At 39.9% G+C, this 144179-nt stretch overlaps 1 protein-coding gene across 3 annotated transcripts; it reads left to right on the forward strand.

The window, feature by feature from the left end:
* The first annotated feature begins 10325 nt into the window (after positions 1-10325).
* Positions 10326-87538, forward strand: FRMD6 (FERM domain containing 6). 3 transcript variants are annotated; one of them, XM_030854961.2, is made up of 14 exons: positions 10326-10479; positions 54124-54368; positions 60033-60123; positions 63094-63197; positions 64171-64247; positions 66422-66608; positions 69762-69917; positions 73151-73216; positions 74109-74177; positions 76666-76840; positions 81354-81689; positions 82336-82467; positions 84296-84387; positions 86372-87538. In XM_030854961.2, exons 2-14 carry the CDS (start codon positions 54270-54272, stop codon positions 86654-86656), a joined length of 1869 nt encoding a protein of 622 aa, XP_030710821.1. In that variant the 5' UTR covers positions 10326-10479; positions 54124-54269; the 3' UTR covers positions 86657-87538. The 3 variants fall into 3 exon arrangements, with proteins under 3 accessions (XP_030710821.1, XP_060150797.1, XP_060150798.1); XM_060294814.1 differs by having other exon boundaries at positions 63094-63173; XM_060294815.1 differs by lacking the exons at positions 10326-10479; positions 54124-54368; positions 60033-60123; ... (3 more) ...; positions 69762-69917; positions 76666-76840.
* Positions 87539-144179: the final 56641 nt, after the last annotated feature.

The raw sequence follows: 144179 nt of genomic DNA on the forward strand, positions 1-144179 counted from the left end.
TTTTTTTTTTTTGCGGTACGCAGGCCTCTCACTGTTGTGGCCTCTCCCGTTACGGAGCACAGGCTCCGGACGCGCAGGCTCAGCGGCCATGGCTCACGGGCCCAGCTGCTCCGCGGCATGTGGGATCTTCCCAGACCGGGGCACGAACCCGTATCCCCTGCATCGGCAGGCGGACTCTCAACCACTGCACCACCAGGGAAGCCCCTATGAAAATAATTTTTGATAGCCCTAATAATCCTTTCAAAGTTCATTTCTGTGTAGTATTTGTCAATAGCTATTTGTTCAAAACAATTTTTAATATTTAATCTATTAAGTGCATTTCTATTACACTATTTTAAAATAAAATTTAGCAAATTATTTAAGTAATTACAGTTATTCATTGTGAGAACTAATAACTAGTCAGGTCTGGTTAAATTATAAAGTTTATACTTTATTAATATAACTTTTCCTTAAGACTAATTTTAGTTCAGTAAGTTGATTCTTCACTGAAGTGAAAAGCTTTAGTGTTTCCAACTTTTTTCTTCTCTGACATCACTATCATTGAATATGAATTGAGATAAATCTTGCCATACCTCAGCTGACAAAGAGGATGTGTTCTACCACCTTAGAAATTTTATAGCCAGAGATAGAAATTATGCTAATGCAAACAATGCTTTCGTCAGATAAAAAGATTATCCTATTTTCTTTCCCTCTCAAAAATCACTGTATACTTAATAAAGGTGATACAGGAAGACATAAAATGTGTATCAAGTCTTGGGGCTGAGAAAGAGATCCAGGTAAGTTAGAAGAGTAGATGGAGAAACCGAGCCTAAATACCTCACTCTGTTGGTCCCAAATGATCCCTCACCTCCACTCTTTTCAACAGACCTTCAGTAGGCTCAGCCAGCATCCCTAGATGGGAACCTCCCCTCATCCCAACTCACAGGGCACCTAAATGTACCAGTCAAGTTCACCCTTTAGATCAGCGGTTCTCAACTAGGGGCAATAATGCTTTATCATGAGGTACCCTACACTGTAGGATGTTTAGCAGCATCCCTAGCCTCTACCCACTAGATACCAGTAGTATCACCCATCTCACCATGCATCCCCCACCGCACTGTGACAACTAAACATGTCTCCAGACACTGCCAAATATTTCTGGAGGGGCAAAAGTCACATACTGATTGAGAACCACCAGATTAGAAGTGGCAAAATAGGGGGTTGAAAAGTGCCTTATCTCAAAAATATATATCTCCCCCCTTAAAAATGCTGAACTTCCTGTAATAAGACCTTGTATCTTTCTTCCCACAATCGCAGAATACAAGGCTTAAACTTGTACCTATTCTTGTATAGGTATCAGTCTGAGGTTAACTTTGTGGGAATACTTTCAGCTAAAATGCAACTAGTCAGTCAATAATGACAAAAGGTTGGACTTCCCTGACAGTCCAGTAGTTAAGACTCTGCATTTTCCACCGCAGGGGGCACAGGTTCCATCCCTGGTCAGGGAACTAAGATCGCACATGCCATGCGGTACAGCCACAGAAATACATACATACATACATAACGTACATACATACATACATACATACAAAAGGTTGGTTTTCAGAACCTTCCCAGGTCTGCTCAGATCACCTCAAGTGGACCACTTTTCAGAAGGAGGACTAAGAACAAACTTCTAAACCTTGATGACTTTACCTGGAATTGTTCATCTGCCTGTCTAACACATATGTGCTGCCTTGTCAGGATTGGTGCTAGATGTAGTGTGAAATATACAGTGACTTCAACATTCTGTAGGTGGAAAGAAGGGTCTAGAAGAGGGTCAGATATTGGATATTTAAGAGGGAGAGTGGATAATTGAAATTTAACTACAGGATGGGAGACTAGGTGTCGTTTACCTCTGTGTCCCCAACACCTGGTACGCAATAGGTACTTAATAAGAATTTGCTAAGTGAATAAACGAATGATGGAGAAGGCCCTCAAGCAGCTGGGGGGACTTGAGATACAGAGCTTTGGTAGGAGGAAATTGACTGAGAAGAGTCGGGAGAGAATGGCCTAAGAGGAAGATAATGGAAGCTTGGAAGTGGAGAGGACTAAAGCCCAAGTGAGAAGATGCCTGATCAACTCTGCACCAGAAGTAAGGCAATTTAGGGAGAAAGCATGAGCTTGGAGTCAGATTTCCTGAGTTCAGATCCTGGCACAACCACTTGTTTTCTTTAAGATCTTGGGCATCTGTAAACCAGGGATAATGACAGTTCCTCCGTCAAAAGGCTGTCATGAGGATTCAATGAGGTAATACTTATAAACCTCTTAGACCAATGACCAGCCAAGGGTCAAGCTAGATCGACTCTTGAGAGTGGCAGGGTTTCAGAGAAGGATGAGGGACTTAAGAGCCATAAAAATCTGAATGATCACTGTGGTGAAAGGAAAAGGAAGCCAACCAGGAATGAGTAAAAAGTTGACCAAACATCTGTGAGCACTCCACTGACACAACTGTTGTCTTGGTGATGTGACTGACTCATTTATTTGATTTTCCTTAATCTTCCTCAGTGACTTTAAAGCAAAACGCAAGAACACTGATGATTGAGTTGACCTGAATTTGGGGATTGTTAAGAAAGCTGCATTAGAAGGTCAAAGAGATATGGGACGTTGAGACTAAGGGGAGGATATATTCAAAATGGTAAGCCCAGGCATTAAACTCAAAGGTTAAGAAGGGAAGCCCAAAACAGCTAATAAACTGAAGGAACTGGGAGGTGGGTGCGGGTTGGTGACTGAAAGTCTCAAGGTCAAACAACGGCTCTGGTGGGAGAGGTGGAAGGGCAGGATGTGGTGGACAAAGCAGTTTCCAGTGTTCAGAGATGGAGCAGCTCCCGATGACACAAGGTCCAGTTAAACTTCACATGGAGGTGGGGGAATCCAGAAAGGAATGGAAGCAAGGCCACTTCGTTTCCTCTTGATCAACTCAAACCACTGTGTTCCCAAGGGTATCTCATCAAAATGTTTTGTTGGCAAGGAATTCAATAATTGATTAACTGCTCTAGTAAAATCCCTCTAACGTTCTTCTTGCTATCTCAAAAGGCTGTAGGTGAGTAGTTAAAGGCAGGGGGAAGGCTCACACAGAAATAAAGTACACATCCAGGAATATCAGTAGAGACAGAACATTGATAATTATACCATATGTTTATACTTTAAATATAAACATTAGGTAAACTGGCTGATGTATGATGTCCCATTCAAATCAACCAAAAGTCTTCTTAAGGGATTGATTCTTTCTCATCATTACCTGGGATATCTGTCCAAGAAACATCTCAGCAAATGTTAATCCTCTCCCATTCTCATCTCAGTGCCTTCTCTCTTTTCTCCACCTCACTCTCAAAGCAGCCGTGTGCGCTTGTGTGTGTGCGCGTGCACGCGCACACACACACACACACACAAATACATACCCTCCCTACGCATAGTTTATGGGATTCAGTCATTTAACAAATATGTACCAGACACTGTTCCAGATGCTGGGGCCACAGCAGTCAGAGAGGTTAGATCTGTGCTTACATGAAGCTTATATTCTAAACGGAGAGATAGTTGACAAACAAGTGAACATATTCATAAATAATTTCAGATTGTGAAAATGCTACCCAAAAAATAAGTGATGTGATAATAAAATATTTTATATTCATTTGTATATTAAGTCTGTACATATATAAAATTATCATGTAGTAGTATATATCCCCATTATTTAAGAAATTGGGGTGAAAGTGACAAAAATTATGATCCAATATAGAACTATAGGCAGAAGAGAAAGTTGTTAATTTGCTGATTCTGTTTTTCTGCTCAAGAAATCACATAGAATATTTGGCTTAATGATATATGAATCACAAATACTTTATTAAAAGTTTTTAACAGAAAGCAAGTTTAAGAAAGCCTCTTCCCCCCCAACCCCAAATGGTTTTACCTTCAAAGCAAGATCTAGTTAAGAGTGCTACCAACCAGCACTTTATTCTCCTGGCCTGTCAAAACTAAACTTCAGGGTCTGAGGTCCTTTGAGAACAATCTCAAATCCGTGATTCCTAATTCCAACTCCATAGTCTAATTACCAGTGTCCCTTCTTCAAAGAACTAGAGCATAAGAATTCTGTTTAGGCTAACAGAATGATATATTAGACTCCCCTTGAAAAAGAAAAATGGAACCACTGCTTTGCCTGCAGAAGAATTTCTTAAGATTTTTTTGGCATTAGATTCCACAGGCAAGCCAAAAAAGAGTGAATGTAGGTTTTGTTTCTAAACTAGGATCAGGTGAAAGGGAAACATCAATCTAATGTGCGTGTTCACAAATACTTTTTCCCTTTTATCCTACCAGTTAATAATAACCAGCACGCCAGGACCTTGTGTTATAACCAAAATCCCAACCACTGCAGATGGGTAGGGCTGTCTCTTGGAGGCCCCACCAACAGAGTCCTTTAGCCTCAGTGAATCTCCTGTGAAATGCCAGAGCAAGCACATCTTATTTGCACTTTTATCCATCATTCTTTTTTAAGCAACTAAAATCAAGTTTAAGAGCATGTTTGTTATGCCTACAGTCTACTCAAGGTAACCAAATTAAAACAGACTGAACAGATTTTAAACCTTCTTCATAAATGGACTTTCCCTCAAGAAAGCCAGAATCAGCCAGGCTGTAAGTCTGTATTCCTTTGGGAAGATGGACGTTCATACCTCCCCCGTTCTAGTTCAGTATGTTTCATGTGTCTCAGGCACAAATCGATAAGATGGCATTTAAATATGGAAGAGAATTTCAGTGACATCTGTACTGTTATCATTTGTGTTTCAAAGTGACACCACCTAGAATACTACCCCAGATAAAGATCATCAGAGTGTGCCCGAGGCATAACTCAAGAGTAACCAGTCTGTCACCAGAGTCCTACTTCTTATCCTTTCTCATCTGTCTCCCCCAATGGGGAGTGGAGGGCGTTGCCTTCCATCTCTGGGGGGTAGGAATGTTTTCTTTCAGCTTTTCGGAGAGTAATCAAGGAATCGGAACTGAAAAACTGCTCTGGAACCTTAAAGGCCCATTATATAAACACACAGGCGGCATACATCAGCAGGTTTTATACTGTAGGCAGTCTACCCCTTGTCTTGTCCCTTCTACTAGACAGTTTTTGGTATGAGGGCCCTTCTACCTGTCCTCAGTCTTCTCTAGAATGTGAAGCCCATGCATAAGGCAGCAGTGCTCTTTTCACACTTAATTCCAAGATCTCAGTGCAGTTCTCTGTGCTGGGCTCTCCTACCTTGTGTAGCTAATACCTCTGCTGTACCACTTAGAACGGCCTCTCCTCAGGAGTAAAGGCCTGGCCTGCCCGTCCCCGGTCTTCTGGAAACTTTTGTCTGGAGTATTTAAGAATTCAAGCCCTCAAGGAATTGGAATGTGGTGTCTGTGGTGAAACTAAAACCATAACAGAATAGAAAGAAGTTCTTCAAATATACCTCCTGTAAACTTTTACATACTGTATTAAAACCAGACTTTGTCCCAGGATAATCAAGTTAACCTATTTAAAAATAGTGTCTCAAAATTTGATGTCCAAGAGAACAGAATTTAATGAATGCAGATGTTTTTCAAGTTTGTATCTCTAAATTGGGTAAAGGTAAATCTTCCTGAATTAGAGGTACATAATATTAATCCCAATGCTGTGCTGTCTCTGCAAGATACAATTGACCCTTGAACAACCGAGGGGTGTGGGGTGGGATTTAGGAGAACCAGCCCTCTGTGCAAAGATCCAAGTATATAGTTGGCCCTCCACGTATACACATATACCCTCAGTTCCTCCATGTGTGTGGTTTCTCTGTATCTGCAGTTCCATATCTGCAGATTCAACCAATAGCGGATCCTGTAGTACTGTAGTATTAACTATTGAAAACAAATCCACATTTAAGTGGATCTGTGCAGTTCGAACTTGTGCTCTTCAGGGGTCAAATGTCATTTTTTCTAGTCCTGGTTAGGGATTCCTGGTACATAATAATGAGACAGCTGGATTAAATGACTGTTAATCAATTCTCCTGCCTTTCCTTGAGAATTAAAATATCTTTTGGTGTTTTTATTTTACAGAACACAATTTATATACTAGCTGAGAATAATAAAAAGGGCACTTTGAGTTTTAGTCAGTGAAAACCAGGACTACATCACTGCACTATTTGTTTCCACAAGTGATTCTTTTTTTCTTTCAAAGTGATATACATTAGCTAAAGGGACATTTAAGACCTTAGAGTAGGACTTACTTAAATTTATTTTGCTTTAAAATGCATTTTGTTTTGCTTTTTCAATGAACTTCAGTAATTACCAAAAAGAAAAAGGAACCTAATTTCTTTATTATGACCTTCAGCCAGAATGATGAACAGTATTTAATTTAGGGAAAGTATTCTTTAAAAGCTAATATGTCAAATTACTGGCTTCTCCCTTTGACTAGAATTTATATTTCAGCATTAAAACATACGGTAAGTCCCAAATTCCCTTGAATTATGTATAAAAGATGAAAAATAACTAAGCTTTTTTCTTCTAACATACTGAACTCATCTTAATTCTTAACGTACTATTCTGGTGTTTGGAAAATATCAATACTTACAAAGGAATGTAAATTATAGCAGTTCACATCTCTTAGTTTTCTATATAACTGTGTTTCTTCCATAAAAGTGTGTAACTATCACCCACCAAAGCTTAAGCCTCTTCAATTCCAAAATGAGGCTATGGCCACTGTCCTTTAAAACCATGTCTCCCTGCACCTGCTCATTCTGTGCTCTCTTCCTAAGATACCCTAACCCATGGTTCCCACATGTGTCTCCACTTAGAATAATCTGGGAATTTGAAAACACTCCCAAGCCCAGGTCACATCCCAGGCCAATTAAATCACATGCCTGGTACACAGGCATCAGGAGTGCTTTTTAAAGTCCCCAGGTGGTTGCAATATGCTGCCAAGTTTGAGAACCGCCCCCTCAGCCAACTTGTTCCCAAACTGTCCTTCATCCTTCCCATCTCAGTTGACAGGGTATGTCTGAAGCCCTCCCTGAAGGTTCTAGGCCTTCCCATTACTCCTCCTGCATATCTCTACCACAGCAAGTAGTAAAAAGTATATTGTATCTGTTTACCTGCTCACCTGTTCCCTCAAACTACTCCAAGAGTCTATGTTTAGGTCTGAATCCCAGAGTCTCACCCTGTGCTTAGTGTAAGGGCGTACTCAATAAATAAATTCATGGAACGAATAACTTCTTCCTAATAAAAGTAAAGCAAAAACATACAGTTATGTTAATATTTATATGCTATGGAGAAAGTATTAGTTTAAGATGTGTTTTAGGATAATGTTTCACTTGATGGGCAATGTCTCATATTTAGGAAAACATCTCATCATACCAATGAAAATAAATCTATAACTCAACATCAAAAAGAATCATAAAATATAACTTTGATTACCTACAAAACTTCATTCTTTATTGTAATAAGCACAGAAAAATGTTTCCTGTGATAAGAAACATCTAAAACAACCCATCCTTTCTTAGTTCCATTTCCATCTTGAGTGGATTATGCGTTGTTTTCCAAAGCAATCCTTTCCGAATTTTATGATGTTTCAGGGGTTTATAAAACTGATTTTTAAGAGTTTTAAAGTACTTAGTTGGGACTTCCCTGGAGGTCCAGTGGTTAAGACTCCGTGCTTCCAACGCAGCGGGCAGGGGTTCAATCCCTAGTCCAGGAACTGAGATCCCACATGCCATGTGGCGCGGTCAAAATAAATAAATAAATAAATAAAGTACTTAGTTTACAAAGTGTATCATGTTAAGAGTCTATGTTTATCATGGTATTCATGCTGTTAACATGATCATTATGATTAAAAAACTTCATACAGTAAGTTTTGCTATAATCAAATTCTAGACAATAAACCCAAGCTTAAACGCATGTTTTAAAAAAGGGGTTTATATTTTTTATTTTTTTGCCTTATATATCCTGAGAGGTTTATTGATTTCTTTCTGTTTTCAATGTAATTGTAGCTTCTTTTTATTAGTAGGAGTGATAATATGATTTTTTTATTGTGGTAAAAGATATATAACATAAAATTTACCATTTTTCCAGGTTTGTTGAGATATAATTGACATATAACATTTTATTTGTTTCAGGTATACAGCATGAAGGTTTGATATACTTATAGATGGTGAAATGATTACCACAATATAAGTTAACATCTATCACCTCATATAGTTACAAATTCTGTGTGTGCATGCGTGTTAACTTTCAAGATCTACCCTCTAAGCAACTTTCAAATATACAATACGTTGTTTTAAACTTTAGTCACCATGCTGTATGTTACATCCCCGGTACTTATTTACCTTATAGCTGAAAGTCTGTACCTTTTGAACACCTTCATCCATTTTGACCACTCCCACTTACCCCTTCCTCTGGCAACTGACCAATCTGTCCTCTATATCTATGAGTTTGGGATTTTTTTAGAGTCCACATATAAGTGATATCATATTTAAAATATTTTGCGCCTTGGGTTACCTATTCATTTCATATTGCAGCAATGTTTTACAATCTAACAATATGTTATTCTTTATCTGCTAGATTTTTATGCATGAAGCCTGAAAAAAAATCAGATTTAGGAACTGTTTTCCAAGACAGTATTAAATTCCTCACTTGTCTCACATCAAATTAATTTAAGACCTTAACAACTACTGTTCAATATGCACTTATTCTGAATGCATATTAAAGGCAAAAATGAGAGAAAAAGTATAATCCTCCACTTTTTAAATGCCAACATTGTAATCAACTACTAAACAAAAATTTAAATTTAGTCTGTTAATTAAATACACATAATTTAAAAGGCAGTCATTGGAACATGGTTCTTGTCCTCCTTCCCGTAACGGGAGTCATGACTTTAAATCATGAGTGCAATAGGCTTAGAAACTGTTCTGCTTTATCTGAAATGAGCTCCGAATGTATTTTCAATTGTGGAAAGACAAAAAGATTACCGTTCCTAATATTCAGTTCTAATGTCATGGTTCCCAAGATGTAAAAGCTGTGAATAAGACAACTATTCCAAGGAACCTTCAGCTGTGAACACAAAACGGAATTTCTTTTGCCATGCAAACAAGGCACACAGGCATACTTTCAACCAATAACAGCTAGCTTTATACATTTATGTTTGGATCAAAAGAGCCGGGCAATTTTAAAGCTGGCTTCTGTTAGCATCAGTCTGATCTGGGGTGGTGTCCTTTCTTAGGTCCTCTGCTTCCTTGTCTCCTTGTCACATCCAGACCCACCCCATTGCTCCTTTAGTGAGGGGCCCTGTGGGGCGTTACTGCCGCCGCTGGCCAGGGCTCACCGGATCAGCAGGCAACAGAACACCTAGGAGGGTATAAGCCCGGGGGGCTAGGGGTGGGAGGGTTGGAGCTCTGTGGGTCGCGGGCCTGGGGGCCAGGTGGAGGCTGGTTCTCTCTTCGTCTCCAGTCCCCAGAAGCTGGTCCAGTTGGCGCAGGCTGACTGGAGAAGCGTAACTCACCCTTCCCTAGAACCAACAACTAAAAGTGGCAAAGAAATCTCCATCTCCTGTCCTGAGTCTTAGTGCCATAAAAAATATCTTCCACTGGCCCTTCGCATCACGCGCTGACCCTCGGCTACCATCGAGAGCGGGCAAATATAATTTCTGAGAGGTCACTGGCACTAAAACCACAGCGGATAGAGAGGCCTTGTCTACCTGAAGACGTGGAGAGGCAGAGTTAGCGGGGGAAGCTTGGCTTCCTCGGCGGCGCCCCCTCCATCCAGCATAAAACCCGCGAAAGAGCGGCGTCCTGAGTAGTGGGTGGGCAGGTGGGTTCGAGACAGGAGGACGGGAGGGAGCAAGGAATCACAAAGCCTCCTCCGCTGGGGCCGCCTCCTCTCTCAGTGGCCTCCCCACAGTCGCTCCGAATTATTAAGACGAAGATCAGACCAAATTGCCGCCCCCGGCCAGCCCAACTGGGCTCCGGAGGGAGCGATCCCGGGAGCGGGGGTCCGCGCGTCGGAAGGGGCCATTAGGCCAGAAGGGGGGTAGATGACAGTGTCCCCTCGCGCCTCCGTCTCCGTCACGCGGGGAAAGGCCTAGATCGCCGCGGTCCTAACACAGAATCCGTCTGCGGCTCGCCTCCCTCCCTAACCCCGGAAGCGTGGCGCCCTCGGCTTTCTCCCGCCCCTGACTCGCGGCACCCCTCCGCAGGACGCTTGGTTGGGCCCGGGGCGGGGCCTGCAGGCGCTCCACGTGCTGCTGCAAGCTCCGCTCCCGCGGCTCTGCCACCGCCCCCACCACCTCTGGGTCGACGGGGGTGGAGTTTCAGGGGGGCGGGGCGGGAGGCGTGGGCGAGGGGCGGGGCGGACGCGGAGCGCTCGTCCGGCTGCCCAGGCCAAGGGGCTGAGAGCAGTGGGGCAGGCGTGGCGGCCGCAGGAAGGCACTGAGAGCTGACGGGAGTCCGACGCCTGGTGCTGCGAGCTTTCTCTGAGGTAAGACCAGGAACCCGGCTCCCCAGGACGCCCCCCGAGCCCGGCCACCGCGCCCCGGCCGCTCACTGTGCCCCTTGCCGGCCGGGTGGCGGTGGCTGGACGGGACTTCAGGAGGGCTTCTGGAAGTCGCGAGCCCCAGCCCAGGCGGTGTCCCCTTCTCTGCGTCTTTCTTCGCCTTCTCGTCGCTGCCTCGGCTCTGGGCGTCGGGCACCGGGCTGGAAGGTCGCTTTTCCGCGAGTCGGAGCTCGCCCACGCCGGGAAGGGAGGACGGGGCCCCGGGGCAGCTGAGCCGGGCGGCGGGGGAGGAGCGGAGCTCCGGGGCCGCGTCTGCGGCGAGGGCGGGAGGCCGGCCGGGGCTGCGGGCTGCGCCCCCGGGCACGGTGCGCGCGCTCGGCTTCCCGGTGGTCGCCGGCGCCCTGGGCTGGGGGCGCCTGCCCTTCGCGCCCTGTCTCTGTGACCCGGCGGCGGCGCCAGCCCCCGAGCCCCGAATTCCTGGGTGCCGCCTGTTGTGCGCGCGCCGGCCCGGGCAGCCCGACTGCGGGAGGGGACCTGAGGCGCGAGGTCTGCCTCATCGTCCCTTAGCCGGGGGAGCCGGAGACTGAGCTCGGGCTCGGCGACGCCGGAAGGGGGCCTTGGTGGGATGCGAGTGGGGGGCGCGGCCTGCAGAATTTGGGTTCCTGGAGGAGCTGTCGGAGCGCAGGCCCGGCCCGGGGCAGAGGAGACCCCCAGCTGCTGATCGGGGAGGGCCAGGACCTGTCAGGGATGGACAGCTGGGAGCCACCGGGTGAGGTCTACAGGGATTATAGCAGCACCTCCAGTCCCGGGACAGCATAACCTAATGGTGAGGGCGTTTTCTTGAAGGCAGGAAAAAATGGAAAGCTGTCAAAATAAAGCCCATTTTAAAGTTGAAATGAAAGTTGGAGAATTTTCAGGCCGTGCAGTTGTGTAGCTAGTGTCCAAAGAAATATTAGCTCCTTGACACCCTTTTCGTTTGGATTTCTTAGCAAAAATATGTTTTGCCAGTATTTCCCTTAGGAGTTGTGCATTGCCCGCAGTGGGGAAGGAAAACTTAAGCAAGCGTTCTCGGGTTGCTTTTAACTTGCCTGTGCTCTCCAGCCTTTTTGAGTGTGCAGAAAAAGTATCTCGCTGGATTTCTCATGTAGGATTCCGGCTCTTCTTCTCTGGGGCCCGTCGATGTTTGTTTATTGGTTTTATAAGCATCTATTTAAATTTAGTCCTTGAACGAAATACTCCCCGTTGCCACAGGGTGTAGTTTAGGGATTAGAGAATACTGTTGGATAAAACTGCTAGTGGCTTCATTTTGCAAGAATGTAAGTCATTTCCTTTCTGTGATTTCAGGGAGTTGATATTTCACAGCATCACAACTTTGTGGGGAAAATTTTCCGTAATACATCTGTCATTAAAAAGGCTTTTGACTTTTGGATTTCTCTTCTTAGAACAGAGCGTAAATTTAGGCTCAGCAGTGTTAAAGTATCAGAAGTTTTTCAGAATCTACAGCATTCTGAAACTATTGTAGAAGGTAATTTTGACAAGCACCGAGACCTGCAAACTGCCTGCAGGATAGAGAGTGGGGGAGGGGAGAAGACCAGAAGAGAGAGGCAGGAAAACAGATGCCTGGGCTGTTGTCCTTTGTCGTATAAAACTTCTAGCACTTAATCATTTTTCCTTGGGTGTGGTTTTGAGAAATAAAAGTATTATGTTAAAAATGAAAATACTCCACAGTATGAGACAGCTGACATTTGAATGCTCTTTCAGTATGTTTGTAAACATATTGGATTTACATTTCATATTAAAATGGACTTCTGGGATTATTAGATGAGAAGGGTCCCCCAGGGGATATCTAGTATCAAGTTATCTGCAGGATATATTTTCCAGAAAGCAGACTGCCTGTAATATGAACTAATTCTCCCCCCCATCCCCCTTTGAATTGCTTGTAAGAGTGCCTGAGATCTGACACTGATGGACCACAGTAATCAGCAGTTCTTGCAGGGCCCCAAACATTTTAAGGGACAGGAAATCTTTCTCTGTTTCTACCCCCTCCTTTTTGGTGGGGCAACAGGGGTAAGCTACCAGCTTCAAACACATAATTTGAACTTGTAGATTTAAGATGCTCCTGGCTCTACAGGAAAACTGAATGGGCCAGGATGAAGATGGCTGCTTTTGAAAGGGAAATGTCAATGTGCTAGGTAATAATTTTTAGCTACAAGTTCTTTAGAAACTCATTCAGCTGGTCTAGTTGAATTGAGCGGGGGGTGGGGGGGTGGGGGGAGTGGGGGTGTGTGTGGGGGGTGTGGGGGTGTGGGGGGGGACGGGTTGTAGAGCTTTTCTGATTTCTGAACTTTGTTTCCACTTTTAACTACACTTACAAAGCTTTTGGCTTTCAGAACTTATGACATAATAGACCATGTAGCCTTTTGCTGCAGATGCTTGAAATGAAAGTTTCAAACAGAATTGTTTTTGACTGAGCTGTCAAGTTCAGAGTTTAGTGTAAATGAGTCCTGTCTCACAACTAACTTTTTTGATAAAGGAATTCTTTGTAGTTTTCAACTTGAATGTTGCAGATTTTGATTTCTGAGTCTGTGGGGTTTTTTTAAAAAAAAACTAAAACCTGCAAACAATTATTTTAATACATGAAAGCCGGTACCAAGAAAAGATTAATTCAGTCCAGATGTAAAAATGTATGTGAATTTTAGATTTGGATGATCTCAACCAGTTTTCCCTTTTGTTGATGAGGCTGCCTGGATCCCAGATGGCATTCACAAATTATCCCTTAGGTGGTTTTCTGAGTTCAGAACTAAATTTCACCAGCCTTCTCTGAAGTCATTTTAATATTTTTTCAAGTTTTCTGAAGGATAGAAAGCTTTCTGCATTTATAGAGAGATGGATTTTTCATACTACTCATTAATACTAACCTTTTAAATGCCCTGGTTTGGTAGATGAAGCCTATGGGGAAACTGGAGGTATTCAGTATTGTGTATTCTTCTTCTTTTTTTTTAATTAAGAGGTACAAAACTCCAGTTATAAGAATTGTGTATCCTTATGGGCAAAGCATAGAAGATTTGGTTTTCGTTTATGCAATTCCAACTTTCTTCTTTTAAAGAAAAAAGTTTTAAATGTGTTTACAGTCTTCAGTAGAATCCTGTTGTAACAGTTTGTGGTCTCTGATATAGCAATTGTATGATGAGCCTCAACGATTCTTTCTCAACAAGAAACAGCAAACACAACTAATAAGAAGACTCCAGTATTTTTTTAGCTTGTACTCCCAACACCAGAGTTATAAAGGATGTGTGTTATATATTTAAAATTATAATTTTTTAGGAAGTCTTTGTATGATTATATAATTATACATTTTGGGTGTTTGAGTACATTGTGATTGTATATAAAACAATCCAGTGTAGGGGGGGGAAGGAAAGATTTAGTGAAGGAATTTATGAGTGGTGAAATTTTAGTTAAAATGTATCTTTCCTGAAACCCAAACAGGAAAAATGGTATTGTTGGTCTCTGTAGTTAAACTTTGATATAGGGAGTAGTTGCAAGGGCTATTTGAATTGCACATTCTTCTGAGGAAGAGGCTTTGGGGGCCTATAAAAATAAGTAGAAACAAGTTAAAGGGATAATTTGAGAGGAAGGAAGAAGTAGAATACTGGGCATTGAACTGCAAGGAGAATCTAAACTTAGAAGGATGAGTATTGAGAACAAGGCTGAAGTAGGGAAAGCTTTCTATTTAAAAGTAAATTAAAGAAGAAGATCTTTTTAGCTGAGAAAAAAAAGGATTAGAATTAAGGTGCCCTATAAGGTCTGTATACAACATGAAATAGTGCTGCGGAGTGATATTTATGCTGAAGTTATCATAAAGTTTTGAGTGAAAACATGCAATCTGTGTTTCCAGTTACCTTATATGATTTAGTGGTGTAATTACTTCTGATGCAACTTTGTGTATATCACTTTTCATATGTATCAAATGGAGCAGTCATGCAGTATACCGTATTGATCAAAGAGGGATCCTAGAACATTGGGGAGGGGAAAGAAATCACTGATCTGACAGCTGGTATAACGTAAGGAGGAAAGTGTGGTGCCGAAACATTCACAGATGAACCAGACACAGAGCAAAGGAGAAGGCAGTGTTTCCTGGAGCTTCCTTGGAGTTGTCTGTAGCACAGCGTTTTCTGGAATGCCTTTCCCCACCTATGTGGCCTTACCTAGCAGAGTTTAATCTATACAGCAAGAATCTAGGTAGAGATTTGGTCATTAACCAAGTCATTTCATTAATGTGGTAATTGGGATAATTCTGATCAAAAGTATCTATTTTGAGCCTCCATATTCCAATTAGATTATCCTGGGATATTTTCAGATGTTTTCTAACAACTGCCTTTGTACATATATGTTATAGAACTTTGAGCAGAAATGTTTTACTGGTATATGAAGATAGAGGGAAAAGCAATATGTTATACTACCTTATAGCCACAGTTTCATGTGAGGGAGGAAATCATTATAAAAATCAAGGAGATTCTGGATGAAGATTTTAGGAAATTAACGTCATTTCTCACTTAGCTTCTCAGGTGGTTCTTTGTCTGATTCACATTAAACGAAATGTAATTAATTTTCTCCCTACAGGTAGCAGTACTTATGCTGTCCAGTTTTAGTAGATGGCTTTTGTTTGGAGGGAGTGGGTGTCCCTGTGGCTTTATTTCTTTGAACTTGTTCCTGAATAATTACATACAACCAGAAAAATGCAGAGATCAGAAGTATACAGCACAAAGTGATCATATCTAGGCACTCAGCATCCAAATCAAGAAACAGAACCTTACCAGGCACACACACCCCCCCCACCCCGCCCCAGCTCCAAGTTTCTTGCAGTCATAATCCCTGCCCCAAGGATGACCACTATTCTGACTTTTATTGCCGTAGGATAGTTTTAACCTGTTTGGGGGTTGCATTTATTTATTTATTTTACTTATTTATTTTTGGCTGTGTTGGGTCTTAGTTACTGCACACGGGCTTTCTCTAGTTGCGGTGAGCGGGGGCTATTCTTCATTGTGGTTCGTGGGCTTCTCATTGCAGTGGCTTCTCTTGTTGCAGAACACAGGCTCTAGGTGTGCGGGCTCAGTAGTTGTGGCACGTGGGCTTCAGTAGTTTTGGCTCGCGGGCTCTAGAGCGCAGGGTCAGTAGTTGTGGCACACGGGCTTAGTTGCTCCGCGGCATGTGGGATTTTCCCGGACCAGGGCTCAAACCCGTGTCCCCTGAATTGGCAGGTGGATTCTTAACCACGGCACCACCAGGGAAGCCCCTTTTGGGCTGCATTTGAATGCAATCAAGTATAAGTTCTTTTTCGTGTCTTTTTTAACTCAACGTGGTGTCATGTCCAAATTGATTCAGGTAGCAGTACTTGTTTTTTCTTTTATTTCTGTGAATAAATATACCTAGTTTATTCATTCTGTTGATAGACATTTGGGTAGTGTGGGGCTTGACCTTTTGATGGCTCAAGAAAAATCAAGCAGTTTGGAATTGAAAGAAGAGTAATCTTCAGGTTAAAAGAAAAAAATACATCAGAAACGTGAGAGAAAAAAATACAATATCACACAAAAATAAAGGCTGAACTCAGTCCACAGAATCCGTGTTTCAGGGACACATTTAGGAATATACCAACTGGATCTTGCCGGATTTCACTTGAGAATTGAGAAGAGGGAAAGGACCTTAGGTGACAGCTAGCCCCTTCTTTTTTTTTTTTTTTTTTTTTGCGGTACGCGGGCCTCTCACTGTTGTGGCCTCTCCCATTGCGGAGCACAGGCTCCGGACGCACAGGCTCAGCGGCCATGGCTCACGGGCCCAGCCACTCCACGGCACGTAGGATCCTCCCAGACCGGGGCACGAACCCGTGTCCCCTGCATCGGCAGGCGGACTCTCAACCACTGTGCCACCAGGGAAGCCCAGCCCCTTCATTTTTTAAAGGTGAGGGGACTAAAGATCCAAAAGACTGAGTGACTCAGAGTCTCACAGCTAATGACAGTGCCGAGAGTAGAAGCTGCTTCTGACTTCCAGTCTGGTCTAGACTAGTGCCATCTGAGGGCTGAAACCCAGCTCACTACTCTGTTGTCCAAGCAGTGAGTCCACTGGCCTGGAGCATGGGGTGCCCTTTCCTGATCCACACAAAGATATCCTATGGCTCGGTTCAGATAGAAGACCTGCCCAGAGAAAATGGAGCTGTGGCCCAGTGAGGCAGAATTATACTTCCTCAAGGCTGCTCTGCCTCTGCCCCCAGTACAGAGCCCTTGGAATTTCTGTTTAACCCCTTTCTCCTTCTCTCCTCTCTCCAGTGAGACTTTGGGTTATAAGCGCCAAGTAGGTGATATCTTGAGGTCCCTCCTGGCTCATTGTTTTATTCATCCATAAACAATCTAGGATTGACCCCAATTTCAAAGGACTGCTCTCTAAATATTTTCAGAATAGTTTATTCTTAAGAATAAGAATATATATAAATATATATTTTTTGCCTCTTCCTGACATTATGTCACCCCCTTTCTATACACTTTTCTCCTCCGTTCTGCCCCCCCCACCCCCTTTAAGTTATCTTTTCTTAAATATCCCTGGAAACATCCAGTTTCTGGTCTCTGTCTACCAAAAACAACAGAGAAATTCTGATGCTGAAATCTGTGGCACTTATTGTAATAAGTGCTCCGCTCCCAGGAAGCACTTATTGTAATAAAACATAGGATTATGAGAAATCTGATAGGTAAAACAAAGTGCTTGTGAAGGAAGACTGTTGGTATAGATATTTTCTTTCATGTTTCCCTAAAGAGAAAAAGGACATTTTCGTGGTTCAAGAAAAGACTCAGAATTTCAACTTAGGCTCATTAGGAAGGTGAAAAAAAGGTAAAACAAACAAATAAAAAGAGCAAAACCTGAAGCTTCATAAATGGGTAGTAAATAACATATCCTGCTCAAATGAGATACAGCTTATAACAGCAAAAATTTAGCATGTATAATCTTAGCAAATAAGAGATAAGTAAGAGATACCTGGGGGAAGAGTGCTCACCATAGGGCCTGACAAATTGCTCACTGAAATTACTACAGAAAAGAGTAATAAGTTTTGAAGACAAAATGGAAGAAAGGCAGTAAAATATAAACGTTAAGAACAAGATTTTTGAGATTAGTTCTCTGGGGTCCAAATCTAGGCTCCACTGTTTTCTAGTGTGTAACCTGGGGGAAGTTACTTAACTCTCTGAACCTCTTTTTCCTCATCTGTAAAATGAAGATAATAATAGCAACTATCTCATAGGGTTGTTTTGATTAAGTGAAATAGCACATGTAAAGCAAGTGCCATGGTGTGACACGTAGTAAACAGTCAAGAAAAGTTGGCTTTTATTACTTAAGACAAAAAGAAATGATGTATACAAAGATTTCTAGCCCTTGGAAATCCCTAAGCTTTTGTTTACAAGTAGTTGTTCACAAGATTTTATTTTGTGTTTTGATCGCATTAAGTAGGCAACAAATTATAGTATTTCTAAGTTACAGATATTGGGCAATCGATACTGCTGCACTAAGAATAGCTGGCATGTCCCACTGATCACTAATTGAGTTATTTTTCCTAATTCTCCTATTTCCAGCAGTCTCATTCCCGCAGCTTCTGCCTGCTTGCTAATTATTTCTTTCCAGCTGCCAAAAAGTAAATTTACAGATTAAAAAAATTCTCTTTGTGATGAATAATGTTGTACAAAGTACTTTTAAACTTAGAGTACCAGTGGCCCATGTCTTTTTCTCTTGTACTCTGCACATTTCATGTGAGTCCTTTTTAAGAAAGCCACTATTATTGGGATAAAGCAATTGTTTATTCCTCCCAACCCCACGCCCCACCATTGGCACAGTTTATAAAATGTGGGCCAGACCCCTTTACGATTTTCTCTTAGGCCCAAAACTTAAGATTTTTAAACCATTCATTCAAAGAAAATTAATAGTCTGAAAGTTTCAAAGGAGTTTTTAAGAAAAACAAACTTAAGCACATTAGAAAGACACATTTACATCTAAATAGCATAATTACAAATCCAGTCAAAATAGGCACAGGATGTTCCAGAATAATCATGGGTGTCATTCTGCTCTGTTCATTAAAAGGGGGGCCTACCCCAGATAACCCTGTGCCCTGGTAGGTGTTGTATAATATCTTAAACTTAATAAACTTAATACTTTAAAAATGTTCACCAGGTCCCTCAAAAAACAGGTTTTGCTTCTGTATGAAGTATCCAGGACTGTGTTGAATACTTACTGCAAGTCCTGCCAAAGGGTTTCTTGTCTTGGTGGGGGAACAAAATATATGTGTTTAGAGAGGTATTAGATATTTCCCAGTAAGTGCTAAGTGGACTCCTGGAGCAGAACCAATGATGCCCAAAGGTAGGATGGCCCTAGCTTCCCTGGGGCTGCTGGATTTGGGTTGGGTCAGGAGGTCAGGCTGGGATCTTTGTATTCCTCAAGTACAAAGGACCTTTTCTAGGAGCAACAGACATGGTCAGGATTTGGTAAAAGTCTCAAATATTAAAAGAAAATTATGAAATTGAAACTATTAAATGTTTAATTAAATTCATTCATTCATTCAACATAATACTTGCCTACTCTGTGCTAGACACTGTTCTAGGCCCCGTAGCTACGTCAGTGAACAAAATAAAGAAAATAATCCGGCCTTCATGGAGCTTATATCCTATTAGGAGACAAACACTAAACAGAACAAAGCTATAGTATTTTAGAAAGTAGTGTGTTTGGAAAAAGAAAAAGCAGAGCAAGGTAAGGGTCGTTAGGAGCGCTGGAGGAGGGAAGCAGGGCCTTTGGCAATTTCAAATAATATGGTCAAGGTAGGACTCATTGAGAAGATGACATGAGGGAAGAAGTTGGCCATACAGAGACACCTGGGGGAAGAGTGTTCCAGCAGAGGGACCAGTGAAGGCCTTGGGCAGAAGTGTGCCTGGTCTGTCCCAGGACCAGTGAGAAGGCCACAAAGTGGCAGTAGATGAAGTTATAGAGGTTTGGGGAGCTTATCACGTAGTGTCTGCCTGGTGGACCATTTTAAGAACTTTGGCTTTTACTCTGAGTGAAATGGGGAGTCACTGGAGAGTTTTGAGCCTAAGAGTAAGGTGATTTGACTTGGATTTTAATAGAATCACTGGCGGCTGTGTTGAGATTGAAAAATGGAGTAGGGTAGTCCCGGGAAGCAGGGATACAAGTTAGCCGCTGTTGGCAATAATCCAGTTGAGAGATGCCAGTAGCAGTGGAGGAGGTGGTGAGAAATGACCGAGGTTTATTTTATAGGTCAAACCAATAAGATTTCCTGGTTTGAGGAGCATGAGAAATAGCAATCAGAGGAAGGATAACACCAAGGCTTTTTGCATAATTATGGAGTTGCCATGAACTGAGATGGGGATCTGATGGAGGAGCTGGTTTGGGAAAGATAACCAAGAGCCATTTTGGACATGTTATATTCAACTTCCAAGTGGAGAAGTTGAGCAGCTTGTTGGATTTAGGAATCTGGAGTTTAAGGAAGACGTCCAGGCTAGAGATAGAAATTTGGAAGTCGCCAGCAGGCTTTGGATGAAATCATACAGGGAATGTCTGTAGACAGGGAAAGCAGTCCATGGACCAAGCCTTGGGTCATATCCATATTTATAGTTTGTGGAAAAGAGAAGTCTCATAAGAATGTATCTTAAGCCAAAGGAATTATGCACATATTTCTGACATAGTGGACCTAATTGTTTCCATTCCCTAAGTAACAGTGTTATTATTAGTAGATATTAATTCTACTGACCCACACCATGGGAAGAAGGAACTATGAGTTACTTTTTCTGTGATGAGGGGCTTGGGCTGAGCCTGAGGCACTTCAGGCTCTAGAGAGTGAGTTGATAAGGAGGAACCAGTAGAGAAGACTGAGGAGCAGTCAGGGGACAGGAGGGAAATTAAAAGCATATACCTGAAATCCAGTAAGGAAAGCATCTCAGGGAGGAGAGAGTGATTCAGTGGTGTCGTGTCAAGTCAAGTAGCTTGAAGACTGAGAGTTGCTCATTAGATTTAACAACCTTGAGGTCACTGGTGACCTTGACAAGAGCTGTATTAGTGGCAAGGTGGGGACAAAAACCTGGCTGGAGTGGGCTCAAGAATGAAAAGCTTCCGAAAGATAATTCTTATTTTTAGTTCAGTTTCTTATACTATTCAATATTCTATGTGAGTACATTTTAATATGTCTGATAAAATGTGGGGTGGGACTTCAGAATGCTGGGGGCCATGAGGGTCTACAACAGGGATGGGGAGCCTTTGCGTTTCCCACTAGTAGAGTGTATGGTAGGATTGTTTTGTTTTGTTTCTAGTGACGACATGTTCTTTAATTCAACCCATTAATCATTTCATATGAAAAGGATAAAACAGAGCCCCAGTGAGACATGTGTTTTGAGTTGGCTTCTTTTTCAGCAACACTGATAGGTTTGAGCTGACCAGTCTATATACATCATGGTACTCCACCAGCCTGAAAACCTTCATTCATGGAGTGGATGGCTCAGGTTAGGGGTTCCCAGGGGCCAGAGCAAACTGAGTAATAGAAGCTTTGCTTGTTTAATATTTCTTTTATGCTTTGATGACTTTCATTGTGAATATTATTTCAAGGCATGTGATTAAGCAATTTTCATAGTTCTGTATTTTATATCATAATTATGCACTAAGAATTTTCTGGTCTGGGAATTACCTTTGAATTATAATTATAACTTTCTGTAATACTATCATCAGAAAGAATCAACAGGTCTCTGATACTAGTTATCTTTTCTTTCTCTAAGCTTATTAAAATGCTAAAACATAGGCCTTTAATGCTTAAATATTGCTTTTGGGTAGTTAAAAGCTTATAGTGATAGGTAGAATTAAAACATTGTTACATATATTTGAGTGCTGCTTGGTAATGAAAGTACTGTATAGTAATAGTCTTTAGAAAGTTGCTGATTATGGGAAAATGCTGGAAAGGGTAAGGACTTTTCATTTGTAGTGGATTATGGCACATGTTTTTTGAGAAGTGGAGATCCAGTGATTATATGTGTGTTTCTAGTGGGTTGTGGTATACACATATAATGTCAGCATTCTCTGAGGTACTGTTCTGTCAACACTGTTTTATTAGTATCAGTTTGAATGTTGTTCCAGCTGAAACTTATAAGTCACTCTACAGTTAATTAAACGAATGAAATTGGCCTGTAACAGTGAAATGCTTAACACAAGGCCAATGTGAAATAATTTGGCAGTGCTGAGTGTTTTACATGGTTAAATACTGGAGCGTGCAGAGGTATAAAACTAAGCAAATTATGAAATAAATGCTAAGTCTCTTAAGTCATTGACTACAGGATGAACTCCAGATCTCTTAGCGTGGAGTTCGACGTGCCAAACCAGAGTTGCAAGCCTGTGGCGCACCAGCAAGATTGGCTACAGACATGTTTTGGTTTTAACACAGTGTTGAAAACATCTATTTTCCAGCATTTAAAAATTGAGAAACTTTAAATTAAAAAAAAGTGAATTTTACACATTTTCTTAAAAAACTAGAAGGCATGGCAATGATCTGTTGGGGCAACATAGCAGCTTCCCTTTTTATACGGGTGTGTGCTCAGCAATCCCCCGTTGTCCCCAACAGAGATCCTCTTGCTTCCAACATTGAGACCAAGTGTCTGTTGACATTTTTCATCCTGCAGGCTTCACTCCGATGTTAACTGTCCCTGTAGGCATGTGAGTTTGCTGTCCTCCTGTTGTAAATACTTATTTTCCAGTGTCATCTCGAAGCTCCTTAAGTCTAGCCAAATTGTTCTGCCCTTTGTCCCGTCAAACACATACACAGTTAGTCTGGGTCATGCTTCCTCTACCCCTTCCACTGAACTGAGCTGTTTATTGCCTATACCACTTGATGGAAACAGAGCACATGCTACATTGTATAAGTCATCCTTTTATATATATTTTCTAGCTTCTCAACTGTATTAGAATTTTCTTGAGGGCAACAACTATATCTTAGAATTTACTAGTGCCTATCAAATTTATTTTAGATTTAATAGATTAACTATTGTTTAGATTTAGCTTCCAGTGTATGGTAATATATGATTATTATGATGCTGTAAAAAGATTAGAAAGTATCAAAATCTTGTATAAAGTCTGCTTCCTCAAATAGGACTTTAATTTACTATGTCCATTCCTTTGTAGCTTTGTAATCACATTTATGTAATCTAATTGAGTATTAATTCACTAAACACCTCATTTATTGCCAATTCTCTGATTCTGTTAGGTAGATGAATGAAGTTTCCAAATTACATTACATTATATTACAACATACCATTTTATTTATTTCAGATATGCTTCTTTCTAATGGCTATTATTGTTTTACATGGCTTATTTTCTCATTCATTTGACAAATAGTGTGTACACTATACGGAAGGCCCTGGAGATGTGTGAACTTGACAAGCATGATGGTACCTGCTCTTCAGAAACTTTTAGCTGGAAAGGCAGATATTAAATAATTGAGTATATAATTGTTCAATTTTGATAAGTATTAAGAAGTAGGGCGTGTTCTGAGACCTTATAACAGAGCACTCTGGTATGGGGGCAGGGGCTGCAGTATGGCGTACAACACGACTGAATTCTAAACTCCTTGACTTTCTCATAATTCCATAGCAGTTTGTAAAATATTCTGAAGGTAAAAATTTAACCTTAGAAACAAATAAATTAAGGGGTAATTTATGTAACAAAATAAGAGCTTAAAAAAAAAAACTTTTCCAAAGAATTTACCATTGGCTGTAGACATTGCATTAATGATAAAAATTATAATTTATAGCCCTATAGTCTTTGTTTAATACTTGAGTTGAACTCTGTTTAAGTAAACAAAAGGAAAAAGGGAAATTGAGCTAGAAATTTCTGATCTGGCTAACTTGCAAAACAACTTTTGTTTTATGAAAGTAATTCTTTCAAAGGCATTTGTAGTAAGAACTTTTCTTATGACTTTCAAAAATAGGATATAAAAAGTAAACTGATTTATTCCTTCAAGAGTAACCAGGGTATTGTACCTTAATTTTATACTTCTAAGCCCATGACTGAGAAAAATTAATAGTTTATCAGTCTGATCTTGGAGTGAGGTAATGTGGTGTCGTGGAAAACCTCAGCAGTAAAGTTAGTGACAAGTGTGAGCCAAAAAATAGAGTGGAATTTTGTGTGGTTGCATATATTTTATCACAACAGTCAGACATGCTTTAAGTGTTTTTTCCTAAGGAAAATAGAATTTTATACTTAACCCATCTAAATATAGTGGTAAAGTTAATTTTTTGCATGGTTTATTGTCACACTGAAACAAAGGTCAGCCGCAGTGGTGCCACTTCTGAAATCTTTGTTAAGAAACTCATGTCACTTGCTAATTATAAAAGGAGATTCAGAAAAATCGCCATACTTAAGGAAGGTTTAGTGCAAATAAACCCAAGATTTTTAAATGTGATCTTAAGGAAATGCAAGGAAATCAGATCAGGGCATAGTTTTTTAAGAAATGTCAAGTGTCATGTACAATTTAAAATAAATTCCAAATAAATCTGTTTAAAATCTTTTTAACTTCAAATATTCATTAACTGAGCCCACATTCATTTTAAATCTGTAGAAAGGATGTTGAACTGATAATTTGTCATTTACTAAATTATTTGCCGTTACTGGTGCCTGGAGAAATGTAAAGATAAATTTTTGTAAATGTCAGTTGTCGAATAAAACCTAGCAGGAAAAGCTAATGGAAGTTATTTTATTCATAACATAGAACGAAACTTCCTTTATTTATTTTTTATTTTATTTATTTATTTTTGGTTGTGCTAGGTCTTAATTGCGGCTTGCGGGTTCCTTAGCTGTGGTATGCGAACTCTTAGTTGTGGCATGCATGTGGGATCGAGTTCCCTGATCAGGGATTGAACCTGCGTCCCTTGCATTGGAAGGCAGATTCTTAACCACTGTACCACCAGGGAAGTCCCAGAACAAAACTTCCTTTAATAATTGACTTATGGATTCTTGAACTAGACTCATGTTTCTGACCAATACGTTTTCAGGAAATTTGTAATCAGTATATTATAGATAGAGGAGTTAAATTAATGCATTTTAATGTATAATCTGTTTTCTACTGAGAAGACTTTGAAATATATGCTCAATTGGCAAGGGGATGGGAAAGGATATAAAATTTTATTTGGGGGCTTGGGTAGGCTGGTTAGTGGTCATCTGAATTCCATTTTCTAGTGCTTTGAATCCTGACCAGACATGTTGTAGTGGGACTCCTGTTTGTGTATCTTTTTCTGGTATAATGTTATTTTCTGCATTACTAAGGTTAGTCACATCTTCCATGTAGGCAGTAAGCTGTTTGAGGACAGACAAGATGCTGCATTTCTCCCTCTCCTGAATTCTTCCATAACTCCTAGAAGAGTCCTGGCTATTGACTTAAGCCCAACAGGATTACAGCTTTATTCTTTCTGATCTCTATAAGGTGAGAGAACCATCATGTAGATTTGAACCTTCAGCAAGTCAGGGAGGCATTTGACACATTAAAAAAAGTAACAGAGGGCTTCCCTGGTGGCGCAGTGGTTGAGAGTCCGCCTGCCGATGCAGGGGACACGGGTTCGTGCCCCGGTCCGGGAAGATCCCACATGCCGCGGAGCGGCTGGGCCCGTGAGCCATGGCTGCTGAGCCTGCGCGTCCGGAGCCTGTGCTCCGCAACGGGAGAGGCCACAGCAGTGAGAGGCCCGCGTACCACAAAAAAAAAAAAAAAGTAACAGAAATGTGTTTATGAAAACCCATATGCCTATTTCCCAAGTCTGACATATAAGTAAAATATAACTCTTCCCGTAACAGTCATGTGTATTCAGATTTAATGTTGGCATTCAAAAATATACATTGTGTTGCTTAAATTTTCAAAAGCCTGTGAAAATACAAATTTTGTTTCTTAAACTTTCAAAAGAGCATAAGATTGGGTTTTTAACATTAACAATAGAATGCAGTGATAGAAATTATCTGTGATTTCTCGATGCAGAAAAACAAGGTCTCTTTTGAAATGCCTTAATTTGGGGTTTCTTCCTGGCCCGCGAAAGAACAGGGATTCTTGTTTCCTCATGCCATCAGTTTTCTGTGAGCATACGGAAGGTAGAGTGTGCACAGATTTCCTCTGCTTTTCTGGGGTTGGCCAAGGCATAAGTTTAATCCATTGAAAATGTCCACTTGACCATTCCTGCAGTTTTTTCTCCTTGGCTTGACAGATGGTGGTGTCCACTCATGTTGTGGTGATCTAGTTGTCCATGAGGAGGTAATCTTAACTTGACATGGACCTCTGACCATTTGGGTTGATATGCTTGGCCCTGTGGCCTAGGAATGAGATGATAATGGATGTCATATTTTATTATTAGAGGGTTTATATTGGTCTTACCTTTCTTTCAGATTAGGGACAAAAAACACAAAATGTTGGGATTATTTAATATAAAACTTTTGTGTTGCTGGGCCACCCATCTTCTCTGCTGTTGCCTTGACTTCCTTGGAAATAGGAGTTTTAGCTTCCCCTGACCTCTAGTTCTTCATCCCTCTTCTATGTTCTGTTCCTGCTTCATCTGTCCACCTGTGTGTTCTCTATTCTTACAGAAAACAAAATCTCTGCATATGGTATGTTTTATATTGGGATAATGAGAAATTAACTAAAATCATGTATAGAGATTCCACCCCTTTCTAGTTTATTTTACTGTGTGTGTGTGTGTGTGTGTGTGTGTGTGTGTGTGTGTTTCCCCCTGAGTATATTAATAAAGTTACTTTGTGAGTACTTGTATGAATTTAAACCTTCCACAAGCCAGGGGGAACAGTTTGACCCATAAAGCAAACTTAAAAATGTATTTATGAAAGCCAAGTATGTACCTTCCAAGTCTGACATATGAGTAAAATATGAATAAAAGTAACATGTAGTTAAATTTAATGTAGAATTGAAAAATATTTTGTTTAAATTTTCAAAAACTATAAATAAAGATTGAATTTTGAAGATTACCAATAGATTGTAGCTATAAAATAGAACATCTTCCTCAAAGAAATTGAGATGTCATTGATGAGGTTCCTATGGTAATTAAAAAAATAATATTATATATTTTAAATGTTTGATTATGAGAATAATTATATATAATCATAAGAATAATTACAAATGGTGTTTTTTCAATTCTCTGAGATGCTAAAATGTAAAATAAAATAGATTTTCATAAATGTTTATGCACCTTAATTAGTGAGATTTTTCTGCCTAAATGTAGATAGAAATAGAACCATACAGTATGATTAAGAATTCTGACTACCATTATAGTTTGGTATTATAATAAATTACAGTTCAGAAGTTAAATTATATCTGATATTTGAGTGAGGCCATGGATCTTAAAGAATTATTAGCAACTGGAATATACTACTAAGATGAAATAATGTATTTGAAAGTGCTTTGTAAATGATATACTGTATAGACACACCTCGAAGTCTTAATCACAGTTATCTGGATGGTCATTTACTACTGATACTGTAGGAGAAAGAAGAGTGTAGAAATTATCATAGTGTACCTGGGCCAGCCTACAGCAGGGTGTTTAACCTAGACTGTAGGTCATGAGAGAGAGACTCTAATTCTAAAATCAAACACAAATGTCCTGTATGTGTGCATGGACACATTTGTAGGGCAAGGATGCATACTATTTATCAGATTATATAAGAACCATGATTCATATACTGTATGGTATTTTTTACTTAAACATTAAAGGAAGGTGGGAATTCCCTGGCGATCCAGTGGTTAGGACTCAGCGCTTTCACTCCCAGGGTTCGATCCCTGGTCAGGGAACTGTGATCCCGGAAGCAGCGCAGCATGGCCAAAAAAAAAAAAATTAATGGAAGGTAAGCATTTATTTCCTTTAACCAGATTTTCTAGCATCATAATAATATATATCTGTAGGACATTTTTTATTTTACTGATAAATGGAACCTTTACTTGGTTACTTTATTTGGTCCTCAAAGTAATAGTCTCTCCATTTTACAGATAAGGAGGTTAAATGACTTGTATGATTTGACACCTTTACCTGTTTCAATTTGTGACAAAACCAGAACATGACACTCTTCTTCTAACTCTGGGACCTGTGCTTGTTTCTTGCCACCTCAGTCACAATTGCCCTGTTGATAAAACATTTCTAGAGTGTTTGTAAAATATGGTGCAACATTTTGATTTCTTTTTTCTTTTTTTTTTTTAACTACCTATTTAAGTGAATTTAGTTTCTGCCAGATACTAAACGTGTGGCCCTTAATTAGCTTACATTGATTTTGCCATAGAGAATTTTTGTGTCATTCTGAACTAGATAGGATAATCTTTTCAAACATTCTACTTCCCATGATAATGCATTTAACTTGGCACAAAATTCCAGATCATTGGATTTTGTCTGAAGAAAACAAGATATGCATAAAATTTCACACTATCAATCCTTTTGTTACCTTGAAAAAATCTCTATTAATTTGTAGGGTTGGTTAGTAAAGAGAAATTTTTTTTTTTTTTACTATTTTGTCCGATGGTTATTTGATGTGTTCACTCTTTTTTTTAAAATTTAATTTAATTTTTTATACAGCAGGTTCTTATTAGTTATCCATTTTATACATATTAGTGTATACATGTCACTCCCAATCTCCCAAGTGATCCCATCACCACCACCACCCCACCGCCCCCCTCGCCCCACCGCTTTCCCCCCTTGGTGGCCATACATTTCTTCGCTACATCCGTGTCTCTGTTTCTGCCCTGCAAACCGGTTCATCTGTACCATTTTTCTAGGTTCCACATATATGCGTTAATATATGATATTTGTTTTTCTCTTTCTGACTTACTTCACTCTGTATGACAGTCTCTAGATCCATCCACATTTCTACAAATGACCCAGTTTCGTTCCTTTTTATGGCTGAGTAATATTCCATTGTATATATGTACCACATCTTCTTTATCCATTCGTCTGTCGAGGGGGACTTAAGTTGCTTCCATGCCCTGGCTGTTGTAAATAGTGCTGCAGTGAACATTGGGGTGCATGTGTCTTTTTGAATTACGGTTTTCTCTGGGTATATGCCCAGTAGTGGGATTGCTGGGTCATATGGTAATTCTATTTTTAGTTTTTTAAGGAACCTCCATACTGTTCTCCATAGTGGCTGTATCAATTTACATTCCCACCAACAGTGCAAGAGGGTTCCCTTTTCTCCACACCCTCTCCAGCATTTCTTGTTTGTAGATTTTCTGATGATGCCCATTCTAACTGGTGTGAGGTGATACCTCATTGTAGTTTTGATTTGCATTTCTCTAATAATTAGTGATGTTGAGCAGCTTTTCATGTGCTTCTTGGCCATCTGTATGTCTTCTTTGGAGAAATGTCTGTTTAAGTCTTCTGCCCATTTTTGGATTGAGTTGTTTGTTTTTTAAATTTTGAGCTGCATGAACTGTTTATATATTTTGGAGATTCATCCTTTGTCCGTTGATTCGTTTGCAAATATTTTCTCCCATTCTGAGGGTTGTCTTCTTTGTAGTTTCCTTTGCTTTGCAAAAGTTTTTAAGTTTCATTACGTCCCATTTGTTTATTTTTGTTTTTATTTCCATTACTCTAGGAGGTGGATCAAAAAAGATCTTGATTTATGTCGAAGAGTGTTCTTCCTATGTTTTCCTCTAAGAGTTTTATAGTGTCCAGTCTTACATTTAGGTATGTAATTCATTTTGAGTTTATTTTTGTGTATGGTGATAGGGAGTGTTCTAATTTCATTCTTTTACATATAGCTGTCCCGTTTTCCCAGCACTGCTTATTGAAGAGACTGTCTTTTCTCCATTGTATATCCTGCCTCCTTTGTCATAGATTAGTTGACCATGGGTGTGTGGGTTTATCTCTGGACTTTCTATTGTGTTGCATTGATCTGTATATCTGTTTGTGTGCCAGTACCATACTGTCTTGATTACTGTAGCTTTGTAGTATAGTCTGAAGTCAGGGAGTCTGATTCCTCCAGCTCCGTTTTTTTTCCCCCAAGACTGCTTTGGCTATTCGGGGTCTTTTGTGTCTCCATACAGATTTTAAGATTTTTTTGTTCTAGTTCTGTAAAAAATGCCATTGGTAATTTGATAGGGATTGCATTGAATCTGTAGATTGCTTTGGGTAGTATAGTCATTTTCACAGTATTGATTCTTCTAATCCAAGAACATGGTATATCTCTCCAACTGTTTGTATCGTCTTTAATTTCTTTCATCAGTGTCTTATAGTTTTCTGCATACAGGTCTTTTGTCTCCCTAGGTAGGTTTATTCCTAGGTATTTTATTCTTTTTCTTGCAATGGTAAATGGGAGTGTTTCCTTAATTTCTCTTTCACATTTTTCATCATTGGTGTATAGGAATGCGAGATATTTCTGTGCATTAATTTTGTATCCTGCAGCTTTACCAGATTCATTGATTAGCTCTAGTAGTTTTCTGGTGGCATCTTTAGGATTCTCTATGTATAGTATTATGTCATCTGCAAACAGTGACAGTTTTACTTCTTCTTTTCCAATTTGTGTTCCTTTTACTTCTTTTTCTTCTCTGATTGCCGTGGCTAGGACTTCCAAAACTATGTTGAATAATAGTAGTGAGGGTGGACATCCTTGTTTTGTTCCTGATCTTAGAGGAAATGCTTTCAGTTTTTCACCATTGAGAATTACGTTTGCTGTAGGTTGGTCGTATATGGCCTTTATAATGTTGAGGTAGGTTCCCTCTATGCCCACTCTCTGGAGAGTTTTATCATAAATGTGTGTTGAATTTTGTCAAGAGCTTTTTCTGCATCTATTGAGATGATCATATGGTTTTTATACCTCAGTTTGTTAATATGGTATATCACTTTGATTGATTTGCATATATTGAAGAACCCTTGCATCCCTGGGATAAATCCCAATTGATCATGGTATATGATCCTTTTAATGTGTTGTTGGATTCTGTTTGCTAGTATTTTGTTGAAGATTTTTGCTTCTATATTCATCAGTGATATTGGTCTGTAATTTTCTTTTTTTGTAGTATCTTTGTCTGGTTTTGGTATCAGGGTGTTGGTGACCTCATAGAATGAGTTTGGGAGTGTTCCTTCCTCTGCAGTTTTTTGGAAGAGTTTGAGAAGGATGGGTGTTAGCTCTTTTCTAAATGTTTGATAGAATTCACCTGTGAAGCCATCTGGTCCTGGACTTTTGTTTGTTGGAAGATTTTTTTTTTTTTTGCGGTACGCGGGCCTCTCACTGTTGTGGCCTCTCCCATCGTGGAGCACAGGCTCCAGACGCGCAGGCTCAGTGGCCATGGCTCACAGGCCTAGCCGCTCTGCGGCATGTGGGATCTTCCCGGACCGGGGCATGAACCCGTGTCCCCTGCATCGGCAGGCAGACTGTCAACCACTGCGCCACCAGGGAAGCCCTGTTGGAAGATTTTTAATCACAGTTTCAATTTCATTACTTGTGATTGGTCTGTTCATATTTTCTATTTCTTCCTGGTTCAGCCTCGGAAGGTTATACTTTTCTAAGAATGTGTCCATTTCTCCCAGGTTGTCCATGTTATTGGCATAGAGTTGCTTGTAGTAGTCTCTTAGGATGCTTTGTATTTCTGCGGTGTCTGTTGTAAGTTCTCTTTCATCTCTAATTTTATTGATTTGAGTCCTCTCCCTCTTTTTTCGATGAGTCTGGCTAATGGTTTATCAATTCTGTTTATCTTCTCAAAGAACCAGCTTTTAGTTTTATTGATCTTTGCTATTGTTTTCTTTGTTTCTATTTCATTTATTTCTGCTCTGATCTTTATGATTTCTTTCCTTTTGCTAACTTTGGGTTTTGTTTGTTCTTCTTTCTCTAGTTCCTTTAGGTGTAAGTTTAGATTGTTTATTTGAGATTTTTCTTGTTTCTTGAGGTAGGCTTGTATTGCTATAAACTTGTCTCTTAGAACTGCTTTTGCTGCATCCCATGGGTTTTGGATCGTCGTGTTTTCGTTGTCATTTGTCCCTAGGTACTTTTTGATTTCCTCTTTGATTTCTTCAGTGATCTCTTGGTTATTTAGTATCATATTGTTTAGCCTCCATATGTTTATGTTGTTTACGGTTTTTTCCCTGTAATTGTTTTCTAATCTCATAGCATTGTGGTCAGAAAAGATGCCTGATATGATTTCAGTTTTCTTAAATTTACTGAGGCTTGATTTGTGACCCGAAATGTGATCTATCCTGAAGAATGTTCTGTGCGCACTTGAGAAGAAAGTGTAATGTGCTGCTTTTGGATGGAATGTCCTGTAAATATCAATTAAATCTATCTGGTCTATTGTATCATTTAAAGCTTGTGTTTCCTTATTAATTTTCTGTTTGGATGATCTGTCCATTGGTGTAAGTGAGTTGTTACAGTCCCCCACTATTTTTGTGTTACTGTCAGTTTCCCCTTTTGTAGCTGTTAGCAGTTGCCTTATGTATTGAGGTGCTCCTATGTTGGGTGCATATATATTTATAATTTTTATATCTTCTTCTTGGATTGATCCCTTGATCATTATGTCCTGTTCTTCCTTGTCTCTTGTAACATTCTTTATTTTAAAGTCTATTTTATCTGATATGAGTATTGTTACTCCAGCTTTCTTCTGATTTCTATTTGCATGGAATATCTTTTTCTATACCTTCACTTTCAGTCTGTATGTGTCCCTAGGTCTGAAGTGGGTCTCTTGTAGACAGCATCTATATGGGTCTTGTTTTTGTATCCATTCAGCAAGCATGTGTCTTTTGGTTGGAGCATTTAATCCATTCACGTTTAAGGTAATTATCAATATGTTCCTATTACCATTTTCTTAATTGTTTTGGGTTTGTTTTTGTAGGTCCCTTTCTTCTCTTGTGTTTCCCACTTAGAGAAGTTCCTTTAGCATTTGTTGTAGAGCTGGTTGGTGGTGCTGAATTCTCTTAGCTTTTGCTTGTCTGTAAAGCTTTTGATTTCTTCATCAAATCTGAATGAGATCCTTGCCGGGTAGAGTAATCTTGGTTGTAGCTTCTTCCCTTTCATTACTTTAAATATGTCATGACAGTCCCTTCTGGCTTGTAGAGTTTCTGCTGAGAAATCAGTTGTTAACCTTATGGGAGTTCCCTTGTATGTTATTTGTCATTTTTCCCTTTTTGCTTTCAATAATTTTTCTTTGTTTTTAATTTTTGTCAATTTGAATACTATGTGTCTCAGCGTGTTTCTCCTTGGGTTTATCCTGCCTGGGACTCTCTGTGCTTCCTGGACTTGGGTGGCTATTTTCTTTCCCATGTTAATCTCTTCAAATACTTTCTCAACTCCTTTCTCTCTCTCTTCTCCTTCTGGGACCCCTATAATGTGAATGTTGTTGCATTTAATGTTGTCCCATAGGTCTCTTAGGCTGACTTCAGTTCTTTTCATTCTTTTTTCTTTATTCAGTTCTGCAACAGTGAATTCCACCATTCTGTCTTCCAGGTCACTTATCCATTCTTCTGCCTCAGTTATTCTGCTATTGATTCCTTCTAGTGTATTTTTCATTTCAGTTATTGTATTGTTCATCTCTGTTTGTTCTTTAATTCTTCAAGGTGTTTGTTCTTTAATTCTTCTAGGTCTTTGTTAAACATTTCTTGCATCTTCTCGATCTTTGCCTCCATTCTTTTTCCGAGGTCCTGGCTCATCTTCACTATCATTATTCTGAAATCTTTTTCTGGAAGGTTGCCTATGTCCACTTCATTTAGTTGTTTTTCTGGGGTTTTATCTTGTTCCTTCATCTGGTACATAACCCTCTTCCTTTTCATCTTGTCTTTCTGTGAACGTCGTTTTTTTTTTTTTTTTTTTTTTGCGGTACGCCAGCCTCTCACTGTTGTGGCCTCTCCTGTTGTGGAGCTCAGGCTCCGGACGCACAGGCTCAGCGGCCATGGCTCACGGGCCCAGCCGCTCTGCAGCATGTGGGATCTCCCCGGACCTGGGCACAAACGTGTGTCCCCTGCATCAGCAGGCGGACTCTCAACCACTGTGCCACCAGGGAAGCCCTGAACGTCATTTTTGATCCACAGGCTGTAGGATTCTAGTTCTTCTTGCTTCTGCTGTCTGCCCTGTGGTGGATGAGGCTATCTAAGAGGCTTGTTCAAGTTGCCTGATTGGAGGAACTGGGGGTGGGTAGAGCTGGCTGTTTGTTGCTCTGGTGGGCAGAGGTCAGTAAAACTTTAATCCCCTTGTCTGCTGATGGGTGGGGCTGGGTTCCCTCCCTGATGGTTGTTTGGCCTGAGGCTACCCAACACTGGAGCCGACTGGAGCTCTTTGGTGGGACTAATGGCAGACTCTGGGAGGGCTGACGCCAAGGAGTACTTCGTAGAACTTCTGCTGCCAGTGTCCTTGTCCTCATGGTGAGACAGAGCCACCCCCAACCTGTGCAGGAGACCCTCCAACACTAGCAGGTACGTCTGGTTCAGTCTCCTAAGGGGTCACTGCTCCTTCCCTTGGGTTCCGATGCACACACTACTTTGTGTGTGCCCTCCAAGAGTGGAGTCTCTTTTCCCCCAGTCCTGTCAAAGTCCTGCAGTCAAATCCCGCTTCCCTTCAAAGTCTGATTCTCTAGGAATTCTTCCTCATGTTACCGGACCCCCAGGTTGTGAAGCCTGATGTGGGCCTCAGAACTTTCACTCCAGTGGGTGGACTCCTGTGGTATAATTGTTCTCCAGTTTGTGAGTCATGCACCCACCAGTTATGGGATTTGATCTTATTGTGATTGTGCCCCTCCTGCCATCTCATTGCAGCTTCTCCTTTGTCTTTGGATGTGGGGTATCTTTTTTGGTGAGTTCCAGTGTCTTCCTGTTGATGATTGTTCAGCAGTTAGTTGTGATTCCAGTGCTCTCGCAGGAGGAAGTGAGGGCACATCCTTCTACTCTGCCATCTTGAACCTGTTCTAGTAAAGGGAAATTAAAGATTTTTTGAAATGATTGCACATCATATATTTAAAGGTGAGACATCGGTTGCCTGATTTCTCTTTAGAACTTCGTAATTTTTAAATTGCAATAAAGAACACTCTGAAGCTTGAATAAAATAGTGCTAATGTTTTATGGAAGTGCATCTACCATATGCTCTCCTGCAGGAAGTTTTACTTACATGTGGACTTTGGAGAAGAAACCTAATTTAGCATGAGAACATCTGCAGTTCATTCTTTCATTCAACAATCATTTATGTGCCAAGCAGTTTGCTAGAAATTCAGTGATGAACAGTGCATGGACCTGTCCTCTAGAAGTTAGAGCCTGGTTGATGAGAGGAGACAGACAAACAAATGAACAGTTATACCATGTGACAAGTGAAATACTACCTATTAAAAACTCTGCTATTGCAATTTTTAACAAGAAATTTTCTTCTGTCTCTCCAGAATTCTTGCTGGATGGTAACCTTTGATAAACATAAAAGGCCAACCTTTGTTTTTACTTAGTATCCTTTAAAATTATAGTCTATTTCCAAATCACCGTGACTTCCTACATTTTAATTCTAAGGTCTGGTTTAAACTTTTTGAAGCCATGGATTTAGCCAGTTTATCTAATGTATTGTTTCACTTTTGTTTATGTTCTGTGTCATGCAGTGAAGGGTTTGAGGTGATGTATTACTTAACATGTAAGGCACTTTAATGAACGTGTAGATTCATTAAAATTTTTTTAAATCAGCATTTTTTAATGATATGAATTACATACAATAAGAATAAACTTCACAAATTTTAAGTAGATAATTTGATGACTTTTGACAAATGTATATAATCATGTTACTAGTGTCACAATCAAGATAAAGATCATTTTTGTCTTGCCAAAAAGTTTTTTACAGCCACCTTTTAGCCTCTCCCCCACCACCACTTCCTCTCTTCTCTGCCTTTCCCCCTTACCTCCCCATCCCTGACAACTACTCATCTTTAGTTTTGCCTTTTATATAATTTCATATAAATGGAATCATATGGCATCTAGTTTTTTCTGCCTTGCCTTTAAATCTGACTTCTTTCACTTAGCAAAATGCTTTTCGGATTCATCCATTTTGTTGCATGTATCAGTAGTTCCTTTTTATTGTTGGGTATTATTCAGTTGTTACAATACGTTTATTCATCTGTTATTAATGGATATTTGGATTGTTTTCAGTTTGGACCTGTTATGAATGAAGTTACTATGAACATTCATGTGTAAGTCTTTCGTGACTATCTTTTCATTTCTCTAGGGCAAATATCTAAGAATGAGATACCTGAGTTGCATGGTAAATGAATTTAATTTTATGAGAAATTGTCAGACTGTTTTCCAAGGTGACTGTATCATTTAACATTCCCACCAGCGGTGTCTAAGAGTTCTAGTTGCTCCAAATTCTCAGCAAGACTTGGTATTCAGTCTCTTTAATTTTAACCATTCTTGTGAGTGTGTAGTGGTATCTCACTATGGTTTTTGTTTACACTTTCCTAATGACTAATAATGTGGAGTATCATTTCAAATGCTCATTTGCCCTTTGTATATCTTCTTTGGAGAAGTGACTATTTAAATCTTTCAGCCATATTTTTAAGAGAGTTGTCTTCTGTTAGTTATAAGAGCTACTTATGTATTCTGGATTTAAGTTTTTAATCAGAGAAGTATTTTAAAAATAGTTTTCTCAGTCTGAGGGTCGCCTTATCATTTTTACGTGATTTTCAAAGCAGAATTTTTAATTATAAAGAAGTTCAATTTATATTTTAATGTGTCATGGTTTTTTGTGCCCTAAAAAACCCAAGATCACAGAGATCTTCTTCTAGAAGTTTCTGTAAGTTTTATAGTTTTAGCTTTTACATTTGGATCTGTGATCCTTTCAAAGTAATTTTTATATATGCGTTGAGGTCGTTTTTTTCCTTAAGGATATCTAATTATTCCAGCACCACTTATTGAGAGTTCACTCTCTCACTGAATTGCCTTGGCGCCTTTGTCAAAAATCAAATGACTTTTTATGTATGGCTCAATTTCTGGACTATCTGTCCTATTCCATTGATCTATTTGTCTGTCTGTAGGCCAATATTATACTGTTTTGATTACTATTCGTATGCCTTATAATAAGGCTGACAGTCAGCTAGTAAGTCCTCCAACTTTGAATGTGAGTAGTGAGAGCGGACATCCTTGCCTTGTTTCCAATATTAGGGGAAAACCATTCAGTCTTTCACCATTAAGTGTAATATTAGCTGTAGACTTTTCATAAACTGTCATGACTTTTTACACTCTTGGAGCAAATAATTTCCACATTGTAGACAGATTAATTCGATTGGAAGATGTTTTCGAAAGACTCTTTAGAGGGAATTTCAGAATTTTATCTCCTGAATTCCCTGAGACTTTCACTGAATTGCAAAGCCAGTAGATAACTTACAACTTTCCAAATCTTATATCTGAAAAAGAATTCTCATCCAGCTTTCCATAGAAAGCCCATGACTAGGACCAACACCATGTTTTCTTAATTCACTCTTCCAAATGAGAAAGTCATGAAGGGAAAGAGGCACTTCTCTCCCAATGACTTTTTGAACACTTGAATAGTTTTGCCTCTGGATCTAAGATGAGATGATTCCAAGGCAATTGTTGGCAAAATATAGCCTTTTTTTGGTAGGGTTAAGGGAGTAAAATGGCAGTGACGCACTACTGGTTTTACACAACTGTCTCGTCAGGAGTGATGGCTGAGACCTTGGAATAGGCTGCTCATCTGGTTTCTCCAGGACAAAAGTCTGTAGGTCAGCCTCAGAACTAGTTGCCATTCCAGCATGATTAGAGCCATATAAAAAACTCAGTCCTGAGCAGAGGTAGGGTGGTTTCTGTTTTTTGTTTGTTTGATTGGTTTGCTTGTTTGTTTTTAACTCTAACCTTCAGGGCTGAGCTGTGGTTCCATTTTTCATGGAGGATTAACCCTGTTAGTGTAGGGTGAGGTGTAATTCTGGTCTCCTTCCTCCACACCCTTTAAAAACCATACTTGAAGTCTTTCTCACAGCATTAGAGGATGATTACTGTAAGAAGGAATGCTCTCTTTTGGCAATGTGCAGGGCGAATGCACAGCACAGAACCAGAAAATCCAATGAACAGGTAGGTCAAATGGGCTATTTAGTGACTTTCTATTGGGTTTTGTTGACTTCACACACCAAGGAGCCCAGAGGTTCACTGTTAAGTGGCTTTTATATCTATTCCCTTTGAAATATGTGGATAATAATTGAGTAGACCTTGGTTTTTATCTTATTTCAAAACCCTAGTTGAGAAGAGTTCCAGAAATAAGGCCTGTGTATTGGTATATGGGAAATAGAATGTTAGTACATAGGTAAGTACCACTGGAAAATCAGATTTCATACTTGATAGAACTGGCAAATTCATGGTAGTTGTCTTCCAGAAGCTAAGGGAATTAAACACTGGATGGCAGGTAGAGGAGAGCCAGCTTCTGATTGACGATTCCCTTGGGAAAAACCTAAGGCCGCAGCCCTGGCTCCCAGTGAAGTTCTCCATAGCAATCTTAACAATCTTGGATTCATGTTTCTCCAGAATGACACAAGCCACTTCTCTCTCCTTAGAGTAGATTGGCTAATGATTTGATGATGCCCCAGAGGAATGGGGGGTGGTGGTGGTGGAAGTGGGTGGTGAGATGTTTTTAAAGTTTAGATTGTTAGTGTCTGGTTAATGGTAACTGAAAGCTTTGTTAGGAATGAGTGTCTTTTAATGTGTTGGAGATGTATCCCTGCATGACAATAGCAATGGTAAATATTTTGTAAAGCTATAATAAAGAAGTCATACATATATCTAAAAAAGACAAAAACTAATTCAAAAAGATACATGAACCCCAATGTTCATAGCAGCACTATTTACAATAGCCAAGCCATGGAAGCAACCTATAAGAATCCATTGACAGATGAATGGATAAAGAAGATGTAGTATACACACACACAATGGAATATTACTCAGCCATAAAAAAGAATGAGATAATGCCTTTTCCAGCAACATGGATGGACCTAGAGATTATCATACTAAGTGAAGTAAGTCAGACAGAGAAAGACAAATATCATATAATATCAATTATATGTGGAATCTAAAAAATATGGTACAAATAACTTATTTACAAAACAGAAACAGATTCACATACATAGAAAACGAAACCATGGTTACCGAAGGGGAAAGGGAAGGGATAAATTAGGCGTTTGGTATTAATAGATACACACTACTATATATAAAATAGATAAACAACAAGGATTTACTATATAGCAATGGGAAGTATATTCAATATCTTATAATAACCTATACTGGAAAAGAATATATATATAAAAATAACTGAATCGCTTTGCTGTACACCTGCAACTATCACAAAATGGTAAATCAACTATACGTACTTCAGTTTAAAAAAAAGAAGCCATATATAAAACAAACATTTATCATTTCCCTTAAGGATTTTTCAAACTGTAAATCAGAGTTCTAAGGAGGGTTTTTAATGATTAAAATAATCTTTGTTTTTCTCTTTTTAAATTGATATTTTCAGATGCCTTTTATATTTATGTGATAGTTTTGTTTCTAACTTACATATTCACAGCAAAACCCCTAAAGGAATGTTAAATAAGACTTTTGTAGCACTATAAAGCCGTGTTAGAATGTCCAGAGGAATCTTTTACTTGAAAGTCTGTAGATTGTGCTTTTGATCTTTTACTGTAGAGGGTGCCTGGCCCTGTGAGTCTCACTTCACACCATTCTGCACGTTTGACACATGCACAGTATATGTGCGTGTGTGAGGGTGTGTCCAGGTAATGCTGCTCATTTGGGTGTGTCCGGTTAAAACAATTTCAGCCCATAATTTTTATGTATAAGTGTAAAAACTGGATTCTTAGCATTTCAAAGTCTTTTTCTGGCTTCATAAACTTTTTTTTTTTACATATAATTCTACAACTATTAGGATAAAAGGCAGGTTTTACTAGCATTTGGGTATGTTTACTTTAGTGAATCATTGTAACATGTTTCTTAACTTTCTATTTAAATATATGAAATACGAACTTTGCAAAGAGACTAGTTTAAACTAAATTGTTTTCTACCCATGGGAGTTTTTGAATAGAACTTAGAGAAGAAAAATTCTGGAAGGAAAACACACCAGCTGCCTAAAACTACCTGGTATCATCTTGGCCCAGTCATTCTAAGTGTCAGTTTCTTAACCTGTAAAATTAAGGGTTTGGACTGAACCATCTTGAATATCTGATTCAGTGGTAAGGTTTTCATTTGATTGTACTTTATTGCATTACTTTTTCACTTAGTAGTAGATAGAAACCCATGCATAATCCACTGTCGACTTAAGGGAAACACACTACATGAGAGTTGTGAGTTTAAGTTTTATTCAGTTAAGTTTTATTCTCACTGGGGACTATATATAACCCAGGAAACAGCCACTCAGTAGCTCTGAGTTAACTGCTCTGAAGAGGTAGGTGAGGAGCCAGTATGTATATGAATTTTGGGGCTAGGAAATACAGATAGTCAAGCATACATCTTGGTAAAAGATTACTACAATCACAAAGAACAGATATCACAAGTTAATGGTTCTAGTGCTTTTCTATGTATGGGAAGATGCAAGAAGCTGGGTCTTTGAAATTCTTCCTGAGATTTGCATCTAACTATCTAGGAGCTTGTTTATCTAAAGCACGGAATGCCTCATCCTGTTTTTTCATCCTGAATTCCTTTCAAGATGCATTGTTGGTTAGTGACTACGTGGGTTTTGACTTAACCCTTGTATAACTGGTTGTTACATATCTTTTTAAAGTTTAATCAGTGGTATGTGATTATTCACAGCATTTTAACATCAGTACCTCCGACTTTAACTTTTCTAAATTGCGAAATACACACATAGAAGAGTGTTTATAATGTCTATGTGCATTTTAAACAGTAATAGTTATAAAAGAACACCATTGTATTTACCACGAAGCTTAAGAAAAAGACTATTTCTGTAGCACCTTTGAAGTGTCTGACCCTTTCCTGAAGACATTCCCTACCTCAGCCTCCCCCACCCCTCAGTACCACTATTACAATTTTGAGGTTAATTTTTCATTTGCCTTTCTTTATAGTCTCACCGCATATGTATGTATCCCTAAATGAATCATTGTTTGGTTGCCCGTTTTTGAACTTGCTATTCATAGAAAAGAATCATAGCATATATAGTCTTCTGCAACTTGGCTTTTTTTGTTCAACACTGTTTTTGAGATTCATACTTGTTAATGTGTAGCTGTAGTTCATTAATGTTCGGTGCTGAATTGTGTTAATGTACCGTACTTTATTTACCTATTCTACTGCCAGTGGACTTTTGCATTTCCAGTTTGTATGTTTATTTCATTCTTGTTATTAAGAACCATTTCATGACATGTAAAATCCTTTTTCAGTGTTATAAGAAAGCTAGCAGCTTCTCAAATGCTTAATTCAATCTTCAAAGAGCTCCATATACTACCACCAGATAATGAGAATTTCACAGCAAAATTATTATCTAGAAAGCTGCAGTTCTGTGTCAGAGGGAATTGAATGCATCTACCATGAATGAAGGAATCAGAGATTTCATTGTGGAAATTAGAAGCAGATGCTTCTAAGTTGGAGGATTTTCCCTGAGAACAGCACTTTTTGTTGGCAATGTCATGCTAGAAATTCATCTTGGTTGAAAGGAATTTTTGCCCTAGTTGCTAAACCGATATGACTTTTGAATACAGATGGCTATGAAAAAATGAAGTTTCAGTGGTTTAAAATTTATGAATTTTTACCATTGCCTTTGTTCTTCTTGTTGGTTGCTTATCTAGCATCTGCCTTCATCTCCCAACTTCCCATGTTTTTGTTTTGATGTCCATGTACTTCAGGGGAAGTTGATCCCATCTCTAGCTCTGGAGGTGGGCCCTGGGAGGCTTCAGCTAATCTAACTATTCCATGCCCCTGCCCAGTGATAGGGGGCTTGTAGCCTAAGACATCCAGTCAGAGTATCAGTACTCTTGTTTGCCTCTACATTCTGGTTGATTTGGCTACTCTGAGAGATGCCGGCCCTGAAGTGGAGCGATTCCAAGGTGCCAGGAAGAAACTAGGTCCTGGATGACATGTTTAACTACTACATCAAACCAGCCACAAGCTTACCCGTCCTACTTCTAGGCTTCCAGTTACTTTAATTTTTATAAATTCCCCTTATATCATTTAACTAGTTTAACTATCAGTAGTTAACACTTATATAGTGTCTACCATATGCCTTATAACTCCCTTTAAAGTAGATACAGTTATTATTTCCATTCTAAAGATATGGAAGCTGAGATGTAGCAAGGTGAAGGGACTTGTCCAAGGTCATACAGCTAGTAAATAGTCAAAGAGTCCAACCCAGGCAGTGTGGCTTCAGAGTCCAAGTTCAATTTGGATATCTTGGGTACTTGCAACTTAGTGCATCCCAACCAATGTATCTTTATATATGTTTGCTTAACCTGATACACATGGAGAAAGTTGGCTTAACCTGATACACATGGAGACTTTCCTAAAAACTGTACTTTGTTGACAGTATTGACATTACGTTTGTCCACTAAATTTAAAGACAAGAAAAAAGGTGCCCTCTTTCACCTATAATTAACATACAGAAAATATTCAGGAAGCTGTGACCAATACTGACTCCCATTGCTGGGGTGAGGGGAGTGCTTCTTAAAGAACCTAATTTTAATCTTAATTGCTAGGGAATTCATTCACATTTCTGGTGACTTTCTAAATAATTTAGTCAACATACCTTACTGGGTGCCTGTTACAGACCCAGTACTACTCCAGGCATTAGAAACACAGAGATGCTGCCAGAGCCTATCCTTGAGGAGGTTCCAGTGCTATCTGGGGAGACAGACTTGCTAACAAGTATAAAGGTGATAAAAGTGCAACTTTTTTCCTCAGCTGCCTACTGATGTGGAGACGTGCTTCACAGACCAGTGTCTTGAGTTTTCCAGAGAGAATGAATATTCTTTGCTTTTGTTCTTTTGGAGGTGGGTGGAATAATAGGCAAGGGAGGATATTATAGGCAGAGGAAACACCATGGTCAAAAGCATGGAAATATGAGAGCAAAACTTGTTCAGGGAACCATAAGGAAAAGAATTTCAGTAATATAAAACGTGACTTGGAGAATGGCCACACTGAGGAAGGAGGGGACCTGATGGTGAAAGTTTGCTGTGCCTCACAGTTCAGATGCGATCCTGTGGAGGTGCTGTGGCCCTGAAGAATGTGAGCTGGGGTGTGATATGCAAGATCGGATGTACAGTTTAATGAGGTCACCCTGACAGCATTGCGGGGGTGGTAGATTTAAAGAATGAGACAAGACAGAACATTTAGAAATCCAAGTGAGAACACAGTGAGGAGGTATGGCAGGAGAGAAAGCCACTAGAATGATAGACTAGACAGAAGGAAGGGTTTTTTTTTTTTCCTTACTAAGGTTATTTTTTAAATGTATATATAGCAACTAAATCTATCCCAACCTTTCAGCCATTGAGGATCACTTGTTATCCTTCTCTCCCACCTTCCTTGGCTTTAGATTTGGAAAAATTGTCTATCAAGATAAATTTAAGTCATTTAAGTCATTTGTTTTCACTTTTTTAATCTGGCAGGTGAAACTAATTGTGCTATGAAAAGAAGCACTTAAAAATGATATTGAAGTTACTTAAGTGAATGTGCTTTTAACTTCCCTTGAGATATCACCATGGGTACATATGCCAATTTTATTAGACTTTTTGAAATATTTAAAATAACTCTGAAGATTCCCATTACTTCTTTTATGAACTCCAGGAGGGAAGCCACTGTAATTGTTGATTAAAAGAATTATGCTTATAACTGTTCTGTTTAGGGAGAGTATACCAGAATGGTGCTTTGCAGAAATATGTTTTTAATCTCAAGTGGTGGTTTTATTTCCCCAGGTATCACTGTTATCATTACCCTTTGCTTTGCCTCTATAATTGAGTGAATAAAGTGAGTATGGTCATAGAAAATAATGTCAAAGAAGGGGAAAATTCAAAGGTCTGGCAGTCAGAATACCACAGTGTGCAAAACCATTGCCAGAGCTAGAGGAGGTGATTGGTTGCATTAACTTAGAACACAACTTTGAAAAAAACGACCCACTGTATGATGTCTTGATGAGCCAGAAGCCTCTCAGGGTACTGAAGAAAGTGCCTTAAGATGCAGGGGAGCTCTAAGTCCTGATGTCATCCATCTGGCCTTTGCTGGGGCGGGGGGGTGGGCAGGCCTCTCTCCTGCCTCCCCTCTCGGGGCCTTAACTGTGTTGCTTTCCACCCTTGCAGTTCTTCCTTCTTCTCCCAACCGCATACAAGTCATTCCTTTCCCTCCATGAAATTGGCCTGAATGCTGCACTCTGCTCAGGTCTCAGTCTTTTCTCAAATCCCACAACCATTATGTTACCGTGCAGTTTAGCATTTAACTTAAAATACAATTGTATTACTTTCTACTGTTAATTTCAGCTCTTCAGAGAGATTATAAGGTCTCTAAGGGCCAGAATTTAGAAATGGTATGAGAGACAAAAAGTAGTAAACTTTAACAGTGTTATAGGACTCAAATGCCAGTTGGCTTATGATTGTTCATGGACTAACAGACTACTTGCAATCTTTTTCTTTCTTTTTTTCTCCCTACCTCTTAGATTTAGAGGCTTTCTTTACTTCTTTATTCCTGCAAGTTCTGTTCTAAAAACATACAGTGAAACAGGGTAATTTTTGGCTGTACTGGGTATTTGTGATTTGGGGGGAATGTACTCAGTAAATGGTGGGGTTTTTTTTTTGCAGTACGCGGGCTTCTCACTGTTGTGGCCTCTCCCGTTGTGGAGCACAGGCTCCAGACACGCAGGCTCAGCGGCCGTGGCTCACAGGCCCAGCCACTCCGCGGCATGTGGGATCTTCCCGGACCGGGGCACGAACCCGTGTCCCCTGCATCGGCAGGCGGACTCTCAACCACTGCGCCACCAGGGAAGCCCGGTGTTTTTTATTATTGATGTTATTTTTGACATAAAATAGTTTACTAATCCATTGCTGTTGTTAGACTATTTAGATTTTTTTTTCCAGTTTTTACTCTGATGGATAATGGTTCCTTAAGTACCTTTGATCAAAAGTGTGGTGCTCTGTTTGAATTATTTCCTTCTTATACATTTCCCAAGGTTGGCTTACTGGGTCAAAAGGTATGAACATTTTTATGCTTCCTACTAGAGTCATGTTGGTCACAGTGATTTACAGTGCTAACTACAGCTTATGAGTACATCCATTTCACTCATTTTTCTCCTTATTGCAATACAAAGCTTCCTTGCCTTTGTCTGTAGCCAAGGACTAGCCATATAATTTTATTCATTAGAGTATGATAAGCATTACTTGGCACCAGTTCAAGTCCACTTTAATTGGAAGGTTCTTTTCCATTCCCAGCCTCAAGGTGCAGCAAATCTCATTGGTTAAATACAAAAATGAAATAATTTATTAGCTACTAACAGGAGGAAAATACTATGTCTTGCAAAACTCAAGATATGATTAATGACAGAATAGATAGATTAGAACCAACACATATTACCAAAAAGCAATTCCTCCACTTGCTTTCCATGATAGGAAGTCAGTAACATTACCTAGTAGTAAATGAGTAACCCAATTAATAATCTTCCCAACAATTCCATTTCAGAGGTGAAAAAAATGGACACAAGGAAGTGAAGAGACTTGCCCAAGGGGCATCCAAGTGGCAGGTGTCAGAGCTGGCATCCAAATCGGAGCAGTCAGGCTACATACAGAGTCCAAGCTTAAGCAGCACATTATATTGCCTTTTTCCTGACTTAAACTTTCCATTGATTCAATAGCTACATTTCACGTGTAGTTATCACTTGTATTATATGTACATATTTACATACATATGCTATTTATGTAAAAAGATATACGTATACTTACATATTTAAAATAAATACATATATTTACATATCTGCAAACTTTTCATACAATAACTATATATTATAATAACTGCATTTCAAGTGACATACACAGCCACTTACGTAGTGTGTATAATGTTACAGTCAGGTTATAGTCCATACTAGATTGCATGTGGTAATTAACTTAATGATTTTCCCCTTACCAACTTTTGCAAAATTGCTACAACTATGCTATAAACTGACCAATTCCGAAATTATATATCAACGATGCTTTCTAGCTATTTTGTTTGCAGAAAAAGCATTTTTTTGCAGCTACTGTAATTTATTATAAGTGGAAAACATAATAAAAGCATATTCAGCACAATTCTGTAAAAACACATAGTGGTCTTTAATAAGAGAGGATTATTCACCCATAAATTAGTATTCCAGATAAGATATTCTCTTGTTGCTGAAAATTACTGTTATGAATTAATTGCCCTGTATACTTTGTTTGCCTTGAATGAATTTATGCATTATACCCATAAATCACTTGCTGTATGTAATGATCTTAGAGAATGATGGTATCTGACCAGCAACTCAACCACCTAAATTTTTCATCTACTCAGATTTTTTTCCTGCCTCTCAGGTCTTCTCTGCTAATGGTGAATATTCACCATAGAGAATATTCTCCTTTGTTTTAGAATCGAGAAAAACTTTAAAACTTAGGGCAATGTTTTTTTCAAGTAAATATTGATGTGGGTAGCCAGTGATAGTAGGCATTCAGTGAATTAATGAATGAATGTATCAAGCAGTATATCAGCTTGTTTGGATGGGCTGTATTCAAAAAGACTCATTCAGTTGCAAGTGGCAGAATTAGCTGAAGAGAACGAATAATTTATTCACTCACATATGGAAATTCCTAGGGGTAGTTTCTGGCTTCAGACACAGCTGGTTGTAGCAGCTCAAATGATGTAACGAGGATACTTTCTGAGCTTCTCTTTCATCTGTGATGTCTTCCTTCTTCAGGAAAGTTCTTACCATGTAAAGATGATTGCCAGCAGCTCCAGGCTCATATCATTCTCACAAATAGCAATCCAAAGAGAGGAGCAGCCCTCTCCATTTGTATACTTTTTTATGGAGGAATTCTGGCCTTGAGTTATATGTTCTTCCTTTAGACCAAGCACTGTGACTGAAGATGACGTACCCAGTTTGGCCAGCCTTGAGTCACATCCCTACCCTTCCAGAGTAGAGTGTACACTGTGATTGATAGCTCCACTGGAAATATCTGGGATGGGAGAGGGACACTCCCCAGTGGAGAGATGGTACCAAGCAGATGAAAACAGATGTTTTTTTACATTCCATCCTTTAGTCAACAAGCACACACATTTGAACCTATACACTCATACATACTTTCTCTTTTTCAATACATAAAATTTCAGAGGAATTACCACCTTATATAATACAGCTGTCCCATTTACAACCAACAGTAGACTTAACTTCCCCACCCCAAATAGACATCCCAAAGTTTAGCCCTGATGCTGCCTCTGGCTCTAAGCTCTAGATCTCTAGGTGATACGTGTTTTTGTCAATCAGTTGTAGATCTTCTCATGAGCTGGCAACTCATGATGGTTATTTTAATGAGCATCCCCCCAACAACCTGATATCTAGTACTTTATGTCCATTGTCTCATTTAATCTGACCAATAATCCTAGTAGGCCAGTAGTACGTATTTTACAGATGAAGAGTCAGGCTCACAGATTAGGTTCCTTGCCCGAGTTCATACAGCTCTTATTGTAGAATCTAGGTAGGATTCAGGTTTGTCTGATTGGGGAGGTTAAGTCTGTCTTCTTAATCAGTATTCTGTCCATATTGTCTCTAAACGTCTGATGTTCAACCGTATGGGAGGTGATCATTCAGCTTTTCAGTCCCTCCTTTATCTACTAGAACAATGGTTAGAGGTGGGAAAGAGACAGCAACAAAAGAGTCTGATGTTCTTTCCAGAGGGTTTGGCTCCAGATAGCTGATAGATGTCAGCTACTTTCTTTTTTAGATAAAACAGTAACTGCAAAAGAGTCCATAAAATGTACAATTTACTTACTCTTTTTTTTAAAAAAAAATTTATTTATTTTTTATTTTTGGCCGTGTTGGGTGTTAGTTGCTGCGTGTGGGCTTTCTCTAGTTGCGGCGAGTGGGGGGCCACTCTTTGTTGCGGTGTGCAGGATTATCAGTGTCGTGGCTTCTCTTGTTACGGAGCACGGGCTCTAGGTGTACAGGATTCAGTAGTTGTGGCACGCAGGCTCAGTAGTTGTGGCTCACGGGCTCTAGAGTGCAAGCTCAGTAGTTGTGATGCACAGGCTTAGTTGCTCCGCGGCATGTGGGATTTTCCTGGGCCAGGGATCGAACCCGAGTCCCCTGCATTGGCAGGCGGATTTTTAACCACTGTGCCACCAGGGAAGCCCTACTTACTCATAAAATTATATGAGGAAAATAATTCTGTGGATCCAAAATGACCCTTGTAAGCAAATGACTCGTACTTAAGAAAGAAAATATTCTCGTAATACAGAGAGCATACAGACAAATTGAAAATCAGGTATCATTTGTTTCCAGGTCAGTTTTTATATTTCTAGATACTGGGATCAAAATATAGGACTCGGGCTTCCCTGGTGGCACAGTGGTTGAGAGTCCACCTGCCGATGCAGGGGACACGGGTTCATGCCCCGGTCCGGGAAGGTCACACATGCCGCGGAGCGGCTGGGTCTGTGAGCCGTGGCCGCTGAGCCTGCGTGTCCGGAGCCTGTGCTCCGCAACGGGAGAGGCCGCAACAGTGAGAGGCCCGCGTACGGCAAAAAAAATAAAAATAAAAAAAAAGTTAAATTGAAGTTTCAAGCAGGCTAAACTTCAAAGTGGTTCTGAAGCTAGAGGCCATTAGACATTCAAGACGTTGAACAATTTGACTTCAAGGTTCAATCCAGATTTCTGAGTTTGGAACTTAGTTGCTGGCCTTTAGTTGGAAAATGTTTATTTGGTAAGAATTATACTACTACTTAAAAAATAGCTGGATGGTAAAAGTAGCCCATAGTGACTCAATAAGGAAACTTTCTCTCAACAATTGGTTCTCAACAATGGGTGATTTTGCCCGCAAGTTGACATTTGGCAATGTCTGGTGATACTTTGTGTTGCCACAACTGGGGGGTGGGGGGATTCTCCCTACATTTAGTGAGTAGAGACTAGAGATGCTGCTGAACATCCTGTAATGCACAGGACAGCCCCTCACTACAATGAGTATTTGGCCCCATAATGTCAATAGTGCCAAGGTTAAGAAACCCTGCTGTATAATCTTCCTTGTCCAAAGACATGTGTATAGTAAGCCATACAACCCACTTTTAATGAGCATGTACTATATGCCTGCCATTGGAGATTAAAAATACACACAAACACTCTCACACACACATACACACATAGCTAGTGACCCTGCTCTAAGAAGATCTGAATAGAGGAGATAGACAAGAAGAATAACAACTACAAGTTACTGAGTCATCCATGAGGCAGAACTTTGACGGAGTATGAACTAGTCCAGGGTCAGCTCAGGTTCAAGAGAAGGAGAAACAGATCTCGCCTCTCCATGGGAAGCATGGCAAAGAGTTTTCAGTTTTCTTTGATATACCATAAGTATAACCATCAGCACTTGGCACATAGTAAGTAAATGTTAGCTATCATTATTGCTATTATTTTACCTTTTCTGAAGAGTAAGTGAGCTTTGGCATTTACTGTCCCTCTACTTGGAAATCTCTTCCCTGGGATGGACGGATGAATGAAAGGAAATAAGGAAGGAAAGGAGGAAGGGAGAGAGGGAATAAATTACATCCCTCTCTTAGTTCTGGTATCTGCTAAAACATCAACTTGTCAGAGATGCTTCCCCGGGTTACTGTGTATGACATAGCAGTCCACACTACCACTTTATCTTCTTCAACTCTCTCACCTACTCTGGGTTTATTTTTCTTCATAGTACATGTCACCATCTACGCTATATTGTCTGTCTCCATTAGAGTGGAATATTTGTTTTGTTCATTGCTGTGTACTCAGCACTCACAACAACACGTGACACATAGTAGGTGTTTAATGCATGTATGCTGAATGAATGAATGAATAAGTGAACAACAGCAAGCCAACTAATTTTACCAAAGGCATTTTGGTATCACTTTTAGGATACCATTCATTAAAAGACCATGTCCTTTTTTTCCAAAATGATCTTAGCTACAGTATTCATATACCTAATGCTGTCATCTGTTATGTCTTTTCATAAGAAATGCCCATTGGAGTCTGTGTGCTCTTGGCAAGCAGGGACAACGTCATCATCTTAAGCACCTTGGCCCTGTTATATCCCTAACTAGATGGTGAATTCATGAGTATAGGGGCACATCTTCTATTGCTTTTGTGTTCTGCTTTTCACCAAGTAAATACTACAGTGCTGTGTGTATAACTTGAGTTTCATTAATGTGTAGTGATTAAATTAAAAGATAGGGCTGTCTGCAATCCAGTTTTTCAAGATAATGTTTGCCTTAGTTTTGTTAGGTAATAGAGATACCTTATTGACTGTGTAAATATGCCTATTAGACTTGCTTGCATTATAGTAATTTTCTTATCAAATTAACCACCTGTTCACTTTTTTTAGGGCGACAGTCTCAGAATTGAGACTCCTCCTTTGCCTGCATTCAAAGTGAGACTATACATATTGTATGGGTAGGAAGTTTCTGGTGACCTAGGGTTTTTTTTAATAAACTTTTTAACTTTAGAATACGTTTAGATATACAGGAGTTACAAAGATAGCACAGAGTTCCTCTGTAGCCCACAGGTACCCACTTTCCCTGTTGTTAACCTCTTACATGAGTGTGGAACATTTGTAATGAACCAGCATTGATACATTATAATGAACTAAAGCCCATACTTTTATTCCAGGGTGACCCAGTTTTAAAGCCTACATCCAATAATTTCTAAAAAATGAAAATCAATATTGAATGTCCATACTAGGTGGTAGCTTCCTGATTCTTAAAAGAAATGAAGTAACTTTGTAACCAATGGGGCTGTCAGAAAGTAAGGAATTTACAATAATGTGGGTTTAAAATTCAAGTGGGGAAATCTTATAGCTTAACATTTTATTTGTAAGTTGGGTGTTTGTAAAGATGGCAGGATGGGGTTTGATCAGTATCTAAGCTGTTTTGTTGTTGTCTGGGAAATATGGTACTATAACATGGTTTGTTCTTCATAAATAATCTATCCCAAGATGGTTGAACAGACAAGGGCTGCCCTGGAGTAGGAAATGTGCCCTCCTGGGACTGAGTTGGGATTTAGCTTAGGATACAGAATAAGTAGCCAATGGCTCAGAGGCTAAATTCTATGATTAAAATTAGTTTAAATTTAGTCGAATTCTTTCCCCCAGGACTCTCCAACTTAAGATTAAATCTTATACCGAAGCACATTAGAGATATGGGTATTTTGCTATTTCAGTGGAACCTTTTAATCAGCTTTAATGCAGGCCTGGGTAAAGTAAAATCTTAATACTATCTCTCTTTCAGGGCTTTTCTAGTTTGCTATCCTCAAAGCAGAAAAAGGAGCAATGAAGCAGCACCGCTTCTTAAAGACTCTGCTTTTATAAAATTTTCTTCAATAATCCTCTTCTAGTCTTTTTTTTTTAATACTGCACTATCTGAACCATAAACAAACTAGTAAATAAAAATCATATCCATGAAATTTTAAAATTATTTTAATGAGGCTCTGGAAACATCCCAAAAATCAGAAGATATTTTTCCCTAGTTTATTTTTTAAATTCTAGAAATTACGTCAGTAGAATTATCCCCCTTTAATTAGTTTAATTAGAAATGGAAAATTATATGAGTAACTCAATTTGAAGTATAGATTTGAATAATTATACTGAGATTAATATCATTTAAGGGTTTGAATTTAAACAAGTTACATTTAATCATAGCTTATAATTTCTTGAAAAGATTTTAATGTCAGAGAGGAGGCCTAAATTTTGGAATGTATCAATTCATAGGGAAAAATTTTGCCATGAAATATAATATTTGACAATGAAATTGTTTCAGAACTGTATTTCTCAGGTGGTATGCCTGAGAATATTATTCTACAGGACCTTAATAGATTTTTCTTGCGGGGAAATATTCTGTGCCCAAGTAAGTTTGAGAATTATTAAGTTAAATTTAAGAAGTTGCCCGTAGGACTTCTCAGAGCCTTCAGTGCTTTCTGAATTGCTAAGAGAGGTTATACAGGATATCCTGTTTCCTCACCTAGTTACATTTTTTAGGAGAACATTCTGAGTACACAAATTTGACCTGATTTAGGAATTCATACCTTTGAAAATGTTGAGGACTTTTTTTTTTAGTTATAGTGATGATGTGTGCTATATTTCACATAGTTGCTTATCCCTAATTCTGTACCTCAAGATATTTTCCCAGTATCTTCTATGAAGGTGTTATATCCACCCCTCTGCTCAGCAACTTCTTTCTTTTAGCTAAAGTGTTGTTTCCATATGTGACTGCATATCAGAAATACTTGGGGAGCTTTTTTAAAAGATTAAGATTCCTGGGCGCTGACCCTGGAGATTATGAGTCAGTAGCAATGTCACTGTGCTCAGGATTCTGTATTTATTACAAACACCTAGGTGATTCTGATGCAGCCGACACTGGTCCTCCAACTGGTGCGTTGGAACTGTTAAACTAAAAGTGTGCGTTCTGCAGATTGACGATTGGATTTGGAGTGCAGTTAGTTTGTGGTCATAGAACACGTGGGCTAACCATCCCATACTGGAGAGAACTATAGCACTGACCTCTGGTGACCCTGTAGGGTGATGTACTGGCTGCAACCTAATGTGAAACAATTGCTATTACGCTTTAAGAGAAGCAGAATATTCCTAAGGGGCTTTTGGTCACCTTCCTAATAAGGAAATACTTACTGTATATGTTTTTACTTAGTTTGAGTAGCTCCCTTGTGGATGGTATTTCATTCATACTTTAAAAAGAAATACTAGTTTATATTTACTCATGGTGCCATGTAAGGTATATTCTGTCCCATCTTCCTGCTGATAACAGATGGAAATTGAACCTTAAGCAAATAAGACTCATGTATGCTTTGATTTATGTCAGCAGTGATAATAGCTCTTCTATTAAAACTGTATGGTTATACTTTCTGCCTGGAAATTCCTACATATCCTACAAATGTAGCTGGAAAGGAACAATATAAATAATTACTAATGGTTTGACAGACAAATAGTCTTAACATACCTTGGTTGAATAGTGTTATATTAGCAATAATATATGAAACACTAGACACATGCATTAAATATAGAAAATATCCACCATTGTTTTAAAATTATTCTTCAAGGTCTTGCCAATGCAATGAGACATGAAACAGAAATAAAAGTGTGATTATTGAAAATTGGAGATAAAGTCTTCATTACTTGCAAACAAAATTCTATACACTGAAAATCTGAGAGAAGTTAAAAAATAAAATGACATGGTTTAATAAACTGATTACATATGAGAGGTATCCAAAATCCATGGTATACAAATATAGTTTATACAGTCATGTTATTTCTATGTATTAACTGGTTGGTGAAATAACATATAGAAAAATTAAGTTTGCATTGTCAGGTTAGAGAATCAGAAGAGAGAGCAGCACCATAAAAACTCAGGAAGAAAAAAGTTGTAAAGAGGGCTTAACAACCTCAGTAAGTGTTGTACATAGAGAGATCAATCAAAATGAATCCTGTGGATTCTCTTGATGGTCTAGAGATCACTGGCTTCCTGTAGCAAAGCCATGCTGGTGAAGAGAAGGAAGTGGAAGCCAGACCTCAGTGGTTGAAGAAGGAATATAATGTAAGAGCCAGGACATTTATTTGAGTTTGATTGTAATGGAAGAAAAAAAGAAAGAGATTGATAATTTTGTTGTTGTTGCAATTTTGTCATTTTGTTTGTTTATTCCAGAACCCTTCATTTTCTCCCATGTGAGACTGGAAACTTCTCAAAGGCAGGCTTCTGCTTCTGTGAGCCCTGTAGTACACAGTACTGCCTTAAATGTAGAGGGTTTATGTTTAATTCATGACTGAATGAAAGTTTATTTTTAATAGTTATTTTATTTATTTTCCTTATTTTTTTTTTTTGGTTGCGTTGGGTCTTAGTTGCAGCGCATGGGATCTTCACTGAGACAGTTGGGGTCTTTCATTATGGCGCTCAGCCTTCTCTCTAGTTGTGTCCTGCAGGTTTTCTCTCTCTAGCTCTGGCATGCCGGCTCCAGGGTGCGTGGGCTCTGTAGTTGAGGCACGCCGGCTCCAGGGCGCGTGGGCTCTGTAGTTTGCAGTACGCGGGCTCTCTCATTGAGGTGTGTGAGCTCAGTAGTTGTGGCACTTAGTTGCCCTGCGGCATATGGGACCTTAGTTTCCTTAGTTTGGGACCTTGATTTCCTGACCAGGAATCGAACCTGCATCCCCTGCGTTGGAAGGCGGATTCTTTACCACTGGACCCCCAGGGAAGTCCCTGAAAGTTTTAAAACACTTGATAGCGGGCAAAGCACAGAGTACGTTTCTGTGCATTCTCATTGATTAAGCGAGGGAGCCCTCACTGTGAGACGTGCTGTACCTGTGCCAACGAGACCAGTCGTGCTGCTGCTCCTCTCCTCGTCTCTCTCCTCCTCTCTCTCCTCACCAACCTTACCGCCTTTATTCACAGCCTCCTTTTGGGCTTTTTTTTACAGCTATGAAACCCACGTAGTCGAACGTCGTGATGCTTCTTCTGTAGGGCGTGTGATGAGGAGCAGAGTTTGGCTTTGGAGTGCTCGGAACCAGAGGAATTGCCGAGGACTCGGAGCCCAGCCCTGATCACTAGAGAGCCCACAACACAATGAACAAATTGAACTTCCATAACAACAGAGTCATGCAAGACCGCCGGAGTGTGTGTATTTTCCTTCCCAACGATGAATCTCTGAACATCATCATAAATGTGAGTAGATCCCACTTTAGAAATGTCTAAATGATGATGTTCCCACCAGTGACCACATTCAAATTATGACTTGGCTAAGGATGAAATCATTACAGAATGAGACCATTAATAATGTGGGAGAATTGAGGTATTAAAGTGGTCTACACAGGTATAAACTTTGAATTATGGCTTAAGTTTAGCTGCTTTCAGCATTCTCTTGTCTGGTAAAAATAAGAGAATTTTGGTTATTATATTATAGAAACATGAACACTTTGCTATTTTTAAACCTTTATTGAAATACAATTTTTATGGATATCTGAGTTTGCTTTTTAAATAATTTTGAGTTGTCACCTACACACGTGAAATGGCAATACATAATTGCTAGCTTTTTAACACGCGCTTGATCATTGTTTTAATAGTAACCTGTAGCCTAAGTCTAGCCAATTTCAAGAATAGGCTGTGTATTTGAGTACTAAACTGTTGCTTATGGTTCATGAGTCAGAGTTAACTCTTTCAGTTAACCTGGACATTGAGGAATATGATACTTTTTTGTATTTTTTACTTTTAAAGTTGGCTTATAATTTACTTACAGTGAAGTATAGGAATCTTCAGTGAGCAGCTCAGTGAATTTTTACAAGTGTATACATCCATGTAACCATCATCCAGCTTGAGATATAGTAGATTTCTAGTACCCCAGAAAGATCTTTTGTGATCCCTCCTAGTCAGTAATCTCCACCCTAGGGTAATGACTATTCCCACCTCTATCACCATGGAGTAATTTTCTTGTTTCTGAACTTCATGCAGCTAAAATTATGTGATATGCTCACTTTTATATCTGGGTATATTTTATGTACTCAACATTTGGCCTGTGAAAGTCATCCATTCTATCACATGTGACAGTAATTCCGTTTTCATTATTGTATAATATTTCATTGTATGAATATGTCCAGTTTCTTTTCCAACTATTATTGATGGATATTGGGTTATTTTAAGTTTGGGGCTGTTACAAATGAAACTATTTGGAACATTTTATGTATATGCACATATGTATACATTTCTGAGCTTATACCCGACAGTGGATTGTGAATCATGAAGTACACATATGTTTAGCTTTGGTAGAGACTGCCGAACAGTTTTATGTAACCACAATCATGCCTAGCATTTTTCAACCCCTCTCCCTATTATCAACTTTCATATTCTTTCACTGATTGTATTCTGATGGAATTAAGGGAAAAATTGCCTTAGTGCAAGCCTTGAATTAGTTTTCTTTGCTATATGCAACTATATTTTTAACCCAATTGCTGTATGAAAGAATATTTCTAAATGTTATAATGAAGCTATATGACATTTAAATAGCTCCATTAAAAGTTTAAATAGGAAAAGGTTCTGCTTATTACCATAATTATTTGGGTTTTATTCTGTCAGTCACCACAGTTTCTTCACAGATTTACTAATATAACCTTGTTTTTGCTCACAGGAATTGTCTGAGCATCAAACCTGCCTGTTGAATGAACTTTATCAATCCGTTAGGCAGAATTTCCTTTGATTAGCTACATTTCTACTCAGGGTACCTGAAGTTGTTTTGGTTTTGTGAAGTGATAGGCTGTTATTTTTGGCAACATTATCATTCTTTGTCAGTATGGGCACTGTCAGAATATATCAGAATGTAATTTACATGTATACATGAATATGCTATTTGAGTTCTTTTATACAGTTATATAAAAAATCAATTAAAATTTTTAAATATACATAAATATAAGCATAAGCACTTAAGAAACTTCTCTCCATTCCACTTCTTCGGTCTTTTCATCTGGTGGAATGTGTATACATGTGTTTATGTGTGTGTATGCTCATATACAGGATATGGGGCAAAACCTTACTGATCTCAGGTAAGTTAGAAGGAAGACTAATCTGACTTCATGAGGAATACTAGGAGCTGACTATAATTTTCTAAGAAATTAATTTGTACTAAAATCTTGGCTGAGGAAGATAATTACAGAGAACAGACTGGCAGATAGCCAGTCCATTCGTTCCTGTAGATCAGTGATTTTACAACTTGATGTCCATCAGAATAACCTGGAGAGCTTGTTAAATACCCAAACTATTGGACTCCACTCCTTGGAGATGCTGATTAAGTAAGTCTAGGGTAGGATGGGGGATGTAGGTGGAAATCTGTACTTCACAATTTACTCTGCAACCTTGGGCAAGTTAGTTTTTTGGCTTCGGTTTCCTCTTCTATAAAGTGGAGATAATCTTACTCTCCTCACAGGGACATTGTGAGGATATAAAGACATAACATGAATAAATGCTTATTACAGTGCGTGGTACCTGGGAATTGCTCAGTGAATGAGCACTTAATAGAGTAGCACTTGTTTTCATTTCTTTGAGCTGTGGTCTCACTGTTAATGAAACTCAGCTGTGGAGTCTGACTCCCACGTAGACCTGTTCTTATTCCAGGGTCCATAGACGGCCCTGCCATGTCCCGACTCCTCATTAGCAAGCAAGCTGTTGGACCAAAGGACGGGGAGGAGGAACTGGGTTAAGTAGTATGGAGTTCCCTCCTCGCTAGAAAGCCAACTCAGGGCTGCCAAAGGCCTGTCGTGTTCTACAAAGTGTTATTTTTGTCTTTGGAAAATAGCAGCTGATATTTGTAGAGTTGTGGTAGAACAAATTAACTGTAACAAAACTATTTCATTAATGGTCTCATTTTTTAAATCATTTCTAAACTTTTTTTTAAACAAAGAAAGTTTGTTCCCTGACAAATGTAGTTGATAGAATGTTGCCTTTCTGCATGTGGGGTAAATTTAGTGTTTTGGTCATTTTTAATTCTCCATGAGTTGAACTAATAGGGACTGTTCTAAATGATTTTAATCATCAGGTAATAAATATGGGAACTTGGAAATTTTTGGAAATCAAATGATGGTAAATGTAGGAGCCACAAAATTTTTGAGTGATATAAATTATGGGTAAGAGGTTACACCTCTTCACTGAGAAGAGAGTGAACAGTTCTTTTTCTGGAGCGTATTTTAAACATTCTTGCTCAATATCAAACCATTGACATTGAGAATCAAATGCTGTTTTTATTAGAAAGTTCCATATAGAGTATATTTTTAGATAATGCTTTCATTCTTATTCTTAATACCTCATACTCTATGGCACTTTTTAATGTTCCCATTGCTCCTGAAGATTAAAGAACTTGAAAAATTTCACAGTCAGCTAAAATGTAGCCTTAAAGACTCATAATATGCAAATGCAAAAAACTCAAGCTTGTTTTCACAGCAGGTAAGACTTCAGAGCCACAACCTTACTTAATTACAGTTTTTAAACAAGAACATTGTTATTTCCTTAATAGTTGTTAAAGAGCTTTATCAGTTAGGCTCCAAATACTTGATTTAAACTAGCGGAACAATAATAATTATATAAGGTGTGGGGGGGAAATGCACAGCATTATTTGAACAGCAGTCATACAAAGTTACAACATAGTTCATTTTGCATACACCGTGTGGTTTGGAATTTTTCTTTTAATGTTTTATCACGTTTTACCCAGAGTGCTTTGTATATGACATTTTATTTTATTTTTTTATTATATTTTTAAAATTTATTTATTTTTGGCTGTGTTGGGTCTTCGTTGCTGTGTGCGGGCTTTTTCTAGTTCGAGCGGGGGCTATTCTTCATTGTGGTGAGCGGGCTTCTCATTGCGGTGGCTTCTCTTGTTGTGGAGCACGGGCTCTAGGCACGCAGGTTTCAGTAGTTGTGGCACGTGGGCTCAGTAGTTGTGGCTCACGGCCTCTAGAGCGCAGGCTCAGTAGTTGTGGCACACGGGCTTAGTTGCTCTGCGGCATGTGGGATCTTCCCAGACCAGGGCTCAAACCCATGTCCTCTGCATTGGCAGGCGGATTCTTAACCACTGCGCCACCAGGGAAGTCCCATGACATTTTAAAATACAGTCAAATCTAAAGATTAAAGAAGTCCTAGACTATATGACATCTGAAGTCTCAAATTTGTAGTATCTAATTCAATTTTATTTAACATTAGACACTTTTTCCATTACTTTATCATTTTCTTTATTTAAGCTTATTTGTAAAGTGGAATCACAGTAATATAGAACTCAAATCCAAAGTCTTTTTAGTGAACGAAGATGATACTGATTTCCTATTGGCAAATGTATTCCCCCAGTGGTGTTGGTGGATGCGTATTGATACATTTTCCCTAAATTCTTGCGTGGCACATTACTAAATGATCTGCTCAGTGGGTCAGAGAGTCGTCTGTAGTCATGGAACAGAAGGAAGGTGAGGAGCCCACAGGAAAATCAGATCCCTAGCTTTTGTTCATCAGACATTTACTGAGTGCCTGCTGTATATCCTGAATATAAAATAAGACACTGTCCCAGCTTCACTGAGTTCCTGTAACTTCTAAAACAGCCTAAGTGGTACTCTCTGGCCTTACATAAATACTTTTTGCACTTTCTAGTGGATAAGGTGCTTCAGGTTATTTGCCATTTAACAGTGAATGTGGAAAAGAGCTGTAAACCTATTTTTCTTACTCCAGTTGACATTGTCACCATTTTGAATTGTTTGGCTTTCAATTGTCAAGAGATCTCAACATGTTTTTATTTTCTGAGTCTGAGTTACATATTAAGGTATGATAAGAAGTCATTAATTCAGAGTTAACTAATTTAGAATTTGTAATCATTAAAACTGTAACTGTCATCATTGTTGAAGAAAGAAGTTGCAAGTTAATATTACAAATACGAGGGGAAATGCCACACAATATATGTACCTACTCTGATAAACTGTCATGTTGCACATATTTTATTAATATACATATACAAAAATATTGTAATACAAAATGAGCAAAGGTGTGAGTTGCTGCCTCTGCCACTACTAGTTACATGACTGAAAGCTGCCTGGCTTTTCTTTTCTACTTCTATCAGATGAAGAAATTGACCCACGTGGTCTCTTAGTGTCAATCCCAATACTAATAAGCTTTAGTGGTTCTGAATTCAACAAGGCAGACTCATTAGAATTATTGTCTCCCAAAACACTTCATTAAACATTTGAAAAGTCATTAGAACTGTATCTTTTAAAGACTGTTATCGTTCAACATGTGACTTTTCAGAATAACTTAACCCCAGAGTTCCAAATTAATATGGTTTTATTATGTTTGAATTATACTAGGACTCAGAAAAAGAACCTGGTTTAGGTACTTACAAGATGTGTCAATTATTAAAGTAAATAAAAGCTAGGTATTCACTCATTGTGCAGTATGTGAGCATTTTGTTTAGACCATCAAGAGGAAAACTTTCTTTGTAAAGATACTTGGCAAATTAATCATTTTGATAATCTGATTAGGCTATTTGGGGTTCCTTCTGAAATACATATTTATCATGCACCACAGCTATAGAGTAAGGCCTTATCCATGTATCCTAAGATTTATGAGTCTTGTACAAGATTGCAGTGGTACTTTATTACCAGGTTGTAGAAATTTGAATTGTGATCATTATTATTGAAACACAGCTGCAGATTAAAGTGATTTCCATAAACCAACTGTCGTTTTGCTAGTGTCAGCTTGTGCCTTCAAGGCATGTATTTAGGATGCATTACGTTGCCTGATTGTGGCTCACTGTCTGGACTTCGCTGAATTGTTATCTTAAATGTGTGTTTGTTTTTGTCTTTTTTCCTATAGGTTAAAATTCTGTGTCACCAGTTGCTGGTCCAGGTGTGTGACCTACTCAGGCTAAAGGACTGTCACCTCTTTGGACTCAGTGTTATACAAAGTAAGTCTCAATCCCATCTCTGATGGAGTTAGCCAACTGTCCCTGAGGAAATGACATTTTATAGCTGTAACTTAAATTGAGCATATTGTTATGTAATTATGATTGTCAAAATACCCATAAACTGATCATGATTTTTAATCTAGTACTCATATTTTAATATGAGTACTGTTCTGTATTTCTTACAAGTTTAGAATTTTAGGTCATGAATTTATTATGGTTTGAACTTAAAAATTTGTTCCTCTTTAGGAGTCTGGGTTTTATGTGTTTGCTCTTTTATGTTTTAATGAACTAAGATTGATTTTTGTTTCTTTGCACTCAGGGAGCAGCTGGCGCTAGTAGGAAATTGGATGTTTTTGTAATTTAATTTGTTTTATAATTTTTAACATTAAAAGACATTTAGACATAATAAAACTGACTTTCCTCTATTCAGCTTCTCTTGCTGTTGAATATATAGTATAACAAAGTGATCTATTAATTTACTCTTATTTTCTGTTTTTCCTTCCTTGCCCCTTCTCTTTTTTCCAGTCAGAACACATGACTTAGAGAAATGGGATCAGTTTCTTCTGTATACTTTATGTGGAGAAGATTTTCAAGCAAAGGGCTCCATATAAGCTTTCTCTGCCAATAACACCTTAGTTAGAGTTAAGTTCCCAGGGTTTAAGTGCAGCCATTCCTTAAAGCGTTCTTCTTTCAAATCATATTTTAAGATTTCTCTAAGTTAGTCTTCTAGATGCCAAAAACCTTTCAAATCTTTGCTCAGTTTTCCAAGGAGACCTTTTTTTGTGAAATTTATCTATATTTTATATTTGGATATGAATTATTTTATACTATTGGAATTGGTTTCAATTTAAAGGCTTATGATATCTTGAGAATCTGGTTAGTACCATAAAGTGCTTAGGTTTGCCGTGTTGGAAAGTATATCATGATCAACTGATCAACAAGTTCAGCTCCAAAATGTGAGTGAGCAGTTTTCAGTTGTCTAAAAAGACAGCTCTGGAGAGGCCAGAGAGCATGGAGCAGGAAGTGAGGAACCAGCCATTTGCTCTTCAGCTTCTTCCTGTGGTAGTGAAAGCAGTAAAAACACAGATGCTCAGCTCTATCCTTGTATTAGTACACACCTCAGTCATTCTTTCAAGGAAGGGTCTGGGGGTATAAGATGCCCTACAGATTCTAAGTAACCTTACTTTTATTTTGTACTCAGAGTTAATTCTTACTACAGCTACAGCCAGACTGTTGATCTTTGTTGTTGAACAAGTCAATCTCATAAAACCAGTTTACAGCTTCCTTAGGTTTCAGAATAAGAGTTTTTCAGATGTCCTTTTTGGTATATGTGCTGCCGAAGCGAGCACTCAGATGTCCTTTTTAAAAGAGAGATTGCAGGATGGCAAAAAAACATTGGAACAGGAATCAGATGACCTGGTTCTGATTTTGGTTCTACCACTAGCTAGCCATGTGGCTTTAGACATATCCCTTGCCTTCTCTCCATTTCAGCTTTCTCTCAGGTCTAATGGAAATCACTGTTCCACCTGTTTTCAGGATTGATGTGTGCTTGAGAATTCCTGAAGTACAAAGCTCTGGTCAAACTGTCAGATGGTAGAGACACAGTGATAGTTTAAAAAAATATGTATGTGCCATTATGGTGAACAGTCTGTTCTATTCATTATGTTGCTTCTTTAGACAGGAACTCAAGCCAAACACAAATCAGATTCAACAGTAAGGTTGTCTGATCTTGTCCATTTCATGTTTAATTGGTAACATAAGAGAGATGGGAGATAGTTTTAGTTGACGTGATAAGTGGATTTTAGTAGCGTCCTCTTGGTTTGGGGACCTCTTCCTTACCCGTTTCGTCCAAACTGGTTGACTTAATATGCCATTCATAGACAAAAAGTAGCTTTACCCTTCCTGTTCTCTTATGATGCTTTTCCAGTCAAACTCCAACATTCAGTCATGAGTGACAGCGTGGTCAAGTGTGTTATCCTTGAAGCAGTCAAAGAGACACACTTCTCTTGCAGAATGAGTACATTTGTATCCAGGGCTTTCCAAGAGCATGCCCCCATAGTGATGGTTAGAGGAAAAAGAAGGAGTTTTTTTAAAAAAGATTGAAAACTGTACAAGATAGGAAGGCTTTTCATATGAAATATCTCTCTCTTTAAAAGAGTCCATTTGGGAAATCAGAAAATTTTTACATTTTTTACCAGCTTGTTTTCACATGTTTAGATCATTTTTATATGGGTTTTTTAGCAGTCTTATTTTCTGTTCATCTTAAGAACATCATTCCCTTGAAGAAATATTTTGGCATTCATTCTTGTTTTGCATAAGATTCGTCTCCTCTTCCCACAAGGTCAATCCCAAAGGCAGTGCGAGTAATGCTTTATCATTTCTTCATGCTGTTTTATGTGGAGGAGACAGAGAAGGAATAGTCTAAAAGACTTCTCTTCACAAAGCACATGGGTCTTAAAGACCATTCTTCACAAAACACATGGGTCAGGCTCCTCACTTGGAAATGGGTTGGTTCTCATCAGTGTTTTCTAATTTCTTACGTAACAATTAAGGCGGTGTTTCTGCCCTGTTTCATTACTTTGCACTTATGAGATGAGTCCTCTGTGAGCCAAACAAGAGCATGTTTTTCTAAAACCGAGTAACACCCACAGTGTTGGAAGTTAAACTGTAAGTTATAACGACCCCAGAAACTAAGTAAAAGTAAGAGTTGGAATCTAATACTTCTTCTAAATGTTAACATATTTTTAACGAGACATGTTCTGTATTGCAAAAGCAAAATAATTCATAAAGCTTGTCGTTAATGTCTATCCCACAGAACCTTTTATCTTTTAATATCCTGTTGAGTTTTCTTGGTAATATGTGAATTCAGAGTACATTCACAAATCTGGAGGCTTTTTTGAAAAACCCATTTCTTTTCTTTTGAAAAAATCTATCCTTTATCACCTTGTCTCCTTTTTTTTTAATGTGCAGATAATGAACATGTGTATATGGAGTTGTCACAAAAGCTTTATAAGTATTGTCCAAAAGAATGGAAGAAAGAGGCCAGCAAGGTACGACAATACGAAGTCACTTGGGTGAGATTACATTTATGAGCAAAATTCTTTTGATTTTTTAAAAGGTTTATTTTAATTATTATACATTAGAAAAATATCTTAACACTTTATACAGTAAATATTGGGAAAGCGAAATGAATTATAAGTTCTAAAATATCACATTAGTGAAGTATTAATAGCTTATAGCATGTAGCAATAGATTTTGAATATCTGCTAAAATAATATTGGATAATAACCTTTTAGTAATCTTGGGATATTTTGAAATGAAAAGCATGGAAAAAGTATTTGTTCCTGTTCTTTGGCCACGTTAGTTGTCAAAACTGATGGTCTAGAAATTATTGGTCATTTTAAAATCCAATTTTACTATCCTTACATTTGATATTTTGTTACTTTATTGAACCAGTGCCTTCCATTTGCATAGGGGAGCATTCACTGGGAATTTACCTAGTGTTTTCAAGATCACCCCCTCGCAAATCAGTAATAATCCCCAGTGTCTAATCCTCAGTCCTCCAATTTGTATTTAAGAATTCTTGGAGTAAACTGGAAGGCTACTTCAAAGCCAACTACAAAGTAAGGAACCTGAAGGTCTAAATAAACAAACAGCATGTTAGCATTTGGTATGTGGAATGTCAGACGAACAGAACATTGTAATGAGGAGCAAATGGTCACCACAGGGGACAGAGCTGAGAGAGGAGCTGGATCTCAGCTAGAAATTTCCACTGGCATTTATTTTTATCTTCCCGTATGTTGTCATTGGCATTACAGTGAATGAGTATCAGATATAGTTATAAAACTTACCGTTTTCACATAAACTTGGTATCCATCTAGGACAACTGAGACAACTGTCTACCCGCTGCAAGCCCCTACTCATTAGAAGTAGATCAAACCTTTTAGTGTTTAAAAAGTTACTTGTAAATAATGGTATTTGTTGTTTTTGAAACCCACTTTTGAAGTAACTAAAAACAGCCTGATTTTTACGCATGTCTTTGTTTAGGGTATTGACCAGTTTGGACCCCCTATGATCATCCACTTCCGTGTGCAGTACTATGTGGAAAATGGCCGATTGATCAGGTATGAGGACAGGGAGAAATTCCGAACCGTTATTTTTCTACAGTACTCATCCTCTAACATATCAGATAAAGTACTTGTGTTTATTGTTTGTCTCCACCTGCTAGAATATAAAAGAGCAGGGATTAAAAAAAAATTTTTTTTTACGCACGCATGTATCTTCAGTCCCTAAAACAGAGATAAACATTTGTTGAATGAATGAGTGATAATGTTAGACTATCAGTGAAAATGTTAACAATCTCATCAGCTCACATTTTCTCTACTCCACATTTTCAATAACAAATCAGTCACCAAAAAGATAAGAAAGAACTAGCGCTCGTGTAAAGTGGAAAATTGGTTAATGGATTATATTCTTTTCTGGTGGTGGTGTGAGGAGTGGAACAGCAGCAGGAACTCGTTCCTATAAAAATGCATGGGTGTTTATATAGCCTGGTTTTCTTTTCACTTTTGGGGTCTTGCTTCTGTTCTTGGCAGTAGCTTTAAAGCTAAGATTACGCCCAGTGGAGGTATCCTGTGAGAATCTTAGATGCAGTTTGGCAAGGGCAGGTAATTGATTCTTTTTCTGGAGGCAGGTGCATGAATAATACTGTGCTCATGATACAGACTCAGAATTCCCCAGTTTAGAAGCTCAGTTTATTATTTATATAGGAGGATTCAGTGCTGGAAGACTTTCAGAGGTGATTTTGTTGGCTGATAGAAAATACTAGAAATGTGAACTCTGTGTTTTACTTATTTATTTTTAAATTTTGAGAAACCCCACGTAAAAGGGACAAAGATACATGTGGCTAATGAGTTGTATCTGAGATTTGCTCTTAATATTTATGTTACTGCCACATGCAAATTAAAAAGTAAAAAATATTAGCCCGTAAAGAATGTTTTTAAAGCAGAGAAACTTTTCTAGTTATTCTCAGTTTATATAAAACTTTTTCTAAGTTTACTTAATTGGAATGGAATGTGCTGGAAAGAAGGAAAATATATTATTTAGCCACTAATTAGCCCCCTGGGACTAATGAATGTTTAATTGATCTCCATGCTTCTGCCCTTTTCCCCAGTGATGAGCTAGTCCAATCATTGTGTACTCAACATTATAAAAAGAAGTGCTCTGAAAAGTCATAAGGGAAAAAAAAATTACATAAATGCTTTATTTTTAAATTTTAAACTTTTCATTTTTAAACACAGTCTTGGTTAAAGTAAACCCGTATGTTTTTATTATCATCAACTAATGAGCTATTAATCTCAGGTGAACATTCAACCTAAAGTAATAGGGAGACAAATACTCATTAAATACATACACACACACACACATTTTTTTCTTGCATTTTTACTTTGATCACAGAGGCGTCCTGTTTGCCTGTGACATTTTTTGGAGCTTGACCATATTTTTCCCCAATCAGCACTTCTTACTCAGTGTATTTAATGGGGACTGTATTTATTTCTGACCTCAATGGATTGTAATGAGTGCACTGTTCGTATTTCCATTTGTGACGACTATCATGATTCTTACAACGTGTGCCTATAAAATCACACCCATAAAGTAACAGCCACTTAATTAAAAAAAAAAAGATTTAAGGAGAGTTTTCAGCTTATTCATTCTTAGAGGAAAAAAAAGACTATTCATAGTTAGGCAAATTCTTTTCTAGTAGGGCATATAAACAGAAATATTTTGAAAAGGGCCTCAGTGTATTTGTAATGTGCTCAGATGAAAATCAAAACAAAAAAGGACAGCCTAACATTCAAGCCAGGATTGTCTCCTCAGATTTGTCCTTATTTGTGTCATGTGTGCAGCATTATTGTAGCAAAATTATTTTAATACAGACAACAGATGCCTAGGCTTCTAATACTTGTTCAATGTAGTATATCCCACATTGGAGTGGAATGATTCAGATCTGTTTTCCATTCTCTGAATGAATCAAATGCTATTGGCCATAGGAAGTGTTATTTTTGCAGTCTGGGTAGTCTGACTTGGGGTCCTGACACCCTGCGAACTTGGTGAAGCAGCAGTTAGGCAGCAATCCGGTATTAGCTACAACCTCCCCCTTTTCAGTGAGTGAGGAGGGAGAGGGGAGGAGGGAGCAGGAACAGAAGAGCTCTTGTCACCAGATGGATAGCAGGATTGGGGTTGTTTACATGCCTTTAGATTGTTCCATCAAAATGTGAGTTCTGTTTTATTTTCCTAGTGACAGAGCAGCAAGATACTATTATTACTGGCACCTGAGAAAACAAGTTCTTCATTCCCAGTGTGTGCTCCGAGAGGAGGCCTACTTCCTGCTGGCAGCCTTCGCTCTGCAGGCTGATCTTGGGAACTTCAAAAGGAATAAGCACTATGGAAAATACTTTGAGCCCGAGGCTTACTTCCCATCTTGGGTAGGCACTGTTTTCAAATTCTGAAGTGTTTTCTCTAGCACATTTCTAGTTCATTGTGTGGGTAGTCATGCTGCTACAAGAACTGGGAACGCAGATGTTTGATGGCCAGTACACCCTCCGTGACACCCAGATACACATTTCATACTTGAGAGCGTGGCACCTACAGTCTCTCGATGGACTCAATCTGCTTATGGGTTATGAGGAAGAGGATTGCTATCCATCGTAAAGATGGTGGAACTCGGTATTTGCCAGCCTTCTTTTGGCATTTACATGGCCTTGACCGTCTTATGTCCTCTTAATTCAAGCAGCATTTTTTCCCTTCGAAGGGAGAAACACATTACTCTTTAAAAGGTGAGATCATTCACAGCTTCTCCTGTGTTGAGGAAACAAATATAAGTAAACTGCTTGATCTGACCGCCATCTCCTTCACTCTCAAAAGAGGAGCAACCCCCTTATTTCAGCAAGAAAACTTAGGTTATTTGAGCACTGACGGTCTCAGAGGTCCTTTCTCCATCCCCACCCTGTTGATATCGCTTCCCATTCTTCCTCTAGGTCTCTGCCGAGACGTCTCTCTCTCCCGTATCTTCAGCCTCTACCCCAACTAACTCTTCTTAAGTCAGGACATACTTTGTTTGCTTCACACCTCCCCATCCTCAGGGAAGAAAGGAGGGAGGGAAAGAAGACCTACCAATCTCTCCTTCCCTTCTCAGTAAAGCTTCTTGAAAAAGTGACGATGTATATTTGATTTTTTAGCTTCTTTACTTCGACGTGTAATCCTCAACCCACATCCATCTGCCTTCTTTCCTCACCACCCCCTCCACTCATGGTGCTGTCCTTAAAGCCAGCAGTGACCTTTAAATTGCCAAATCCGGTGGACACTTTTCACTTCTTTTCCTGAATTTCTCTGCTGCATTTGACACTTAGTCACTCACATCCCAGGAGATCTCCTCCAAATTAATGCTTTTTACAACCACCTATGTACTGGCACCTCCTGAATCTGTTTCTCTCCCCTATGTCTGTAAGACAGCTGTTTACCCATAGGCACCTCACACTTAGAATGTCCCAAATCAAATTCATCTTCTTCACACCTCAATTCTCTGCGTTCCCTACCCCTGTGTTCCTAACCTCAGCCAGTGGCACTGCCATCCACCCGATCACCTAGAAACTTGAGTCACTCGGGGCTCTTTCTTATCACCCTTCTTTCTCCCTGCCCCACCCAGTCAACGAGAACATCCTCTAACAGAAACCCTTGATTCCGCATCACCAGCTTAAGAAATAAGATTCGCTTGTATTTTTGTTGCTCTTAACTTCCTAAACATTACCACGTGTCCTCCCCGTAGTGGTTCTTCATGTTTCCCAGGCTTCAGCTCTCATCAGCACTCCTGCAGTTGTCCCTGTTGTCACTGCTTCAGGCTTTACTCACAGCTTGCAGAGGAGTTGTTTTTGCTTCTGATTTAAACCTTCATCTTCGGAGTGAAGCCCAGGCTCCCAAGCATGACCTAGGAACTTCCCAGCATGGGTCCCTGCCAGCCTTTCCAGCTTCCTTTCTGGTTGTCCTGCACCTTGTGTGTTGTGTTCTAGCAACACCCAGCAATTCCTGTGGTGTTTCACACATTGGACCTTTCTGTCTGCAGCTCCTTTAGCTGGTGAGGCCCCCTCCCTGTTTCACCTGGCTACTCCTGCTCATCAGCTCAGGTGTGGTTCCCTGGGCAGACTGTCTAGGTGCCCAGTGCCCCTCCTCTGGGCTCAATAAGACCCTGAACATAAGTATTTTATTTTCAAATGCTCTGTTTGTCTCTTGCACTCAGTGATCTAAGTATTTCTTAGCATATTCTAAAGGACAGGCATAAACTTAACCTTTTCTGTTTCTTCAGCATTTCACATCACGGTGCTCAATATAAGCTTTTGTTCACTGGCTGACAGTGCTTCAGTTGTTCAAGAAAACCCACAAAAGATGTCAGGCTATTACATAGCAATGTCTGTTGGGCCAAAGTTAACCTGTATTTACATTCCCTTAGTTATCATCAGGTACTCAATGACCCTTGGTCTTTAAAGCAGAGCTTCCCATTAGTGTGCCATGGCACCCAGGGTGCTGAGATACCAGCTTCCTCAACCCTTGCGATCACCAAAATCATCTACTTCATTGCCCTTACAGATATTATTTTCTAGGGGTTCTTTGACCTGAAAAAGGTTGACAAGTACTGATTTAGGTGATCTCCATGTAAAAGGAACCTAGAAAGAAAAATCTGTAACTTGAGTTCTCAGCAAAACTTGATTATTGGCCAATAATAACTCATCATGTTTAATTCTCCTTAAAATATTCATAGGAAGAAACAAAACATCAGTAACTATAAAAACAATAATAAAACTAAAAATTCTCTAATTTTCAAATCCTCGTCATTTTAAGCACTAAAATGCTTTTTGTTCACTTTGCATAATTCTTTCCATATTTTATAATCTTCGTGAAATCAGCTAAGACTTTTATCAACACCTTTCTTTGAACCTGCAGCTTCTGGATACTATATATTTTTGATATCTAAAAGCTTTGACTACTGTCTGTTGAAAACTGAAGTTGCAGTGAATTGTAATGAATATTTGAGTGAAACTGTTTTCTCATAAGCATTTGAGTAGAGTGTTCATATCAGCCTCTTATGCAAAAACCAGAAATGTTTCTGAGAATTCCTCGCAGTCCCCTGCTTTCTTCGGATTAACATTTAGAACCTCCCACTCTGTGGCTGTAATTTTAGAAGAGTTAAGTAGGATCCGGACCCTGAAGATGTGCTGACAGTGGCTGCATTTCATGGTACCAATAATTCTGCAAGTATAAGCAGTGAGGTGGACAAAACTGTGCAAGTTTGTATGGTTTTTCTTTGTTGGTGATTTTAAAGCCAAGAGAACATATTTTTCCCATTTCTTGTGATTTTTCTTCTTAGATATGGAGTACTACAGCTAAATTGACTCTGTAGCTTCTAGTATTAGCTGATTCAGCCAGGTCACATAACAGATGATCAAAAAAGAATAAGCGTGGGAATTTTCTAATGGAAATCAGCCAATTTACATGGCCTGTTTTGGGTTCTCATCATTTGGGAGATGAGGGTAGTATTTGCATCCCTCCAACAAATGTTGCATTGCGCTCCCATTGTATTCCAACAGGTTGTTTCCAAGAGAGGGAAGGACTACATCCTGAAGCACATTCCAAACATGCACAAAGATCAGTTCGCACTGACAGCTTCTGAGGCTCATCTTAAATATATCAAAGAGGCCGTCCGACTGGATGATGTTGCCGTTCACTACTACAGATTGTATAAGGTACAAAACTGCAGTAGGTCTGCAGCCATACCTCCTTGATCAGGAGACGTTTTTATTTAAAGTTGTCATTTTAATTTTTTTTAATGGGCTTTTAAAAGAATTTCATTTCAACCGCTGTTTGTCATCATTGGTCAGTCTTGGAGTCAATGATGCTTTTCCTCAGTCCTGGGAGCAGACTACAGGAGCAGTCCTGTAGTCTTTTTAATGGTCCTAGTATTGAGATAACAAGTGGCTGTAAATTGTGCATCTGGCTTTTCAGCGATTATGAAATAGTTATTTTTCTCTTTCCCAAATCCGCATTTCTGCCTTGGGGAGTAACATTTGCAACTTGTTCGATCAGTAATTTTTAATACTCCTTGAAGTGAAGCCGTACCTGCATGTATCCATTAGTAATAAGAACATCGCCACAATAGCTAATGTTTATGGAGTATTGTGTTTATGGGGCCACTTTATATTTATCCTCTTTTAAAAATCCTTATAACTATAAGATAGGACTGTAATCTTCATTTTACAGACCAGGATACACACCAAAGATCACAAAACTAGTAAGAGCCAGAATTCAACCCAGGTCTACTTGACAAGAGCCTGTGTGCTTAAACCACTGACTCTGTGCTGTCACTCTAAAGTTTGATACTGCCTTTCTCCTGTGTCCTTGTGTTTTGTGTTCTTGTGTCTCTAGCCTCATTTTTCCATCCTGGGTCAGAGGTCACAGACCCAAATAATAACTGGGGTGGGCTCTGCAGGGAATCACTGGCAATATGTTCTGTCTTCTCTCCTGCTTCTCCTTCCCACTCCTCTCCCTATTTCACAAGTATCACTTCCATGGCAAGAACCCTTGAATTCCCATTTAAGTATTCAAAGGTATATTTATTCTCCAACCAAATAGGATGAAGTGATTCAGAGTGTGATCTGTTGGGCCTACCTTTCTGGGATTAAATCCCAGCTTCACCCCTTACTGTGTAACCTTAGGCATGTTACTTAGCCTCTCTGTGCTTTAGTTTCCCCATAGATAAATGGGGATGGTAACAAAGCCAATAAACTCTGAGGTTTATTGAAGACTAAAGGAATTAGTGGGTGAAAAGTGTTTAAAAACAGTACCTAGCACGTGTTAGGCATGAAATTAAACGTGTTGCCTTTACCATTATTATTGTTATTATTAGGTTTGTTATCTCTCCTACATCCTTTGTGGTAAGATTAACGTAACTAGACAATTGGAGACTAGACCGTAGTTTGGATATATTGCTGGGTAATTTTCCTGGCTGGTTCAAAAGACTTAAAAAGAGAGCAAAGGATGTTATTTTTTCTCTTTCATGCGCAAGAGATGCATTGTTAATGCCCTGTCATCTTTCAAAGGCATAGAGTTCCACAAGATCTCTTCAGCTAAATTCCTGGAAGACTGAGTTCTTTTTTTTCTTTTAAGGGAGTTCATTGTGACACCTCAATTTATCTGAGAAAATGCAAATAAATGACATTTTTTGACAATAAATTTATATTTTTAAATGTATTAGAAGTATGAATGATATATCAGGAAGACTGTGGCTTTATAAACCCTCCATCAGCAATCACTCTTGCTGGGATCCTAGGCAACTGTTGCTACAATCCTGGGCATCTGTTAAGTGGAAATGATCCTATACATATCACAGGTTGGGAAGATTCAACAAGATGGTGAATCTGAAATAACCAGATGGAGTGCCTGGCACATTAGTGAATGCTCAGTAAATATTGGTTGCTTTTTATTTTGTAGGGAAGCTTTGGTATTTTAAAGAATCCTATTAAGTTCCTATTAGGAATCCTTTAGTGAAGTAGATATCTCCAGTTTATCTTTCATGTAAAAATTAATTTTTCAATTTGCTTAAAGTGCACTACTTTTATGTGTCATAGAAAATCATTCTGGTCTGCTTAAAACAAGATAACTAATACTAGTGAACTGAATGAGGTGGGGAAGTAGATATGTTTTCCTTATAGGCAGAATTTTCATTCTTTAAAGAAATCACGTGGCCGCCATTAAAACTGCTTCATTTAAGTCCTGTTAATAAAATGGAGACAGAAGACAGGAAACTTAAAACAACAAGAACAACAACAAAAACCTCTGTGCCTCTTTCCCAGTAATATGCACCTCATACACGCACTACCAGCATTTTTATGAGCACAATCTTATTTCAGGAAGCAATCAGAACAGCCTTGAAAGGGAAATTGGCCTAAGCTCATAGTGATGGATTTGTTTCTCCTGTTAAACCTGTACTGTGTGTGCCTTTCTTGATGTAAAGAGTATTAATGGGAAAAAAAAAGCCCCAATAGTGAAAATAGGCTGTGGCTTCTCTTTACTATGCCAGGTAAGGATGCATTTTCTAAAAATATTCCTTTCCATGATCATGCAAAAACTGGCAGTAAATGTAATAAAGATCTGTATGTACTCATTTATTGTTTTTATTGAGAAATCTCATAATGAAAATATTTTAGTTACTCAGCAATTTTGTTTTCTAGTTTGAACTTTACACCTTATATCCACTTGTTACAGATGAGCACTTAGAAGATGTGGCCAAGTTCAGAATACATTCTTAATTGTACAATTTTTTCCCTTATACTTGTTGTAGTAGTTTTTTTTTTTTATGGTTTAGCTGGTAGAATGTATATCATATTGGCAAGTGATAATTGAACTTCTTAAACATAAGTATTTTCTTTCAAGACTAACTGAATGTAAAGCTTTTATAACTTTATTAGCTATCTTCATGAAAGGGCATTAACTATTCAGGCTTGCCTCTGACTTTGTTTTCAGAGTTGGGAGATTTAACCAGTTTTAAACATATAAAGTCTAGTACATCTCAGAATATAACTATGACCTTATATTCAAGATTCTAACTTCTGAAAAAAGATTAAGCATAAGAGAGAAGATTAAAGAAATGATGTAAAAGCAGCAGAATAGTCTTACTGGAGTTCTCAGTAACACAAATATTTAGAATATTGTCAGATATGAAAGTGTATATAATATAGTAAAAACACTAAAACTTTGAAATCGCAGGGATTTAGAAAGTAGAAAATACCATTACTGATTTAATATGTGCCCATGATTTTCTTAAATCTTATAGAAAACAAGGAATGCAGAAAGACAAGCAAAGTTATTTTAAGTCAAAAAGCTTTCTAATCCTGAAATTTATCTTTGGTTCTTTTCTTTGGTGCTGAATTGTTCATTATAGAAGAAAAATATACTTTTTCATACAATTTTATTCCTATAGGATAAAAGGGAAATTGAAGCTTCTCTGACCCTTGGATTGACCATGCGGGGAATACAGATTTTTCAGGTTAGTTAATGAGAAATAAAGTGTCAAATGGCATCCACTATGTCTTACTCTGGCAGTGTGCCTGCCTGGTCCTGTGATAGGTTCACTGGTCCATTTCCAGCCATTGATTGGTCATTACTTCCTATTTGTCTAGCACAGATGTAGATAAGGTAGGATAGTCGAAGTGAAGCAGTCTGATCCTTGACACTAATAAGTCCTCTAGAACAGAAAACAACAAACCAAAGATTGGCCACAGTTCATCACTCACAGATCATTAATATCCAGACATTTTTCTTTGTGTGTCATTAATTTTTAATATTCTTTTTTATCATCTGGTGCATCTATAACTGTGGAAAGAAAAATGAGTTTTTAATACAGTGACTGACCAGACATTTCAATTTCCGTTACAATTTTTTGATAAAACGTGTCCCTTGAGTAAGTAGTTACCATCATCCTTTTACAAGTGGGATGGTTTTATGCTACAGCCATAAACAAGGGAGAGAGATGCCTCCCTCTGTGAGACCTGGGAGAATATAAGGATGCCTTATCTTCTATATAGGCAAAATATCCAGTTATGAAAGTCTGAGTGCCTTATCTCATCTCTTGAATGCCTGAGTCTTCTGGACTTTTTATTTAAATTTAGGGATAGGCCAGAAGGGAAAAGATTGCCTTAAAAGGGCAGGTTAACACAGTCACTCAGGAACCAAAAGCGACAGAATTGTATCACTCCTCTTTTAATTACTGTCTGCATATCTCCAAAGAGAGTTGGGGACCTCTTTCAGATGTTAATTACTGTATTTTAGTTTTCTGGGAAAGAAGTTAGAGCTATTTTAGAATATCTGTCAGTTTCCTCAGTAGCTCTCTGTGCATTACTTGTAAGAGTTATAAGTAACTCTTATAATTCTTTCCACAGAATTTAGATGAAGAGAAACAATTACTTTATGATTTCCCTTGGACCAATGTTGGAAAGTTGGTGTTTGTGGTGAGTTTAAAATAACTGACTTAAAATACTCAGTTTTTTGTTTTTGTGGACTTGTATTGTTTTTTGTTTTGTTTTTTTAAACAAAATATTGTTTCAGGCACAAAACTTGATATTTTCTCAAAATTGAAGATGAAAATAGTTAGCTGTCTTATATTCTTATGCATGTGGTATAATTATAATCCTTGCCACTTTTCAGTAGTGAACCTAAAACACAGAGTCTTATAGCAAAAGAAATTACTAATTTTAATTTGTGTATATGGTCCCCACCACTCTACCCTAAGTTATTCTAGTTTCAGAAGAAATGTGATGGGGAAAAGTTCAAGATGAATTCATCAAACAGAATTGTTTTTAAAAATGTACAGCAGAGGGATTAGAAAACAGAAAGCTGTAATCAGAGGGTAAATTACTCTTAGCATGGGGGTTAGCCATTTCTTGTGGAAGTTAACTTCTCTTGAGCAAAGAATAAAGAGTGATATAAAAAGATGTTTCTATTAATATCTGTCTGTTGAAACTCATCATTATAAAGAAAGGACTGCAATTCTTAACAGGAAAAGTACTTTTACTTTTAGATTATTGAGAATGATACACTTTCTTTTGTTGGAGCAAATTCTTGATTTTTCCCAGCTGTTTCACTGTTTTGTCAGCTGTATCCATTTGGGCGAGGGTTCAAAGAATTACAGTTAATTATATGTATTTCTAGTGGTCGTTAAAATTCATAATTTCGCTTTGTTCAGAAATTATTGGAAAAAATACACAAAGAAAGGAGGAAGATAAGGATTAGGACACATGTGCTTCTTTCTTTCCATCAGGAAGATGGCCTATATAAATAAAGGGCTCTGTTGCCAGATAGCATTTGGGCACTGACTCCACACTGCCCTGGGAGTTAAAAGACCTGTTTCTGACTTTACATTGGGCACAGTCCAATCTGATTTTACTTCACTCATACATTAAATGGGGCCTGACCTGCCTCCTACTCACTGGCTCTTTCTCGTTCAAGCTCTTTGGGAAAGGAGTGGAGCTATTTATAAATGAGCAAATTATTACCCCACTTGCCCCCTTCATGTCCCCAATTAAGAAGTAATAAAATACATTTATAGAAATTGAATTCCTTAAGGGTCCTGCACCCAGTGGTTCCTGAATCTAGTTGTGCATCACTCGCATCTGAGGAGCTTATTTAGATTTCTGGGCCTCATCATCCTCACCTAAGAGATTTTTGATTCAGTTGGTCTGGGGTGGAGACCAGGAATCTATTTTGGCAAACTTCCCAGATGATTCTTCTTGCAGCCAGCCCAGCCCTGCCTGGTTGTGTGACCCTGGGCAAATCACTTAACACCTCTGTGCCTTGGTTTCTTCATTCCAAAATGGGGATAATTGACTGTCCCCGCCCCCCACCCCATAGACTTGTGAGGATTAAGTGAGTTAATACATGCTTAGTGCTCATTAAGTGTAAGTTATAAGCATTCTAGCATTGACATCCAATGTTGGTTCCTTTTAAAATGGGAAGTCGAGAGGTAAATTCCATCCATGTCTGAGTTACACAAACCCATATTGCTTTGCACTGACTTTAAGTGTGTAGTTAGAATATGCCTCCCTCTTTGTTTTATCTCTCCTCTCCAGCTGAGAATCACTGTGCCTGGAATATTCCTTTCTGTAGTCCTGCTGCCCTATTCATTGTCAGGAAAGTTAAAGGAGTTAGTAACATTCCATAACTGTAAGGAACTTTTCCAAACCCTTGCCCTCAACTTAGAACTTTATGTGAATGATCCCAAACCTAGTGAATGAGATTCCTCTACTGACAGAAAGATACTTACGCTACTTCCATCTCTTATTTCTCCTTCCTGTCTCATCCCTCTAACTGTCCTTCCGGCTTCCAGCTCCCTCTTTTATCCAACTAGAGAGTTTTTCATTTTTTCTAAACCCTAAATAGATATCCTTTATTGTTCACTATCATAACTCCTTTATTTCCTTACCAGAATTTATCATAAGCTGCAATTATTTTATGTGTTTATTTACCATCTCTCCTACCAGAATGTAGTGACATAGGGGTAGGGACTTTGTCCTCTGCGCTGTTATTTTCTCAGGGCCTAGCAAAGTGTTTGGTACATTGTAAGTGTTCAACAGATATTTGAATGCATTACGCTTCTAGAATTTGTTGTCTTGTTTACTGAGTTAGGGTGTTGGGATTACATTTAAGGATGCTTTTGTGATGGGCCCTTCTCTTCTCCATTATGTAAATGGCCTGGCCAGCCAGAGAAACCAAAGATGGAACCAGAAGACCCTGGCTAGGCACTTCCCTGAATTTTTGGTAATCCTCTGTCCTGTGACGTTTTTGAAAGGGAAAACAGTCATTTATCCTCCGGGAATTTTGGATGGAGCTTTATACATTTATTTCTGAGTCTGTAGTTTTCCTTACTGACTAGAAAATGAAGGGGAGCTTGGCACATCGGATACTTTTCTTCCTGATCTGATTCATGCCTTCCCCCCACAGGGGAAGAAGTTTGAGATTTTGCCAGATGGCTTGCCCTCAGCCAGGAAGCTCATCTACTACACAGGGTGCCCCATGCGCTCCAGACACCTTCTGCAGCTCCTGAGTAACAGCCACCGCCTCTACATGAACCTGCAGCCTGTCCTGCGCCACATCCGGAAGCTGGAGGAAAACGAAGGTCCTGCAGGGTCTCGGGCGGGAAGCAGATGGTGCTTTTGCCACCCAGGGCCCCGTACCCTACAGCTGCCAAGAACTGGGGCTTTAGTCTTGTGAAGAGTGGGACCTGGGGACCGGCGTCTCCAGATCCCCAGCAGCATTCCTGTTTCATCTCAGCACTGTCCCAGAAGGCCCACAGTGCTAGTCAGCATATCCGAGATTATCCCTGCCATTTAGCTACCTTCGAGAACAGTCTCTGTAAGGTTTCCCCACACTTGGCTTGAGAATTCTTGCAGAAAGCCACCACATGAAGGTGCAGGCCAGGGTTTCTGTGCATATCAGCTTTTATCTGCATCTCAGAGCTTTGTTTATACACTGATCCACCTTGGTGCTGTTATCCACAGGCTATCTGGAATTCCTTCCAGTGTGATTATTCCTTAGGTTAGAGTGACAATAAAGGTGGGTCACAGAATGTCTCCAGCCTCTTGTTGACTGCTAGGAGGCCCCGTGTCTGGCTGAGCAAGAAAGACAAACAAAGGAGAGAGAAGTTTACAATTGAGGATCTTGTCAGCCAGTCCTGTGGGAGCTTTGCTGAGACACAGAATAGAGCAGTGCCTTTGGGGCTTCAGAGTTCCAGGCCCTGAAAGTGGGGTCAAGTCATGGTGAAGAGAGGAAGACGGGGATGGGGGCTTCTAGCAGCAGACTTCAACTTCACAGTATTAACCTAATGGTTAACTCTTTATCTCTTGTGGTTACCCTGTTCGGCACACTCCAGCTTCTAATCCCCAAAAATGCTACTTTGCATATTTGGTTTTTTAATGTCTTCGACTTTTTTGCAAACTCATTTTGTAGTAATTCTTGGTAATTCGATTGGATTCTATTTGGGGTATTTGCATGAATATTAGGATGAAGATTCATATTTTAGGTCCATATCGGAAACAGATTTCGTCCTCTCAGACCTCACTTTTCTTAAAGAAGTGAGACAAGTCCCTGTCCTCTTTTTTTTCCTAATTGGGGTATAGTTGCTTAACAATGTTGTGTTAGTTTCTGCTGTACAGCGAAGTGAATCAGCTATGTGTATACACATATCCCCTCTTTTGGATTTCCCGTTTAGGTCACCACAGAGCATTGAGTAGAGTTCCCTGTGCTATACAGCAGGTTCTCATTAGTTATCTGTTTTATACATATTCGTGTATATATGTCAATCCTAATCTCCCAGTTCATCCCACCCCCCTTTTCCCCCCCTTGGGGTCCATATGTTTCTCTACATCTGTGTCTCTTTGTGCCTTGCAGACAGGTTCATCTGTACCATTTTCTCTCTTAACAAACAAAAACCTTATAGAGGTTTGCATCTGATTGATTTCTCTCAAAAGCTGTCTGTCAATTTAAATGAGACCCAGTTTGGAGAAGCCATTGTAATTTAAGTAGCAGTTGGAATGTGAATCATTTTCCACTGTCTGCCACCAAACTGCATCTGTCTTCAGAGAGAATTGGTCTCACTGTCAAGTGTATTGGCTTCCCCTGCTGCTAGACTGCCAGTTCTTTCCCATGATGACTCATCAGTATAATAAATGCATATATCTCTCTGACGCTGATATGAAGATTAGGAATTTAAACAGGACAGAAGCGCCAAGGAAGCTTGTGAGAATAGGTAACTTAGGTTCAGAGCCCATCATTTTGCCAAGTTGGCTTCATTCCTAAATGGCCAACTTGGCACCTTGTGAAATTCACTTATTCCTGCAGCTCTCTGCCAGCAGCATTTTAGTAAATTCTTGTTTAGGTGACCTTAACGGGAGCCCCTTAGAGCTTGAAAGAATTAACGGACGTCGCCTACAGATTCTAAAGCAAAATTACATAGAATGTCAAGTTAAGAGGGGAGGGCTTTGTCTGTTATCAAGCATAGCACCAAGTGCATTTGGGAGCTTATGTGAGTAGGGGCAGTGAGGGAATGATAAAGGTGCAGATTGGATCTTTTACGTGGATACATATAGATAGATTTTGCGGGGATGGCTTTTTTTCCTTTACATCTTTAGTTTTCTCTGCTTAGAAATCCCTCCAGATCTGAAGAAAACCTGAAACAGTTTCTTTGGACTTACCTTGGCCTGAATCCATTTATCTCACCCACACTTAAGGACTCCATCATTTTAAACAAAAAAAGCTATTAACATTAGCCAAAAATCACAGCATGAAAAGAATCTATATTTTTCTTAATTAAATTTCATCTAGAGTCACCTTGTCTGAAACACTGTTTTCTCATTTTATAGTAAAAATGATCACAAGAATCTTACGGTATTTAGAACAGATGGATAAAAAATGCTTTCTGTCTTTAAAAATTTTTTTCACCTCAACTTTATTCAATAGCTAGGGCTTATTCTTAGGTCTGTGTCAAGAGGGCACATTGACTGCATTATATTACAAAATAACATATGAAAAACTTGGTGGTCTGTGGGCTTTTACAGTAGAGGGAATAAATAGAACACTGACACATTGATGATTTGCCCTGTTGACACCAGTGATTACTAGGGGGTGAGAGGTTGCATTTTGCATCTCTTAGAATAAATTTCAGAATTATTTCAGCGTTTCCCTCATTTTGTAACCGATTGGTATGAAGCTTCTTAAATGTTTGCAGAGGGTCTAAGAGATAAAGCACAATGACAGGAATAGAAGCCAGCACATGGAACACCAAGGCTGCGCTGACACATTGACAGGAAGTAATTCATGCTAGGCTCCTATTAGATAGAAAACAAGTTGGCAAAGTGCTTGTCTTCTAGTGACTATGCTTATGAGTATAGAATAACTGTAGTTGATTCCAAATCTACAAGAAATTTGGGAGTAAAAGGGCTATTTGTAAAGAGACAGAAAAGCTTTTAAATTATTAGATCCACAATTCTCAATTGTCTTAGAACTCGAACACCATATAGGACTTTTTATTTTTACTTTTTCTCTTCACTTTCCACCCTTCCAAGGGCAACATGGCTATTGTATTGAAACTACAGTGAATAGAAAGTATGAGAATTTTGCAAACCCCTTTAGTTCTTCATCTTCATCTTAACTCCTGTTGCCTTCAGAAAATAGGAAATCATTAGAACCCAGTCTAACCCTAAAAAATGGGCTGTAGATGGATGTACTTTTGTTGCAGTGATGGTGTGTGTTAGGCTCTGATGTCTGGTTCCAGTCTGCCTCTGTGTGGCTACACACACTCACCTTTGTGTGTTTCAGCTCGATTCCTTAGAATTGACATGAAAGGGCTGAAGCCCAGAAATGTACACACAGCCTTCTCCAAGCATTTTTTCCATTTTGCATCCTGGAATGCATATTTTCTCTTCCTGCTGATGTTCATTCCCTCTCTGGGGAAGCCTGTGGTGATTATACTTCAGAGCTGGATTCAAACATCAAGAGTGCAAGTATTTTTACTTAACCAAGACACAATACAATTAAATCCATTACCAGGCCCTTGAGAACCCAATTAGTCTAGTAGTCAGCAGTTTCTGAAATAATATCAATTTAACATTCCCCAAATGCACTCTCCATTTTTAACATTGTTCTAATGTGTTATTTCTCATCAGTATTAAAGATACAAGGCAGTTTAACTATTTCTTGGTTTTAAATTTCTGACTTGAAGCACAGTTTCTATCAGTTGTACACCTGTAGCTCAGTTATAACTTTGTGCCTTTATGTAATGGTTAGTTTAGCATTCGATAAAAGGGACTTTCCAATATTGTGTCTTTGCTACGTTAAAGAGGTGTACTGACATGTTAAATCAAAGAACAGTTTTATCAATCAGAGGCTACATGAGTATAAATTATCAAACCAGTAGTGATTACTCTGTGTTCTTAATAGATGGTAAAACCTCACTGATTCAGCCTAAATGGAGAAAAGCAATCTTCATCCATGAAAATCTAAATTCTAGAATTTTTTGAAAGGAATTCTCAGAAGAATAATTTTATTTTAAATTGTCTTCAACAGCTAGAGCTAAGCTAACAATGGCCCAAATTGAACAGATGAACAAATCAAATGAAAGGCAATTAGCATAAGTAGATTTATTGAACTGTTTCTGTAGCAGTTCTTTTGAAATTATCTGTGGGGAAGGACCAGATTTTTAAAAACTTCCAATCCACTGTGGACCGATACTTTTGCAAAGCTCAAAATCACATTCGTGGATGTCCTGGCAATGTCAGATCACTCTAAAAGTTTCTAAATGTTTATTCTCAATTCCTGAACTTATTCCACTGTGGACCAATAACAGTTTGCAGACAAGAAGTGATCTGCCATCTTACACTTTGAGTAGCATTCTTCTATGGTGTTTGAAGCTTTAAAACTCTTTGAGTAGTTAAATACTCGCCTCATATCTATGGTACTGGTTTTTGTTCATTTTGCAGTCTTCTTAAATTGAGCTCCTATCAGAATTATGAGCACTTTCCACTCACTCACTTCTGAATGTGAAATTGTACTTGTTCTTGGCTTGACCCCCGCTAATCAGCTGTTCCTTCTGCCTTGGTTGAATATAATGACGAGCTGTCTTCCTCACCACACAGAGAAGAAGCAGTACCGGGAATCTTACATCAGCGACAACCTGGACCTCGACATGGACCAGCTGGAGAAGCGGTCCCGGGCCAGCGGGAGCAGCGCGGGCAGCATGAAGCATAAGCGCCTGTCCCGTCACTCCACCGCCAGCCACAGCAGCTCTCACACCTCGGGCATCGAGGCTGACACCAAGGTCCGGGACGCGGGCCCCGAAGATGCCTACCCCGGCAGCGCCATCCACCGCAAGCTGAAAACCTGCAGCTCCATGACCAGCCACAGCAGCTCCCACACCTCCGGGGTGGAGAGTGGCGGCAAGGACCGGCTGGAGGAGGATTTGCAGGATGATGGTAACCTGCCCCCCAGGCCCTCCGAGCTAACAGTGCTGACCTGTCGTCTGGGATGCTCTGCTTTTTCTCTCCCAGTTTTTTCGCATTATTGTTTCTGTAGAATTGATGTAGTAATAGAGAAGAAAGAAACAGCATTTGGCTGCTTAAACCTGTGTTAAGGCATAAGATACGATCAGACCTATAGCCTGTATCAGCCAAACTTAGTACTTGTGTGCATCTTTTTTATTTTTCTGTTTCAAATAATTGCTGTAGCATTCAGGTTTGGGGAAAAGATACACTGATTCCATTAAGGGAAACTGCAGAACATACGTGTGCTTACTATAGAATTCACGTGGATATCAAATCAAGTTGCTAAATGCTCTGAGAGAAGGCAGCCATGGGTGATGGGGAGCTTCATGCACTACTCATTCTGTCCTTGTTGACAGTCAAATCATGGCATTAGCAGACTTGTAGGTAACACAGCAGTCCTGTGGAGAAGAGAAGCAGCATCTAGTTGAGAGTTGTCGCTAGAGTTTCCTGTTGTGGAGTCTCATTAGCAGATTTATTTTTAAATATGAATAATTAAATAACCTCCCTCAAGGTGTGGCTATGAATTTCAGTGGCCATTTCCCCTTAGGTCACTAAATGTCTTTTCTTTCTTTGTCAGAAATAGAGATGTTGGTTGACGACCCCAGGGACCTGGAGAGGATGAATGAAGAGTCCCTGGAAGTCAGCCCAGACATGTGCATCTACATCACAGAGGACATGCTCCTGTCTCGGAAGCTGAATGGACACTCTGGTGAGCTCCCTCGGGAAGGTCCTCTCCTTAGCTAGTGGGTTCAGAGGATACTTAATAATGTAAGAAACCTAGGTAAGAAAAACAGTACAAATTGTTTAGATAGTACGATCTCAAATTATAAAAATGTTTACATGTATGTGACAAAATATACATAAAATATTAATAGCCTTTTCTCTGGATGATGGGGTTATGGATGTTTTTATTTTCTTCTTTGCATCATCCCAGTTTGCCAAAATCTCTACAATTTGAGCCCATTGTTTTAAAAACATGGAGCTAAGATTGAGTAGTGACGTAGTGTACTGCTCTGTCCTTCATTCTTGTGGAAGTTTGGCAGGAGTCTGTTCAGTGTTCTGAGCACCAGGCTTGATACTGAGTTTTCTAGTGCTGGTTCTGGGTTTTGGAGCAAATTATTTATAGGCAGAAAAGGGCACATTTACAAGGAAATTCAAAAGGAACCATACCCAGTGCCAACCAGTGCACTAGTCCACATCTTCTTCCTATGAAGATTGACTCAAAAGTTTAAGGCTTTTTAGAAGATAAGGAGCTTTCTAGAGAACGATCTTCTACTCAAGCACTTTGTACCAACCCCCAAAACATGAGTGTCATCTGAGAATTATTTAAACTGTCTACATGTAAACCAAGAATGTACATATATCATTTTTTAATTGAACTAATCATCAAACAATACATTCTAGACACTGAATTATTATGAGACCCTTCTAAAGAGATAGAATACAAAAAGTCATTTCTGTAGGTTACTAGCAGTGGCTGAATAACAATCACATTACTTACTCAAGGTTCTTTTTTTATCAGGTAGAAATGTACTTAAGCCATTTAGCCTTAGGGCTCTGGGGCCTGACCTATTCACTTGCTCCATCTGTTTGCAAGAAAAATATGAGTGGTTTTTACTTACATCTCCAGTTCGCATTGACAATTTTACCTTCTGAAACATTTTTCCTGGGTGCTTTTTTCCCATGCCACAGTCACTTAGGGAAGTGTCAGCCCCTGGATTTCTGTTTCTGAATTATCAGGTTCCCCGAGCACTGGGGTGATGAGGAGCTCTGTTGACCTCAGAGCCCCAGAACTGACTTCTCACCGTGGCCTCCCATTTTGGTGTCTCACCGGTGGCATCTGCTGCAGGAGGCCTGTGCCACGGTGTTCCCGCTGGCCAAGAGGAGCCTCCAGAACACAGTGTGTTCCATATGCTGGTCCTGGACCTAGCCCTTTGTGGGCGTTTGCTCTTTAGTCAGATGGGTGCTAGGCTCAGCGCCATTTATAAGAGGTGCAGACAGACACAAGGACACACAGACACTGGCCAGGACACACAGCTCCTTAACTTACCTGAACCCAGTTCCCACCCAGATCTGTGTGACTCCAGAGGAGGCCCGAGCCCTGCACTTACCCACTGCTTGTCTAAGTAGAGCCAGACCTAGAGGCTGTGTCCAGGTTAAATTCAAAGTCAGTGTTGTGTGGAGAGTGGGGGGAGCTTTAGGAGATACAGGAAAGAGATTGCTTTGCACCTTCAGCCTTTGTGTTCATTCCTAACTGCATCATAAATAGCTTAATTAAAAGTTTATTTTAGGAAATGCAGTTTCTAACCTCCGTCCTGTGCTCTAACCCCACATGTATCCCACTCCTCCTATTCACTGCAGCACAAGGAGAGAATGTGATCCCCCCTGGTCATCTGCCACCAAAGGGCCACAGTGAGATGTGTGGGCAGTGGTTAATAGTTGCCCTTTCCTTCTTGGTAGCAGTATATGTCAGGTGAGTGGCAAGAGGGATGAATAATTTGAAGTCTTCACTCGTTCTCCTCTGCGTTTCACTTTAGGGTTGATTGTGAAAGAAATTGGTTCTTCCACCTCCAGCTCCTCAGAGACGGTGGTCAAACTTCGAGGCCAGAGTACTGATTCTCTCCCACAGGTATGGAAGGGATTGAAATTTTAAATCAGCAGCTGAAGGTATAGAAAATTTTAAATAGGAACTTACATTTATAATTACATAAATGAGCAGAAATTTAAAACCTTAATGAAATGATTCCTAGTAGATACATACATTCTAGTTTTAGTCTGAATTTATGTCCATTTATTTTCTAGTTCTGTTTATCTTTGAGTTGGGTTTTTATTTGGATGAACTATGTACTTTGTTTCATACTTTATGTGGGTGGGAAGCCTCTAGTCTTCAGGCTTCAGGTTAATTCTGGTGTGTGTATGTGTGTGTGTGTTGATCTCAACAACTGGGAGAGTAATTTTCTCGTCAGGTGTGTTGCGGTAGAAATGTTTCCACACTCTAATTATTCCATTCAGATTGAATCAAACTATGCTAAGCTAGAGCATTTGATAACCCATGATCACTGGTTAAACTATTAAACTATCAGAAGATATAGATAAATTAAAATACACCATTGCAGCATTTAGATATAATCTACTGCTGATATTCACCTCTGTCTCCAGGGAAGCACTTGGATGCTCTGTCTCTTTTGTTTTTTTCCTTCTACGTGTGTTCCTCTTTTCTTTCTTTCTCTTGCATTCTGGCAATCTTTGCCTCCTATATTTTTCTCTCTTTCTTCCCTTTTTTCTCATTTGTCCTTTTTTTCTTTTCCATTTAAGTAACCATAATGTGAACGTGACATTTTATTAAATATTCTTCTGGAAACTCCAATGAGTGATATTTATTGCAGCACATGTAGCATGATGATTAGGACTACAAGCTATAGGGTCAAACTAACTGGGTTTGCACCCCAGCCCTGCCAGTCAGCGTTAGCTCTTACTGTACATGAACGTTTGTGGGGCACAGCGAAGGATCAGCTTCCACATCTACCAGATGGGAAGAGCATTCGTGTGCCTGCCTTGATGCTTTGTGGCGATGACCTGATGAATTCTATGTGAAATTTCGGTGGAGCCTCAGAAGACGTCAGTACAAGGATCGTCATCTTCAGGAGGCTCTCGGACCTGACCCTTCCAAGAAAATGTTGTTGAGCTCAGGCTCTGTTCTTTCTTCCTGTTACTTTTTCCTCCAGCAAAAATGATATCTTATTCTAACAAGGCTGGCCTTTGTGGTTTCAGCCGCAAAAGTAGATTAGAACTATAATGCCTCTTTTCATTAAGTAACCATTAAGGATCTTCCATTCATGTAATTATTGGAACCATTTTTTAACCTACTTATATTTTCAACTGGAACCACCTCTTGGGATAATGAGTTCTAAAAGTCTGCTACCTGCTGTGTGGAGCATTTGTCAGAGTGTGACCTCTTGCAGTGTTCGGGAGCCCACCTCTTTATCCTGGGGCCGTCTCCCAACTTGCTATACCAAGAGCACTTCGTGTTATTTTTCTACCCAAGAATTGTGGCTTTTGAAAAAATAGTTTTTTAAACTGTGTTTCTTGAGTAATAATTGGTTTGTTTTCCCATTTCTTATTAAAAGAGTAACAGACCTCAGCATGAGAGTGTTGCCGTGCTGAATTGCCATATCCTCATGGAAAAACCGAGAAACAGTATCTTTACCTCTGCAACCTGATTTTAAGATAACTGCTTGATTTCTGAGATGCTAGAGACAGTTGGATTCACATTGCACTGACTTCCCTGTGCCTTGGGTTATTCATCTGTAGAGGGGGGAGAATAATAGCACCTGGCTCACAGACTGATGGGAAGATTAAACGAATTCTAGGGTCTAGCACACAATAAGGGCTCAGTAAATGCTAGCTGCTATTATTTGGTGGTGGTGGTAGTGACGTTTTGCTCCACAGGGCCTCAGGGCCCACAAACCACAGACTGGAAACCACTTCCTAACATATAAGGATTCCTTAACCTTTTATGATTTTGCAGCTTCTGTCTGTACAAGGCAAATAGTGCTAAACTTTCGCTTTAGTCTATGCTCTTAAAGTTGTTTCAACCTTCTCTTGTCTTGTAGACTGTATGTCGAAAGCCAAAGACTTCCACCGATCGACATAGCTTGAGCCTCGATGACATCAGACTGTATCAGAAAGACTTTTTGCGCATTGCGGGGCTGTGTCAGGACACTGCTCAGAGTTATACCTTTGGGTGTGGCCATGAACTAGATGAGGAAGGCCTCTATTGCAGCAGCTGCTTGGCTCAGCAGTGTGTCAACATCCAAGATGCTTTTCCAGTCAAAAGAACCAGCAAATACTTTTCTCTGGATCTCACCCATGATGAAGTTCCAGAGTTTGTTGTATAAAGGACGTCTATGTGCAGCTGTACAGACAGCCTGCTGTTCGATAGAGGCTGTGAAAGCCATGGGTTCTTTCTTTACCTATTACTGTGCCATATTTTCTTCACCCCAGACATAGCTCTTTCTTTATAATATTTGCGACAGAAATAAAAGCTGAGGGACAGTTGCACTTTAAGTATTACACAGAAGTAAAAGGACTGCAGAGAATGTACACAAGACAAGTGCCCAGAAGTTCACTGATCCTTTGGAAGGAAATGTGCTTTACTGGTTACCAAGCCTTCAGAATATCCAACTGTGGTGTGTTTGTTCATTGTTTTGTTTCCCAGTTCAGTTACATGTAACAACACTTTTTTTTTTTTATCATGTGAAAGATGTTGTTGGGTTCCTTTGTTTGCTTGTACATTTTTTTTACCACTCCGTCATGAAATGCCGGTGGTTGGAGGGAAGAGAGAGAGAAGAGGCTCTCATTTTTTAGTAGAGAGACCGTCACCTACTCAGAGCCATTGCCACCCCACTGGGGCTGTACCAAAGTGAACACGAATGAAGCAGTCAAAATCCAGCACGCCAAAGATGCCTCCACCAGAACGGCAGCCGAGGGCCAAGAAGATGTGAGTCAAGCAATAACCAAAAGACCATGCATGCCGTGATGCCTTGTGACTCCTTCACACCTGGTCAGTGCCACGTCATCCTCCTGCTCTTCCAGAAAGCTCTAGGACTCAGCTGAGCCCCTTGTCCAAGTAACGGATCAGTTGTGTTCATGCCATAATGAATTTTGTGGAGTTTCCAAAACCAGTTTCTGTTAAAACTATGGAAATGTCTTAAAATATGTCTGTACTTGGTGGATTTTTTTTTTTTTAAATCAAGAGCAAAGTATGGTCATGCTGGTTTCTGCTTAACCAAAATACCCTAACTATACGTACATGTTATACATATGTAAATATATGAGACTGTGTGTGTTTATATGTATTTAAAGCTTACTAACTTTTCCTTTTGGCTCCCATGACTATCTCATATACATGGTCTTTCTTGTTTGGTAAAGAGGATATGTCATCAAATGAATGATGCCTACAGACAATCAGTTGATAGATACAGAGTTAAGAACGACTGTTTTCTCATGTGTCTTTTGCCATAGTTCTCAACCCTGGTTGCATCATAGAATTATCTGGGGAGCTTTAAAAAAATAACAATGTCTGGGTCCCACCTTAGATGAATTAAATCAGTCTCTTGCGGTGAGACCCAGGTGGAATTGCCTTTTCTTTTAAAGTTTCCAGATGGAGCTAGTATGTAACAGGATTGAAAACCACCGATCCAGAGGATATCTTTTTCATTAATTTTGAAGTATACAGAAAATGTTAGTGTTTGAGAAAGAACCATTTTTAAGACAGTTACTGCTGTCCACTGCTGTTAGGATATATCCACTGCTGTTAGGATATATAATGAAACCAAGTCAGGAGATTGAACTTAGTAACCTTTAGATGTACAGTAACAGTGTTGCTCACACTTCAGGAAAGTACTTTAGCACAATGTCTTTCTATGAGATGTTTTTAATGATTTCATATTTTACAACATTTGTTTACCATATTTTGATATACCATTTTTTCTATCTACCAGGTTTTATTAAAAAAACTATATTATTTTCTAAAGAAACAGTCATATTTTTATACAAAATTAAGTTTTCAGGTAACAAAGAAATAGACTTAGGGTACGGCAGCACCTGCAGTGTTCCCCATGGATGGGAGTCAGTATTATAAACACATGGAGAACGAGAACAAACTCCACCTGTACTGTCCCTAGCGTGCCCCCGCCGTGGACGTGACAGGGCAGTGTGTACACACAAGCCTGGTCAAATTGGCTTAACTTGACACTTTAAAAGGAAAAAAACTATGACACTCTATAGTCATGAAATGATTTTGCTTTTATGAAATGTTTGAAAGAACCAAAGTTTCAGGTATCAGAATGTATAAAAGTATCTCAGTCTTTGTATAAAAAGATGAAAGTATGAAAGGATCATCTAATGACTATTTTACTTATGTCATTAAATAATCCACCATTTCTTACAGATGCTTAAGAGACAAATCCTGATGAAGTTTGACTCTAAAGAGCCCAGCTCATAATGTGGTACATTTCCTTAGCTCCTAGTGTTTCTTGTGTAAACATTAAGAAAAAATATATTTAATTAAGTACATAGTGCTTTATACTTTATTTTCTCTCTACTTCAAACAGAATCAGGTCTTTAGGGTTTTTCCAGCATCGTTGGTGGTTTTGCACACCCTCTTTCTAATTGCATTTATGAATAGTCTTGTGGGTTTTCAAAAATGAAACATGCTAAGGACATTTTTGCTTTTTGATCCACTGTTTGCAGCAGAATTATATATATGTATGTGAAAATCCATTTTGAATATCTACATTTTTGTATTTGGAAATTGTTTTAAAAATAAAAAAGGAGAAGTATAAAGCTGTTATTTATTCTGCATTTGTTAATATCCATTGCTAGTCAGTATACCAATTTGGTATATATTGCCCCTATACATCTACATTTGTATTTGCAACAATGAACTTTATATCTACATAAACTGTAAATAATCCTTTCTGTGAAAGGATCATCATATCAAGGTGATACCAAAAGTGTGTGAAAAAAAAAACTGCATTATTTTGTAATTATTCTTATAGGAATTTCATGGTAAGATTAGCAGTCAATAAAGTTACTTTTTATTTGTCTTTAAAGTGCCTTTTTTAAATTGAGTTCTCAGTTATGCAAGAGTGAGTGTTCTCTTTTTGTTCTTCTTTCCTATAATAGAGCACATTAATGGACACCCTGGTAGAATTCTGAGCAAAATGGCCCTTGTGGAGATGATGCTAATAGCCGATGCTGAGCCCTGCCATGTGCCACATCCCGCTCCACGTGTGTTAGAAGCTCATGTGTTAACTCATTGAATCCTTGTATTCCTATAAGGCAGGTACTATTCTTCTTCTCAAGTTAGGGATGAAGGAACCAAGGCTCCAAGAGGCTCCGTCTGAGAGGGTGTGGCAGTCAGCCACTATTCAGTCCCAAAGTGTGGGGCTGAAAGGACTCTCCTTAAAATATAATAATATTTTAATAATAATAAAATAGCTACTTTAACTTTTACCCATTCAACAGACATTATTGGAATATTGGTTCTAATTTCAGAATAATGAGTGATTGCACTTAAAAGCATGCATTCACAAGACCAAATGTGAGAGCAACATGACATAAAGTATAGAGCCCTGCTCCTAAAGGAGAATCCATTGTCTTGTCTTTGCTCCAGCTTTCTCGGGTGTAAAACAGGAATAATTCAAAGGACTGTTGGGGATTAAATAAGGTAATGGGTATAATATGCCCCTGATGACTAGGGTGGGAGAGAAGAGGGTTCTCAAGTCTTCTAACAAACATTTAAATTTTATAGAATTGAGTCATTTGGTCATTTGGAAGCATAAGGTACAAAGCAGAAGCTTTCTAGCAAGGTGTTGTCCATGAATTTTGCAGAGTATCTGGTAAGTTATGTCAGTTGGAGGCAAGGGGAGGAAATATATGGGCACCTACTATGTGTCTGGTACCATACAAGTCACGGCTAATCCTCACAGCCCTTCAAGGTGTCATCACCCTCATTTTGCAGCTGAGGAAGCAGTTCAATTTGCCCAAGATCCTGTCACTAGTAAGTGATAGAGCAGAGTTTTCAACATAAATTCGTCTCCAAAGACTTTGCTTTTTCTACTACATATACCACGTTACCCAGTGTTCTCAGAGAAAGCTCAGTATCTAGTAGGAAAGACAAACTTACAATTTTGATACTGTGATAAATGGAGTTTATTTGTTCACTGTTTTTTTTGGAGCACCCACTATCTGCCAGACACAAGGCGTAATCAGATGTTGCTTTGACATAGGCAGTGAAGACCTAGGAGCTGGGAGTGGGAGGTGGCAAGATCAGAGAAGCTTTTATTCAGAAGAGCCTTGAATGGGGACTTCTGGCAGGATGGGTGAGGTACAAGCTGTCCAGGCAGGGGCTTAGAAGCTGGGGACAACAGTGCTCATTCAGGACTTGCGAGGGACCCTTTGGTTCAAGTAATGATCCCCCAGCCTACTCACGAGAGGCTTTGGATGCCCAGGTGAAGACACTGAGTGTCTGGACAGCAGGGAGCCATTGAAGAGGGTTATAAGAAGAAAGATGTGTTTGGAGTTTGAGAGAAATAATGGGAACAGTGCAGGTAGGGGTGGGGAGGGAGCAGCAAGACTAGAGAGACGACGATTTGAACTAAGGATGTGGCAGCAGGGAGGCAAAGGAAAAGATGCAAAAGCTACGTAGGAAGCAGAATAGCAGGATTGTCTCACAGACATACACACACACACACAACGTGGTCACCTCCAAAGCTAAAAACTGGAGAAATAGGGAATTTTGCCATACTTGGCAATAATCTTGAAAGAACTAAAGAGTTCATTACTGCTTTATATTATGAATTAAAATATACTCTGCATGAATACTTTGAAAATTGGCACAATGGCTTCAACTACTCTAGTCTCCAGCAGTGGTTCTCAACCCTGGCTGCACATTAGAATGATAGAGAACAATGCCTGGGGCCCAGATCAGAGCTGCTGATCTATTTTGTCTGCGGTGGGCATGGTGCCAGTAAAAGTTTTGCAAGTGATGCTTACGTGCATCAGGGTTATAACCTAGTAGTCATTAGGTGAGCCCAAGCAATATGGACCAACCAGTAATCTGCTCCTGAACTAGAGTGATCCACACGTGGGATGGGTTGGGTCTCCAGAGTGTCCAGGTGCATTGCATTTTGTGAGAGTGGCATTGTTTTCTTTTCGCTAACATAACTGTCAGAGAGTGAGGCACTGAACTCACTGTTTCAGAAAGTCTGAATGCACCCACATACTAGAGACCTGGGTGTTACATAAATATGACCAAGTCTGGCTAAGTATGAGGGTGGCGGTTATGTGAGTACCAGTAAAATATTTTAAAATCTCCTCCCTGTCGCTGTTTGATTTGCCTCATCATTTCTCTGATGCTTTATACAAGTTGATCCCCACACAGAGGTGTAATGAAAATAGTAAGCTAAATTCCACCCAACCCTTTGATTCTTAAGACATACATTTTGTCTTAATGGAGGAGCCTGAACTCTGAAAAGTCCTGCTTAGATGCTACGAGCCATTGTAGGTGATGGAGTCATATACTCTCAAGAGATTAATCGAAGGTCTATTAACATGGCACTGGTATAATTAACCAACTCATTACTTAGGATGGGTGTTTACCCATCTGGTGTCAACTGTAGTCAGTTAAAGTCTCTTCAATTTATTACTGTCATTATGGCAAGAGGTAGATTTCTGCCAGCTTAGGAAGGAATTATGTTGCAAGTTTGCTCCCAAATTGGTTGTTCAATATTTAGAATACACATCCCAAACTTCGCTAACTAGCCCACAAATGCCTGTTTATCCCAGAGAGATTATTAGAGATGATTTTTTTTCTGTGCATTAGTAATTATCTATCAAAGAAGAGGCCCAGTGTATAAATAAGGTAAGTGGAGTGACCCCACAAACACATGGAGATGATAGCGCCCCCCAGAAGACCAATAGTTCAGTCTTCAGGTTCTTCTCAGAGTACATTCATACCCAGCTATACATAAACGTGGAAACAAAGCTTCAGGCAAACCATGCCAAAATGAAGCGGCTCTAAGCCAGTTTCTACCATAGGGTTCCATGAAGGGTGCTTCTAGTGTTTTCACATGCACACCCCAGGCCCTAGTTCAGAGCTGCTCAACCTTGGTCTGCCATCATGAAAGAGTCAGCTGGAATGAAGCCAACACCTAAGGTCAAGTCAGAGGCCCTCTCCTTCTGATCTACAGGAATGGGAGGAAGTGGATCGGTGTAAGAGCTTCCCGGCAAAGCAGAAGCCCCGGGGTCTTAGATTCTATCCCTGATTTGCTACAGGGTATAAATAAGGTGCTATAAGAGAGAATATAAGGAGCCTATACTGGGACCTTTAAATGCAACATCAATATAAATGTGGAAGACCATAAAATCCACTGGAGACATTAAAAGAAGGCCTAAATAAATATACCATGTTCCTAAAAGGAAAGACTCAATATGTGTCAATTTTTTCCATCAGTTCCAATCAAAATCCCAAATGAAACATTTTAACCATGAGGGGGTAATCAGAACCAGTTTTACCCTCTCACCTTAAACAGCTAAAAACCCAAAAATATGCATGAAAATGTTTTTTATACATTCAACAACAGCTAATGCAGTAGTGTTAAGCCCCAAAAGGAGAGAAATAGATGGACCTTATCACTGCCCCAGCTTACTGCCTGGAGAGCATTTCCAGGCCAAAAGGAGGGGAGAGTGGTCTCCCTGAGAAGGCAGAGTGGAGAATTTGGGGATGCCAAGGTAACTAGAGTTCAAGGGACAGAGTACCAGAGAATAGAGAGCTGCACAGAGCAGGGGGCGGGGAGAAGGAGGGAGCGTTCTCTGGAGATCTGCAGAAGGTTCCCCTCAAGTTTTCAGCTGAGCACTTAATCAGCATGTACATCTGAGGAAAGCACCTAGGACTGGGAAGAGAACCACGAGAAAGGGGCAAAACCATCCCCAGAGCTTACATAGGGTCAGAAATCGTTTGTGTTCCCACCAGTGAGAGTGAAAAAACCTTGTGATACATGGGGCATCTCGTAAAGTACTCAGAAGGGTATTTTCCAAGACTAAAGGTTGTTCTGGTCCTGCCTAACAAAGTGTAAAAAGTAAGCCTTTTTCAATTTTGAAAGAAAAGTATTGTCAAGTTAGAATTCTGTACCCAGCAAAAGTCTCTTTCAAAAACGAAGATGAAATTAAAATTTTTTCAGGCTTACAGAAGCTGAAAGAATTCAACACCAGCAGATCTGCACAAGAAATGTTAACAGAAGTCTTTCAGGCACTGAAGAGCCCCAGAAATGGTAAGTATATGGTTAAATATAAAACACAATTTTTTTTTCATATTTTAGATCTAAAAAAATAATTGCTAATTGAAAATTTTAAAAATAATTGACCATTTAAGGCAAAATTAAAAACAATGTGTTATGGGGTTTATAACATGTAAAAGGTAAATTGTATGACCACAATAGTGAAAAGACCAGGAAAGAAGAATGAAAGTATACTGTTGTAAGTTTCTTATACTATATTTGAAGTGGTATAATATTATTTAAAGATGGATTATGATAGCCTAAAGGCATATCCTATAAACTCTAAAGCAACCACCAAAATAAAAGCATGAAAGATAAAATAGAATAATAAAAATTACTAAACCCAAAAGAAGGCAGACAAATAGGAAAAAAGGGACAAAGAAGTACTAGGACAAGTAAAAAACAAATAGAAAACTGGTACTTTTAAACCCAACCATATCAACAATCAATTAAATGTAAAATTCACCCAAAGACATTTACAAGGAATAGTGAAGAATTTTTTGAAATAATAGACCCAGCAAGAACATATTTACTTTTCTAGCTGCAAAACACACTATAGAAGTCCTGTTATTGATAATGCTGATGCAAGGATTGGCAACTTTTTTCTGTAAAGAGCCAAATAAATACTTTAGGCTTTGTGGGCCATATGGCCTGTGTTGCAACTTCTCAACTCTGCCATTGTAGTGTGAAAGCAGCCACGGACACTATGTAAACAAATGAGCATGGCTGAGTTCCAGTAAAACTTTATTTACAAAACAGGCAGCAGGCTGCATTTAGCCCACAGGCTGTGGTTTGCCAGTCCTGATCTAGAACAGTGTAATAGACAAAGAGGTCAGAAGTGGACCAACATATAAAAAAGAACATAGTATATGAAATAGGTGGCATTTCAAATCATAGGGAGAAGAGTGGATTATTCAGCAGTTAGTGCAAGAAAAATTAGCTTGTTTCTTTTGAAAAATAAAATTAGAATCAACTTTGTATCATTCACAAAAATAAGTTAATTAAGGAGCTAAACATTTAAAAATTTAACTATAAAAGTAGAGGGCAGTGAAGAAAAATGTATTTATAAACTTGGGGTGGGGGGAAGCATTTCCTAAAGTAAACACTATAGTCACAAGTCACAAAAAAAAAGTTGATAAATTTGAGTACAAAAAATTTTTAAAACTTTCCTGTATACTGTCTAAAAGTAGATGTCACCTAAAGGTAGGAGACACACAGGGAGAAAATATCTTCAAATTTTAAAACAAATAATTGGTATCTATAGTATATAAGAGCTTCTATAAATCAATAAGAAAAATACAAACAACACAGTAGAAATATGGGAGAAAATATTATTGGGCAATTCACAGAAGGAGAAATTTTAAAAAACAGCTAATAAATACATGAAAAGCTGTTCAACTTCACCAGTAACAAAGTAAACCAACATTAATATACCATTAAGAATTTTTTTTTTGCCTATTGGCAAATTGGCCAACCAAATCGGCAAAAGATAAAACAATTGATAATATCCAGTGTTTGTACAACTGTGAAGAAATAGATTCTTTCATAATTTTTTACAGGAGTATAAACTAGCATTATAGGACAATTTTGAATAAAACTGACTTACAACCCAGCCATTTATTTCTAGATGCTTATTCTACAGAAATAAAAACATATTTTAAAATAAGTCTTGAGTATTGATTTGAAAAGAGAAACATGTAATATGATCTAAATGTCAAGTAAATACTGGCACAGTCTTATTTTGGCATAGTATGCAGCAGGTTAAAATAATAAGTAGTTTAGATGTACAGACATTAAAAGATCTTCAGCATATGCTGTTAAGTACGAAAACAAAGGCACAATGCAGCACATTAGTGTAGCACAAAAAAAACAAGGTATGTAATTATATGTGTATGTTTAAACGTAAGTAAGTGCATGAAAAATGACCTTGAAGGACATCTAACAAACTAAACTATGGGTAACTCTGAAGAGGAGAGTGATTAAAGGCAAGGTAGGAAAGGGGACTTACCTTCTTTTGTTTGTTTTAAGTCCATATTCTTCTTAGAAAAGACAAACAGAGATATCGCAGGGAGTAAAAACAATACTTTGGAAAAAACAACCTATTGTTAATATTCTCAGAGAGATAGAAAATAGTGCACTCAGACAATTGGAGAAAACTGCTACATGGATAGAGATGTAGAGAATTACAAGAGCTCTTCAAAATATGATAGCCAAAATAAATGTTCTAGTGGGGAAGTTGGAAGATAAAGTAAATTTCTCAGAATACAGAACGAAAACAGCAATGGTAGATGTTAACATACATGCATACATACCAATAGATAGCTTATGTACATACATGAAATGAAGGGAAAATCTTACAAGAAAAATTTTCAGAACTGAAAGATATGCATTTCCAAACTGGAAAAAATGCAAAGAATGCCCATAAAATAAGTAATAAAGACCAATCCAGGAACATATCATCATAACATTTTAAAAACTAGGGATAAAGAAAAGATCCTAAAAGCATCCATATATTCCCTCCCTAACCTCTGGTTGAGTTTTTTTTAAGACTTTATTTGGGGAGTGGGGAGTTTTAGGTTAACAGAAAAATTACGGGGAAGGTACCGAGATTTCCCATATACCCTCTGCCCCCACACATTATAGATTTTTTAAGAAAAAGGATGGAAAGAAAGATGGATGGAAGGAAGGAAGGGAGGGAGGGAGAAAGGGGGAAGGAGAGAACAAGAGAGAGAGAAAAAGAAAATAGTCATATATAAGAATCAGGGCACAGAATGAAATTAGTGTTTTCAACAGTAACACAGGAAACTGGAAGACAATGAACAATACTTTAAAAATTGAGGGAAATGTTTTTCAACCTAGAATTGTAGAATAAATTAATCAAGTATGAAAGTACAATAAAGACATTAAAGTCTTTTAAAGATTATCTCCCCTATCTTCATACTCAGAAAGCTACTGAAGGATGTGCTCCCACAGGATGGGGGAGTGAGTCAATTAAGAGGAAGATAGATGTGAGATCCAGGAAACATGGGACCCAGCACAGGAGAGAAGCAAAGGGAAGGCATAGGTTGTCAGCCATATAGCAGACTCAGGGAGCAACCAGTCCATGTAGAAACAGGAAAATGGAGGGTTCTAGGAGAGGCGTCTCCAGAGGGAAAATAAAACTGACGGCTCACTCAATGTATTTGACCAAGTAGAACAGGATATTGAGAGGGGCTTCATAGTTCTGTGAGGAATGTGGGAAAATTTGATACACATATAGAATAACTGAGCAAACAAAAAGAGGAAATTAACTCTGAGAAAAAAATATTGAAGAAAAATATATCATCATAATATTCTACAACTGACTTAACACTTGCATAAGCATAAAGTAAACATTGTATAATATTGATTTAACCAAAATTGTGACATAACTATTGCGAGGAGAGGGAGATTCTAGGTGGGGTGGTGGGACAGAGTGAATGTGTGTAAAAGTGCTTTCTCCTATCTTCCATGATAGGAAGTTGACAGATAATATTCCAAATTGGAAAAGAAGCATACGTGTATTATAAGAATGTTACTTAGAAATATGAAGGTAAATATTTTTCTTCTAAAACCACCTCAAGAGTTGAAAGTATTAGCATTTAGGGAGTGAAGGAGGGGCTATTTATTTATTTATTTTTTAGGGAGGTTGCAATTTTTTATTTATTATTTATTTATGGCTGTGCTGGGTCTTCGTTTCTGTGCAAGGGCTTTCTCTAGTTGTGGCAAGCGGGGGCCACTCTTCATCGTGGTGTGCGGGCCTCTCACTATCGCGGCCTCGCTTGTTGCGGAGCACAGGCTCCAGACGCGCAGGCTCAGTAATTGTGGCTCATGGGCCTAGTTGCTCCGCGGCATGTGGGATCCTCCCAGACCAGGGTTCGAACCCGTGTCCCCTGCATTGGCTATTTTTTGTTAGAGGCTTTATAGTACATTGGACTGTCAAATTATGTAAATGTATTACTTTAAAATTCCTTTTTAATTCTTTTTTTTTTTTTGCGGTACGCAGGCCTCTCACTGTTGTGGCCTCTCCCGTTGCAGAGCACAGGCTCCGGACGCGCAGGGTCAGAGGCCATGGCTCACGGGCCCAGCTGCTCCGCGGCATGTGGGATCTTCCCGGACCGGGGCACAAACCCGCGTCCCCTGCATTGGCAGGCGGACTCTCAACCACTGCGCCACCAGGGAAGCCCTCTTTTTTCATTCTTTTTAAGGAGATAAAACTAATTTCAGTCACTAGCATAGAACCCTGGGTTCCCAGAGACCCTAAAGAGTACAGGACTGGCAAATGGACACCAGTGGGGTGGAGGTCAATCTTTGTTTTGAGGACTGGGCTATAAGTTTGTCTTGAATGAACAGAGACCTGGGTGCCAAGCCCAGGAGGCGGAATGGGAGAGGGGACCGTTGTTCTCAGACACGGGCTCTTCCTGAGAAAGCATGCAGGCTATTCTGGGAGGTGTTGAGATGTAAATGAAAATGGTTTGGGGGAGTCACATGGGAGCTGTTTGTAGTGAAGGCACCAGAAGGCTGGTGGTTCTCCCTTCCTCCCTGCAGACTGGGAGGCGTGGGGTTGATGCCCAGTGAAAGTGATCTGGCTCCCATTTCCTTAGTGAGAACAGGCAGCAGATGGGTGTCTGGTAACCCAAACCCTCTACTGAAGAGGCCCAAGTCAATTGCTCCCCCTGGCCGGGGGCTGGGGCTGACTCAGGTTTCAGCCACAGGCCCCTGGGGGCTAATGTCCAAAAGCGGGGCAGAAGATTGAACCTGAGGCCTGGTTTTGAGGGAGGCGGGGAGACACAGAGGATATCAGGATGGGAGGAGAGCTAATGAGGAGACTGTTGATCCATCTGTTCCCTAGTTCAAGGGTTCACGAACCTCAGTGATACTCAGAAAGACTCAAAGAGGCATTTTTGAAAGATAGATATATTACCAGGCCTCACATCACACCTGCTCATCAGAACCTCCAGGGGTAAGGCCCAGGATTTTGATGCACACATGCATTCTTCTTACCACCCCTGGGAGCCCACGTGCAAGCTGGTTCCAGACCACTCCTGCCCATGACTCCAAGGCAGTCCTCGCTCTATTTGAGCTGTTTCTCTTCTTTCTCCTTTACTAGCTGTTCAGATGCAAAAGAAACTCTCCGAAACCCAGGGGGGTGGGGGGGAAATCTGCTTTTTGCAGGGGTTTGACAGCATCTGACAGTTATGAATTTGTGCTATAGGAGAAGCAGGTGCTTCCTGGGAGGCGCAGGAGCAAAGCTCTCCTTTAGACTGTCGCCATTTTTATTCCCATGATTCATCTTCAGTGAGAACCTCTGAAAGGCAACTGAGAGGTTCAGAGACAAATATTTCTTTCCCCTTTGACAGCCTCCAAGGTCTGAGTAGTGCTCGGCACCAAGAGGGGGAAACAAAGATGGTACAGGAATGGGCTAAATTCAGTTCTGGAAGATGTGAGCTCTGCGTTTGGAACCCGTGTCTTCTCACCCAGATCACACAGTCCTGGGATAATATGAGGAGAACACTGAGAGCAAAGAGCCCCAAATGGGAATGGTGGCTGGATTTATTGTTTTATCTGAGCCACCAGATGCTGTGTTCAGGCTCTTGATGGTTTCCCCATTGGATTCTAGTTGTTTGTGGTCACAAAGCCCTCCCCATCAAGGCCATCCTAATCCAAAATCTAAAATAGATTTTCTATGATGAAGATAAATGGTAAATGTAGAAATTCAGGGTCAGCTGAACCTTATCTTTATAAACTGCACCAAGTTATAAACTTCTTGAGGGTGGAAACCACGTCTTTCTTGCTCACAACTGCAGCCTGAGGGACCAGCATCACCTGGCATAGAAAAGGTGCTTGATAAATGCCAAGTTCAGCAATTGAGTGGAAGGCCTGCAGCCACGGGCCAGGGTGCCAGGTGGGCTTGGCAGAACCACATGAAAGTCCTCTCCACCTGGAAAGGTCTTCCTCTGGTCTTTCTCTTCATTCCAACCTCAGCTCCATGACCCCTCCTCAGAAATGGTCCCTGAACACCCTATCTAAAGTTGACCTTTCCATTACATCTCTACCCCTTGTCCCTATTTAGTTCTCTAATAACAAATGTCACAATCTCCAGCTCTCAGATTTCCTAACTCGTTTATTATTCTTATTTGATTACATGCTTCCTACACCATAATATCAGCACGGCTGAACTCTCCACCCACAGCACCTGGAACAGGTTCTTGGCCCAGTAGGCAGGCACTCCATGAATTCGAGTCGAATGAACAAAGCAGCATTAGATTATGAGAACAAGAGAGACACTTTCCTCAGTTCTACGACACACGTTTTATTGATTCTGGACCTGCGCTGCATCTTACAACCGATGTACGTATGTGATGTTGCCGTTTACTCCCATCCTCCCTGAAAAGCTGTTAGCACATCAGGGTGCTCATGTTATAAACCGTGTCTTAGCATCAATGAAGGACACCAAGCATTATCCTGAGCTCTCTAGCTTAGCTGCCTCTAAATCCAGGATGCTTTTGCTGAGCAATGAGGAGGAGGGAGGCACATCAAAGGGCATAAAATAAGGAAACCAGTGCCGAGAAATAGCTGGAAGGAATGCAGAGCAGAAAGGGCATCGGGAGAGGGCAGGGTGGGCTGGCAGTGGTGTTCCTCAGGTGCTGGGCAGTATGAACTGTCCTTCCTCTCCTGCCGCCTTCATCCCACCTTGGGTGTTTATTAATGTGCCAGGAGTAGCTGTGTCGCCTCAGGTGTGCCAGAGACCATACATGTGATGGCCTACAGCACTGGGGTGGCTGGGCACGTGGGCAGTCCTCTGCCTGCTGGAGTCCTGGGCATGGCACAAAGGTGAAGGCTCCACTTAGGGACTTCTTGGGTTGGAACAACGGCTTCAAGCACCCTGACAAAGTGTGGTTCTGCAGCGTCTGTTTCAGAACCAATCAAAGAGTTTGCATAATAGGCAGATGCTCGGGAGGCAACCCCTCCACCCCAGAATGGGCCTCCAGAAGCAGCCCCCGGAATCCGCTTTTTCATAAGCTCCCCCCGACCCTCCCACCGCCCCCCACCCCCCAACATGATTCTTTAGGTGAGTGGTTCTCAAACTTAACAAATGCAAATGAGGGAATGATCTGATTCACCTGGGGACCTATCCCAACTCCAGGCAGCTTCGATTACAAATGGTAACGGAATCTCACAGGCCACTGCTGGATGCGCTCTGGTGAGCTTCTAGGCGGGCAGGCAGGGCAGGGCCTGGGGGCAACTGAACGGAGCTCGGCTCTGGGGTGTTCGCTGTCTGCTCCTGGCTGCAGCCTGACCCCTGGTGGTCAGAGCGAGGGGTTTGGTAGGAGGGACCCGGAGCATTTGGCTATTTGCAATGCCAGGAAAAGTTATAACAAACTCCACCTCTGCTTGCAAGTGGGATTGCCAAGACTGGGATGATTTGAGGAGGGGTGATGCCAGGTTATGGATTTTCTAAATTCCTTGTTTTGCCTCCATCGTTGACTCGTCTTGTCAGTGTCCCTCCCCAGACATCTCTAGGCAGCATTTTAGCTGCATTTCTGCATCTCCGTGGAGGGAGGAGAGGGGGAGAAAGACAAGAAGTTGGGTGTTTTCACAGTACGTTCTTCTTTTTAAGGTTGGGGGCGTGGCCAAGGTTAGCAAACTGACAACCAGACACAGGTGTGCCTGTGGCTGCTATTATGTGGGCCGCTGCCTTTTCCTCATTAGCCCAGGTCCCACTCTGCCTCTCACCTGGCCGGCGCACCTGAACCCACTGAGGATGGAGCGAGACGGCAAAATGGCTGCACCACTGCGGCAGCCCTTCCTCTGTCCCTCGGGGTCTAGGAGTGGCTCACTCAGCGTCCAGACACTGATCCCGTCAACTTGCTGAAGCTCAGGCCCAGGATGCAAGTGGTCATAAAAAGAGGTAATTTAAAGAAGTCTCTCCAGTGATATATTGCTCTCTCCTTTTCCTTTTTAATTCTTGGGCATTTATAACCAACAGAAAGAGATCACCTGACTTTAGTGATGAATAATAACGTGCTTTGCGTTTCCAGAACGGAAATATAGAGCCCAAATCAGGGAGCTATGATTCTTTCGGCCAGTGACCGCAAAGCAAGATGAGTTAGTGTAACAAGGGGAGCAAACGCAGAGAGGAGAAATTTCGACCGAGAGGGTCAGTGGAAGGGAAGTGGCCTGAGAGGCAGCACCCTGAGCTGCTGTGGGGTTGACCACGTGCAGTCCAGTTATTCAGGTGTTTAATACACATGACTGAGAGCCCTCCATGGGGAAAGCACTGAGCTGGATGCTAAGAAGACAGAAAAACGTAAGACATCTGGCTCCTACCCTCAAGTTATTTTCAGTCTTGCAGAAGGCAGTGGAAAGACGCATAAGCCAAAACTGATCAAACTATTTGGACTATGAATTTATCTGGCATGTTTAGCTCTTTGATTCACTACGTGATCATCATTGCTGTCACTCTCATTCACCGAGCGCATAGAATTTTATTTAATTCTCACCATAATCCTACCCGTATTTATTATTATCCCCATTTTATAAATGAGGAAACTGAGTCCTTAGATTAGATAACGTGCCCAAGGTCAAATAGCTGGAAACTGTGGGAGCTGGCATCAGCCTGACTCCAGAACTCGTTGTCACCCAGCAGGTGACAGGCCTCCAGGCCTCCACCTCTAATCGTGTTTCTGCTGCTCTCTTGCTAGAGTCCATTTCTCACATCTCACTTACACTTATCTCTCCACACTCACCCACCCTAACATCCTTTCCTCCCATCTCCAAGGATAAGGCATGCAGCCATAGGAGCTCATTCATCACTCTACCCCTTCTCCTCCAGCCCTTAGGACTCTGTCCACTCACCTCCTTTCTCCTGCACCCTCAATTCATCATCTCTGCTCGTTCCTTCCCCTCAACCCATGAACGTGTCAAAGGCTCTCCTTCACTAAACAAACCCACAAACAAATAAAACACACCACAACAAAAGCTTCTTATATCATACACCTATTAGAACAGCTCAAATAAAAAATAGTGACAATACCAAACGCTGGTGAGAATATGGAAAAACTGGATCTCTTGTAAATTGCTGTTGGAAATGCAAAATGGTACAGTCTTCTGGAAAATAGTTTGGTAGTTTCTTAGAAAATGAAACATATGCTTACCAGGTGATATAGCAGTTGCATTCCTAGGCATATATGCCAGAGAAATGTGAACTCATGTCACAAAAATGTCTACATGATGTTCATTGAAGCTTTATTTCTAATAGCTCCTAACTGGAAACAACCCTAATGTGTTTCAGGGAGTGAATGGCTAAACTAACTGTGGTATATCCATATGATGGAATATTCCTCAGTAATAAAGAGAAACAAGCTCTTGATACTTCCAGCAATGCTGATGTCGTGGGGAAAAAACTGAATGAAAAAAAGCCAGGCTTAAATGTTACACACTATATGGTACCATTTGTATAATGTTTTCAAAATGACAGAATTATAGGGATGGTGAACAGATGCATGTCGCCAAGGGTTGGGGCATGAGGGAGCTCTTTCTGGTGATGGAACAGTTCTGCATTTAACTGTGGTGGTGGTTACACAAATCCATGCAGATGATAAAGTTGTGTAGAACTATTCATACACACACGTATGAGTTCATGCATAAACTGTTGAAATTTGAATAAGGTCTGTAGCCTGTAACAATGTCAATGTCCTGGCTTTGAAAATATATACTACAGAAATGTAAGACGTTACTACTGGGGGAAGCTGGATGATGGATACATTGGACCTCTCTGTACTGTTTTTGCAACTTTCTTTAAATCTACAAAAACTTTTTAGAAGTATACATACTTAAAAAACAAACAAACAAAATCCCAAAGCTTCCTTTACCCTATATCCAGTTCAGCCCTGCTGGGTCCCCAGCCCATGGGCCATCACCCCATCTCTCTCCTCCTCTTCTCACCCAGGACCATCCAGAAGGTAACCTGCCCTCACCATCTCCACATCCTCCCCTTCCATTCATTCCCCAGTCCCCTGCCATGTGACTTCTGCAACCTCCCCATTGCCAGATACTGGGGAGAGTTTGCAGTCTGTATGGGCCTTTCTGCTGCTTCTGAAACCATTGTATCCTCCCTCCTTGGGGGCGGGGGGTGGTCTCTAATCATTTGGTGTCTATGGCAGTGCACTTTTCTGCTCATCCTTACACCTCTCTGACCAATATCCCTTCTCTGTCTCCTTTGTGGACTTCTCTTTCCAATAGTTGTCTTCTGCTCCTTATCCCTTAAATATTGATGTTAAGGGATTGACACTGACCCACTCCTTGACCCGCTGCTTTTCTTCCTCTTCACTCTATTCCAGAACAATCTCATCCACTCTCTTGGTTTTAACTGCACTTACCTGTTGCTGTCTCCCAAATCAGTATCGCTAGCCTAGGCCCTCCCTCAAGCTTTGGCTACGTCTATCCACCAGCCTGCGGTCATCTCACCCAAATGTCCTCTGAGCACTTCAGAATCAATGTGCACGAAACCTTTATCACCTTGCTTCTAGATCAACTCTTCCTCCTATAAGCTAGAAACTTAGGAATCACCCTTGATCACACACGTTCAGTTGGTTGATGGGGTCCTCTTGAGTGGGCCTAAATGCTCACCTCTATACCTTTTACCACCATCCTGGTTCAGGGCACCATAATCTCCTGCCTAAATTACTGCCATAGCATCTGAACTGGTTTCCCTCCACACAGGGAAATCCTTCCTAAATCTGTCCTCCACCTTAAGGGTGGAGCAATCTATTTAAAATATGAACCGCCTTCATCAAACTCTGTAGTGGTTCAGTCCATCACTTAGAGGCAGAACCCCAGCCTTTTAACATGGCACACAGGCCCCTCTATCTAGCAACTGCCTATGGCAGCGGCTGTTTTTCAATGCATTTCACTCTCCAGCATGACAGGACTGCCTGTGGGTGTTGCTTGTGCTTTGCTGTGCCTTCCTCCCGCCCGTCAGGCAGTGCTGTCCAAGGAGAGTGTCTATCGTCATCCCAGCCCCACTCCTCCACCCATCTAGACTTAGCTACTCCTGCTCGGTCTTTGGGAACCATCTCTCACCTACCCTCTCCACCCCTCCTGTTTACATTGCAATTATTTGTCTATGTGCCTATAGCACGTTTCCTCAAAATGTAATAGGAGGGATGATGATACCAGATTTAAGGTCAGGTCTTTGAATTACTTTAAGCAATCAAAATACTCTCTTGCTTGCTAAGTGAGATGTATGAGCTACTGAGGAGGTAGGACAATGCTTTAGGTTCCATACATGCCTCTCACAAGCTGTGAGAGGAGGAAGGACGTGGAAAGAAGATGATCGCCCTACCAGCAGAGGGCGACATACAGCCGTGGCTTGGAGGATAGGAGGGACCACTGCAGCCCGGGCCAGATGTATCCAAGGTGAGCTGGAGATTAAAATCGGCTCCCATAACCCTGTATCGGCATAACAACGACAGTGCACAATGTCTGAAGTGAAAGGTATGCAGCAGCAGAGAACATGGGGGCAAATGTGAAAAACATGCCCTTGTCATTATGGGAAAAGAAATAAGAAACACACTTGCATCTTCGTATGAGTAGAAGAGGAATCCAGGATTTTTAAAGTCTAGTCAAGGCTCAAATAGACCCTCGATCAAGGATGGAGACCCCAAGTATAGCCCATTTTTGAGTTATGAGCTCGACAAGAATATGGACAGAAAGGGAGGTGACAAGACCAAGTACAGACACCAAGAAGGCAAGTCCTTCAGCTTCTAAGCAACCCTCCTGGGTCTCCCACTGCAGTCTCCCCTTCTCCCATCATCTTTCATGCCTTATCAGAACTCCTTTCATACTCTTTGGTTTGTCCTTACTATTTTAAGGGTGGGGGAGGCAACTTTTTAAAATGAATGCATTTTCATCTGATTTGAAATATGCCTGGTTTCAGACTTCCACTGCTTTGCTAGCCTTTCTCTTCTGAAAGAAGAGAGTTGTGTGCCATCTTGTGGTGGAGGGCTGCCACAGCAACATTAATGCACCCACAGCATCCTGCCCAGTCCGGCACCGGGGTTACCAGATGTACGGCTCTGGAAAGGGTTCTGGGTCAGGGCCCATAGCAGTCAGAGAATGTACCCGTGGAGAGACGCTGGGGGCTGAGCTGGTCATGAATCGCATTGGAGTAGGGTCCAAAGAGATTTTTCCTGATCTCCCAACCAATATGATTTTATCTTTTGGTGCCATTTTCCCTAATTGATAAATGAATTCTGATCCATTATGGTGTTCTTGCACAGTGGCAAGAACCCAGGCTGAGCTAAGTCCCCTGGTGTCTAATCGCCCCCCATCACAGACCAGCCAGGCGAGCTAGCAACAGAGAATGGTGAAAAGGGAATGGAATGAGGGCCAGGAGCTTCCTACTCAAGCGCTACCACAATCCGATGTGTTACCCTGGGGAAACCCTTGTACTGAGCACCTCCCCTGTGTCAAGTGCTGCCGAGGTGCTTTTCCTACTTCTTCCTCATGGTCATCCTGTGGGATAGTGGGTCTACACGTGAGGAAAGTGAGGCTTAGCAAGAGGGAGTCACAGACCCACGGAGTGATGAGTCAGGTGTGACTCCAAAGCATATGGTCTTTACATTTTAAATGTATTTTCTTTTTATAATTTTTATTATGTGAATGTGAGGCAGGGTTGGAGGGTCACACGTAGGCCCGATAGCTTGAATATATTGTGTCCCTTGATAACAGGGCAAGCCCAGTTTCCACCTGAGTGTTCGACAAAGCTACAGATGCTGGGCTGTTACTTTTTAATCCCCCATGTATTCTCACTTCTCCCCATCTGACTTTGTTTCTAAAGGCGTTTTAAGAGATTGAGCCACCTTAGCTTCAAAAAGCATATCCTTTGATTATTGAAGATAAAAGATACGACCTCAAGAGAGAACACTGTCTGCGGGATTAATAAGAAAATGAAGTCTTCTACGGAGAGGACAAGACGCTCTCCCTGCCTGATGTACTTACTGCTTCTCTTAGGACTGTCACTACAGGGTCTCACCTGATACAACTCCCTGTGGTTGCGAGGGGCTTGTTGTTAGAGTCTCCATTTGACCCCTGAGGGAATTTGGGTTCAGAGAGATTAAGAAATGTGTTTGATACTATATATAAAATAGATAAATAACAAGGACCTACTGTATAGCACAGGGAACTATAATCAATATTCTATAATCTATAATGGAAAAAAATCTGAAAAAGAGTGTATATATGTATAACTGAATCACTTTGCTCTACGTCTGAAACTAACTAGTTCATTCTTTTTTATTGTTGAAGAATAGTCCCTTATATGGATATACCACAATCTATTTATTCCCTTGGTGATAGAAATTTGGATTATTTCTATTTGGGGGCTATTATGAATAAAGCCACTGAGAACATTGACGTGCCAGTCCTTGTAGTGGACATAGGCTTTCATTTCTTTTAGGTAAATACCCAGAAATGGAATATCTGGGTTCTGTGATAGGTGTATGTTTAAGTTTTTAAGAAGCAGGGAAACTGTTTCCCAGAGCGGTTGTACATTTTTACAGATCAGCAGCATATGAGAGTTCCAGTTTCTCCACATCCTTGACAACACTTGGTATGGTCAGTCTCTCCCATTTTATACATTCTGATAAGTATGTAGTAATAGCTCATTGTGGTTTTAACTTGCGTTTCCTTGATGACGAATGATGATAAATATCTTTTCATGTGCTTACTAGCCATTCGTATATCTTCTTTAGTGAGGTGTCTATTCAAATCTTTTGCCCATTTTAAAAATTGGATTGTTTGTCTCTCAAGTGTCACAGCCCTTTGTTTCCTAATGCTCATATTTTGAAAACCACTGTTTTTTTTTTTTCTAGTTTTTTGGTTGCTTTAGGCAGGAATTGTAAATCTAGTCTCTGTTATTTCATCTTGACTGGAAATGGCAGACTAACTAACCAAGGTCTTTGACCCCGAAAGCTGTGCTCTTTCCTTAAGAAGCCTGATGTAAGAGAGAGTGGGTAAAATCTCACCTTTAAAAAACAGATTTCATGAAAAATTGTTTCAATAAATGATTAAAACCCTGTCCCTCACTCCCTGTTGTGTGGTTCCTATACATCAAAGTTTAAATTCCCAAGTTTTGATTCTCATACATTAAATCTATTACTTTGGTTCAGTTCTTTATTATGGAAAGTCACAAAAATTAATCTCATGCCAAGTTTACTCATTTGGAGGTGATGGAAAAGGTACTGTTTCCTCTGTAGTTCTGATATTTCATTGATTTCCTAATATAGAGGACATTAGCCATTTAGTATGAGAAGTACAAATTTTTCTGATAAATCTTATCTTGTCTGCAAACAGAAAGTAGAATCCAGGACTGTGGGATATTGGTGGCTCTAAACAGAAATACTAATGATTTATCATATATACTTAGCTTCACTTCATTAAATTTTTGGAAATGAATGTGTTGGGAAAGCTAATCTAATGTCATCCATTAAATAAGAAAAATGGAAATTAGATCATTAAAGTGAATGTGGCTGGTGCCAAGGCGAACACAATGAAAAATGCTTTATTACTCTTCCTTATTTCAAAGCAGCCCTTTAATTAAGATTTCTTCCACCAGCAAAACTAATTTCACAAGTTTATACAGCCAGCATATTTCCATTTACACTTCCCGAAAGTGGTCCTTTTGCATTATAGGGATTTTTTTTCTTACTTTTAAAAAAATAAATTTATTTCTTTGGCTGCATTGGGTCTTTGTTGCTGCGTGCTGGCAGCAACTCTTCGTTGCAGTGCACGGGCTTCTCATTGCGGTGGCTTCTCTTGTTGCAGAGCATGGGTTCTAGGTGCACGGGCTTCAGTAGTTGTGGCACGTGGGCTCAGTAGTTGTGGCTCATGGGCTCTAGAGCACAGGCTCTGTAGTTGTGGCGCACGGGCTTAGTTGCTCCGCCGCAGGTGGGATCTTCCCAGACCAGGGCTCGAACCTGTGTCCTCTGCATTGTCAGGTGGATTCTTAACCACTGTACCACCAGGGAAGTCCCCATTATAGGGATTTTTTTAAAAAACATCTTTATTGGAGTATAATTGCTTTGCAATGGTGTGTTAGTTTCTGCTTTATAACAAAGTAAATCAGCTATACATATACATATATCCCCATATCTCCTCTCTCTTGTGTCTCCCTCCCACCCTCCCTATCCCACCCCTCTAGGTGGTCACAAAGCACCGAGCCGATCTCCCTGTGCTATGTGGCTGCTTCCCACTAGCTACCTATTTTACATTTGGTACTACATATAAGTCCATGCCACTCTCACTTCATCCCGGCTTACCCTGCCCCTAGGTTCTTCATAACCTTTTTTTTTCTTTTTTTAGATTCCATATATATATGTTAGCATACAGTATTTGTTTTTCTCTTTCTGACTTACTTCACTCTGTATGACAGACTCTAGGTCCATCCACCTCACTACAAATAACTCAATTTTGTTTCTTTTTATGGCTGAGTAATATTCCATTGTATATATGTGCCACATCTTCTTTATCCATTCATCTGTTGATGGACACTTAGGTTGCTTCCATGTCCTGGCTGTTGTAAATAGAGCTGCAGTGAACATTATGGTACATGACTCTTTTTGAATTATGGTTTTCTCAGGGTATATGCCCAGTAGTGGGCTTGCTGGGTCGTATGGTAGTTCTATTTTTAGGTTTTTGTTTGTTTGTTTGTTTGTTTATTTATTTATTTATTTTTGGCTGTGTTGGGTCTTTGTTTCTGTGTGAGGGCTTTCTCCAGTTGCGGCAAGCGGGGGCCTCTCACTATCGTGGCCTCTCTTGTTGCGGAGCACAGGCTCCAGATGCGCAGGCTCAGTAGTTGTGGCTCATGGGCCTAGTTGCTCCGCGGCATGTGGGATCTTCCCAGACCAGGGCTCGAACCCATGTCCCCTGCATTGGCAGGCAGATTCTCAACCACTGCGCCACCAGGGAAGCCCCTATTTTTAGTTTTTTAAGGAACCTCCATACTGTTCTCCATAGTGGCTGTATCAATTTACATTCCCACCAACACTGCAAGAGGGTTCCCTTTTCTCCACACCCTCTCCAGCATTTACTGTTTGTAGATTTTTTGATGATGGCCATTCTGACTGGTGTGAGGTGATACCTCATTGTAGTTTGGATTTGGATTTCTCTATTGATTAGTGATGTTGAGCATTCTTTCATGCGTTTGTTGGCAATCTGTATATCTTCTTCGGAGAAATGTCTATTTAGGTCTCATTATAGGGATTTTATGTTTATTATCCAGGAAGGAAACGAGACCTAAAGGCAAGGGAGACAGCTCAGCATGGTGGGATGACAGTCGTCCTGTTCAGCTCGGGCAGACATAGTGAATGGTAACATTTTCAGTTCCTTAGACCCAACTTAGTATTATCTATTTTTCACATCAACAGCAACTCTAAGAAATACTGTTGGCAGTACCAGGCTGGCTCTGGATTTCATCCCTCCTTGAATGTGTTGATGAAAGTAGAAACCTGAGTACCAGTAACATTTCCAGTTGCTGGCTTCTGTGAAGATGGGGCAGCCGAAATTCGATAACTGTTCAGAATATTAATTTAAGCTTCAACCTGACAGCCAATGATCACTAGAACATATAGTACTGACCCAGCTGCTCAGCTTTCCTAGAAATGACTTGATTACACAGTTAGAACAGCTACTGGAGCTAGCCAAAGACACAGTGGGAAAAAAAACAGTTAAAGGAAAAATAAGGCAGGATTAATTTGTGGTCTAACTCATTAAGACCTCCTGCTGTCATCCTTTGCCAAGCCACTAAGCCTTCACTTTTTAGAAAATGATCACATGCCTCCAGCTACTGTTATTAGTTTCCATGATTTTGCAGAAATCATAACACCAACCCCCAGGAATCATTAAAAGCTCTGGAGCATGTAATTTGTTCAAAGTGGGAAAAGCCTTCCCAAGGAGCCCAGGGATGGTCCACAGGGCTTTGGCCCTTCTCTCTGGTGGTGGTAAACCATTTGTACAAGTGGCTACACATGCCCAGCGAACTGGTCACATTTCTGCCATCCTCCCCTCCCCCTTCTTCTTTTCTCAACTTCTTTCTTCTCTCCTCTTTCCATCTTTCCTTCTCCTTTTCCTTATCACCCTCTGGATGCTGGAGTAAGGTTGAAGGTGAGGCGTCAGGGACATAGCCAGATCTGAAGCTACTGACAACGCACTTGAGTCATCTGTATCCATCACTCATTTAATCCTTACAAGAACCTTAAGAGGAGGCATATCTCCCCATTACATAGGTAGAGGAATTGTGGCTTAAAGAGGTTATGTCTGGCTTCCCTGGTGGCGCAGTGGTTGAGAGTCCGCCTGCCGATGCAGGGGACATGGATTCGTGTCCCAGTCTGGGAAGATCCCACATGCCGCGGAGCGGCTGGGCCCGTGAGCCATGGCCGCTGAGCCTGCGCGTCCGGAGCCTGTGCTCCGCAATGGGAGAGGCCACAACGGTGAGAGGCCCACATACCGCAAGAAAAAAAAAAAAGAGAGATTATGCCATTTCTTTAAAACCATTAAACTAGTGATTATGCAATTTCTCTCTGTTTCAAAACCTCTCTTCTCTGCTCTGTTCTGTGATGCTGAGGCTAGGACTCTGCAAATCACATTTCTGCTTTGTCTGTGGCTCTTTCTTGGCATGTGAGGACAGTCTAAGGCTAGACGAGGAAGAAGGGACTTTCTTCTCCCTGCTTGCTTCCTGGTACTGTCAGCATCACCCCAGTAATGGTTTTTCACCTCAGCAGCAGTAATTTTCCACATTCCTAGAACCAGCCCCTCAGAAATACCAACATCAGTTAACTGGCACCCCCTTCCCAGAGGTCTGGGTTCCAGTTATAAAGGCCTCTACTCCAAGCTTCTGGGCTCTAATAACCTTATCCTCTTCTCTTTGTGCCACTAGCCTTGGGGACGGGAACTGCTTCCTAAAGTTACTATCTTTCTGGTGCCCCAATATCTCCTTTTACCTTTTCGGGTCTTTGACATCCTTTTAACCAATTCCCACTATTAAGTTCTTTTCTGTTAAAATTATTGGTTTGTTTTCTGACTACTACACATAGGAGCAATAAGATTCAGAAACAAGTATGTCTGACTCCAAATGCAGGCCCTTGATTTTTGTTCTGTGCTATTCCCCTCCATGTCCACCCCCATTTGCAAGCTGGTGACAAAGATTCTTTGCTTGACCAAACTTTGTTCAAGCTCCTGAAACTTCTCCTAGGCCATCAGTGCGCTGCCTAGTTTTACCAAGAACCCTGCTAAGTTAGTTTAACCAGATTCCTCTACTCCCCTTGATATCTGATCACCCTGGATATCTGATCAGTTCAGTGATGTCCCACCAAGTGATGTCTGGTCACCCTGGCTTGCTTTCAGAAAGAATCCTGTTAGGTCAGTTTAGCCAGAACCCCCTTTATCCCTAATGCTTCCTCTTAGGGATAATTTTCCATCCACTGACCCCCTGCTTCCTGCTCCTTGGCTACAAATCCCATTTGCCTTGAGCCCAGTCTCTCTCTCCCACTGTAAAATCCCATTGCCATGGTCCCTGTACCCTCATTATGGTCCTGAATAAAGTCTACCTTACCATCTTTTTTTTTTTTTTGCGGTACACGGGCCTGTCACTGTTGTGGCCTCTCCCGTTGCGGAGCACAGGCTCCGGATGCGCAGGCCCAGCAGCCATGGCTCACGGGCCCAGCCGCTCCGCGGCATGTGGGATCTTCCCGAACCGGGGCACGAACCCACGTTCCCTGCATCGGCAGGCAGACTCCCAACCACTGCGCCACCAGGGAAGCCCTACCTTACCATCTTTAACAAGTGTCATTAAATATTATTTTCATTAACATGGACACTCGAAAATCAGTTTGAATCAAGTGTAACTAGGAACTCAAGTTACAGTCTTTCGGTACATTTTTGGGGGAAAGTACTAAACATTACTGTGTTGATTATTGAAGATTCCACTCACTGTTAAGCGGTTTGGAAAGCACCTTTCCTACCATAAGTGAATATGATAGCCTCAGCTAAGTAAGATGGAGCGCTGATTAATATGTTCCTAAAAAGATCACAGAATTGACACATTGCAAGTCATAGCAAAATGGGAATTTACCAGCTCTGAGTTTTGACTGGAAATCTCATTTCTATAAAAGCAGAACATATGATATATTTTTGACCTTGTCTTGGTGATAATTGCATTTTGCAGAGGAAGAGGAAGAAACAGAAAGAACTTTCCTCCTAGATTTAATTCTGACCTCCCAGGAAGAACTGGTTATTGAAGCAGGAATACAGGAACCTAGAGGACTGGGAATCAGGGAGTGTCTTTCACATGGGGGATTAAAATGCCCAAGAAAAGCAATTCTGGAGAGGCTCTGACATGAATCCTAAATGTCAGTATACAGCTCTCAGAAGCTCAGAGGAAAGTGTAGTCTAGTCCCATAACCAGACAATCAGAAAGAGAAATCTGTATAAGAGGATGACAGGATCTCAAAAATAAAATACTAAGGATGTAAGAGTGTGGCTCTTGATGAGGAGTGAAAGGGATTGGCCTCCAAAAACACCAGTGTGCCTGCACAGAGAGCAGTTTGATGAGCTTAACATACCAAAGGGCAAAAGATGGAAGAAGTGTACAGCTGACGATGTGTCAACGCCTCTTTGTTTCAGGTACTGTCTAGAGAGGAGCAACCCAAGTCCCTGCCTTCCATATACTTACACTTCTGGGGAGGAAGTGTAATAAATAAACAAGCCAATAAATAAACAATAAACCTGTAAATATATAAAGGATGACAGGTAAGTACAATAATGTTATATGTGTGCACTAAAACTATTGAAATTGACAATATTCTACCGTTTTTGACCTACAAGAAGGGCAGTTTCATATAGTGCCATCTGCAGTACTGTTGGGAGGGTGAGATTCTACATAAGGTTGTGAGAAAAGGCCTCTCAGAGAAGCTGACATATGAGTAGAAACCAGGACACAGTGAGGGAACGAGCCATGTAAAAACCGTGGGCAGAGTGTTCCAGAAAGTTATAAGGGAAAACCAAGTTACAAGATTTTGAGGTTATAAGGGAAGTTATAAGGGAAAAGCAAGTTACAAGATTTTGAGGGATGCTGGGTCTGTGTCAGGAACATCCAGAGGCCCAGTGTGGATCCAATAGAGGTGTGGAGGCAAAGAACAGTAAGAGGCAAGATGTCAGAGGCAGCCAGAGACAGAGACAATTCACATAGGGTCTTACATGACCTACAGGTCATGACAAAGATTTTGAATTGTATTCTGGGAATAAAATGAGAAGCCCTTAGAAGTATGAGAGCAGAGGTGGTATGATCTGGATATTATTTTTTAAAGATCCATCTTGGGAACCCTACGGAGATTAGCCTATAGAGGGGCAAGCATGGAAGCAGAGTGACCAGTTAGAAGGCCATTGCAGGAATCCAGGAAGGAGCCGATGGCCACAGGGAAAGGTTGTGAGCGGTGAAGGTGGCGAGAAGGGGAAGTGGTAGGCTTTAGGATGTATTTTGAAAGTAAAAGTGGCAGGATTTGCAGATTGAATTTGACCTAACAGTTGAGGGTGAAAGATTACAACAAGACTTTTGGCCTGAGTGACTGGATAAAAGATGGAACCATTTACTGAACTAGAAAAGAAAGAAGGTGAATATTTACTTGGGTGGAAAAAGTAAAGAGTTTGGTTTTAGGTATGTTCAAAGCAACATTGTTCTCAGACAACCAATCTGAGATGCTATATAGGCAGTTAGATAAACAAATTTAGAGTTTTGGGGAAAGGGCAAGACTGGAGATATATATCTGGAAGTTATTAGCCTACAGATTTATTTAATGCATGGGCCTGGTAGAAATCACCTAGGGAATGAATGTAAATGGACCGGAGAAGAGGTCTAAGAGTGCCAGGGGACCCCAACCATTTAGAGGCTGTGAATAAGGGGATCCCTCACAGAAGCCACAGTCCTATTTGGAAGAAGGTCTTATCAGAAGGTATAGGGAAGCTAGAGAAACATCCACAGGAGAATCCTTAGGCTGTAACAGTTCAAAGAAACACGAGGGCTCGACTCCAAAGAACCGCTCCCTCCAGTGAGATAAACCACTGTGCCACCTGCACCTCTCCCCAACCCCAAGTGACAAAAGTCAGTTCTACACACCAAACATAAGCAAGTCTGTCAGCCCATATATTTCAGGTATAAAAAACCCTTTTGCCATTCCCATGGGCACAACAATTATAACTAACAAATACTCATCAAAATGCAGGTCACCTTCTGGAAGTTTTTCAGAAAGCAGCTTCCTGCCTAGGGTGTAAAAGGTCTGGGTACAAGGAAACCCAGTGGGCAAATTCCCAGACAAGTATTGGCAAAAATACTAAAAGACAAATGATTAAATTAATTAGAAAACTAAACGGGGAGAAATAGGAGAATTCAACTAGATTGTCAAAGATGAAGTAAATTGCAAATAAAGAGCCATTCCGGGCAGTGCTGTTTGGAGACCACCTCTAGAAAACTGTTATAAACCCATAGAAAAGCCCTCTGGGAGAGACCAGATCTCTGTCACCCAGGGCAATTAAGTCACCAGGACTTGCCCCTCTGGCTACAGAGCTGGGTAGGGGAATCTGTCTGCCCATCCCAACCTCCCTCAGATACCCAGAAGAATAAGAGACCCCCAGCAAGAGAGGGCCCAGTTAGGTACACCAATCAAAACTGCTTCTTGACTCAGGGTGCTTCCACCAGTTGCAAATTAATGTTTCCATTCTAAATATCTATGTAGATAGATCGACAGACAGACAGACAAATGCTGGTCTTGGGGTCATGGGATGTGTACAAAAGCTATTCAGAGTTCATAGATTTAAAATACAAATAAAATACAGTGTTTACCTTGTGCATTACTGGTGGGAATGTAAAATGTTTAGCCCCTGTGGAAAACACCATGGCAGTTCCTCAAAAAAATTAAACGTAGTATTACCATAGGATTCAGCAATTCCACTTCCGGGATTCTTTTCACTTCTCTCAAAAGAAATGAAAGCGGGGATTCAAACAGATATTTGTACATCCATGTGCATAGCAACATTATTCACAATAGCCAAAAGGTAGAGGCAATCTAAATGTCCATCAACAGATGAATGGATTAAAAAATGTGGTATATACATCCAATGGAATATTAGCTTAAAAAAGGAAGGAAATTCTGACACACGCTACAACAGGGCTGAAACTTGAAGACATTACGCTCAGTGAATTAAGCCAGCTACAAAAGGACAAATACTGTATGATTCCACTTATATGAGGTACATAGAGTAGTCAAACACAGAGAGACAGAAGTAGAATAGAATGGTGGGAGAAGGAGGTATTAGGGAGTCACTGTTTAATGGGAAAAGAGTTTTAGTTTAGGAAGATGAAAAAATTCTGGAGATGGATGGTGGTAATGGTCGCACAGCAGTGTGAATGTACTTAATGTCACTGAGTAGTACACTTAAAAATGGTTAAAATGGTAAAAACAAAATTACAGTATTCAAAGAGTATAAAGTTAAAAAAATGAATAGCAAAGGTGTCTCAAAAGAATTACTAAAATTGTTTAGTTGGAAACAAAAATCCCATTGTTAATATTAAAGAAGACATCTTTTAAAAATATGTAGGGGTGTGTGTGTGTAAAAGTTGGCGTGTGTGTGTTGACAATAATTTTTGTGTGCATTGCCTTTAAGATTCTATTTCTTCTCTTTGTGTATGTGAAAGCTATAAATTCATCAGTGAAAAATTACAGATCTCAGTATGGTTCTGAAAGCTAGGGGACAGGTGTGCTGGAGGAATAACACTGGACTTTAAATAATTAAGCCAAAATGATTGTGTTAATTAACTTACATCCTTATCATTAATTGTTCCCCTGACTTTTGGGGAATGAATAGTTTTTGTCTCAAAAGCAGGCTTTAGTGACCTAACGGTGTGAAAAGCAATCAGAGATAATGAGACAAGGAAATTTAAACGGAAACATGCCAGCAATTATTAGTTTAATTGAAAGTTTTTATGATTTTTGGCCTGAACTCAGTGCTTTTTCCTGATGGGCTATAATGTGGGCAGGGGAAGAGTAACAGTTTGTTTCTCTTTTTTATTTTTGTGTGTGTGTGTGTTTTTCGTTTGTTTCTCTTTTTTAATGAATGTATTCACTAAGTAATTTTGAAGCTTTTATTGACTTAAAAATTAAAAGTCAGTAAAAACAAATATTCTAACAATTTAAAAATCTGTCATATTTCAGTTGAGAGATTTTCTTTTCTTTCTTTTTAAGCTGAGATGTAATTGACATGTAACATTGTATTAGTTTAAGACAGACAAGTTTAACATCCATCGCCACACACAGTTACAACTTGTTTTTTTCTTGTGATGAGGACTTTTAAGATCTACTTCCTTAGCAACTTTCAAATACAATTCAGTGTTTTTAACTATACTCATGATGTTTGTACTTTATTTCCCAGAAGTTATTTGTCTTTTTTTTTTTTTTTTTTTTTTTTTTGCGGTACGCGGGCCTCTCACTGTTGTGGCCTCTCCCGTTGCAGAGCACAGGCTCCGGACGCGCAGGCTCAGCGGCCACGGCTCACGGGCACAACCGCTCCGCAGCACGTGGGATCCTCCCGGACCGGGGCACGAACCCGTGTCCCCTGCATCGGCAGGCGGACTCTCAACCACTGCGCCACCAGGGAAGCCCAAGTTATTTGTCTTTTAACTGGAGGTTTGTACCTTTTGACCCCTTTCATCTATTTCTCCTCCCTACCCCACACCTCTAGCTCTGCTAATCTGTTCTGTGAGTCTATCGTTCTATGTAAGCTTTCTGAGTTAGAAAGTAGCCTTGTATTCCGTAATCTTGTACGCACTCACTAAAAAATCTTTATATGCATTTTTATCACATTTCAAATTAATCTGTCTGCCAAAAAGAAAACCTTGTGAGCAGGATTTGCTTTGCCTAGTAGGTCATACTTCTACATTTTAAGTTTCTGAAGAAAAAAAGAAGTCCTTTATCTTATATCTTTAGTGCCCTAACAACTGATCATTAAAATAAAATACACCTCATTAAAAAAAAAAAGAAGGAACCAAGGGTGAATTAGTACAGGCTCAAAAATAAAATGAAAGAATGTTACCCTAAAAATTCAGATGTTATAAAGACTCCCTAGGGGTCAGAGCAGGAAGAAAGAGGAAGTCTTTCTACAGCAAGGAAAATAAAAAAGAATGAGGGAGAAAATACCGTAAGATTTTTAAAATAAAAGATAGGGAATTGACGTCTTACAAAAGATGATATCTAAGTGGCCAAGCGCTATATGAAAAAATGTCCAGTTGCATTCATCATAAGGAAAATACAAATCGAAACCATGTGGCAATACCACGATAACCCCACCATGATGGCTAAAAAGAAAAAGATGGAAAATATCAAGTGTTGGTGATAATAGGGAGCAAATGGAACTCTTTGACACTAATGAGGGGTGTGTAAGTTGGCACAACTGCTTTGGAAACCTGTTTGGCATTATATACTGAAGTGAAGCATATGCTTATTTATGATGCAGAAATTCCACTCGTAGGAGCCAACAGCAATGCATACATGTGTTACACATGTTCACCAAAAGACACTTACAAAAATGTTTATAACAACAGCCAAAAAAATGTTTATAACAGCACTATTTGAAGTAGCCCCCAAGTGGAAACTGCACAGATGTTCAGCAGTGGGACGGATAGTGTGGTATATTCGTACAGCACCGAGAGTGAGGGATCTATCAGCTAACAAGCAACAATGTGAATGAATTCACGAATATAATGTTGGGTGGCAGAAACCAGACACAAAGGAGTACATCCTGTATGATTGCATTTATTGAAACTATAAAAATTGGTAAAACTTATCTATGCTGTTAGAAGTTACTAGACTCTTGCTTGGGGGTGTGGGGTAGAGACTGAAAGGGAATGCAAGGGGATTTCTGGTTGTTAGTCATGGTCTCAGTCTAGGTGCTAGCTGCATAGATGTAATCAGGTTTTTAAAGTTCATCGAATTACACACTTATGTGCACTCTCCTGTATGTATAGTATATTTCAAAAAATGTTTGAAAAATAAGGAGGGAATGAAAAAATAGCACTATTAACAGGAAAATATAAAAATGGGTTCCATAACGGGGCTTTTCTTGTCATTCTAGGGCTGCCAGCCCTAACGATTACCGTGGTGCTCCGGGAGGGTGGGCAGTAGAGGTTGGGTTTTGTTTTCCTTTTCTGAGCTGATGCTACTCTTGGATAGTACCAACCAGTAGATCATAGACTCTGCACTGTTTGGATTTAATTTCTGGACATCTCAACTGAAGGTCAAGAAGGAAGGATGAAAGAAGGAAAAAGAAAAGCATGACCACCACACTTTCCCATGAAGTTTCCACTATGTATTCTGTTTGTAAATCATATTAGTCACCCTAAAACCTAAAATGAAGCCATCAGCACTGTAATTCAAATATAGGATTTGGTGTGATACCGTGTAACATAAAATGTCAAATTTGATAGGAATATATACAAATCATGTATATGTACATATAAGTATATACAAAAGGGTTGGAAAGTTACCTATGTATGTAACAAAATATTAGAAAAACAAAAGGAAGGAACAAGGGCAGGTACACTGAAAGCATCAACATGAGCTAATGCTCTAGGCAAAGTTTCTCAGCCTCAACGCTATTGACATTTGGAGCCAGATAATTCTCTGTGGAGGTGGCTGTTCTCTGTATTGGGGGAGATTTGGCAGCATCCCTGGCCTCGTTTCATTAGACGCCAGTAGTAAACACCCCCAGCGCCAGTCAAGTCATGACAAGTAAAATGTCCCTGGATAAAAGCCTCCTGGGGGACAAATTCACCCACATTGAGAACCATGCTCTATGGTATGTTGCTGCTTTGGTGCTGTCACTCCTGCAGCCAAAGTCGAAGTCACATCCAGAGTGCAGCATTGACTCCACCTTCTGACCCATCTCATTTTTTTCCACTAAAAGGAGCCAGAGTTCCTTGGAGGATGTTGGAACCTGTCTAAGAAGGAAAGCAAGATAGGCTGAAAACACTTTGAAACTATCAGAAAGCAAGAATACTTTTGGAAAGCTCTAGATTAGTGTTTGAAAAGAAAAAGAAGAGGATTCCCACTGTTAAGGTAGAAAAAAACTAAACAAATTTATAATAATAGTAATAATTGTAGTGGCAGAGTCAGCTGGAATAAGTTACGTCTGTCAAAAGCATTATGATACAAAAATGGGCAGGTAATATAAAGTGTATATAAGGAAGTTTGTGGTATACACGAGTTTCCAATATTGTTACCACCCTCCAAAAACTGTTTACTAATCCATTTAAACTAGTAAAACTTCTGCTCTAGTTTTAGACAATATCTATTATACCAGCCACAAATGGTAAATAGAAATAGGAAGGAAACCGTTTTTAGGATTGCTTATACAAATCTTCCAATTTTAGAGTTCGTGAGTCTTAAGTGGGGGATTACTAGGATTTATGCTGACCATTCAGAATAGAAGTGAAGTTCTGAGGTCAAAAACTGCTGTAGCCACTTTGCTGCCATGAAGGGAATGGGCCTGATGATAAAGAAAAAGCCAAAACGTGTGAAAAACCAAGACTGAGAGTTTGAGTCTCTGGATCTTACTGTACCTGAAGCCAGGGCTAAATTTGGACTATTCAGTTATACACAGCAATTCTCTCCAAGTTTTCTTTTTAAAATTTAAGCCAGTATGCAACGAGTTTTTGACCACTTGCAACATAAATGGTCCTAACAAATACAATATGTTCAGAAAATTTTTAGAATGATACGCACAAAACATGAAACTCAACAATACAGTTGCCTCTATGGAGAATCACTGGGAGTCTAAGTCAGGAAAGAAAGACCTACTTTCCATTGTCTACATAAATGAACTGTTTTTATTTTTTGTTTGCTTTTTACTTTTTCAATGGAAAAAAATGGTTGCTAAAATTTTTAATAAACATGTCTTAAATCTGTGGTTTCCTAACTTAAGGCTAGTTGCATCCAAATCACCTCCAGGAACTAGTTACAATCGTAGGTTCTCCTTTGGAAAATCTGATTCAGTAGGTCTGGAGTAAGACCCAAGAACCTACAACTTTTAAATTTCTCCAGCTGATTATGAAATCCAGCCACCTTAGGGCATCATTCTAGTGTGTGGTTCTCAGCCCTGGCTGAACATTGGAATAAGCTGGGAGAACTTCCAAAAGTACCAATGCATGAGTCCTGCCCCAGAAGAATCACACAAGGCTCTCTGGGGATGGTACCTTATAATGCTCCCTAAGCTATAATTTTTTTAATTGGATAATACCAACTGCTAGAGAAGGCATAGAGCAACTGGAACTCTCATACAGTGCTGGTAGGAATATAAATTAATATAGCCATCTTGGAAAATGTTGGACAGTATCTACTAAAGCTAAATATATACTTTCCTTATGACCCAGCAATTCCACGCTTAGGTATGTGCCCAAGAGAATTTGGCACCAAAAGACATGTACAAGGTTATTCACAGAAGCTTTTTTCATAATAGGCAAAAACTGGAAGCAATCCAAGTGTCTGTCAATAGTTGAATGAATTTCCAGAGTCAAGACACAAGAAACACTTAAATTTTTTCAGTTTTTTTTTCTTTTTTAAAGTATACTTGACTTACAGTGTTGTGTTAGCTTCTGGTGTACAGCAAAGTGATTCAGGTATGGATATAGATATTCTTTTTCATATTCTTTTCCATTATGGTTTATTACAGGATATTTAATATAGTTCCCTGTGCTATACAATAGGACCTTGTTGTTTATCCATTCTATATACAATAATTTGCATCTGCTAGTCCCAAACTCCCGATCCAACCCTCTACCAACCCCCTTCCCCCTTGGCAACCACGTCTGTTCTCTCTGTCTGTGAGTCTGTTTCTGATTCATAGATAAATCCATTTGTGTCATAGTTTAGATTCCACATATAAGCGATATCATGTGGTGTTTGTCTTTCTCTTTCTAGCTTACTTCATTTAGTATGATAATCTCTGGGTCCTTCCATGTAGTGGCAAATGGCATTCTTTAATTGTTTTTTATGGCTGAGTAATATTCTATTGTATATAATACCACATCTTCTTTATCCATTCATCTGTCTATGGACATTTAGGTTGTTTTCATGTCTTGGCTATTGTAAATTGTGCTGCTATGAACATAGGGGTACGTGTATCTTTTCGAATTATAGTTTTCTCTAGATATATGCCCAGGAGTGGGATTGCTGGATCATCTGGCAACTCTATTTTTAGTTTTTTGAGGAACCTCCATACTGTTCTTCATAGTGGCTACACCAATTTACATTCTCACCAATAGTGTAGGAGGGCTCCCTTTTCTCCACACCTTCTCCAGCATTTGTTATTTGTAGACTCTTTAATGATGGCCATTCTGACCTGTGTGAGGTGGCACCTCATTGTAGTTTTGATTTGCATTTCTCTAACAATTTGTGACGTTGAACATCTTTTCATTTGCCTATTGGCCATCTGTATGTCTTCTTTGGAGAAATGTCTATCTAGGTCTTATGCCCAATTTTTGATGGGGTTGTTTGTTTTTTGGGTTTTTATTGTTGTTGTTGTTATTGAGTTGTATGAGCTGTCTGTATATGTTGGAAATTAAACCCTTGTCGGCCTCATCATTTCCAAATATCTTCTCGCAGTCCATAGGTTGTCTTTTTGTCTAGTTTATGGTTTCCTTTGCTGTGCAAAAGCTTTATAAGTTTGATTAGGTCCCATTTGTTTATTTTTGCTTTTATTTCTATTGCCTTGGTAGACTGACCTAAGAAAACATTGGTATGATTTATGTCAGAGAATGTTTTGCCTCTGTTCTCTTCTAGGAGTTTTATGGTATCATGTTTTATATTTAAGTAAGAAAGACTTAATTTTATTTTTTTATTGTTATTTTTAAAAAGTATTTATTTATTTAGTTATGCATTTATTTATTTATTTTTGGCTGCGTTGGGTCTTCGTTGCTGCATGCAGGCTTTCTCTAGTTGCGGCGAGCAGGGGCTACTCTTCGTTGTGGTGCACAGGCTTCTCATTATGGTGGCTTCTCTTGCTGGAGAGCATGGGTTCTAGGTGTGTGGGCTTCAGTAGTTGTGGCATGTGGGCTCAATAGCTGTGACTCACAGCTCTAGTGCGCAGGCTCAGTAGTTGTGGCGCATGGGCTTAGTTGCTCTGCAGCATGTGGGATCTTCCCGGACCAGGCCCTACATTGGCAGGTGGATTCTTAACCACTGTGCCACCAAGGAAGTCCCGAAGGGCTTAATTTTAAATAAATGTTTAATTTATATGTATTATATATAGCAAATACATTGTACAAAATCAAGAGCTACAAAGAGTTGTATGTAGACAGTGAATTTCTGTCTCTTTCTTGCCCTGTAGTCACTCAGTTTCCCTTCCCAGAGGAACTGTTAAATTTTTTCCAGAGATATTCCATTCATGTATAAACAGATCCATTAGCTTTACTCTGAAAAGAAGTCAAGCAGTAGAATAAACTGTGATATATTCATATATTAGAACACTAAACAGCATATATAATATACATACAACATATAAGTATGTATACCATTGATGAATCACATAGACATTATATTCAGTAAAAAAAAAAGTGCATAAGAATGTATATTGCATGATCTTATTTATATGAAGTTTGAGATTGGGCAAAATTTGTCCATGGTGATAGAAGTCAGGAGAGCGATTACCCCTAGGGAGGCTTCTAGGGTGCTAGAAATGTTCTATATCCTATCTGATGGTGTACACAGGTAGGTGCCCTTGTAAAAATTCATTAAGCGTTCCACTTAAGATTAGTACACTTCATGGAACATATGTCATATCTCAACAAAAAGTAAAAATAAAAACAAACAGGAAAAAAAAATAATGACTCTAATGTACAGCCAGGATTGAAAACCACTGTTTTGTAGCCTCCACCCTCAAAACAGCATTTAACAAATAGGTCACACTCTGCTTTGTTGATGGTATTTACCTTGTACCTCTTATTTCTCTGAAATCCTTTCAATTGACCCCAGTGAAACTTGCCTTCTCATGTATTAATCCCCACTGGCCTGGGGGTTAGTGGGAAGGAGTGAATTAAATGCTGTAAATATCCAACTACTTCTCTAAACTTCTATTTTGAATTATAAGAATTTCTTATACAGTGATACCACTGGAAGAGATAGCTGAAAACCAAAATTTATCTGGATATTTTCCTCTCCTGTGATTATTTTCTAAACTGCAATATGGATGATGAGTTTCCTTTTAAATATTGTACAGTGAAGACGTTTCTTAGCATCATTGGCTGAAAGTGCAATTGATCTTAAAATATCTGTTTCTGCCTTCAAATTATGCTCACAGCTATCTGACTAGGATGCAAATTTCATTCATAGCATTACAGCCCCAGCTCCGGCTCATTATTGATAAAGTTTCAGGAGGGAACCAGCATGGTGCTGTTGTTCCATGCCCAAGGCTGACCAAGGCTTTTCTCTCTGATGCCAGTATCTGACATGAAAACAAGTGGTCACATTTTACCTTCAAATTGAAGATGTCGTTCCAGTTCCTAGAATGAACAGAAATCTTGTTCAAGATCGGGATTATGAAATTCTTAAAACTTCCACTATTTAAGGTTGGAATCCTTTTTTCAAGTAGTGGGCTTATCACACACCCTAGAATATACCCTTTCCTTATTTCAGCAATACTTACAGCAGCTATTCTGTTTAAAGCACTGTGGTCAGAATACAAAGCAAGTAAGGCCCAGCCTTAACCCTCATGGGGTTCATCAGGGTCGTGTGACATGTGCAAAAGTAAACACACTATGGTACAGACTAGGCACGGGTTAAAACACAAAAATAGTCGTTCAGACAAAGTGTCCCGAGGGTTCAGATGTGGCTGGATCACTTCAGATTAGGGGGAAATGACCAGAAGCCCCTCTTGCCAGTCTCTGTCTCATGGTACATCTAAACAAAGAGCAGTCTGAGGGCAAAAGTAGCTGAAAAGCCATTGCAAGCCCTATGCAACCTCTTGAAAAATGTCAAAGAGAATACACGAGATTGACTAGAGTAAATCCTGTGTCCCCTCCATTTCTATTTCCCACACTCTCTGACTCTAAGAGCCAAGCAAGCAAAAGGATGGAGAGTGAGAGAGGCCGTGCCAACACTGTGCTAATTACTCTTGTCCTATAGCAGATGGCTTATGCATCCTCTACCATGAGACTGACATTATTTCACCTCCTTCTCCTCTGCCCATCAAAACAATTAAAAAAATACTAATAACCAGCACTTGGATGATACTAATGATATGGTTAGTCTCAGTGTTTTATCTTCATTTAATTTTCACAACGACTCTGTGAGGTAGATGTAACTCATGTCCATTTTACAGGTGAAGAAACCAAAACACAGAGGAGGCAAGTAGCTTAGCCAGATTCACATGGCTGGTACATGGGAAAGGCAGACCCTGAATCTGGACTCTGAGTTCATGCTCTTCAACCTCTAGATTAATAATCTAGAGATTGAAGGTCATGGTGCTGCTCCTTGAGAAAGTCTCCCATGACCACAGGAGCTCACACTTACAATCCATATTCAGTTGGTCTCAAAGTATTTCTTTATGTTAATCTCTTGCCTTAAACCAAAGCAATCCTGAGCAGGAAGAACAAAGCTGGAGGCATCCTATGCCCTGGTTTCAAAACATACAACAAAGCTATAGTAATCAAACAGTATGGTACAGGCATAACAGCAGATATTTAGACCCCTGAAACAGAATAGGGAGCACAGAAATAAATCCATGCATATACAGTTGACAAAGGTGCCAAGAATACACAATTTGTGTACAAATTTGTACACAATTTGTGTACAAATACACAATTTTTGACAAAGGTGCCAAGAATACACAATTGGGAAAGGATGATCTTTTCAACAAATGGTGTTGGGAAAACTGGATATCCACATAGAGAAGAATGAAACTATACCCTTATCTTACACCATATGCAAAAGTCAACTCAAAATGGATTAAAGACCTAAACACAAGACCTAAAACTACTAGGAGAAAACATAGGGAAAAAGCTTCTTGACATTGGTCTGGCCAGTTATTTTTTTGGATATTACCCCAAAAGCAAAGGCAACAAAAGCAAAAATAGACAAATAGGAGTGCATCAAACTAAAAAGCTTCTACACAGCAAAGGAAATAATCAACAGAATGAAGAGAAAACCTACAAAATGGGAGACAATATTTGCAAACTGTATCTGCTGAGGAGTTAATATCCAGAATATACAAGAAACTCAACTCAAAGCAAGAAAATAGATAACCTGATTTAAAAATGGTTAAACGACCTGGATAGACATTTCTCAAAAGACATGCAAATGGACAACAGGTACATGAAAACTACTCAACATAGCTAATCAACAGGGATATGCAAATTAAAATTATGAGATGTCACCATACACATGTTAGGATAGCTATTATCAACAAGGCAAAAGATAAGTATTGAGGATGTTGAGAAAAGGGAACCTTTGTGCACTGTTGGTAGGAATGTACACTTGTACAGCCATTATGGAAAACAGTATGGAGGTTCCTCAAAAAGTTAAAAATAGAACTGCCATAGATTTGGCAATTTTACTTCTGGATATATATCCAAAGGAAATGAAATGAGTATTTTGAAGAGATATCTGCACTTCAGTTTCATTGCAGCATTATTCAGTATGCCGAGATATGGGAACAACCTACGTAACTATCAACGGAAGAATGGATAAAGAAAATGTTGTGTGTGTATATATATATATATGCTCTAACATTATTCAGCCTTTGAAAAGAAGGAGCACTTGGGGCTTCCCTGGTGGCACAGTGGTTGAGAGTCCACCTGCCGATCCAGGGGACATGGGTTCATGCCCCGGTCTGGGAGGATCCCACATGCCGCGGAGTGGCTGGGCCCGTGAGCCATTGCCGCTGAGCCTGCGCGTCCGGAGCCTGTTGCTCCGCAACGGGCGAGGCCACAACAGTGAGAGGCCTGTGTACCACAAAAAAAAAAAAAAAAAAAAAGAAGGAACACTTGTCATTTGTGACAACATGGATGAACCTGGTGGACATTATGCTAAGTGAAATAGGCCAGACACACAAAGACAAATACTGTATGATGTCACTTATATGTAGAATCTAAAGAAGTCAAACTCTTAGAAGCAGAGTAGAATGGTGGTTTCCAGGGACTGAGGGATGGAGAATATGGAAAAATGTTGGTCAAAGGATAGAAAGTTTCAGATATGCAGGATGAAAGAGTTATAGAAAGCTAATGTACTGCATCATGACTATAGTTAACAATAGTGTATTGTATACTGGAAATTTGCTGAGAGTAGATTTTAATCATTATTACCAAAAAAAAAAAAAGTAACTATGAAATGATGGATATGTCAATTAGCTTGATTTTAGTAAACATTTCAAAAGGTATACATATGTCAAAACATCATGTTGTAGACCTTAAATACATACAATTTTTCATTTGTTAATTATGTTTCTATAAAGCTGGAAAGAAATACAAGTAACATGAATATGTTATCATTCATGTGTGTGCATGCCATCTCCACTTCTACATTATAAGCTGTTGAGGACAGCCTATAATTTCCAGGGCTCATTAGAAATCCAATATTGTCAGGGTGCCTAACCAGAGTTATGGACTCAATAAACATCTAATTCTCTTTTCCTGTATCCCACCCCTCCCAGTGCCTAGCACAGTGCTATATCCATACTTGACGCTTCAAAAATATAGCTTGAAGACAATAAGGACGCAAAATAAATTTATTTCAGAATTTTAGGCCTAAGCTCTGTATATGATTTTCATCTCTCAGACTACACTTTGCGTATTTTGTGCTGTAAAACAAATAATAATGGCAAGAAGGCTTATTACAGAATTTTCAGATGAATTATGGCAGACTAATAGCCGTCTTGTCCTGAAATAACATCTGAACTAATGTATTAGTATGATTACCCTCAGCCTCTGAGTGAATTTAAATCATTTTTTTCCCCTCCTCTCTCTCTTAGAGCAATGATTAACCCATTTGCGAAAGAATGGGAATGGAAAAATAAGACTCACAGGCACAGAATATGACTGATGGTCAGAGAGAGGGGCTAGCAATGCCCACAGAGGTCTGCCCTGGGCTCCCAGTTCCTTCCCCTAGCTCTGCCCCACTCCCCTCGCCACGTGGTCTGTGTGCTTTGGGCTCTGTGTTCTGTCATGTGTAGTGGGAGCTGCTGGATTTCCTGCCCAGACTCTGCTGCTATAAATCATGGCTACTCAGGGCTGAGTGTGCCGTGTGCCAAGATTGGAATTGCCAGTATCCCGAATCCTGCAGACAAGCTTCTGCTGTAGGCTTCTCCTTTGGATCTGAAAAGTGCCCTTGTGAAAAACAAGGTATTTAAGTACTGGGGGTGTCCAGAGTTTGCTAGGATGAAGTTGAAGCACTATTCAACCAGGAAAGCTGAACTTTAGATGATTTTGAGGTTACTTTTTAGGGCGTTAGATGTGTGGTTCAGCTTTACAGACGTAGGGATTCTATCTTAGGGGAGCACTTTCAGAAGCTGAGAAAGAAGCACATAGACGCCCTCCTCTGCCTAAAACACTCCTCACATAATCAACGAAGTCAAGGCATTTTGGTGCAAGGATGGTGCCTCAGAGATTGTATATATCTCTTCCTTTAGCACTCTCTGCCCTGGAGCCTAAACCCCAGGCCCAGCCTGACCCCTTTGTGTTCTGCACCAAACTAAGAAAAACTAGATGAACCAACTACTAGCAATAGATAATATTTATGAAGCACTTACCAAAGCCAGGCACTGTTCTAGCACTTTGTATTCACTCATTTAATTCTCACAACAACCCTAAATGTAGGATTTATATCCACACCCAACCCTACCTCCCAAATTTATGGTTGAACAAACTGAGGCACAGAGAGGTGTGGTAACTTGCTCAAGTTCACAGAGTAGGTAGGTTGTAGAGTTGGGATTCAAACATAGGCAAGTCCAGCCCTGGGGCCCACTCCTGAAACACTGTAATGTGGCTGTGCTGAGAAGGAATATTGGGTAGAGGTGGGGAGGAGGTATGTAGAAGGAATGAGGCTGCACCGTGCATTAGAGATAGCTGCAGATTCTTTGCCACTCTTCCCTTCAGGAGATGGAGTCCCTCTGGGCTGCCCCATGACTTGCTTTGACCAATAGAATGTAGCAGAAGTGACATTGTGTAGGATACAGGCCTAAGTTTGGAAAGGTCCAGTAGTTTCTGCCTTTCTCCAGCTGGAAGCCAGATATAAGGAAGTCCAGATTATCCTGTTGTAGAGGCCACATGGAGGAGCCTGGAGGTGCCCTAGCTGACAGCACACAGCCCCTAGTCATGTGAGAGAGGCCTTAAGGAACTTCCAGTCCAACTTCGCTGCCAGCCAGATGGAATCATGTGAGTGAACACAAGTGAGACCAACAGAAGAACCACACGGTCAACTCACAGAATGGTGAGAAATAAGAAATCATTGTTTTAAGGCACTAAGTTTTAGGTTTGTTGCACAGCAATAGTTAGCTGATGCAGGCGGTCGTTGAATTACCTGACCTTAAAGTTCCTTCTTCCCATGAAAGTTTGTGAATTGGTAGAGTGAGATAGGCAAATGTGGCTGGAGCAGAGTGCCTATGTAGGAGGAGTATGGTTAGGACTGGATGAGGAATTTGAACTTTGGCTGGTAGGTTCTGAAGATGGAAGTGAAAGGAGGTAACATGAGAAGGTCGTTTTTTAGGGAGACTAACATAGTGGCAGCATATAGAACAGACACGTGAACATATAGAACACATGTGAAAATGAAGCAGCCAGGGGGATGGGATAGGTGAGCCAAAAATACGCAGTTAAAAATTACTGAGCGGGCTTCCCTGGTGGCGCAGTGGTTGGGAGTCCGCCTGCTGATGCAGGGGACACGGGTTCGTTCCCCGGTCCGGGAGGATCCCACATGCCACGGAGTGGCTGGGCCCGTGAGCCATGGCCGCTGAGCCTGCGCGTCCGGAGCCTGTGCTCCGTAACGGGAGAGGCCACAACAGTGAGAGGCCCACGTACCACACACACACAAAAAATTACTGAGGGGCTTCCCTGGTGGCGCAGTGGTTGAGAGTCCGCCTGCCGATGCAGGGGACGCGGGTTCGTGCCCCGGTCTGGGAAGATCCCACATGCCGCGGAGCGGCTAGGCCCGTGAGCCATGGCCGCTGAGCCTGCGCGTCCGGAGCCTGTGCTCCGCAACGGGAGAGGCCACAGCAGTGAGAGGCCCGCGTACCGCAAAAAAAAAAAAAAAAAAAAAAAAAAAAAAAAAAAAATTACTGAGCAACAGGTCACCAAATGCAGAATCAATCATTCAGTTTTTGAAGCACAGATGTTTTCTGCTTTAACTACAGACTATCGACTTCATTGTTTCCAACTCTAAATGTTCTTGCTTTTAGAAATCCATGGGAAAATGTATGGTGTGCGATTGAGAGCCTGGGTTTTGTTTAACAAAAACTTGGTTTGAAGCCTATTCTCTGCCACCTTCTAGCTATGTGACTATGTCTTAGCTTTCTCATATGTAAAATGGGCATAGTGATACTTGCCACAGTTGGGTATTACAAAGATAAGAAAAGATGATGTCTGATTTTGGTAGATAGCTAAAATGCCTACATAATGCAAAGACTCTGATGACTGTGTCTCTTCACAGAACAGTCTGTGTTGGGAGTGTCAGGTGGGTGGGTGGCTCCTCCTATCTCCATGTAGGAACTCTTGGTAAGAGTCATCTTCAACACATGCCTTCCAAGGTTATTCTGGGCATGACCTTTCCAACCAGGAGGGAGGGGGATGAGTATGGAGGGGCACATCTAGGAAGTTGTATGGTGCCGGCCCAGAAGTGACACATGCTTCTACTCATATTCCATTGGCAAGAACACAGGCATGTGGCTACCCAGGCTACAAAGAGGGCTGGCAAGTCCCATCTACAATTCTATTCAATGGAAGAGAGAGGGGAGAGAGAGCTGGGTATTAGTTAACCTGACCGAGCTACTCAACCAGCCTGACAATATCTACCACCAGACTGCACCCAGGATAATTAAGTCAGCATCTTTTGGGGTGTAGCCTGGGCATCAGGATTTTTATATCTCCTCAAGTGACTCTAATGTGCAACAAAGTCTGAGAACCACTGGCTTAAGCCACCACTGCTCGGGCTTGCTATTACTTGCAGCCAAAAGCACTTCTAAATTACAGGTTCTCTGGGGCTATGCTTCTCAACTTTGTGTGCACGCTAGACTCACCTGGGGAGCTTTAAAAAATTTCAGTGTCCAGACTGTACTCCAGACCAATCACATCAGAATTTCTGGGAGTGGGACTCAGGCACCAGATCAGTGAAATCACCTGAAATCCAGGTGATTTCAACATGCAGGAAAGTTTGAGAACCACCACACTCAGAAGAGGAAAATTATTGGAGATATATCTTTGCACACTTCTATGTCTCATGGTTTAAGACCACACTTCTCAAGCTTCCACGAGCATAGGAGTCACTTGGAGTCCTTATTAAAATGTAGACTCTGAGACTTCTCTGGTGGTGCAGTGGTTAAGAATCTACCTGACAATGCAGGGGACACGGGTTCGAGCCCTGGGCTGGGAATATCCCACATGCCGCGGAGCAACCAAGCCTGTGTGCCACAACTACTGAGCCTGCACTCTAGAGCCCGTGAGCCACAACTACTGAGCCCATGTGCCACAACTACTGAGCCCATGTGCCACAACTACTGAAGCCCATGCACCTAAAGCCCGTGCTCTGCAACAAGAGAAGCCACCAGCCCCCGCTCACCGCAACTAGAGAAAGCCTGTGTGCAGCAACGAAGACCCAACGCAGCCAAAAATAAAAAGATAAATAAATTTATTTAAAAAGACACGCAGACTCTAATTCAGCAGGTTGGAGGTGGGGACTGAGATTCTGTGTTTCTAACAAACTCCCAGGCAAGGCTGACCTACTGGTTCATGAACCACACTTCAAGTAGCAAGGGGTAAAGCAACCATACTGAGTTCTGCAACACTACGTTACAATTTAGTAGTTCCATGGGTAAAGATTTTTGATAATCTATACTGATATACTTTCTTGTTCTTTCCTTCAAGGGACCCATCTCCCCATAAAAACACAATGAACACTTCCATAGCTTAAACTTGCTAGAGGGCTGTTTCAAATTATGCCATGAGACATCCCCCAAAGAGGAATATTTAGTTGCTATCCTCTTTTTGAGAAAAAATGATTTGACCTTTTGTCCAAGGAAGTTAGAAAACTGTGGGAAAAGAAAGTTCGTGTCATCATTTTTTATTTTAAAATAAAGTTTCTCACTTTAATAAATTTATGTCTTTAAAGTAATAAGAAAGCACAGACAATAACTTTTGGAAGAAAATGTAGGAATGCTTTCTTTAAAAGGACACAAAATAAGTACAAACCGCAAAGGAAATGGGTAGGTTTGAACTGGAATTAAAACTTCTGTGCATCAAAGCCCATTAAAACTGTAAAAACACAAGCCATGTCCATTTCCTCTTCTCCCATTCTTTCTTGAACTTTATTCAGGCTTCCCCTACTCTTATTCTTCCAAACCGACACTTACCAATGTCTGATAACCTGCTCTTTGAGGAACCCACTGTTCAATGCTTGGGCCTCAGCTAACTTGATTTTACTATTCTTAAGAAATTTTGTTCACTTGATCTACAGAATACTTATCTCGTTCCTTTTTAAATTATCTTTTTAAAAGAGATAAATTAGGAGTTTGGGATTAACATATACACACTACTATATATAAAATAGATAAACAACTAGGACCTACTGTATAGCACAGGGAACCATATTCAATATCTTGTAATAACCTCTAATGGAAAAGAATCTGAAAAAGAATATATATCTACTAATATATATATAACGTATATATATAAGCGCTTAAAGGCTTATAAATAAAACACTAAGGCCCATTGTCCCATTCTTCACCTCTCCTGATTCCTGTTTCTCAGTGGCAACCACTTTTAACTCTTTAGCTCTTTCTTCCAATATTTAAGTGAATAATATTCGTAAATGGCTATTGTTTGATTTATCAATTTTAAATTGATATTAAATTAATATTATCTCCTGACTTCTCAGCAGAATAGAGAAGATGAAAATTTGGCTCATGCCCCCGTCTCCCCTGCACCAAATGCTCATGCAGAAGCACATACACACATGCATTTTCACTTCCCTAATTAAATCTGATCGAGTGTATCTGATAACTGTCAATTCCATTTTCCCCTATGGAAAACAGCTTTCTCCCAGAGATTTCCAGCTTCTCCCTTCACTGTTATCTTAGGAACTTCCTCTGCTTCTCTCCTGTGATGAATCCCCTTTTCCTGGGTTTCCTATTGTCCTCTTTCATGGTTAACTCCCTTGCAGATTGTCCAATAGCTTCCTGAGAAAGGGTGGAAGACAGGCAAATCTCTGAGGATTTATCTATCCTCAAATTTGATGCATAAATTAGCTAGAGGGAGAATTCCAGTTTGAAAATCATTTTCCTGAGACATGTTCAGGTACTGGTCCCTTGTCTTTTATTTCAGAATACTTCTCTTCCTTCTCTTCCTGCTTCACTGGCTTTTCCTTTTTTTTTTTTTTTTTTTTGCCAGTTTCTCTTCTTCCTAATGACCTCTAGTGTTGGCATATCTCAGGGCTGAGTTTCTAGACATCTTTTCCTCTTTACCTTCACCCACTGCTTAACTGATCTCAATCATTTCCAAGGTGTTCAATACTATCACTATGTTTATGACTTGCATTCACCTCATTCCAATATTCACGAAAGTCTCAACCCATTCAATCATCAGTTCAAGGCCAAAATCTCATCTCAATTTTTTCAGCTCAGAAGTCCTATATCTCATCATTTAAATTATCTAAAGGGACGGGAGAGACTCTGGGACGATCATTCCTGGCACAAAATTCCTCTCCATGTAGACTGGTGAAACAAGAATAGTTAACTGCTTCCAAAATCCAGTGGTGGGACAGGCATACGGTAGTGGTTATAGACATTTACTACAAAAGGGAGAAAACAGACGGTAGAAAGGAATCACATGTCCTAAGCAATAATAAAATCCAGGAAAGCACATTCCATTAGCTTTCAGGGCCTGGGAATAAGCATCTGTGGCTCAACTTGGGCCTGTGGCTCTGGCTCTGGGGCCAAGATTATTACACCAGCCTACCTAAACTAGCACTACTAGTCCCTTTCTGTCTTACCCTGCCTTCTCTTCCTTGGTAATACTTGTAACCACCTGACATACATATTTATTTGTTTATTGTCTGTCTTCCTCCTCCCTGAACTACCGCTCTTTTTTTTTTTTTTAACATCTTTATTGGAGTATAATTGCTTTACAATGGTGTGTTACTTTCTGCTGTATAACAAAGTGAATCAGCTCTATGAATACATATATCCCCATATCTCCTCCCTCTTGCGTCTCCCTCCCACCCTCCCTATCCCACCCCTCTAGGTGGTCACAAAGCACTGAGCTGATCTCTCTGTGCTATGCGGCTGCTTCCCACTAGCTATCTATTTTACATTTGGTAGTGTATATATGTCCATGTCACTCTCTCACTTTGTCCCAGCTTACCCTTCCCCCTCCCCATGTCCTTAAGTCCATTCTCTATGTCTGTGTCTTTATTCCTGTCCTGCCCCTAGGTTCTTCAGAACCATTTTTTTTTTTTAGATTCCATTTATATGTGTTAGCATATGGTATTTGTTTTTCTCTTTCTGACTTAGTTCACTCTGTATGACAGACTCTAGGTCCATCCACCTCATTACAAATGACTCAATTTCGTTTCTTTTTATGGTTGAGTAATATTCCATTGTATATATGTGCCACATCTTCTTTATCCATTCATCTGTTGATGGACACTTAGGTTGCTTCCCTGTCCTGGCTATTGTAAATAGTGCTGCAGTGAACATTATGGTACATGACTCCTTTTGAATTATGGTTCTCTCTGGGTATATGTCCAGTAGTGGGATTGCTGGGTCATATGGTAGTTCTATTTTTAGTTTTTTAAGGCACCTCCATACTGTTCTCCATAGTGGCTGTACCAGTTCACATTCCCACCAACAGTGCAAGAGGGTTCCCTTTTCTCCACACCTTCTCCAGCATTTACTGTTTGTAGATTTTTTGATGATGGCCATTCTGACCGGTGTGAGGTGATACCTCCTTGTAGTTTTGATTTGGATTTCTCTAATGCTTAGTGATGTTGAGCATCCCTTCATGTGTTTGTTGCCAATCTGTATATCTTCTTTGGAGAAATGTCTATCAGAATGGGAGAAAATAATTGCAAACAAAGCAACTGACAAAGGATTAATCTCCAAAATATACAAGCAGCTCATGTAGCTCAATATCAAAAAAACAAACAACCCAATCCAAAAATGGGCAAAAGACCTAAATGGACATTTCTCCAAAGAAGATGAACTACCACTCTTAAAACATAAGCTCATTGAAGGCTGTGTTTTGTTTGCTACTCTATCTTCAGTACCTGTGATAGTATCTGATATAGTAGGTACTCAATAAAGGCTCATTGAATGAATAAATACATGAAAGAATGAATGATGGAAAAGAAATAGGAGATGAAAATTAGCTTTCTCTAGAGAACTCTTTGGCAATATCCAGTAAGTTTGAAGATGTACATAACTTTCATCCAGCAATGCAACTCATAGGAATATATGTTAGAGAAACTCTTACACAAATGCCTAAGAACATATGCACAAGAATTATTATTGCTACCTTATTTTATAATAGTGAGAAATTGGAAACAACTGAATATCCACAAATATACTTATTGAGTGCTATTTATGTACTAGGTACCATCCCAAATATTGGTAATATAGTGGTTGATATATCAAAAGTGGTTGCTGAAAAGTTAAATTTAGGAATTAAGATTATTGACACCTCAAGAAACTTACATTCTAATGGGAAGAGAGAGACAGTAAGCAAATAAGTATATAATATGGCAGGTGAGGTTAATGCTGTGAAGAAAAATAAAGGGTCAGATTGTGACTTGGGGCATTTATGTGATGCTTTTTAAATCTAACTGGTTAGCAATTGTACAGGTAGGAGATTTTATTGGGGAACTTAATTTAAGTCCAAAGAAATTCTCAGTTTCATTCAACATTTTCATGGATTGATTTATATAGTATACTAAAATGTAACATCTGTGAAATCCCTGGGGCTACTATCAGTGTGTTTTTTCTAATCGTCTTATCTGAGCATCGAACCCTTACTAAGTGAGGAGCTCTCCTTAACTTAGAGTCACATTGAGGAACACAGTTAATGATTCTGGTAGAACTGATCCAAAAGGGACTTTACCAAAGACAAGCAGAATCTTTAGCATAATATTTAAGGGGTAAATTTCAAACAAATACAAAAGTCAAAGTAATATTACATTGAGTACCTGCATATCCTTCTAGTTTCAGTAATTGTAATATTTTGCCATATTTTCTCTCTCATTTTCTCTCTCAGCCTCCCCCGTCCCACCCCACATACAAACACATATATATTTGCTGTGGCACTTGAAGGTAAGTGCAGACATCATGATACTTAATGTTAAATACTTCAGCAGCGTCTCCTAAGACTAAGGACATTTTTCTACCTAACCAAAACACTATGATCATGTCTGAGAAATTATTACTAATTCTCTTATATTCTCTAATATCCTGTTCATATTCAAATTCCCCAGTTGTCCCCAGAATGTCTTTTATATTCATTTAAAAAATCGTGATCAGGACTTCCCTGGTGGCGCAGTGGTTGAGAGTCTGCCTGCCGATGCAGGGGACACGGGTTCATGCCCCAGTCCGGGAAGATCCCACATGCTGTGGAGCGGCTGGACTCGTGAGCCATGGCCGCTAAGCCTGCGTGTCCGGAGCCTGTGCTCCGCAATGAGAGAGGCCACAACAGAGAGAGGCCCGCATACAGCAAAAAAAAAAAAAAAAAAAAATCGTGATCAAATCTAAGTTCATGCATTACTATATTTGGTCACTTTTAAGAGTAATCCACCTTAAGTGCGTATTGCTAAGTAAAACAATCAATGTGAAAAGGCTACATACTGTATGATTCCAACTCTATGACATTCTGGAAAAGGCAAAAAAATGGAGACAGTAAAGAGATCAGTGGTTGCCATGGGTTTAGGGAGTGGATGGAAGGATGTATAGGTGGAGCACAGAGGATTTGGGGGGGGCAGTGAAACTATTTGGTATGATTCTGTAATGTTGGATACATGGTATTATACACTTGTCAAAACCCATAGAATGTACAACGCAAATATGAAAATAGTAAACCCTGATGTAAACTATAGCCTTTAGTTAATAATAATGTATTAGTGTGGGTTCATCAATTGTAACAAATATAAAATTAATGCAAGATGTTAATAATAGGAGAAATTACAGGGATTGGAAGAGGGTATATGGGAATTCTGTGCTTTCTGTTCAAATTTTCTGCAAACCTAAAACTTCTCTATAAAATAAAGTATACTAAATTAAAAAAAGAATACTTCTGCTCTTTTTATTACTTTGACTTTTTGAAGAATCTGAGAAAATTAATTACCTTATAGAGTGTATTGCATTCTGAATTTGTCTTATTGTTTGCTCATGATGTTATTAACTTCCCTTTCTCCTCAATTGCCTGTGATCTAGAAAAGCTAGGTCTCAAGGCTTGATTGGATTCAGGTTAAATATTTCTGACAAGAATACTTCAGAGATGTTGTGAACTTCATGTTGCATCATATCAGGAGAACATGCTGTCAGACTGCCACGCTCTTACTGATGTTAAGTTTGATTACTTGGCTAAGGTAAGATCTGCCAAATGTCTCGTTAAAGGAACATTTATCTTCTTTGCAATAAATACTCTGTCTGTACAATGATATTATCTAGTCTCTCAGCAACCTTTCACCTGATAGTTTTATCATCCATTGATTGTTCTTGCTTTAATCAAGTATTACATTAGGAGTTGCAAAATGGTTTTCTAACTATCATTATATCAACATTTCTTATCCAGCATGTTTTCTTTCCTTTTTTCCTCTATCATAGTCATTTAGTGTGTTGCCATTAGTTACACCCATCATTATTTTTGATACTTTCTTTGTTCTAAATTTAGCCAGTGGGAGCCCTCTGAGCCCCTTCCTAGAACCTTCTGACACAATCCCATTAGTCTTTGAGCTGTTTCCTTACTTTCCGAAACAACAATGTGTCAAGGCTCACCTTGTACTTTTCCTGCCTTGGACATGGGCTCAGCCATTTCCCCCAAAGAACCTTAGTTCTTTTTACTGGAATGCGATTTTTTGTTGTTTTCTGGTTATAAAAGCACTACATGCTCATTGTAGAAAAATTAGAAAATAAAAGAAAGTATAAAAAAAGAAAATGAAACCCACATATTACTCCACCATTTAGAACTAACCACTCTTAACATTTATTGTACTTATTTCCATGGTTTTTAAAATATGTATCTAAAGTGGATATTTTAAATTTAAATTATGGCTTGATACTGTATATTTTGTACTGTACTTTTTTTTAAATCAACTATATCCATGTCATTAGATAGTCTTCAAAATCATGATTTTAATCTTTTTGTACCAGAAACTATGTCTTAAAATGTTTGAATCTTTCCCAGGGCATCACACCTACCTATTGTGATAAAACTAAAACTGTTCCACGGCTGTTAAGCTGCATCATAAAGCTTCACTGAGGAATTAGGGCATTAGTTGAGTATGAAAAAAGTAATAATGCCATGAAATGAAGACATCCCTTGAAAACAGAAATTTCCAAAAGGCAATATATTCATGTGAGTTTTTCTGTACTAGTTACTGTGAGTGGATAAATTTCCTTGAATCTGGGTACCTTTCATGTCTTTAAGACAACCACCTGATAAATGAAACACCAAGGGATCTATTTTAAGTGCCCCCGAATTGGAATCAATTTTTTAAAAATATGATTGACCAACAAATAAAAAGAGATGACTCTTCTTCTACTTATTCCTTGTTATATGATGGTGGGAATGTTATTTAATTGCTTTGTGACTTAGTTTTCTTGTCTATAGATTAATAGTAGTTCCTCCTACACAGCACTATTGTGGCAATTAAGTAATAATTAAAGTGTTTAGCACAGGCTCTGGCATATAGTAAGGGCTCAATAAATGCCAACTCTTAGACTTATCACTGCAAGCTAGAATGGTGAATCGGATTTGAGCTAACATTAATGGAAGAGCAGGATTTAGGCCGATGGTGGTGGGATTAAGGGACATTCTGGGAGCAAGACAAAATGCTAGCACAAAATTCGGAACACACAAGTTCTATTGAGCGAAGCTGCTGAGCTGTTGAGTATTTCTGTGTGAAGATTAAACAAGCTTGCTCTCATTATAGCACTGTAGTGCAGGGGAAGCAGTTACCTTCTGTCCTTCTTCTTTGTCATACACATATCTATCATTTATATTGACTTGGGTCAAAGCATTAGAAGTATTTTTAATAGGGAAAGAGTTGAAAACTTCTCATTGGAAAGTGGACAAAATGTTAGCCAAACCCATGCTCGTGTGGATTTCAACAGTGCCTAAAGAGATTTTTACAGCTTTGAAGTCTTCTCAGTGTCTACCTGATTCCAAGTTTCCTCTACTCTTATTTCCTCTTTCAGATCTGATAAGGGTCTTAGAGTTACCCTAACAGGTGACCCCTGGTCACCCTAACAGGGTTATAAAGAAGTCAAGTGCATGCATAGACCAGTTCTAGCTGCATGACCAGAGGAAAATTACTTAATCCTCTGGGTCCTAAATTTCCTCATCTTTAGAACAGGAATTACAACAATAATATTTACTATATAAGGTCATTGTAAGAATGAAATGCAATTCCATATATGTAGCACCTAATACCATGCCAGCAATTCAAGTATGTAGAATAAACAACAAATAGCTGTATTTATATTTATGATCATATATCGAAGATTAAACACCCTCCCAGTTTCAGCTTTCAGATCCTCCCTCGCATTGCATTTTTTTTAAATCAAATTTGTAAGTTAGAATCTCTGTCAGATACCTCGCCTTAAGTGTGAGGTAATTATGTATTAGGAGTCTCCTATGTCTACTCCCACTCTAGTTATCCATGCAATTTATTCTTTAACTTCACAAACATGTACTGAGCACTTTATTATGCTTCACTGTGCTGGATCCTGGGCATCCAGAGGAGGTGAACATATCTGAGAAAAGGAGAAAGTGTTCAAGTCCCCCGTGATGATGTTCAGGGTTGAAAGTGGGAATACATGTCTGGAAATGCTGCTTATGAAGCAAGTGTCAAATTAGAATAAGTGGAAGATTTAAGCCCTTTAAGAAAACACCTCTTGCAGAGAGCCTCAAAGGCAAGGTGGGCATTTGATAGCTTTATCTGGGACCACACTCTCCAGACTATCTCACCACGAGCAGGAGGGACATGGCTATGTCCCTGAAATGTTTCCAGTTCCTTTTGGAAGGATTTGTCAGGGCAAAGGTGAGAGACTCATGCAGTCGTCTCTGAGAGCATGACAGGATTAGAGGCTAGAGCCACCATTGTGTGTTTAAATTCTGGGTCCCGAAGAAATAGCTCTAGCTCACAGCTTCTAAAAATGTCCTTGGCTTAAAGTTTTGGCTCAGGGGTTGAGGCGTTATACTGCAGAATGTTTCTGGAATAATTCAGTGACCTCAGACAGGCTACTCCAAGTCTCCCTAAACCACCTGCATTGTTCGACTATATTTAGCAATGAACATTTAAACAAAGAGAAGACAGTTTATTGGATTAACAGGTCGGGGAGAGGAGGATATAGAAATGGTACCACTTGCCTGGCCTCCCTCACTCATCCAATAAACACACAGTTTTGAGTGCCTTTTGTGTGCCAGGCACTGTGCGAAGTATATTAACCTGGCAGGTCTCAAGGCATTCCTCTCCTTGGGATGAAATGACTCTGAGATCCAGAATTAATTATTAGTATTAATTGATAAGTATTAATTGTACCAACCACAGATCATTCGCAGGGGTCCCCATGTTTATGGTCCCAGAGGTGACGGGGAGAGGATTGGGGATCAAGGAAATGCCAACTGCAGTAGTCCCAGCTCCTATGAGGAGCGAATCACTGTTCTCTCTTCCTCAAGTCTCAACAGAAGTGAGCATGTTATTTCTCATTGGCTCATTGTTCCCTAAAGCCCGACCAGTAAGAAGATAATCTATTATTATTGGCTCAATTTCTCTACCTTCGTTAGGGACACAAGTTTAATAAATCTGAGCATACTTCTGGCTGAGTCAGGTTGACCAGGATACAATTAACAATTGCTTCAGGATACATTTTGATCTAAACCACTGTCTGTATCTAAACCTTTAAGATGGAAGAAATATCATCATATTCAACATTGGAAAATGCTAAATACACAGGCTGATGCTTCACCTACCTTTTCTTATAAAAAGCTTGAGTTAGAGAATCACAAACAAAACTTTTAAAAATACCCTGATTATCTGTAAAGACGCTTTCTGGAGTAAGTAACAAAACCCCCAATTCAAACTGCATTAAAGAATAAAGAATTACACTGTGGCAGCACAGGAAGTGCAAGGGTCAGGCAGCCTTCAAGGCCGGTTGATTCAGCAGAGCAACAATGTCTATGAGAATCCAGGTTATTTTTGTCTCTTCACTCACCATCTTCTGTGTTGGCATCATCCTCAGGGGAGAGGCAAGGTGATTACAGCAGTTCAGGTACAAAACCTGGACATAGCAATAGCAATATTCACAAGAAGGAGAGAGAGGCAGATCTTCTTGCTGCTGTATCATGGGAGCCTTTCCCCAGAAGCCCCAACAGATTTCAGCCCCCATGTCTCATTGGCTCCTTAACTCAACACTGGCAAGGGAAATGGGATTACACTTGGCCAATGAATGCCACCCCTGGAACTGGAGATGGAATCAGCATCACCTGGGGCACCTAGCTCTGTGGAGGAAGGATGGCTATCTGAACAAAGTTGGGGGTCTCTGAGTGAGAAAGGATGCTGGGTAAATTACATTTAGTTTCAGAAAACCTAACTTACAAGGGACTTAGGCCAAAAAATTGTTTTTCTCTCATAACTTAAAGGACTGCACTAGCTGGCTGCTGGCATTGATTCAGCAGCTTGGTGATGTCATGGATAGAAACTGGGTGATGCTCTTGGCCTTTTCCTCCCCCATGTTTGTAACTTTTTGACCCCAAGATGGCCACTCAAGTTCCATACATCAAGTCTGGATGCAATACAGGGAGAAAGGGGGGAAAGGGTATGGGCTGTAAGAAGTACTGTGTCCTGGAATTCATGAAAAAGTAGATTTAATCGCCCTGTCTTACAAGGGTCTACAATTTACACACGGAGACAAAACACACCTTAGGAACCACAACACAATGTCAGTACCAAGAGAAGGATGCAAACAACTCTTCAGGAGCAACTGAATGGGCATCAGGGCTGCCTGCCCCACCCACGACATCTGGTTGCCCCCGCCCACCGTGTCGCAGTCCTGCTGTGTTGCTGGCCTTGCTTCAGCTCCAGGCAAGCTTCCAGAAATCATGGCCTGCACACCTGAAGTGAGCAGATCTCTGTCTACTTGTCCTTTAAATGGACACTGCTTTTTCTGTTGGGAAGACAGATAAATGTATCGGAGGCTCTTGGATGACAGTATTGTCCTGGCAGGGGTCCAGGGTGGCTGGGAAGAGAGAGAGAGCATTTAGTGGGTCTGGCAGCAGAGCAGTCGAGGTGTGGCTGCCTGTAGCAGGGGACGAGGACCTTTGGCGATGACATTATCTGAGCTTGGGTGGGCTCTCAGCTCAAGTTGCAGATGGCCAGGCACCTCTGGCTGGCAGCCAGCCAGTTGACAGATTACATTCTGTAACCATGAGGTAAGTTTGGAAGAAGGTTAAGAAAAGCAGTTATTCTTTAGTCAGTCACTTGGGTGTTGCCTGTGTCCCCATAACATCTTAAATTCGGGAAGCACAGGGAATCTATGTCTTGCTTGCCTTTATGCCATTACCCTAACCTCTGGCACACGTGAGCTTCCTCTTGCCTTTAGGAACACACTCCAGGATCTTACAATGGCCTAATGTCACCACTACCCCCTCACCCTCCCCAAATTTCATCTTCTTCCCCATCTCCAACTTCTCCTCCTGCCTTGCTTCCCCTTCATACACAGATTGGATAGAAGTTCTGACTCCTGAAGTGGCCCTTCAGAGCTTATTCTCCAGCCCTTTCCACAGCACTCAGCACCATGAACTGCAGCTCTCTCTCCCTTGGCTTCTGGAACTCACTCTCTCCTGGGCTTGGTTCCTTGAGCGATTCTTCTCAGGCGACTCTTTAAATGTCTGTTTCCCTCTGAGCCCTGTCCAGGGCTCTCTGCTTTATTTCTTACTCTCCATGTCCTGCCTGGGTCCTTCATTCAAATTTACAACTACAACCTCTGCTTCTGTCTCCAGCCAAGCTCTCTCTCCCAAACTCCACATATTATGTAACTCCACCAGCCCAGCCCCCAGGTACACTGAACTCAACGGGGCCAAGACAGGGGACAAGCTCCAAATGGGATTCCTCTCTTTCTAAAGAACACCAGCATCTATAAGCCAGAAACCTGCAAGTCATCCTAGAATCCTCTGGGTATACATCTTATGTGACAGTCACCATTATTAAGATGTTGCCATCTGAATATGTGACATACTTAACCCTTTCTTCAAACCTTCATCACAGTGTCATTGTTTGGTACCCCTCATGTGAAAGACGCCCTGCTGCCTCTTCCCCTCCAAGCCAACCTGAATGAGTTGCCCTGCCTCTGGGACCCAATAGCACCAATAGCCTTCAGCCCCTTCTACTGTAGAACTTATGACTAAATATTTTAATCATGTGTTTCCTTCTTCCTCTCCTATACTAGGCTGTGATTTCCTCCAGGACGACTGTGTCATAACAGTTTTGAAATCTCCAACAAACAGCGTACATAGGGCCTGGCACACAGTAGTTACAAAATCAGTGTTTGTTGCATGAATTATTCAACAAAAGGCTGACAAAACTATAGTACAGTTTTATACTATAAAAGTTCATTGATACATTTTGGTCCACATAGAAAAGAAGAGAAAAAAACCACTGACAGTCCCATCACCCAACTGAACTATAATCACACTTGGGTATATTTTCTTATCTTTACTTCTATGGGTAAGATTTATTTTTACCTAAGTATAATCATACTGCACTTGTAATTTTGAATCCTGCTTTTCTATTACAAATATATATTTTTCATATTATTAAACATTTTTCCAGCTTTATTGAGATATAATTGACATATGACATTGTGTAAATTTAAGGTATACAACATGATGATTTAATATACATATGTATTGTGGAATGATTACCATGATAATAGTTAACACCTCTTCACCTTATAATTATCTTTTTGTGTGTGTGGTGAGACTATTTAAGATGCTCTTAGCAACTTCCAAGTGTACAATACAGTATTATTAACTAAAGTCTTTGTACATTAGATC

This window comes from Globicephala melas, chromosome 2 (genome assembly GCF_963455315.2).
Source record: "Globicephala melas chromosome 2, mGloMel1.2, whole genome shotgun sequence".
Taxonomy (NCBI): domain Eukaryota; kingdom Metazoa; phylum Chordata; class Mammalia; order Artiodactyla; family Delphinidae; genus Globicephala; species Globicephala melas.

What these genes read in the sequence shown, in the direction of transcription:
- FRMD6 (XM_030854961.2), top strand. Translation starts at nt 54,270, where the DNA reads ATGAACAAATTGAACTTCCATAACAACAGAGTCATGCAAGACCGCCGG. An exon ending in TGGACTCAGTGTTATACAAA is followed by an intron (nt 60,124 to 63,093) that starts GTAAGTCTCAAT and finishes TTTAATGTGCAG; the next exon opens with ATAATGAACATGTGTATATG. An exon ending in GAAGCTGGAGGAAAACGAAG is followed by an intron (nt 76,841 to 81,353) that starts GTCCTGCAGGGT and finishes CTCACCACACAG; the next exon opens with AGAAGAAGCAGTACCGGGAA.